The 144,179-nt window shown below is 43.6% G+C and overlaps 2 protein-coding genes across 2 annotated transcripts; both read right to left on the bottom strand.

Moving 5' to 3' along the window:
* Positions 1 to 5,967: 5,967 nt before the first annotated feature.
* Positions 5,968 to 62,271, bottom strand: RGD3 (ROOT GROWTH DEFECTIVE 3). Its single transcript, XM_087377535.1, has 30 exons — positions 62,152 to 62,271; positions 61,895 to 62,017; positions 61,429 to 61,781; positions 61,155 to 61,249; positions 60,332 to 60,552; positions 59,867 to 59,924; positions 55,331 to 55,409; positions 54,521 to 54,867; positions 54,326 to 54,434; positions 53,641 to 54,241; positions 53,295 to 53,427; positions 53,140 to 53,208; positions 52,788 to 52,999; positions 52,369 to 52,609; positions 52,061 to 52,234; positions 51,536 to 51,943; positions 50,981 to 51,427; positions 44,425 to 44,544; positions 43,847 to 44,329; positions 43,087 to 43,628; positions 42,390 to 42,891; positions 36,924 to 36,992; positions 26,122 to 26,226; positions 25,810 to 26,034; positions 25,408 to 25,671; positions 25,196 to 25,245; positions 24,430 to 24,539; positions 24,243 to 24,325; positions 6,704 to 6,910; positions 5,968 to 6,595 (listed from the first exon to the last, which is right to left on the bottom strand). Exons 3-30 carry the CDS (start codon positions 61,478 to 61,480, stop codon positions 6,422 to 6,424), a joined length of 6,180 nt encoding a protein of 2,059 aa, XP_087233661.1. The 5' UTR covers positions 61,481 to 61,781; positions 61,895 to 62,017; positions 62,152 to 62,271; the 3' UTR covers positions 5,968 to 6,421.
* A 22,956-nt stretch (positions 62,272 to 85,227) lies between these two features.
* LOC147900091 (suppressor-like protein) lies at positions 85,228 to 126,586 on the bottom strand. The gene is made up of 5 exons (XM_087377497.1): positions 125,333 to 126,586; positions 114,565 to 114,912; positions 113,370 to 113,521; positions 98,986 to 99,200; positions 85,228 to 85,562 (listed from the first exon to the last, which is right to left on the bottom strand). The coding sequence occupies exons 1-5, from the start codon at positions 126,547 to 126,549 to the stop codon at positions 85,401 to 85,403; spliced, it is 2,094 nt and encodes a 697-aa protein (XP_087233623.1). The 5' UTR covers positions 126,550 to 126,586; the 3' UTR covers positions 85,228 to 85,400.
* Positions 126,587 to 144,179: the final 17,593 nt, after the last annotated feature.

Below are 144,179 nucleotides of genomic sequence, written 5' to 3' on the forward strand. Positions count from 1 at the left end.
AAAGGGGACTAGTACGATGTTTCAAGAAAATTCCATGTGTTTTTTAGGAGCGGGTGGACATTAAATGAGGAAAATGTGGTCGAGGAGAGGTGGGTGTGTGCATGTGTGTATATGTGTGTGTGTGTGTGTGTGTGTGTGGAGTATATTGATACAGGAGGAGGATGCTAATGAGTTAGAGAGAGAGAGAGAAAGAGAGAGAGAGAGAGAGAGAGAGAGAGAGAGAGAGAGAGGGAGGAGGGAGGAACGGAGGGAGGTCACCCAAGACAAATTTAGAATGGGCATGGGCATGGCATAAAATGATTAGAGGGACACTTTGGAAAAAAGGTATAACGAGGCAATGCTAAAAAGTGTGTGTGTGTAGCGTTCATAAGAAACCTGTAGACCATATACAATGAACTTGCAACATCTTTATTTTCACCTATCAAAAAAAATTTCTCAATCTTGTAAAATCTGTGAATTATCACGCAGCTTCGTTTTCTCAAGAAAAACCTTCGAAACTTTGAAACCCTAACTTTTGTGATTTGTTGAGAAAAATGTTTTCTATGAATGCGAATAATGGTGTGTGGATGTGTGAGTAGGGGGGGAGGAAAAAATGCAAGATTTCAAACTAGTTAGTACCCCATTGTAGGTGGATCACAAGCTTGGGAAAATTATGGAAGAGAAAAAATCAAATGAAGCTCATTCTATAGATAGGTAGTGGGTGCATTCATCTATCCATGCTTCATTAGACTTGATATCACATATGTTGTTGTATTTTTATGTCAATAAAAGTTTCTCATTGGAGAACAATAAGGAGAGTCTTCCAATACCTCCAAGGCACGTCACACTAGGATTGTTCTATGCCAAGGAGGGCAATCCCAATTTCTTTGGATTTAGTGACTCAAATCAAGCAAGACTCATAACAATGGAGGATCTACTAGTGGTTTTGTTTCTTGCTTGGTTTTAATATTGTTGCTTAGGCTAACAAGAAATAGACAACAATGGCTATCTCTGTAAGTGAAGCAAAACACAAAGCTATTTTCATATCCACATTGGAATGCAAATGACGTCTGTTGCTTATGCATTTTTTGCATGACGATGCCACTCCTATCCCTTTCTCTAATAGCCAAAGTGTCATAGCCATTACACAAAATCCTATTTTTAATGCAAAGACTATTAGAACATTGAAGAGAGAGAGAGAGAGAGAGAGAGAGAGAGAGAGAGAGAGAGAGATGACTAACTATACACTAATGACAATGTGTATATTTATCCTTTAGGCTTAGGGTTAGGTGTTTTCCTTTAGGCTTAGGGTTAGGTTTTCTCCTTTTCCTCCTTTTAGGATCCTCTCCCCACCATTCTCAACACACTCTTTTATATTACACTAGATAAGTAGACAATGATATACAAAAGATATTTTTTTATTTTTGGAAATAAAAAGTTGCTTATGGGTTGTTGTTTTTTTTTAAAGGGAGGGGGGGGGAATTGATGGCAATAAAAGTGATAGAGAAGAAACTCTAAGAAATTAAAATATGTCCGTAAACACAATCACATTGTAGTGAAAGTATGTTCGTAAAGCACAACAAAGCCTATACACATAAAGTACAATAAGAAATTAGAATATGTGCCTAAGCACAATGACCTTCTAGTGGAATTATGTACATAAAGTACAACATAGTCTATACATAAAGTACATCTAAGTCTACAAACAAAGCATAACTTAGCCATTATTTCCCCCTTGTAAGTTGCGGCTAGCATATTCCAAGCTATTGCCAAAAGTATGCCAAGGGAATTGACTTTGTGAAGATATTGGAAACTTCTTCTCATGTCAAATAGAGAACAAGGTTGATTTGTTCATTGAGAGACTATTCTCTGATGAAGTGATAGTACATTTCAATATGTTTTGTTCTAACATGAAAGACTAGCTTCATTGTCAGTTACATCAAGGGAGATTTAATGGCCTCAAATTAGTATTCCTAATATTTGGGAATTAGCAAGGGATTTGACGTGGACCAATGGGAATGCTCCTTTCTATGGGCCAATGCAATGTTGAGATGGCACATAAGCATTCATGAGGAAAGCTCCCATTGGTTGCTCCTCTTACATAAGGGGCCTCCAAACCCCATGCTTGACCCTAGTCGAACAACTCCTCTCCCCATTTTTTGTGTTTGAACTTGTACACCACCTACAGACTCTGCTACCCCTCTCCCTACAGACTCTGCTTTCTTGCTTTGTTTCTTTCTCACTCATTCTAATCCCCCTTCAATTGTTAGAGTTGCATTCCTACTATTTTAGATACTCTCTCCTCTTGTATTGTAGCCCCATTGATTTTGTTTTCTCTCCCCCTAGCTCGCCTACTCCATTAGCCTCTCTTTCTCTCTCGCTCCTTGTTGTGATCTCCCTCCTTCCAATGTTGGTCCTCTTGGGCTACCCTTACCTACATCCAACCCTTATTTGTTTATTTTTTATGTGCAAGCATGATGAGTAACATCTCCATACCACCACGTACATGTTGTCGCCAGTTGTGTAATCCATAACACCAAAGGTACCAATTTGGGTGAATGGATCCCATGCGCCTACAATTTGAATGACTAGAACGTCATAACAGTATCTACTAAGGGCCCCTATAAGCTACCAAGGGAAAGAGAGGGGATGTCTTACAGTCAGAGGGTTGCATCTTGAAAGTGTGGCTTGCAAGGGCAACACGTCTACACACCTGGCAGAAGAAATGTGCCTACCTCCATCAATCAACCAAGCTATGATACCATCACATTGTAAGCTCTTTTGCTCTATATATATTATTTACAATGTGATTATGATGAGTCCATTGTTAGAATGCTTATTCATGGTAGATGTGTTTCCTTTGAATGTGGAGGAGTGAAAACCAATGCAGTCATTCATAGGGAAGCTCCCTTTTATTCATAAAGATGGGGATAAGCAATTGCATGCTGAAGAAAAGTCTTTTTCTTTATGAAAGAGGAATGTGTATTGGTATTACGCAACCTAGATTATTCCAAGGGGGAGGACACTATGGTTGTCTTCAAAGCATTCCACCACTATAACTTCAAGACATGGATGACACATGAACAATGCTATTCAAAGGATGTGGGCATGGCCATGAAGGTCATCCAGCTCCAAATGGTCAAGCTTGTCTTTGTTCACGCCGAGACGGGGGGATCAAGCAGGGTGAACACAAGGGTAGTGAGTTTCAATGTCATGTATGTGAGGACACATTTCATGATAGACATTGTATTTGACTTTTTAGTACAAGAGGTAGAATATAATAGGTGGCCATTAGCTTGGAATCTTGACTAGGATGATGATGATAATATTAATCTTGATAGGGGTGATGTAAAAAATGCGACTACCACATTAGAATAGACTCTAAGCTTTGAGAGCACCATTGGGTCATGGAGGATGGTGTGTCAAAGTCTTTCAACTTCACCTTGAATGGCCAAAGTTGCAGAAGTTGACTAAAAAGTTCATGCGTGATGTTTATTTCATTCCCCTACAAACATTAAAGATAGGCATTAAATTAAGGCTAAAGGCTTTTATATTTGCTCAAGGATCATCTCTATATCTAGTTCAATGCGGGATATAAAAACGTTCCAAAAAAATTGGGTGAATTTAACTATGGTGTCTTAATCATGCAGTTTATATATGTGTACTCTCTCCAATCACACTAGTAAAAATGGTATCCCACTTAGGATCTACAATCAAGAGCTTTCCTTTGGTTGCAAGAGAGAATGCCATGCTCCCATTTTAAGCTTTCTTTTCCCATCCTTTGAGAATGTGTGTATTACAAGCATGTGCAGTTTGCATTTGTACTAGCATCACGGCCATACAAGCACTTGAGTGCCTTCAAATCACTTGCAATGTGATGTTCAACTCGAAATGTTCCAAACCCATCCACTATTTGTGCTTTCCCTTCCTCTTGTCTTTGAAAAGTTGATGGGATGTCAGTTCCATACATGATTCACTTGAATATCTCCTTCCACTCTTTTGGAGTCTCAAGGTAGCAAGTCACCATATATCCTCTTTAGTTTGGATCGAGAAATATTGCACAAAGTCCTCATCGCCTTGAATAAAGTGTAAGACCTTATTCCTAGTGCAAATGCTTACCTTCTCTAGCTTTTCAAACCCCTGGATCAATTTAGCTTCGTTCATTTTGATAACAAAAATTAGATTACAATTGCACTCTATTACATGAATAAGAGACTTGTTAAGATATATTACATGAATTTAAGAGAAGCACAACACAAAGATGGGACTTTTTTTTACCATCTTCTGCCATTCCATAGAATTTGAGCATGGCACTTTGCATTTTTTGAGCATCCAAGTAAATAGTATTGACACCATTCATCTCAAATGATTGTATACCAAGTCATTTTTGAATATGTCAATTCATTGTGTTAGTTACAAAATGGTATCATCCAAGCGTTTCTTTGACACCATCATTTGTTTCTTGCCATGCAAACTTTACGAACCAAGGTGTTAGTACTAGAGACTTTGGGCACTTTTCTGCAATAGTCAGCTTGAGAATTCTGAATACTATGTGTAAGATTCATGGCTTAGGGCAATAGAATCACAATCTCCAAGCTTCTCCTTTGCATCCACAATGCCCTTGAATTCCTTCATCACTTCTTGGGGAACTCGCATAGGAGGGCCTTTGTGTCTTGGGTTCTTTAGCATTGCAAGGACCCAACATGGCTTTAATAAAGTTCTCAAAGGGTATGAAGTGTCAAATATCAAAGGGTATAAGGTTCTCAAAGGGTATGGAGAGTCAATATCATCGATGTTCATTATTCCCATCATATCCTCCACGAAGTTCCTAGAGAAGAGCAAAATCATTTTTTTATAGGAAATCATAAGTAATATCTTTGATGTTGCATAGGAAGATTTTTTGCCAAATTATTATCTTGGATTCTCCTCTTTTGAGCACCATGATAGATGGACATGTCTTTTCCTATTCGTGGACCCGTTAAGTGTTTCTTTGAGCTTTTGCACTCGTGTCATCTTCTATGGTTCTTCTTCAAGGATGCTTGAATTTGGAAATATAGATATTTCCAAAGACATTATATGATTGTCGTAGTGGGACTTTGAAAATACTTGACTACTGTGCGCTAAGACCGTCTAAACAGGGGTCTTGTGGCCTCAACTGAAGGAGCAGTTAATTTGCTCAGTCTGCAACCTTGTCAATTGTGTGACTCAAGACGTGAGCTTGTAAATGAGCTCTAATGAGACTTTGTAGCAAAGAGCTCAAGGGTTACTAGAGATGCAGCTATAGAGGCAGGATGGAAGAGGGGGGCGACCATAATGGAAATTGCAAGCTGGCAAGACAGAGGAGGCGGTGTCACGTCAATGAAGAAGTGACAACACTGCGCTTAGATGCAATAGATCTTTTTGGGTGTTGCGAGATTTAAATATGCATTTGCTAACCTCTAAAAATGCTAAGCATGGAAAAACACACAGGTTATTTTGCAGCTGCAGGTATTGCTTCAAATCCCATGGCTTCACATGTTGAAGAGCAGGCGGGTTATCCTTGCTTTGTCTTTCCCCTTCGTAAAAGGTACATGGGAGGTTTTTCAACGCAAGGTGTTTAATTCCAGGATTAACTTGAAGGCCCATAACACCATTACCTATACTTAATGTCTACATATGTAATGAGCTGCTTCAGCCCTGGGACAAAATGGGATTTTCGGGGGATTTGTCAGCTTCTAGCAGTTTTGTACAAATGTAAATGGGTGTTTGGGGGCAAACCAGTTCAATCGGTAGTTAGCCTTGGGTTGGCTTGTAAACACTCTACCTGAAGGACATCCCCCGGCCTCCCCTCACGATATATGAATGACTTCTTTTTCACATAGGTCTTTGGCTTTTGGAATCTGCAATGCTTGTGCAGCATCATACATGCGCCTCCCTCTTGCTACGGCAGCTGTAACTCGAGTATAAATCTTGATTTTCACACAATTTTTCCAAAAAGTGCATCAAATTTGTAATCATACAAATGCAGGGTTACTGACTCTGCTAATCTTCCAAACATCAATGCTATGCTATGGTTATCAAAAGTTCCCCTTTTGATAATAAGAAGGAACACTTTGTCACTGTTAAAAAGGCTAAAAAAATTGCAGGAGTGCACGCCCTGTTTGCACCTCCACGGTGACAAGGAAAAAGCTTGATTAAATCTCTATACTGAAGAATAAAAGCAAGGGTAGAACAAAGGCTTGCTTTGATTTTGGCAAGCACTTTTACCCTCTCTATACAAAAGTGGGGATGATCATTTTGCCCCTGAGCAAACTAACCTGAGGACGACCGTGTTCTTATTATTACAATGGAACACAGTGTGCCCAATAATGAATCAGACTCACCTATTGATTCCCGCAAACCCAAAATTTACGTCCGACTCTTCAAATGTACAATGGAAGACATGATACAGTGAGATGGGAATTCATCCACTCAGGCGGGCCACAAACTGGTCAAGGTTGTACTCCTCATTGTATTGTGACTGATCCCAGAGTTCTTCCAGGCCATTCAGCATTGCTTTCAAACCCTTGCCGGTACCTACAGGAGCCATGGTAGCAGTCGCATCCTGCTCATCTTCATGCCTTGCTTTCTCAACAATCTGCACAAAATATGTTCACAAAACATTCAATTATTGTGTCTCCTGATTGATTTCCACAAACATTTAGCACATGTCTGCAGCAGCTGGAGACACCAGCACATTACCTACCTTTGCACCCCCCATATTGAAAAGGTCAAGTAGCTGTGTGGTATCCATTGTATTAAGACTAGCATTTTCTGCATTTATAACCGCATTTGCCACTGAAAGTTTGAATCGTTGTAAACTCATGACTTTCTCCTCTAGTGTCCCTCGCATGATGAGCCTGTGGACGTTGACAACCCGTTTCTGTCCCAACCTATGGGCTCTGTCCATGGCCTGTACAGCATCAAATTAAAAGGAGCATCATTTCCAAAACCTGCAAAGGAAGATATACAGATTGTACAGGTGGCGACTGAAATTCATCATTTCACTTCGTAGTATTCAAAAATTATCCAAGGGGACACACCGCACAGGGCTTGTAACCAGATATGTTTCCCTGCAACTCCTACACACAGTTTTGCAGGCTCCCTGAAAGGGTAGACATATTTATATAGAGAACACGTTTTTAAAGTCAAGATCTACTCTAGCATATATCTAGATGAATCCACAAACATGTCAAGATCTACTCTCGTACTCTTAATCGTCTATGAGATGTCCTAAAAATAAGCTTTAAATGCATCCTCCAATATAATATCTCAAGTTTACAAATGCATCCCTCAGAAAACACTATGAAGAACTACATCAAGGCCTTTATCTACAACAATTTTTACTCTATGTAAGAAGAAAAGCTTGTTGGCGACTCAATTTTTATGAGACTTCATGGGAGGCAAGAGCCTTATTCATTACTTACTTTACTCTGTTCGGCTACCACTTACTAAAGGCCTTTCTTGCCTCGCCTTGCATGCATCCCACTTACGGCATCAGAACTTCGATGGGATTAGGACAGGATTCCATTTGTCATCATTACTCCCATCCTAGATGACCTCAATACCTTAGGAACTAGAATGGGATCCCCTTTTCTAGGGATTGGAAAGCATGGAATGATGGCATATGTCCTTGTCCCCACCTCTTAAACACATGAAATGATGCCATGTGTCCTCTCCGCCTAATCGATCAAAGTTCTATAGTACATGGTGGGATGGAAATATGATAGAAATACATTTGAAGATCACATTTTCCCATTCCCATCCTATTTCCTCGCTTACAACGGCTCCTTTCTTGCCTCAACTTGCTCGCATCCCTTTCCAAAAATAACTATCAATAGTTGCATTGAAGAAGTAAATAGATAAGACGGCTTTTCCCCAATGTCTGAAATCAATTCAGTAAGATTTCATGGGAGCTAAAGAAAAGCGTTACTCCCTTTGAAAGCCCTTGTCCCATGCTTTGCTCTAGGACAGGTTCTTTGCCGTGCCTCACACACTTGCTTGTCATTGCCTCATCACGCCTATGTTCTTGCCAACTCTTTCCTCATTCACGGAAACGTACTATTTATAAAATGATATTTTGGAAAGGAGAAAAACATTTTTGCTCCAGCCCTTCCATCCGGTTCCTCAGCATTTCCTGCTCCTGACTCTCCCTAGCCAGAGGCCTCCCCATTTGCAAGCAACCTTTGTCAGGATGGGCCTCTCTTAACAGGGCCAAGCATACATCCCGTAGCACACCCCCCCCCCGCCTAGGGGGGCAGGGCCTATGAGACTCAATGGCAGAGACCCTAACTTGCATTGTTTGGACCTTGTAATGGTACCTTATGGTCGGACCCAAGAAACTTCTCGGAGTCGGACACAAGAGAAGATATTGCTCTTTACACAGAGACCCATCAAAGTCTAGAGTGCTCTTTGCCCTTAGTTTGTGGGTACACATGGGAGCCTGTATACCGTGATGAGACTAGAGAGACAAGTGGAGTTTGTGGATCAAAAGGAGTGGTGGTTTTATATAGATCATCTCTCATCGGGATGATCTTGGTTGAGAGGCGTGACACACATCCCAAGTTTTATTACATTCGGATTTGACACATCTCTCAATAGGATCTTTTTGTCGCAATGTGCTACTTCCCTCACAACCTCACATTTTGCCAAGGATCTCCACGAGGAAGTTGAGATCTTGCCATACACATCCCTAATCCAGACATCATGAAATTTTCAAGCTACAGAGAAGTCCTTGTCCGGACTTCGATGTGAGGACTCCTGCTAATCAAGTACCACTTGTTGACTTTTGGGATGATTCTATTTTACTACTTGATATTGGTCTGGATGAGACAAGAATGTCCCAAGTAGCAAACATGCGAGCCCCAATCTAGGCACTTTTTCTTGGACATGGGCTAGATACATGACCTCGTTATTTATAACGGTATGGACCGATAGCCTTCCTCAAGTGGATTCGCCTATTTCTGACACATGGAGGCTCTAATGTAGTTGAACCTCATGGAATCACCTACCCTCACCTCACACAGCACTGATTTCCCTGCCACCACCCAGAGCCGATCATACTTATCTTTTCTTTAGCCTATCCATCCCCCATCACACATCACACAAATCGTTTACACACACCACATACCACGACATATTCTTCGACCATAGGTTATCCTCCTTACCCTACATGCACATCTTAAGGACATCCAACGTCTCATTCAAGCTGCTTTGATCACCCGCTCCTTCACGCTACCGCTTTCCTACACCACACGCTCCACCCATCCACCACCTATCGACTCAGTTTGCCTGCAATAGCTAGGACGATGATGAGTGTGAGGTATTACACCACCAAGCACCATATTTTAAGCACGATGGAGAGTATATGCAGTATCACGGTGTAGTCCATCAAAAGAAGCACGCCTTCATCCACCAAACGAGGAGGAGCTATTAGACATCTTGTTTGGTAGCAACTTCAAAGACTTCTAGCAAACATTTCTTGAGTGACGAACTCCTCCTCTCTCACCCACACCACCCTCTAGCACTCTATGCATGCAAACTCAACAACATTCCTCACCACCCATCCCCCAACATCTTGCAGCTACCAGTCCCACCTCTTCTGCATTGTTTACCACTGGTGACTTCAGACATGCAGCACTGCAGTTATATAATGGCTGAGCCAAAGATCACGAGGGACTATATACTGAATAGATTGCATAAAGTCTGAGTATGCTAGCTACAATCTTGGCAAAGCTTTTTAATGAAGCGGTCAGCACCGGTTCCCCGACACCTGGACCCTTAATACCATCGTCCAGATCCACGAAGCAAGGGGAGAACACTATCATGACTAGGCACGTCATGTCTAGGATTTATGCCTCGGTGCTCGACATGCAAGCTGACAAGTTCGTAGAGAGTGAGGTACTCAGAGCTGCTGGACAGGCAATCTTTCGTACTAATCAAATGACCTTGGATCACATTCTCAGGCAAGGGCACGGAACAAAGGGTTTACTGTTGCTTTGTGTATTTCGTACACGCTTTCAACATAGTACCAAAAGCCCACTTTATCGAATGCCTACAAGTTCTAGGATACGGTCAAGAGATTATTTGGGCAATCTTAACACTTTATGGCACGGTATCATGCAAGTTCAAAATGACTACTGGATGGACTGAGAAGGTCAAGAGTATGATTGGCTCAACAAGTTTTCCCTTTGCCACCAACTTATTTGGCATCTACATAGATGAGCTTAAGAAATTCATCAAGACACTAGGTAGTGCGGGCTCACCTTTAGCTAGATACTTCAAGCCTTTTTTGAGAGAGATGAGGTCAATCTTGGTAAAACCAAGGTTATGATCTTCAACATGTCCTGTATGCATGAGAGTAGCTTACTTTCAACAAGTTGCTAGTAGAGATTGTTGTGTCCTATATATATATATATATATGGGAGTGCTCTTCTTCAGCTAGATCTTCACAATGAGACCAGCTATGCAAGCCGGATGGAACAGGGGCTATGTCGCACTTGCCATGCTCGAGCGCCATTGCTTCCACTCTCATTTCTAGGGTAGTCTCTTTTCTCTGTCCCAACCGTTATGTATGGCAGTACTTGCTAGGTCCCCATTGCCCAACTTATCAAAGATGGATTGGGTTCAAAAAGAGAGGCTCTAGGTTTTACTAGTCACACGGATGATCCACAAAAACCTTCAGTCCCACACCAAATCCTCCTGGCCAAGTTCTGCCCCTCTAGTTTGACAGTCTCTTTCAGATGATCGCATACCTCCATCGAGTCAAACTTTTGGTTCTACAACCTAAAGCCAACGCATGTTACCATGAATGGTCAAGCTATTTATGAGTGCCAATAGTCTGTGAGTCTTGGACTTTACATGGACAAATTGCCACCTTTTCAATATAGTCTCGAGAATGAATCTATTCCATGACATTAGCAGCCGAGGGATTTCTGAGATGGTAAGCTTTGAACATGCAGATGATTTGCGTCCATGACATTAGCACCCGAGCGATTTCTGAGATGGTGGTAAGCTTTGGACTTGCACATAGTCTACGAATCTTGGACTTCACATGGACAAATTGTCACCTTTTCAATATAGTCTCGAGGAAGAATCTGTTCCGTGCACTTATCATGAGGTAAACCAGGTCACTCGGGAAAATCTCATACAACTCCACGAGTATAGGACCTGGTTAGCACCTAGCGAGCTCTCGATGAAGCTCAGCTTTCACAGAGAGTAATATCTATAGATCTCAAAGGAGAGTTTCATTGACCCGCCTGGCTACATCGGATCAATCTCCCCATGCTTTGAGGATCTCAATTGGAAAGTTTCATGTTTCTCCTCACAGATTATGCATTGGGATTGGGCAGGCTAAGGACATTCCCCAAGAGGACCACATTTGCACTCTATGCGCCATGCAGAAGGTTGAGTCAGAAGAGCACTTTGCTTTCAAATGTCTTTTGTACTATGCGACCAAGGTTTTATCCCTCAACAACGCTAGCCTTCACCAAATCCATGTCCGCAAGACTCTCCTAGCCATTCTTAGCCCGCTAGTGGACCTAATTTCTCAAACACCATATAGAGGACCCACCACATAGGTGCCCTACCCCTTAGGTTTTCTCACTATATTAGTTTATAGACGGGCCTTTCGAGGACTGCAATTACTTTCTTTATGTCCCTCCCTAGGCTTCCTATTTGAAAGAAACCCTTGCACTCCTGGTCCGTGCCCCTCCACAGCCCTGCCCTTACCTCCCCTGCCCCTGCCATCTTAGATCCCCTCCCTGCCTAGCTAGAGGAGTGCTTAGCACACAGTTGGAAACAGCTTAGTGTCATATTCCACGTGTTTTTGTTTTGTTTTAATTGTTGTTGCTTTTTTATATTATCTTTAGCAACCCCCCCCCCCTTCTCTCTCTCTCTCTCTCTCTCTCTCTCTCTCTCTCTCTCTCTCTCTCTCTCTCTCACACACACACACACACATGCTATCTAGAATATCCAGTAAAAGGGGACACAGATACAAGTCTCCATCAGTGACAATGCAGCAAAGATCAAGATTCTAAAACAAACACACAAGCTGAAGGGCACGAAGATATGGATACCAGAAGAACTCACTCTGACTCAGCTCAAGCAACGATCCATTAAACTTAATAAAGTGAAAGAAGGAATGAAGGAAAATGGGCGGTCTACCGTGAAGTACAAGCATTGATTAAAGATTTAAAATCTAAGCCCAAAGACTCTTATTCTTAGACTGATGTAATGAAGGTCACACTATGCTAGTGTTGGAAAGGTCACCTCCCCATCTGTAAGCCCCCAAATGAGGAGAGCGTGGGGGAGGGAGACCTAGGGCAGAAGATGCCCAGAGAAGAAAGAGAGAGGGGGCTGCCACATGGGCAGCACCTCACAAGAGAAGAAGGCTGCAAAGGACGGAACCTGTGGAAGGAGCAGAAGGCGGGGACAGCAAGCCCTAGATCTGACCTGGCAGGGTGCGATGACATCAGCAGTGTACAGCGCAGGACACGTGACTGGGAAGAGGGCCTGGCAGAGGCACAGATATGGCAGGATGTGCAGGCCCAGATATGCAGCCGGAAATGTGGCTGTCAGTGGGCAGGAGGCAGGCCTTTTATAGGCTGGATACCTGCCTTGAATGGAGGGCCAAAGGACCCTGAAAGTTTGGGCCAAAAGCCCTGGGATGTGTGCCCTTTTAGGGCTGGACCAGCCACAGACTGGTCGGCCAGTCTGTAACAGGCTGGTCGGTTTTTTTTGCCAGCCCCCTTGGGGCCTATAAAAGGAGAAGCCCTAGGCCTCATTTCACATCCAACAGTTCAGCAGAACCAGCGGCAGACAGGAGCAGCCAGAAGGCATGTTCTTGGGCCTCATCTTGGAGGTGAAGGAGAGTAGAAGGTGTGCTGCAGACTGAGCTGTCAAGGGCTGAACCTTGGCTGTCTCTCAGGGCAGCAAGGTGTTGAGATCTGGACGGAAAGTCTACAGAAGCTCGAGGTGGAGCACGCGGACTCGAGTCTAGAGATAGCCAGCAGATAGGAGAAGGACCTTGTGGTAAGATCAGAGGACCACATCATTGGTGGGACTCTGGATCTGTCTCTTTTGTATTGTGTCCATAGTTGTGGACGGAAATATATATTTTGGTGGTTTCTCTAGCTGGTTGGTTCATTGTCTATTTTTGAGTCTGCACACCTATTGTATGCACATAAGTAAAGAAGTTTGTGATTCCACACCCACACCACACCGTGTGAGCTCCTGGGCATTACTATAAGTCTTCCGCTGCGTGTACCCTCTGTTGGGTATTTTCTAACATGGTATCAGAGCCCAAGTAGGAGGCTCACAGGTGTGGGAGCCTGAAGGCAGGGACCTTGCTGAAGGACGACCCTGATTCGGAAGCTCTAGGGAATCGACTTCCATGACTGGAGGATTGTGCCCTTGCGAGAAGGAGGGTGACTCAGGTTCAGTCAGGTGCGTTAAGAGTTCTGGTTTACTGAAATTGAGTTTGGTTGACTTTGCTGTGTGGTATAAACAGCAGAGATGTCGACCTCTACAGCCTCTTCAGCCCCTGCTTTCCCTTCCTCCTCGTCCAGTTTTCTCTCTTTCACTATCCCTAACTTTGGAGAGTCTGAGAACCTGGACAGGACTAATTACCCGATCTCGAAAGTGAAGATCCGGAGTCATTTAGTGGCTCGGAAGTTGTGGAAGCTGACCACGGGAGAGGAGTTGAAGCCGGAGGACATGGTGGACAGTAAAGGAGAGGTACTCATGGCAGTAGACAGAGAGGAGCTTGAAGCTTGGGAAGAAAGAGATGCCCATGCCCTGGCAATAATCATAGGGACTACGGCAGACTCCGTTCTTCCGCATATCCAACTGGCCGAGACGTCAATAGAGGCGTGGGCCACCCTGAAGGATCTATACGAGACAGACAATACCTCCCGGATTGTGCTTCTTCAGCATCAACTCTACAATCTTGATATGGAAGAAGGAGATACGGTACATGGCCATTTGACGAAGGTCAAGGTGGTGAGGGATCAGCTGGCAGCAATTGGTCAGAAGACAGACTCATGCCATCTGGCCTTGATAGTACTGAGGAGACTGCCTCGGAGTTTCAAGAGCTTTGTTACGGCTGTGACAGCAGGACAGAGGACCAAACCTCTGACGTTTGAGGAGTTGTGTCCATTATTGCTACAGGAGGAAGCTCGGGAGAAGCTCTACAACGAGGATAAAGATGACAAGGTGATGTTGGTGAAGGATTCTGCTCGTAAAGGAAAACGGTGGCCAGTCCAATAAAGACGACTCTGACGACGAGGGGACTTCGAAGAGAAAGCACAAGAAGAAGTGTTTCTATTGTGATACGCCCGAACATTTTGCAAAGGACTGCAGAAAGAAAAAGGCGGATCTGAAAAACAACAAGGAGTCTGACTCAGATTCAGAGGGAAAGGCCAAAGCAAATGTGGTAATCGAAGAGTTATTCCTGGTGACATTACCGAGTGTTACCGAGGTCAGATATGTTGATCCAGAAATCACAGTAAGGATGTCTGACATAGAGATGTGGGTCAACGAGGAGTCAGATGCTTTTGTGAAGGTGAAGGATAGCATGGAGCGCTTGGTACCTTCCAGGTGTGTGGCTATTGACACTGACACGAGGGTGGATTCCATGGAAGGCCCTGGGGTCTCATGGTCAGATGGATGCTGGAGTTCAAAAGGGGACAGTACAGGATTACACAAGCGCTTGGTGGGTGCCTCAATGAGAGTTTGCTTTCAGAGTGAACATTCAGGCAGTACAACAGTCTGGTATGTATTTGATATTCTGCATTTGAGCCTTTATAGCATGCTGTGGAGAGACTCTGCTCTTCATTTGTCTCAAGTAATAAGAGATTGGAAGGAATTGGCCTTCTTCGAAGGCAGAAGGGGAAGTATTGGTGCTTCTTCAAATCTTGGACGCAGATTGCTAGAAGGTGATGGACAAAGAGTACTGAAGCCAGAAGAGTACCTGCTTGAGAACTCAGCCAGAGTTCATGGTCCAGGTTATCTAAAAATATTCATTGGTTGCAGACCTTGCCAAAGGAAGGACGGGTTGAAACAGACCCTCAGAGCATGGTGCCTGGAAAACTCCAAGTTGTTCACTCATTATGAGGGGGACGACTGGAAGATCATGATGGCTGGATTGCTCGAGTTCAGAGGCGGGAACGTGACTAAAGGAGGTGGTACCAGGAGGTGCTACCAAAGATGGACCTGTGTACTAGGATGGTGTGCGGAAGCGGAACCGGACTTGGGTGGAGTAGGAGTCACTGGATGAAAAGCTAGGAAAAGATCTCGACACCAAAAGGTTCCAGAGGACTACGACCAGAAAGTTACTGGAGCATTTTCATCAACGTGTTGGCATTGGGCCGAGATGTGTCGGTGAGAGGGGGTGTTGGAAAGGTCACCTCCCCTCTGTAAGCCCCCAAATGAGGAGAGCGTGGGGGAGGGAGACCTAGGGCAGAAGATGCCCAGAGAAGAAAGAGAGAGGGGGCTGCCACATGGGCAGCACCTCACAAGAGAAGAAGGCTGCAGAGGACGGAACCTGTGGAAGGAGCAGAAGGCGGGGACAGCAAGCCCTAGATCTGACCTGGCAGGGCGCGATGACATCAGCAGTGTACGGTGCAAGACACGTGGCTGGGAAGAGGGCCTGGCAGAGGCACAGATATGGCAGGATGTGCAGGCCCAGATATGCAGCCGGAAATGTGGCTGTCAGTGGGCAAGAGGCAGGCCTTTTATAGGCTGGATACCTGCCTTGAATGGAGGGCCAAAGGACCCTGAAAGTTTGGGCCAAAAACCCTTGGGGGTGTGCCCTTTTAGGGCTGGACCAGCCACAGACTGGTCGGCCAGTCTGTAACAGGCTGGTCGGTTTTTTTTGCCAGCCCCCTTGGGGCCTATAAAAGGAGAAGCCCTGGGCCTCATTTCACATCCAACAGTTCAGCAGAACCAGCAGCAGACAGGAGCAGCCAGAAGGCATTTTCTTGGGCCTCATCTTGGAGGTGAAGGAGAGTAGAAGGTGTGCTGCAGACTGAGCTCTCAAGGGCTGAACCTTGTGAAACCGGCCTCTAATCACTCAGAGGGCAGTGGAACTAAACCTTTAATCACTTCAGCACTTATTTACAGCTCACAAAGCATATATCACAACCATTAACCATTGCATGATCACCATTTGGCATTTACCCATTTGTTCACAAACAAAACCACTGAAAAAGGGATGGAGGCTAGAATGCCCCTGCTCAACAGACATGGACAAGTGCACCCGATTGGCCCCAAACACCGTGGCGCCCCTTTCGGTATTTCTTTATATTTCACAGTGAAATGATTACAAGTTGCATCTGGGAGACCTTCCCTGCAACTGAGCACGCAGCCCCAATTCACTAAGCCTTCGCAAGGCTTTCAAGCATATAACACCATCACATAAGTGCACTTAACCCGTAGGCTCAACCCAAAGGCATTCTCTTTTCCGAGTGCAATTCCATTGGCTGTCCAGATGCAATCACACTGCACCCCAGCTGCACTCTCCTTGAGTGGTTTCCAGATGGCATTACAAAGCTTTTCAAAGCTCCGAAATAAAATCAGCAAAGTACCCAACGGAAGAATGACTCATGTAGCACTGGCTGGGCACCTGTGAGCCAAGAAAGAGGCGGCACAAGAGGCCAACCAATAGCTTATGACAAAAAGAAATTGCAGTAGCAAAATCACAACTCACCAAGCCCTGAAGACTCGAACCAAGTCCTCAATCGCCAAGAGGACATAGTAGCCAATGCCCAATTGCATTCTCAGCCAAAGAGGAGTGCAAAGGCATGAAGAAAGAGCATTTACAAGAGCCGACCAGCAAGAATTCCACTGAAAAATGCGAAAAGAAACACTTCTGTCGCGAAGAAGTGGGAGTTCTTGGGCTCAAAAGAAGCGTGCTTCAGAGAGGAATGCATTGAGAAGGTTTTGGAGAAGTTTCATCGCCGGAAAGTCCTCCAAAACTGAGAAAAACCAGTCAACCAGCACGTCGGACCACTCGAAATTCAACAGAAAGCTGTAGCTTTGCAAGAGGAGAGGCCCAGGAGGCGGTAGAAGCAAAAAGGTCCAGAAAAAGCCACTTTTGCAAATTCGTCCAGCAAAAGAAGTGCTCAGCTCTGCCCGTTCTACCAAACGCACGGAGGGAAAAGCATATCACTACGAAGGGGAGGCAGAGGGGAAGCCATCGGGCCAAACGGAAGTCGAGGAATCCAAACGGGTGAGGAGTTATGAAGAAAAACGGAATTCAGCTGAAGGAGGCTGAAAAACCAGTCCAAAATCTCAACAAAGGGAGAAGATGAGAGAGAAAACCACACATGTGAAGTTTAGAAGGCCCAGGAAGGTCCAGGAATGGCAAAGGAGCATGTAGAAGGCACTAGAGCCACCTGGAACTCTAGGGGGGCCACTGAAGGTACATGGCCCTCTAGGGGGCCCATTAAAAATGCCACGTCATCATTTCCCAACAACCACTCTTTTAATTCCTTGGAATGCCTTTGGGCCTAGGGATTAATTACGCTTATGTGCTAGGCACCATGCCGCGTTTAATTACACATTATTAAGCCCACGCTTGGACTTTTAAAACCAAAGTTGTCACGGTCTTGTAGTACATTAAAGTACCTAGAATTTCACGCCCCCGTGACATACCCCTCTCTTGAAACAGCAAACCACAGTTTGCTGCCCCAAAACACAGGAGCGAGCATGAAATATAGCATAAAAGAGTATACAAGAAAGCCGCAGCTATAGTATACAGAGACAGTGAAAATATGGCTAGGAGAGGCATGCATCCATCCATATATACTGCTCAAAATCTATGTGATCCTCGGCGATCAATAGTGAAGATGCATCAATATCATGAAGTCTCACAGCAGAAATACTGTCAGCTCAGTATCTCAGATGAAACATACAGTGTCATCAAGCGACCTCATGAAATCACGGTGAGCCCGTCTGTACTGAGGGAGTGGAGGTGCTACCCCCCTCTCGAACATCAGGTAATGCTCCAGACGCTCGCTCTGCTGAACTACCTGTAGGAGCCCGGACCGCAGTCGGCTCTAATTGGAAAGCATCAAGGTAAAGCTGCAATATCCCAGGTGAATCTGCCAGTTCACCTTCCTCCATCCATTTCGCATCAAGTGATGGGTAATTTTGAAATTTTACCAAGTAGCGACGGATAACTTTACCCTTGAGCTTTCTATCTCTGTGTGCCAGAATCTGCTCTGGGACCAGAAGTTCATCCTGTTCTTCCACTTCAGGCTGCACCTCATCAGGTACATCCTCGGGAATATCTCCATGATATTGCTTTAATAAGCTCACATGAAAGGCATTATGTATCTTCCAATGCGGAGGCAACTTCAGCCTGTAAGCTACCTCGTTTATCTTTTCAGAAACCTGGAAAGGACCATAGTAACGCATGTTCAGCTTTGTGTACAACCTTTCCTTGCCTTTCTTATTTTTCAGCCTTGCCTTCTGAAAACGCAGCAAAACCCAATCACCTTCTGTGAATACCAATTCCCTGCGGTGCTTATCTGCTGCTCTTTTCTGCTTGTCTTGACTTCTTTGCAAGGCATATTTGATCTTCTTGTAAGCCTCTTCAAGGCTTTCCACAAAACGATCAGCTTCGAAGATTTTCTCTTTTGTATGCAAAATGGGAGGTATCTTCCTGGCACCTTCCACTATTTCAAAAGGTGCTTTACCTGTGGATGTGTGCACCGTATTATTGTAAGCATATTCCAGCAAAGGCAAATAATGCTCCCATTTGCTTTTGTGGTCTGAGACATAGCATTTAAACATATCCAAGATGGTAGAGTTTTCCTGCTCCGATTGTCCATCAGACTGAGGGTGAAAAGATGACGAAAAATTCAGCGTAGTGCCCATATTTTCAAACAGTCCTCTCCAAAAGAGGCTGGTCATCCTCGGATCTCTATCACTGATTATGGATTCAGGCATCCCATGATACTTGAAGACATGCTGCAAAAACAATTTGGCCATTTGATCTGCTGTAATTTTCTTTCTTACTGGCACAAAGTGGGCTTGTTTGCTAAACCTGCAAATTATTGTCCACAATCCATCATGTCCAGTAGGAGTACGTGGAAGATCAAACACAAAATCCATAGCTATGCTTTGCCATGGTCTATCAGGAATTGGCAAAGGGTGTAACAACCCAGGTGCCTTCTGCCTGTCAAACTTTACTTTCTGACAAACCATGCATGTTCTCACATAATCTTCCACATCTTTCCTCAAAGATGGCCAATAAAAGTATTGCTCCACTGCTGTAATTGTTGCTGTAATTCCCCTATGTCCTGCATATGGAGGAGCATGACTTTCCATTATGACTTTCTGTCGCATCTGATCAGTGACACAGAGTCGTCCATGCATCAAAATGAAACCCTCTTTCAACATATAGTGATCATGCCTTTGACCATCAGAAAGCTGATCATAAATAGTTGAAAAATCAGCATCATTAACATACTGATCTTTCATCACATCTAACACATTGTTGTAAGCAATGCTCACTGCTGAAACACTGGGTTTCTTGGAGACTGCTTCAGGCTGTGGTTTCCTGGAAAGTGCATCAGCCACGACATTTTTGTTACCCGGCACATGTACAATTTGAAAATGAAACATTGAGAGGAAGTTAGCCCATCTCATGTGCTTTTCAGATAATTTTCTCTGCGTGAGAAAATATCTAAGTGACTGATGATCTGTTTGCACATAAAAATCAGCTCCAAGAAGGTAATGTTTCCATGTGGTCAAAGCATGTATCACTGCTAACATTTCCTTCTCATATATCTGCAAGTACAATTCAGCATCTTTGAGAACTCTACTCTCATATGCAACCACTCTGCCATCCTGCATCAAAGTGCCTCCTATGCTGTTTCCACATGCATCACAAGTTACAGCAAAGGGTTTTGCAAGATCTGGCAAGATAATAACGGGTTCAGAACACAATTTTTGCTTCAGCTCTTCAAAAGCTGCATTTTCCTTTGGTCCCCACCGAAACGGTACAGCTTTCTTTTGTAAAGCATGCAAGGGAGAAGCAATTTCTGCAAAGTACTTTATAAACCTCCGATAGTATGAACACAACCCAAGAAAGCTTCTGACTTCATGCAGATTTTTCAAAATTGGCCAACTCCTTATGGCCTCAACTTTTGCAGGATCCATCTTGACTCCATCCTTTGACACTATATGACCGAGAAAATGAATCTCATGCATAAAGAATTCACTTTTCTTGGTGTTTATTAATAGCTTGTGTCTTTTCAACTCTTGAAACACAATAGTGAGGTGTTTCCTGTGCTCCTGCTCATTTTTAGAGAACACAATGATGTCATCAAAGAAAGTGCCCACAAACTTTCTGTGTGCTCTAAAAATTCTGTCCATCATTCTATTGAAAGTGGCAGGTGCATTAGTCAAACCAAAAGGCATCACAAGGAACTCATATAAGCCAAATGAAGTGCGGAAGGCAGTCTTGTAGACATCTTCAGGCCGTATCCTTATCTGATGGTATCCACTTTTAAGGTCAATACGACTGAACATTGAAGAACCTTCCAACCGATCCAATATATCATCAATGCGTGGAATTGGAAAACGGTTCTTAATTGTGACTTTATTCAAAGCCCTATAATCAATACACATTCTCCAACTGCCATCCTTCTTTTGCACAAGCAACACAGGGGAACAGTAAGGAGAATTACTTGGCTGTATTAATTCCTTTTCCAAGAGTTCCTTCACTTGTGACATTATCTCTTCCTGTTGTGCCTTACTGACACGATAGGGAGGTATATTAGGCGGTGAGCTTCCTGGAATTATATCAATTTGATGATCCTCGGGCCTCTTGGGAGGTAATTCTTGAGGAAGTGCATCTGAGAAACAATCTTGAAAATCTGAAATAAAAGCAGCCCTTTCTCTATCTAAAGCAGAAAGAGTAGAGCCTTCTTGAAGTGGTTGGCTGTCCTCTTTGACAAAAATCAAGTACGCTGAAATATGACGCTTTATTACATTGGAAATACAAGAAGCTGAAACTATAGGGATGGACTCCCCTTTCAACTTTACATCAAGTACATGATTTTTGCCTCTATGAGTTAAAGAAATCTTCTTGTTTCTCATCTGCACATCAGCCCCCACCCTGTACATCCAAGGCATCCCAAGCAAAGCATCACACTCTGGCAAAGGCATAATGTAGAAGTCCTCTGCATCCTGATATCCCTGGATATGCATCCTCAACTTGCCAATGATAGGAGTGACAGGTGTGTTGAGTTCAGGGTTGGCCATATCACACATGTCGGATGGCCCCATTTCCTCAGGCTCGATGCCAAGCCTTCCTGCCATATCAGGAGTTATGAAATTTGCCTTTGCCCCAGAATCAAAGAAAAACAAACAATTCTGATTTCTGATTTTTCCCCATGCTCTGCACATCTCAGTCTTTTTCATTTCCTCTTCATCATGTGCATGTGGCAAACTCCCAATCACATCTGGAAGAAGTCCTGCAGAAGGTTTAGGCTTTTTGCCCTTCCGATCAGCCTGTTTATCACCATTCTTATCATCATCTGGCTTTCACCCAGGCGACCCGGGTTCAAATCCCGGCAATGGAACCAATGAAACCGGCCTCTAATCACTCAGAGGGCAGTGGAACTAAACCTTTAATCACTTCAGCACTTATTTACAGCTCACAAAGCATATATCACAACCATTAACCATTGCATGATCACCATTTGGCATTTACCCATTTGTTCACAAACAAAACCACTGAAAAAGGGATGGAGGCTAGAATGCCCCTGCTCAACAGACATGGACAAGTGCACCCGATTGGCCCCAAACACCGTGGCGCCCCTTTCGGTATTTCTTTATATTTCACAGTGAAATGATTACAAGTTGCATCTGGGAGACCTTCCCTGCAACTGAGCACGCAGCCCCAATTCACTAAGCCTTCGCAAGGCTTTCAAGCATATAACACCATCACATAAGTGCACTTAACCCGTAGGCTCAACCCAAAGGCATTCTCTTTTCCGAGTGCAATTCCATTGGCTGTCCAGATGCAATCACACTGCACCCCAGCTGCACTCTCCTTGAGTGGTTTCCAGATGGCATTACAAAGCTTTTCAAAGCTCCGAAATAAAATCAGCAAAGTACCCAACGGAAGAATGACTCATGTAGCACTGGCTGGGCACCTGTGAGCCAAGAAAGAGGCGGCACAAGAGGCCAACCAATAGCTTATGACAAAAAGAAATTGCAGTAGCAAAATCACAACTCACCAAGCCCTGAAGACTCGAACCAAGTCCTCAATCGCCAAGAGGACATAGTAGCCAATGCCCAATTGCATTCTCAGCCAAAGAGGAGTGCAAAGGCATGAAGAAAGAGCATTTACAAGAGCCGACCAGCAAGAATTCCACTGAAAAATGCGAAAAGAAACACTTCTGTCGCGAAGAAGTGGGAGTTCTTGGGCTCAAAAGAAGCGTGCTTCAGAGAGGAATGCATTGAGAAGGTTTTGGAGAAGTTTCATCGCCGGAAAGTCCTCCAAAACTGAGAAAAACCAGTCAACCAGCACGTCGGACCACTCGAAATTCAACAGAAAGCTGTAGCTTTGCAAGAGGAGAGGCCCAGGAGGCGGTAGAAGCAAAAAGGTCCAGAAAAAGCCACTTTTGCAAATTCGTCCAGCAAAAGAAGTGCTCAGCTCTGCCCGTTCTACCAAACGCACGGAGGGAAAAGCATATCACTACGAAGGGGAGGCAGAGGGGAAGCCATCGGGCCAAACGGAAGTCGAGGAATCCAAACGGGTGAGGAGTTATGAAGAAAAACGGAATTCAGCTGAAGGAGGCTGAAAAACCAGTCCAAAATCTCAACAAAGGGAGAAGATGAGAGAGAAAACCACACATGTGAAGTTTAGAAGGCCCAGGAAGGTCCAGGAATGGCAAAGGAGCATGTAGAAGGCACTAGAGCCACCTGGAACTCTAGGGGGGCCACTGAAGGTACATGGCCCTCTAGGGGGCCCATTAAAAATGCCACGTCATCATTTCCCAACAACCACTCTTTTAATTCCTTGGAATGCCTTTGGGCCTAGGGATTAATTACGCTTATGTGCTAGGCACCATGCCGCGTTTAATTACACATTATTAAGCCCACGCTTGGACTTTTAAAACCAAAGTTGTCACGGTCTTGTAGTACATTAAAGTACCTAGAATTTCACGCCCCCGTGACACCTTGGCTGTCTCTCAGGGCAGCAAGGTGTTGAGATCTGGACGGAAAGTCTACAGAAGCTCGAGGTGGAGCACGCGGACTCGAGTCTAGAGATAGCCAGCAGATAGGAGAAGGACCTTGTGGTAAGATCAGAGGACCACATCATTGGTGGGACTCTAGATCTGTCTCTTTTGTATTGTGTCCATAGTTGTGGACGGAAATATATATTTTGGTGGTTTCTCTATCTGGTTGGTTCATTGTCTATTGATGAGTCCGCACACCTATTGTATGCACATAAGTAAAGAAGTTTGTGATTCCACACCCACACCACACCGTGTGAGCTCCTGGGCATTACTATAAGTCTTCCGCTGCGTGTACCCTCTGTTGGGTATTTTCTAACAGTACTAAAACATACATAGTAACTATGAGTTTTGCTTTACGCACTCTCTTGGAGACGCCTTGTACACACCCCCTCTCCTCGGAGATGTTATAGTTTTGTTTTCTTGACGTATATCCTCGCGCATAGGCCCGTGAGGCCTTCTGCAGACGTTAATAAATCTCTCTCTCTCTCTCTCTCTCTCTCTCTCTCTCTCAAACATAAGCAGCGCTTTATCCCCTGTTCCATATCAATTCTTTCAAGAGGCAGTATTCCAATTACTTTGCGCAATCACTCACATTGCATCTCTCCAAGGTCACTCCCTTTCGATGACTCTTGACCTATGACATTGCATCTCTCTCCAGGGTCATTTCCCTTCCCATATCAGTTCTTTCAAGAGGTAGCCTTAGCCAAACAAGTATTCCACTTCACTTTGGGCTTCACTCGAGGCGTATGACCTTGCATCTCTTTCCATGGTCATCTACTGCACATTTGAATCCACATAACTTGATAACTAATATCCTGCCCACTAAGGTGATGGACAGCTTTCCTACAAAGTTCACTTCACTATATTCAACCCCTAAAAATGAGATCCCCTGTTCACAATTGCTTTACCTCTGAAATGAAAAGGAGGAATTTTTTTAAAGGATGTAGATTTACAAAAAATGCTAATTTGTAATGGGCATGCTACCTGAAGATCTCGCATTGGGTTCCAATCATGCTCCATAAAAACAACGGTGTCTGCTGCTGTCAAATTCAGACCCAGGCCTCCAACTGCAGTCAATTTATGCTGAGATTAAATTAAATCTTCCATACAAAGTCAAAACCCTAGCAGCCTCATTGCAGACATGACCCCAAATCATCAGCCGCTCAATTACCGTGCGTAGTAAGAAGGAGCACGTCTATAGTTGGATCAGAGTTGAAAGCCTTGACTACGTCAAATCGCTTATCAGGTTCTATCGATCCATCTAGACGCAAATATGTTACACTGCAGAACAGGCCACATCAATTTCATCAACGTGGTCATTCATATACCAAAAATATAAATAAAATGTACGTGTTAAACAGAGAATCACAAAGTGGTCATATAAATGAAACGCTGCACAGGTCGACCATTACTTTCCTAATGGCAGAAGGCCATGTTATCCTCTTGGAAAAGGATGGGGAAGGAGAGAAGCACATATTGAGCCTTCTAAAAACTCTTAGGTCAAATACTGATGAATATTTTCCTCTCCTCCACCTCGACATGACCTACTTCTACACTCATCTAACAACATTTCCTCTTTGAGCCTTCTAGTGACTCTTGTTTTAGCCAAAACATCTTCATCAAATACTTTTGAACATTTTCGGAATGACAGGATGTACTCTGAGGATCAGCTTTCTTCACTCATATTCGCATCTTGAGAGATGCACAGGTTAACGATTTTCTTCTACTGATAGGAAAACCTACGTTACAGACTGTAAATAGCTAATTATTTCAGAAAAGGATGTGAAAGGGTGGGGGGGAAAGCAACACACATGCATAATCAATGTGATGGGACCTTGTGACCCCAAAAAGACTGTTTCCTCTTTTAAGAATTCTAATCAACTCGTCATTACGATTTTAACTTTTGCTAACCCAAAGAAAATAGAAGGGAAGCGTACCCTTTCATGTGATTCTGAAATAGATCCTTTTCGATTATGTCTAAAAAGCTCTGCACAATCAATAAAATGGCATGAATCCTGCTAAGGTCATGAAATATATTACATGCAGCAGATACCTGTTCTGAGCACAGAACTTCAAAATTATCAAATACACACATGATATTCTTTGCAAGCTCAGCCAGCCAATAAATGCCTTTTCTCTCAGTACTTACTTTCAACTGTGCAAAGATAAGTACTCGGTGTTGCCCGCCTTCAATGAAAGCAGGAGCTTCAGCAGTTCCAGATTGTAAACCTATGCCACATTCTTCTAGAATTTCCTTAAGAGCAAGGAGTTTAGGAGAATGATGTAACTCGTGCAGATTCAGTTTTGCATCTTTGCTGGTTGAAGAAAATTCAGACTGTGCAGAATGACTCAGCTGGATATCATCTAGAACCAGCAATGGATGGCTGCAAAGCTTCCTTAAATATTGTAATGCCTGAGAAAGACAGTTTGCATCCTTAGCAAAAAAATACATACGCAAACTGAGAACTCAGCTGCAAGCAATAATAAGACACCTTCAGTCAAAGTGCGGCACCAAGCCCAATAAAACATGAACAAAGAATAATATGTTTACCTGAAACACATGTGTAGATGTTCTAGAACTTGATTCCTCACCATCAATTGAAGTCCCATATCCTTGCACTAGGTTTGCTACCTCAGCCTTGGCCTGTGAATGTGAAAAATTTTCATATAGCCTCAATTGAAGAGGGCTTAGATCACAGTATCTGTCTTGGATTATCTTTGGAGGAAGATCACTTAATACTTCATCCTTGGTGCGCCGCAAGAGAAAAGGCATCACCTACAACATTGAAAAGTAGAGAAATGACATGGATGACATTATGTTTCCCTGAAGAAACCCCAACTCGTTTTGAATAATGGCGAGTACCTGTTTGTGTAAGGCTTCCATGGCCAGTGCACCTGCCTCGGCTTCTTTAGCAGAACATTTTGCATCCCTTGCAGACAAAATTGGCTTACCATATGTGGATTGGAACTGAAAAAGAGAATCCATTGTGGTCAGAGAATTCAGCAGGAGAAAAGCTCATAATCAACAGTAGCTCAGGTCATATCCAATCAGAACACAAAGGTATGTGGCGCTGTACTTCTAATAATCTCTCTTATTCCGCACATCTTGCATGGCTTTGCCTTACACTATAACAGCCTAGTTCCTCATGCCACCACATAAATAAGTAAATAGGTGGGATACCTACATGCAAAAGTGCACAGTGCACATACACACACCCATTCAGATCTGAATATTAAAATATGAGCGCAAATAGATGTGTATAGTCTATTCTTTTGGTTTATTCTCTTCATAAGTCACACGGGACCACGTCAGGTGTGAGTATGTGCCATTGCTTAAGCCTTCATGAATTAGGACAACAGTAACGATCTAGCAAACTTTAAGGTTAACTGCTGGATGGGTGACACCAGGAAAGTCACATTTGCCAATAGATATGAGACACACATCAGTAGTGCCACCTCTGACATGATCCCTAGAGAAGACTAGAAAAACAAGAGTGGTCTAGATATTTAGGACCTAGGGGACTGGCTGAACGTGCTCAAGAATCATGGAGGCTCATACATTTTCACTAACAAGGACTTACATTAGCACTGGAAAGGAAGATGCATTACTAGCTTGAGTAACAAACAAAATAGGATTGATAGAGCATACTAATTCTGTAAGTGGTAAAGTGAAACTCTCTTATGATCACATTGCAGCAAGAGAAGAGCAGCAACTGGTTCATATCCCAGTTTACTTATTGGCAAAGTCAAATCCATTGATGCAAGAGGACCAACATGTTTTGCTACAGCCTCACAGAGATCTATGGGACCGGTGCCTATGTTAGGGAGTCGGCTACATTTTGGTGGAGCACTAAGGCCATAATGGAAAGGTAGCTTGTAAAAAAATACTAGTAAGAGTTGAAGCAAATGGTAGGGAACATAAGAGGCGAGGATAGATAGAAGATTAGGGGTCAATAGGAGATGGCCTGCACTTGCAGTGCATACCTATAGACTGAGGGTGGCAGGATGGTCCCCCCCTCTGATTGCAATGTTACCTTTTGTCTAAGGCGTGGATGATTCTTATTTAATAACAACTTCATAACTTCATAACTTGAATATAAAGTCTGTAAGGAATAAAGCAATATGGGGCGGGGGTGCGGCGAAGGGGGGGAGTACTGAGGAAAAGATACAGTGAGTGAATATGCACCATTAACAAAACCGTGGACAACATTGTCCAGCTGGTAAGGGGCTGGCTCATAACCATAAGAGACCTCCTTGGGGCAGATTGCTACATCCCACACTACATGTCACTGCCTTATGAGGCCTCCACAGAAATGAGGAAAAAAATTTTTATTTTCAGTCATGGTTGTTAAGACACTCGTGTCTTATGACAAGACACTTAAGACACGTGTCTTACCTTAAGACACCTTTGGACATTCCTTTTTTTTTAAATGGGTGGGGTGTAACAACAAACATTGAGTTTGACTTAACATGCTAGCATTGATGGTGACTTTGGATCCAGCAATGGCAGTGACCTCGCAGATTCGGATTAGGATCAATCTTTGGAGATTTGACTCTTCAGAGTCTAAAGTTTCGTTTCAATTATATGTATCGAGATGCATATTTCATTCATGTCACATGCGACTGTAAGACTATTGCCATGATATTTATGTTTATTGATGTATGATGATTGGTATATAATCTATGTAGCCCTCTAGGCTCTTTATTTGGATTTTTGAATATCAAGATTCAATTGTTAGTTTAAACCTTTAAAGTGACTTGCAAGCTCTTGAGTCATGAGTCTTTAACTTTAACTTTTAAGTCTTGAGTGACGAGTATTGACTCTTAACTACATTGTACAAGTGCATTGTTTATTGTACTTCTAGAATCTAGCAGCCAGCTATGCTAGCAAGTTGTACACTTGTATACTTATACATATATTAATTAAATATTTATTATTATAACCACAATTACGTGTCTTATGTGTCTTATCTTTAAGATTAGACACTCGTGTCTGAAGCGTATCTGACGTGTCGTTCTTAACGTGACTTACAACCATGTTTGCAGTGTTGTGAGTGGAAAACGGCCCCTTTAAGATGTCTTCGTGACCAAAGACAAGTAGATGCAGCAAAGAAAATTCCAAATGATAAGCTGGACCACCATTTGTTGTCACAGGGATAGAAAACGACAAGGACTGGGCAATACAAATAGCCAAAATATAATCCCTTGGTCAGATTGATGCTCATTCACAATGAGATAAAAGGGAGATGCAGGGGTAAATTTTTCAACATACAAGGGCTACAGTATTGTAGATTAACTACTTTGTTAGAAGAGCTTTCATAAACTACCATTCTCTACTCTGGATCACAAGTGCGATGTAGTGGCACTTGTTGTTATTCAATGATGCAGATACTACTAATATACCATTTCACCCTTGCAATCACTGCAGTCCCCAAAAATTATCTCAATGCAATTCATGTGAATGTATCTCGTCTAAATGTGGGTAACTGTGTAAATTTCCACAATCATTTGCTTGTCAACTCCTTAGGCTTATTACCTCAGACAACTGTCTTCCTCAGTCCCCCATGTTTTAGAAAATTCAAAGCACGTGTTGAAACCATAATGCTCCTTTTTCCAGCTGTTTCAAAAGTCATAATATAGCATAAGCAACCTTAGACTCTTTCCAGTTTGTCCCTGCTGCATAGGTTATCTTTGCTAGATTAACCTATTGTTCTATTCCTATCAAAACAAACATCAAACAAGCTACACAACCCTCCTTGGGCTACAAAAGATGCCATCACCGCTCATGAAGTGATATACTTCCTAGCTAGCTCTGTGAGATGCTCACCATTAGCCCAGAATGAAATTTCTTGCCCCTAGCTAGAGACTTGCTCTGAACTTTCTTCCAATGCTAAGTAATGGCACATAAAGTGCTCAGAATTACCACATGGCACACTGAAATTGCCACTTCATCACGCACAACCACTCGACTGTCACATTAATAAGACCCTAAAATGCGACATCATGACGCTGCCAGCTATCACATAAGCATTCACATCACCTGCAATCACATGCCATGGCATCTTAATTGCCCATCAACAACACTACACATCACCAGTAGCCATGTGTCATATGCCTACTACCTCAACATTCTCCACATATCTATCACACCATTGAGTCCATACTACCACGTGTTACTCTCATACTAGCAGTAAACCTACTTTTTCACTTCCCTAAAACTTGAGGTGTTTGCCTACAACTTTGCCTTTGTATTGTAAAAGGACTAAAGGCTTAAGATGGTGGCATGGATTTGGGTCTTTAGATAACTAGACCTTCAAATAGCAAGGGTTGGGCCAAACCCAACCTAATCACACCTCACCTAGAATTACTTGACCTAAGTGTGGTGAACTAACGCAACTAGAGTTAGATGGTGTAACTCTGTTATACACCATCAATTATAATGTCAAAGATGAAATGATATCATTGATTGACATGAAAAACACAAGTAATGCATAAGAGGCATGTGAGAACAAAAACCTGCCAAGATCATCATGCTTGAGGAACAAACTAAATACAGCAGAGAAGAGTTCAACTAATACCAGCCCTGGTTTCATGTCCGCTTAAAGACATGGCAAACAACTGAAATCAAAAGGTCAAGAAATCAAAGGTGACCAATTGGAGCAAACTGCATCTAATGGCCTTGGTAAAGACTATGAGTAATTTTGTCATAACCATGGTAATACATATGCCTGCCATCAAAAGGTCAAAATTTTAAAGAGAAATATTAGTCCAAACTTGGCTAACACTGTGCATAATGTGTCAAGATAAATATATTAATGCAAAAACATATCAGATGAGACAATGAACCAAACTCAAAACAAAATGTCATGGATTAGTGGATTCCATAGAGACATAGGTTAAAAATCAATCAACAGAGGCAAAAATAACTATTGAAGCACAAGCAATCACATCATAAAGCCTTGGCTGCAGCTAAAACAACTATCAAGGATCACCATCACATTCTCGTGGACAATCATCGAGTCCTCAACGCAACAAGTCTCATGGAGATTGATGGCAATCTAGAGGAAATCCACCAAAAAGACCAGGCATTTTCAGGCTTCAGCAATTATTGCATTCTAGGGTCTGGGAATTAAAACATATGGAGAAGTAAAGAATGAGCCTGCGTGTCAAATAGCCATAAAGGTTGATACCTTAACAGGAGCTCCAACATTAGTTGGCAACACACTGGGCATTCTTATTCTTCGAAAGCATATGGACATACACAAGGAGGAGCACTTTTTCCCAAGAGGTGACATTGAGATTAGCTCCCTCACAATTAATTGGTAGGGGGTGTGCATGCCACTGGGCAAATCCTTTGCATTTGACGTTTGTAACCGAGGCAAGCTCATTGGAGGGCACACGGGCTGGTGGATGGACTTATAAGATAGAGACTGGATTGGAATTCTGAATGTTTATGCTCCACCTATAGGATAGAGACTGGATTGGAATTCTGAATGTTTATGCTCCACCTATAGGATAGAGGGGGTTCATAGGTTCCCACAGGTGGATTCTTGGATTGTTGAAGGCAACTTCAACAACATAAAGTTCGTGGAAGATGAGGTTGGAGATTCTTCCTTTTCAAAGACCCCCCAAATGAGAGGGCCTATATGAATAGTTTATTTTCCCATCAGAGACAAAGATCCATTGTGAGAGCCAAAGATGTTACAATTCCTTTGACGAACGTCGGCATGATGGTCTACAGGAGAATTTGGATCAATATTATATTGAGGATTGGCCATGCAAAGAGAAAGCTTCATTAAAATCTTGGCAAGTATGCCTATACCTACATCATTTCCCATAGACCTTTGCCCAGAGCAGCTACAGGTACCATAGCAAGGAGCGAAGACTCTAGATTTTCTTTATCAAGGGGAGGACGTTAGAGAAATTATCACACAAATATGGGGCCTAGAGGATGGGCACAAAGGATAGTATATGCCATTTAGAGGAGCAATGTAGCAATCCAAGAGCAAGTACTAAGCAAACGACAATCTTTTCGTGAGCAAAAGAGAGCCCTATCATGACATTTCCCCTCCATTGAGAGACTCAAAGAACAACACCCCAACTGGCTGGCAAACAGACATGAGTGTCCTAGAGACAATCTACAAGCAACCAAGGCCAAAACATGCACAATCTCCTACCACCCAAAAAGTGAGGTGGGGGCAAGAGGGGAAGAAGATGACCCAACAATTTTCTAATCCATAAATCTCACACTATTCGAGATACAACTGCGATGCAAAGGAGGGATCCTCAAGATTGTGAAGATTACTTTGCATAATTAAATGACCTCACCCCAGAGCCAGAGGTTGCATGGGAGGATATTTGAGCTCAAATTCCCAAGGTGGTCTCGAATAGCATGATGACGAGGCCCTGAAGGCCCTACCAGTGCAAAAATGCACGGGAGAGGACAGCCTCTTTCCCCAATTCTTTAGCCACTTTTTGGACCTAATAGGCATCTTCTTTCAACACACCTACCAAGAGACCTTTGATTCGAGACCAATATTTCCATCCCTCTTGTGGTTAAATATGCCTCATCCCCAAGCATGAGATAGAGCCAACATAGGTAATGACAAAAGACCACTCTCCTAGATACCCTACAAGATCTTAGCCAACGTGTTGAATTTATATTTAGGCCCTCTATCTGTCATCCTCAAAGTTTACAATATAACCTTGCTTTGCAACAGAGAAAACAAATTCTTCTTATACCTCGCATAAATAACACATTTGAAATGCACAAATCTGTATCATCCACGGTAGTAAGAGTTATTTCACGGTTCACCCACACCTTCAAGTAGACATGCAAAATTATTAGCACAAGTAGCCTTTTAACAAGCTAAAGCAACCCTCCAATACCTAAACAAATCCCTTTTGGACCTATTTTTCATTCACATTCAAGGGCATGAGCTCATGTGATGTAACTGCAAACCAACAAAGCCAACTCATCCTGCACAAAGTTTGCTGAGTCATCACCTTTATTTGCAACAGCAGTAGAGGAATCTACACACATACACACCCCCCTTTGTAAGAGTAGAATATATCCAATCAGGCAACTTCAGATTTGTTGTTCTAAAGCCAAACCTGATTTCTCCTTCTTTTCCTTAGCCACCAATGTCTTCCTGCATTCACTTACATAGTGACCTGGCTTTTTACAGTAGTGGCATTTTCCTTTCTTCTTGGGCTGCCCTTTTCACTTATTTCACTAGGTCCTAAAGCAGCCTTTGACTGAAAAGGACTTGAATTTCTACCTTCACCCTGGTCATGGGCAGCAAATTTCTGATCATTGCCATGCATGGAGAAAGATTTATTCTTCCTTGTTTGTTTCTCCTACAACAACAAGGTGAATGATAATAAATCATTCATAAGGCCTACCGCAGATCCAAATAGAGAGAGAGGGCGGAGATGATGAATTGAAAGGGATGAGAGAGAGAGAGAGAGAGAGAGAGAGAGAGAGAGAGGGGCCCTGAAAATGTGGAGGAGAAAATAGCAAGAAAAAATCGGGATTTTAAAAAAAATAAAAAATGGCCATTTTCACTTCTGACTCGCCTTCGCCTTCGCCTTCACTTAGGCCTCCCTGTGGTGGCAGGCCAACAAACTCACTACTCCTCAAAGTAGCTAAGCATTACCACTCAAAGACAAAGTAAGAGAAGTGTGAAATGTCATAGATTCCTCGCAAAGAGGACAATGTCATAGAAATTGGTTCCTCCCAAAGGACTCCATCAGTATTTAGGAGCTGCTCATGAAGACCATAGATCTTTGTAAGACGGTCAGCCATGCTGTCACCTTCATATGTCTCTAAATTCGCAAGCCCCTTCTTGAAAGAAGGAACTCTTGACTCATTCTTGGCCTTATACGTGTCTCAAGAATCTCCCACACATGCTACGAAGTCATACATGAATGGATCTGAGAAATAATGGATCTCTCTACTGACATAGAGATCACAACTAACGCATGAGCATCAATCAAATCCCACCTCCTCTAATCTTCTGTGAGAGCTGAAGATCCTAAATGGTTGTCCAATAGCTTGTTGTCAACTTCTGATAGCTGTGGTGGGTGCAATATGTACATAATGAAGCTCATCTCCAAAAATTATGTGCAACCAACAGGCTTTCTTTTCTTTTTACTTTTTCTCCTTTTTTTTTAAGAAAACAAGATAAGGATCCCACTATGGCCCTGCCTTTTGGAGTGTCATTGTAAGTCCAAGTGTAAGTAGCTCAATAAATATTTCGAATAACTTGTGAAAGGAAACGATAGGTGTAAATTGAAAGGAAAGGAAAAGAGAAAAAGCAAGTGAAGGTGAAGGAATATCGGGAAAGGTACATGAGTGAAAGAGAGGAGAGAAAAGAGGTGAAAAGTTGTATGTGTGTGTGTGTGTGTGTGGTGGATGGGCCATTAAATAAAAGTGGGGACGAGTGCCTATTTTGGCAAAAGTAATATAAATGTGGTGTCATACAAGAGACAAAGAGAGCCTCCATCTTTAGAGAGAGATACCTAACAAAAGACAAAAGCTTTAGGATGAAAGACAAAAAAACATTTAGGACCTCCACAAGCAAACAAAAACCTTAAACCCTAAACACATTAGAAGCCCTTAAACTTCTACTAACCATAATTTGCAAGGTCAAATTGACCAAATGAACTAACTTCAAGACTATGGCCCTGATTAGCAACTCACTAACCAAGTCATCCTCATCCCTTAGGACCCTTGCAAGGCCAAAAAGGAAAAAAGGTGGGGGGGCGGGGGGGGGGGTTGGGGGGGGGGGGGGCGGCCGGGGCAGGGAACAAGAGATGTTTGACCATAAAACTCCACAAGTCGTAGTTGGTTCCATCCAACTTGTCCTTGTGTGCCAACACCCCAAATGGATCTCCTGCTTGCTTACCCATTATTCTACAAACAAATGCTTACAATCTGCCCCAAAATCTGACTAACTGAGTCCGCATACTATCAAAATGTTGCACAATGGCTAAAGCCCAAAAAGAATATCTGCAAAAGAACCTACAAAACTCTAGAAATTTCTACTATTTCTTACAAATGCCAGTTTGTATGTCTGCCAAAAGCAAATTTGGCAAAAGCATCAAATTTTACAGACAGATATACCTGAAATTGGCAAAAGCCCTGCACAGTGCACAGTCAATCTAAGTGATTTAAATTCTAGAAATGACCAAATCTGCATATTTATTTGAGATCTAGAAGAGATTCGTATGGTATATATTGTACGGCCAGCAATGCACAGTAATAGGTGGTAGCCTATACAGCGACAAAGATTGTACGGACACAAGTTCCGTGCAAACGTAATATGGGCTTAAAAGTCTCATACAACAGGACAGACAGATGTAGGGACAAGCAGCCCGAGGATTGTACCGAGATATCTCTACGAAGTAGGTCGTGCGGTTGTAAATGCAAGATCTTGTGCAGCATTGTACGAAGCAAACTACACACAAGTTGCGAGAACAAATGGAGCAACGACGAGATGACGAACAGAGCCAGGTGCATTGAACTGATGCAGGCAGCTATTTACATATATATTTTGTGCCAATCTCCAATCCATAGACAAATGGTTGCATCCCCAATGCCAAAAGAATGGTTGCATCAACAGCTTGAACGAATCTTGGATGAATGGTTGCAATCCCAGATGAAGGATTGAATCAGCAACCAAAAGCCACTCATGCTATCATGCGTCAAGCTAGCTCCCATCTTCACTCATCAAGCTTTTTTTCCTTTGAATGGAAGATGTTTTGCTGGACGAGGTTCTCCTGAGGCCGGACTAGAAGAGCAGTACTGTAATATCAAATGTTGGATTTGGCAGTGAGAGGAGAATACCAAAACATGGAGTTGTACTGAGGATGCAAGAGTAGTGCTACAAGAATAAACAAAATGAGGGATATATCCTCTACATAGGAGACAAATTGAATACTAACCCTACGGGGGGAAATCTCCTAACTAGAGGGAAAATCGGCCGAAGGATATGTTCACACCACACTAGTCATAATCTAACACTGACGACTGAGGGCCATTCCATGCACGCTAACTGCTTCAAGGCCATCGAATGATCGCAGCAACCTTAAATCTCTGCATGTAAGTTGCCACATAGTAACAAGGCATGGGACCCTATCACTAGTCTTATTTGGAGCTTTGCCACTCAACATCCCATAGATCCTCATCTCAAAATAAGAGCTAGGATACAGAACCCATTTACACTAAAGCCTTCGTACTAGGTTTCTATCGGCACCTCTCGTCGTGAAGGGTAGTCTCAGCCCTGACAAAGGCTAGCACTAAAGGAGAAGGCGAATCAAAAGTAGTCCACATTGTAATGGGCAAGGGGCCTAAAAAACTCTTTCATTAACTGTGCCTATCCTAATTATTAATTGCATAACCATGGAATGTTGACTGGAGAGAGAGAGAGAGAGAGAGAGAGAGAGAGAGAGAGAGGTAACAGTGGACGTTATGGTTATGCTAACTACTATTTTATTCTTAGGTTGGGGGCTGGCAATCACCACTAAGACCACTCTAACAACTGTTCGTCTTCCTCATTGAAGAGGGCATGTCTGAGTCCCCACGAAGGGCTACAAAACCGTCCATGGCTGAGGCTATGCTGTAGAGGCTATGGGAGAACTATCCCATGAGAGGAGGGATCCTATAGAGGCTAGAGGGTCTGCCGCTGAAGGGGATGGTGCGTCTGTTGTGGCACAGGGCCTGCCGCTGAAGGGATGCTGTATCTGTTGCTGCTGGAACTGCGTGGACTCCTAGAACTGCCACAGGGCGGCGTGGCACTGCTGCATCAACTAGGGATGCTGTAAATACTGTGTCTACTGCTGCTGCAACGGAGGTCCTTCTGGTTCTTTCTGAAGTAAGCTCGACTGAAGGGAGAATGCCCCTTTACAAAGGGATAGGACTGGAAAAGGGCCAACCCAATCTAGTATGCCACAGGCTGACCCGCCCTGTGCTGCAGACTGCCGACCTGCCCATCTGGCACCCCTCACTGCAGCTGCAGTGCTCTGGCAACTCCCGACCTGCCTGCTGCATTTCCCGCGCATCCAAGTGGCAGCCCTGTACAGGCTGCGTACTGTACTGCCAACCTGCACTGTGAAGACCTGGCCTGTGCTGCTGACATCAGCCACAATACAGGCTGACATTCTGTCCTTGCTGAGACCTGCTGCTGTGGACTGCTGGGCTGCAGAACTGCCACGTAGGCAGCCTTGCCATGGGCTGCAGATTCCCATAACACATCTCTTCGTTCAAGCTACAACTGCTAGTGAAGACTATAGTATAATCTGAAGATACAAGGAACTGCAGCATTATCTTCAACACAAGCAGTAAACCGAGGTCCCTCATAGAACAACTTGGTTAAAACACTGATCGCAAAATTTTAGATATTTCTAGAAATTCCCTTGTTCTCTGTTGTCCAAGCACCTTATGGATTCTAAGAAAACATTGCATCTCCTTTTATTTATTGTTTTCCTTTTTCTCCCCCCCCCCCCAAAAAAAAAAAGAAAACAAGAATCTCGAATCTGTGTATGTCAATGAAACCCTTTTCATACCTTCATTCATTTTCTTCTCCGTCATGAATCTAGGAGCATAACTACAAATTTTTCAAAAGCTACCTACATGTCCATGCTTTCAGCATTGCACAATACCTGCCGTTCTGAGCCAAGAAAACCAGGCATAAGGAAATCAAAAAGAGACCAGAGCTCGAGCACGTTGTTCTGCAAAAAAGTAGCCATTGCAAGTACGAGTCAACAAACAAAAGACAAAATAGAAGCCTTACTTTCTTTGAGAAAACATAAGCCTTCTGTAAAAGGATAGTGGTTCATATGAGACATTATTAAACCATTCATTCCCGATCTGGCATTCAATCAGCCTTTGAAAGCATTCCATTCCAAGTATATACATACATATATAACTATAGATAGATATATATCACTGGAATGAATGCTTTCCGCGCTGGCATTCCATTCCAAGAACACCTCTCTCTCTCTCTCTCTCTCTCTCTCTCTCTCTCTCTCTCCCCAAAGGACAAAAATGCAGTTCTACAAACCAATGGACAGCTACAGAATACAGAAGTACCTCGAGGAAGACACATCAATAATTCAAGACATCTAATCTGCAAAATCAGAACTAGTTCATAAGATCTCAAGGTGGAAATGGGCAGGTGGGCAAGAGCTAGGATCCTCAGAAAAGAAAAGACCTGCAAAATCTGCCCCACAGGGGAGTTAAAAAACGAGCAGCATGTACTAGAGCCTACGCACACATCAGAGAAGGTTATAAGGACTGTCAAAACAATTTTAAAATCTGCTGGCTCAGCCAGCCAAAAAGCTAGGGAGCTACTTGAAAGAGGTTTTGGAACACCCTAGCACAACAAGTCCTCACTCCATAGCAAGTTTGTAATATTTTCTTCCACTGGATGTAAGCAATCACTATTAGTTAATAAAGATCGCCAGTCCCATAGATTCTAAAGCATCTCACGCGGACTTTCATACAGTCGTATCATATCATATCATATTATCTCTCTCTCTCTCTCTCTCTCTCTCTCTCTCTCTCTCACACACACACACACACACACCAGCCTCACCAGCCTCGACCTCATCTTCATCCTATTGCAGATTGGACTTCAGCCTCACCACCGACGTCACCATCTTTGGGGATGATATCCCATGCTTCCCCACAGTACACCTCTTTCCTGTCACCTCCACCCCTCAGACAGCCACCATTCCCATCCAATACTAGCCACCATTCCCATCCACTGCTGGCCTGACCTTGCCAGCCCTCCACATGTCCCCTCACCACACCCTACCTCCCACCACTGTGTCCACATCTCCCCTCACTCAGTTCACTCAGCCACCCCCCATCGCTCAGCCCCCATTCATACCAGCCCAATCTTTATCTCTTCGGGCGCATGTGATTCTATCCAACACCTAGGAGTCTCTCGTATTGGAGGTTCATCGCCTATGTACATGTGCGATGGAGTTGGCTCATTTCGCACAGGAGGAGGCTCGTTTCACACAGAAGCAAGCCCACATCATACAGAGTCTAGGTCTGGATATACCACTCATGGCCGCCTTAGCAACGGCCCCGAGCAATGCATCAGTAGTAGAGGCCCACATAGCCTTATGTAGTCGGCTATTGCAAAGACATCCAAATGAGAGGACATTGCGAAACGGGAGCTTGCAAAGGCCACTGTTTTGGCCACCATCCTAGAACAGCAGCAGAGGCCGATAAGGTTCTAAACTTCAGAGTTCGATGGATCTCTCTCACAGCTACCACACCTATTGATGATTTGACCAGTTTCGTGGCCTCCACCCACGCGGTCCCAAAGCATAGGATTGAGAGGGCCTAGCACATAGGGAAGGATCCCAACCGAGGGCAACCTCCCCTCATTCGCTTCAAGGACTCCCAGGCTTCTCTTGCAGCATTGTCTCGCCGACGATCGGCCCTCCTAGACCACCCAAAGATATCTATGGATGAGGATCACACACCCTTGCAGGTGAAGGAGAGGCATACCTTGATACAACAGCGAAACATGGCCTGCAGTGAGCAAAGGTGGACAGTGGTCCCGTGATAGGCGACTCTTTATAGGCCCATGTCGGAGATCTAGTGGGGCCCTTGCATAGGAGGCGGAATCTGTGAGACTCAAAGCACCAAGACCCTGTCAGTGCTCTATCTTGCACAGTTTGGAAGAGCAATGGTCAAAGGCAGAGAATTTCTCAGAGTCTTACATAGGACAAGACCTAGCCTTTTATACAAAGACACATTAGAGCCCAAAGCACCCCTTACAGGTGGTTAGAGGATACACATGGGAGACACCATATAGTGAATGAGACAGAATGCATGAGAAAAAAAACTCCCCTTCGAGGGAGTCTAGGGACCTGAACCTAGGAGTGATCCCCTCTACCTCTTGTGCCTTGTGAGCATAGGGGCCAAGGACTACTCTACAAAGACCCTGGTGCGGTGCTAACAAATCAAAAGCAGTTGCAAAGGAACCAAGGGGATCTTTATATAGAAGTGGCGGTATTATAATAATAATGTCACTAGTAGCAAGCACTTTATCGACAGTAAAGCGACCTCTACCAATGGTACAGCTATTAATACCGCCGAAAATAGTAGTACTTACTACCGGGCAAATTGGGAGTGCGAACTTTGTCGATGGTACGGACGAGACTAGGGAGGCAGGTGGAGTACAAGGATCAGAAGCTAGCACTACTATACAAATCATCCCTCATTGGGGTGACCTCCGTTGAGAGACGAGACATGCACTCTAGATTTTTGTAGATTTGGATTCGGATCTGATGCATCTACCAATAGGATCTATTCATAGCAGTATGCTACTTTCCCCTTTAGACATCTCATGTTGCTAGAGACCTACGAGAGGAGGTCAAGGCTTCACCATACATAGCCCTATACCCAAACACTATGGATTTGTCGAGCCGCAGAAGTTCTCCTTGTTAGGGATTTCAACATGAGGACAAGTAAAAGTGAGGTATCAATACTGGATTTGCAATAATTTTATCTTACTACCAGATGTTGATCTAGATGAGGCAAGTATGTTTCGGGTTTTCGCAGACAGAGGAGCCCCAGTCCCATCATATGAACATCCATTCTTGGACATGGGCAGGATACATGATCTCATCGTCTATAATGACCTAGATCGATGGCCCTCGTCAAGTGGATTCATTTAATATCACATGGGAAAAGGGGGGGGGGCTCTAACGTAGTTGACCACCTCATGGGATCCCCTGCCTTTACTTCACACGTCACCGATTTCTTGTCTCGGCACCCCCTCCAGGAGCAAATCACACTTTTATCCTTTTTTAGTATATCCATCACTCTCTGTTCCCAACTCAAATTCGAGACCAAGCACAACCTTCCAAGTGAGCAAAAGACGATGTGTGAGTATCATTGTATTGTCTGCCGAATACCTAGATCCACCTCCCACATTCATTAAGAATATGGATCAGGCAACTCTGTGTCTCATCACATAGACTCCGCATTGCATAGTTCAGGGAATTAGAAGTGGGGAAACAGGGAACCAAAATAGAAACAGAAGCATTTTGGGGTTTCTAGGAGGGCTAAAACAGGGAAACACCACGCCATCAAGGGAGGGGATCTAGAAAAAAGGCTTTTGAGCTGAGCACACACATTTAGAATGCTACAACCTACAGCCTGCCAGATTTGGAGGGCTGAAGGGGAGTGGACGATGGAGGGAGGCTGAAGCAGCCTGCGAGACAAAAAGGACTCCCAGGGAGTGGATGTGGTTGAAGGAGGGCTAGAAAACCCTCAAAACTCCACGAGTGTGAGGCTGAAGGGGTGGAGGGAGTGAAAGATTGCCAAAAATGAAAATGTAGCGAGAGAGAGAGAGAGAGAGAGAGAGAGAGAGAGAGAAAGAAAGAAAGAAATTTTATTAAAGTCTTCGGGAGACTGTGAAGGTCTATGAGACTAAAGATAACTAGTACAATGAGCGTAACGGTGGCGGTCTCAAAACGGTCCGGCCAACCGTTTCTTCAAAAAAGTTATGAAGGACGGTGTGTCTAGTCCTGGTGCAAAAAATGTGTATCTATCTCCAGATGATACAAAAAATGGCAAAAAAAAATGGAGCAGAAGGGTGGAGATACAAATATATATATATGCCTGTGGTGATCGTTAGAGGCCAATCATAGAGGGCCCGTCAAATGGGAGGTCGAAAAAACCCTGAGAGAGAATCCCTGCCGGGAGCCTGTGTTACTTGAAACAGCCCGTTTCAAGGTTCTGAAACGCGTTTCAGCCTGGCTGATACGTTCAAGACTGGCTGAAACATTTCACCCAGCCATTTCAGGGGTGAAATGTTTCAGCCCCGAAACGGCGTTTCTGACTGGGGCTTTTCCAAAAACGCGTTTCAAGGTCTAGCTGGACCCTGGAACGCATTTCAGCATAACTATGCCACGTTGAGAGTGGAAGAGCTGAGCGCATATCTAGGGAGATCGGCATCTGGACCTTCTATGATCGGCAGAAGATTGAGTATGAGGAGAATTTCCCTCAGATGCCTTGTGTATTATGAGATCCAATGCCGTAATCACTGTCTCTTCACGACCTCTCCCCACATTACTTTCTACAGCTCAGAGATGCCTAGCTACCTTCGAAGATCCATGAGGTCGTCAAACACAAAGAGCACTTGTTCAAGATACATAGGCAGGATCATGGCACACAGCCAGACTCTACTCAAAGCATGATCACGGAGTTTTTCCAGCATATGGAACAGCAAATCATTGGAGGTCGACGAGACCGAGATCTGGAGCCAATGAAACAACAGACTAAACAGCAGATTGACGCACAGATCATTCTTGGAGATCTCCCCTAGAGCAGGGACACTAGTCAGACACAAAGCCACTGCTAGGAGACCACAACAAGCCACACATAGAGACCGTTGTCAATGCTCGATCATAGGTTTCATGTCATCACAACCTTACTCTTCATCGAGCTCCCCTTGGGCTTCCATCTTGGCCACGTGCTCAAATTTCTCTCATGTATTAGATATGATATGATATGATTATGTTGTATTCATCGTGGGTGAAGATGCCCAATTAGAGGTCCACCCTTTCAGCTCATTGAATCAGGCTTCTTTCACCCTTCAGTCTTTCGAAGATTTTAATACTCTCTCTCTCTCTCTCTATATATATATATATATATTATTTTTTAAATTTATTTATTTATTTATTTACTTATTTATTTATATTTATATTAATACATCTTTGGAAGCAGTCACCACATATAAATATATAGGACAGACCACTACAAATAGAATGCATGCATGGTAAGAAGGATTCTAGGAGGTTTGAAGGCTTTGCACAACTTCCAAATAAGTGCAAAAAGTATGCATGCATGCATGTGTGTGTATGTGTTATATTTTTACTTTTACTTATTTCTTTATTTATTTGTTTATAGGCACACAATACACGCGCGCGTATTTATTTATTTATTTGTAGAGTTATATACCTATTAAACACAAGCTTTGCAGCATGGCCAAATAAGACTAGCCATTAAATAACAAAGCATGAGCATGACCCTGCACGTGAAAAAACTAGAGGACCTCCTTTGGCGACCTACTTTTTCACACTCAAACCAAAGAATACCTGAATGGGAGTTCCACTGAGTATCAGGCGATGCTCTGCTGTTATTTGCTTAACCGCCAATGTGACTTTGGATTTGGAATTCTTGATAATATGGCCTTCATCCAAAATGCAGTAGTTCCAAAAAACCTTCCCCAAAATTTCCACGTCCTTGCGAAGAACATCATAAGATGTCACAATGAGATTGTATTGGTTGAACCGAGTCTGCAGCTGAAGACGGTCCTGAGGTGACCCCACATACTGCAATGGACAAAGAATTGGTGTTTGGAAAAATTTCTCTATCTCAAACACCCAATGACCCACCAAAGTGGAAGGGCATATAATAATGGAGGGCAAAGCCTTTTTTCCTGGGTGAGCTTCAGGGGCTGCCAGACATTCTGCAATGTCAGAAGCTACTATAGCTGATGCTTGTAATGTTTTCCCTAGGCCCATGTCATCACATAATATGCCATGCAGCTTAAAGCGCTTCAAAAATGCAAGCCAGTTAATACCCTCCTGTTGATACCTGCATACACATAAGCTCAGTGAACACATATGACAACTTATAGTATTTGTGTACGTGTGTGTGTGTGACTTCATACACAGCCCAATCTCAAGAATGAAAGCCTCATATCAGCTGCTTTTGACCATTATAAATGTAAATAAGTTATCAGCATAATTTTCTTTCACAGATTGAGTACCATGTTAGAGAATAGATTACCTCCGTAGAGGAGTCTTCAGCTCAACAAAAAGTTGGTAGTCATCCACCTGACTATTGTCGAGGAGTTGTTCCAAAAACCTTGTGTCTTCTGCATTCCTTGATGATAAGTAATCATCAAGCCCAGGAGGAAGAACAGCTCCCCTAGCCAAAGGAAGGAGAGGAACAAGGGCAGCAAAGCTGTGTGTGACACTTTGCCTAACAATAGGATCACTATCACTCATACATCCTAGTAAAGGGACGATTAACAACGGTGCATAGGGCACTAAATCTGCCCCGAGGCCTTCTACAAGAAACATTTGTAGGATGCCTGCACCTTGTCTGGCCTCAACGGCAGAGACATCACCAAGCATAGGAATACCCTTTTCCAAAACAGCTACCATCAATGGTTCTCTCCAAGCCTTGGCCATGGCTGTTATACACCTTGCTGCAGCTAACCTTACAGCAGCATGAGAATGCCGTACACACCCAAATATAGCTGGCAAAAGCATAATGAGCTTTGTCTGTAAACTCTTGTCTACAACAGGGGTGATTGAGCGGATGACCTGTCAAGACCACAAGAGAGCTAAAACATGCCATTAGAAAGTTCTAAATGATAGTTAATTCAGTCAAAAAAGAGTGGGTACAATTTAGGATTACATTGACTAAGCATGTAATCAAACGCCTCTAAAAAACATAGATTTTCAAGAAACAACTGTACAACTTGAGACTGGCAACATGAAATGTATTCAGCGATGTGAAGTATGGAAAAAACTGAGCTTGCCTGAAGGTTGTTTATCAATGCTTGGGGTTCACCTTTTTGCTCAAGGGTCCCCATACCTCTCCAGGATACATTTCCATCTGCTCCATCGGTCGGCGGCACATTCAGTGCTTCTGTTAAGCAGTCCCAGAGTTTCGAGAGCTTCTCAAACAGTAATCCACCAAACTTGTTACAAAGTGATTTGAGAGCAAGCTCAGCTCCCCGTCTGGTAATGGCACCCTCCATCCTCAACCTTTCTTCCCCGGTAGCTGTAGATTGTATCTTTTGCCTTGACCCACCAGCTTTGAAAGAACTACCTAGTTCAATGTCCTCTGGATTAACGACTGATGAATTAGCTCGTGTTGCCTGAGGAGTCTCAGTTGTATCAGCACAGGTAAGTGTGCAAAGGTTTTTAGTCAGCTTTTCATTTGGACTGGGCTTCCGCCCGATGCACTGAGAAATAGTTTCAGCCAATGCATCAGCTGCCAACTGTTGAAGTATTTCTTCCTGTACAAGATTCAATCAAGGTAGTATGTTATTTTGAAAAATCGTGCAAGTTTATGCTAAAGGAACTGAAACATACACATGGAATAGATGTGAACCTGTTCTCGCTTAACTGCCGCCATTAGCGGTTGGATAATAGGATTGAGTTTGACTGGCAGCTCTCCCATCCACACTACAGCTCCAGCCGTTGATGCCAAAACGCTTATATGCAAATTGCTCTAAACATGAAAACAAAAGACGCATCACTTTGAATCTTAGTTGGAAATAAATGGATTGGAAAAGCTCTCTACATAAACATGTCAAATGTGAGAGCAAATTAATGCAACACTTGAAGCTGAGCTTTGTGAAAGGACCAAGCAAGAATACAAATGATTGAAAACATAAATTAAAGCATAATTTATAAAGAATAAATAATATGTGAGAGTAAAGCAGGAAAAATCATAAGAATCCCTAGAAAGAAAACCAGAATGTTTAATCTCAGCCTTACTACTCAAGCACAAGAGATGCAGGCATCTCATCAGTAGTACCAAAGCCAACAATATTACACAAAACAATGTAATCCCAAAGAGAAAAGAAGATGCCAGAATAAAAAGGGGAAAAAAAAGTGAGAGAACCAAGCAAGCCAGCTCAAGGATGCAATTGAAAGAAGCCACATCCATAGAGCACTATCAACTTGAGACTCAATGGGACATAGGATGGTCTGCTATCAGTTGCAAGTCTACAAATAGCTGCCAACCGCAGAGTCTTCATGTCTTTGTGCTCACCATCAACCTTGCCACCTTAATACAGCACTCAGATTCCTTAAAGTAGGATCCTACCATGTTTGGAGGTTGTGCCGACTCACAGGTGGAACAGTTCTCCTTAAGAAGGAAAGGGGGGGCAGGAGAGAGAGAGAGAGAGAGAGAGAGAGAGAGAGAGAGAGGGTTATTAACATCTTCTAAAGGTGAAATGGCTTATGAAACAAAGTACCATGACTGCATGAGTTACAAGAACGGAGAACCTCAGTACTTCTCCCACTCAGTAAAAGGGGAGAAAACTGGGTAAAGGAACACCACTTTGCTGAGGTTGCTGCAATCTGGCCAAGACTGTTAGTGTCGTCAACTATGCAGTATAACTCAGGTAGGCTGACAAGTTTCATCACCGGCAGATACAATGGAGATAGACACATCCAGCTAGCCTGCCTCTACATGCATCTCTTTATGTGTGTCAAGGGACATAGGACGTACAACTATCAGACTGAGTGTGTGTGTGTGTGTGTGTGTGAGATCAGAAGACATATGTGGAAAAGATTGAAGCTAAAGGAGCAAAGCCTTCAGTTCATACAGGGAGCCAGGCCAATTCAGCTCAAAAAAGCAAGTTAGGTGAAAATAACCCATCTTCTCATGAGGGATGGTAGACTGCAAAGAAGACGGTGCCCCTCAAACAAAGATCTCTCCAATCTCGTAATTGGGATGCCTCTGCTCCTTCTCCAGGACAATCTTCTACCTCTCCAAGCAACCCCATCTCAAAGGCATGGGTTAATGCAGTCAAGAAGGGTCTTCCCCTTTGTGAAGAAGATGATATTATCAGGGAATTGGATGCTGAGGGTCAGCAAGACCCTGTGGCAATGGCAGAGGCTTGAGGCCTCCTGTTCTTTTTGAGGACCGATCATCTCTTGTATATATTTTCATGCGTGCTTCTCTTAAATGTTTTTCCTATAATATACAGGGCCTCTGCAACCAGAATAAATGGAGGCTTTTATGGCATTATATAAATACAACTCATCCGGATGTTGTGTGTCTGCAAGAGCATAATCAGCATTTTTTTGCTGGCCAGCATGGGTTTTTTTCTGGATATGATATATTTTACTCAGGATCTGAACAATTCTCTGGGCTGTGCATTTTAGCCAGACATGATCTGCAACCCTGGATAGCATATAATGATCTTGGTGGACGATGGATGATTATCCAATGTATGATTATAATGGAGAGATTTTTGAAATAGGATCTTTGTATGCCTCTCAAAATTCAGCTTCCAGAGCTCAAATGTGGAACTTCATTAAGCAATATCCTTGGTCTTCAAATGCACTACTTTGTGGTGATTTCAACAATTCTCCTCACTGGAAGGACAATACCACACATAAATCCCATATGCTGCCCTCTGAAATCCAGCAATGGGAACATATGACATCATCACTTCAATTTGCAGATTTATGGACAGCAACTCACCCATCAGTTATGGGATTTGCATATCATCATAATGCTTTTACAGAATATTGGGCCAGGCTTGATAGATATTATCTCATTCATGCTCAACAATATGATGAATATACATGTCAAATGTGGACTGATTATTCACAACAATTATCTGATCATACTCCACTATGGCTCATCCTTTCTTTTGGTATGCCTCTGGATGACTTGCAGCTCTCTTCAGTCAGAAATTTACAGGTCAATCAATTATATCTCTCTCATGAAAATTTCCAGCATATGATCAGATTGGCTTGCAAGCCATTGCTTTCCCATGCTCAGGAGGATCTGGACTTTGCTTGGACCTCTTTCATACATCGTATTCAAAATGTCATTAAGCAATATGGAAGATGGTACATGGCAGAAACCAGACAGCATATCCAGTGGGCAAAATCATACAAGCAGTATTTGGTACAGATTAGTCATCAAAGATCTCTATCTGATTCTGAGCAGCATTTATTGTCTTGTGCTTCCTCCATAATTGATGCCAATGATAAACGCAAGCTGTCCAAATGGCAGATCCGGGCCAGAGCTAAACCTATGCTAGATAAGGGCTGTTCCTCGAAATCTTTTTTTCGGAACTTACATGCACATAGACAAAGCCAATCTATCATGAGGGTCAGGAAACCAGATGGCCTTTGGACCCAGACTCTATCTCAGCTAGAAAAACAATGTTTGGATCATTTTCAGCTTCTCTTTTCTCAGCCATCTTCTTCTACACCTCAGGTTATTTCAGCTCGTAACAGATTTACTGAGTTTGTTTCTCCTATTGTCTCCTTGCAGAAAGCCTCAATGCTGGAAATGTCTTTTTCAGATGTTGAATTGGATGAAGCTCTTAGGCATTTGGGTAAACATAAATCCCCTGGCTGGGATGGTCTGACGGTTGAATTTATTGAAGCCTTTTGGCCTGAATTGAAGGGTCCAATTCTGCAATTTATAAATGTAGCCTCGCAGCATCAACATCATCCCTCAGCTTGGAAGCATGGTCTGGTTAAGCAACTGGAGGCCCATCACTTTGATGCCGGTTATATACAAACTGATTGCCAAAATGTTGGTACATCGGATAAAGGATATCCTTCATGAAGGACTTCATCCCAGGCAATATGGTTTTGTTCCAAGACGGCACATACATGACAATATCTCTAACACTATCATCGCAATGGAATATGCAAAATATTCAGATCAAGATGTGTTGGTCATGCAGGTGGATGTGGCGAAGGCATTTTATACAGTACAGTGGGATTATGTTTCTCAAATTATGTTAAAACTTGGTTTTGGGCCAAAGCTAGTTAATGTCATATATTGGCTTTACTCAGATTCCACTGCACAATGCTTTATAGGGAATCATTTGTCTGAGTCTTGGACTCTCGAACGCTTAGTTCGACAGGGATGCCCTCTCAGTGCTTTGCTTTATGCCATTGCTTCACATCCTTTGCTTCTTTATATGGATCACATGGTTGATACTGGACAGCTAGAGGAGCTTCAGATTTCTGGTTCACGACCCTTCATTGCCCAGGCCTATGCAGATGATTCATTCTTCATGCCAAAGAATAGTCCTTTGGAGATTCGCCTCTTGATGGATACCCTTTCAGAATTTGGGTTAGCAGCTGGTCTTAAAATTAATTTTCAGAAATCAAAACTCTTGCCTCTCAAGCATTGTGACTAGCATGCTATCTTGTGGCCAGGCCAGATTGTTTATCCGGAAAACATAGTAAGACATTTGGGCTATCCCATTGGCTGGAAAATCAGCAATAAGCAACAAATGTCATGGGTGGCAAACAAAGTTCAAAACAAATTAGAATATTGGAAGATCTCCACTTGGCCTCTGCATGTACGGCTTCGAATTGTCCAGTCTATTGTTCTAGCTTATGTCCAATTCTACCTTCCTCTATTACATTGGTCATCTCGAGATCTCACTTCCTTTATGTCTCAAGCCATGGAGATTTTTTGGAAAACTAAGCTTCATAAAAAAGCTTTACGGCTGCTCAAAATGGACTTGCTTTGCTCACCAAGAATGCATGGTGGTTTGAATATAATAAACATCAAATTTCATGTGTTGGCAAGAAAGATCACTATGCTCAAGACATTTTTTGAACAAGAGCAGCCTTGGTCTATCATGTTGGCAATTTTGTGTGGACAGATGAGCACTAATGCTTATGGACACTGGCTAGTTGATCCATCGGAAGTAGTGCTTGGCAAATTGCAAGGTAAAATCCCTGGTTGTCCATTCTCTGATTCCTTGATTCACGACTGGAAGCAAGTACTCTCTCACATCAAATGGTCTCCCCATCCTGCTTCTTTAGCACTCAGAATGGAAAGTATTCATTGCAGTGCTGTGTTTTCCTCTCCCCTTGCTGTTCAACAACCCATCAGAGCTTACAATCTTATGAAAATGGGTATCCAGTTCATTGATGACGTGGTAGATATGCAAGGAAATATTCTCACTTTTCCAGTAGCATGTCGACAATACAATCTGGGGATGCATCATAGACCTATTTGGAAAGCTATTGCTGATCTCTTACTCCCTCTGGTTCCGATTCCGACATTGAATGTCAGAGACAAGCTTCAAGATTGGCACCTTTGGTCTTCAAATACAAGCATATCCTCTAGGCCTTTGAATTTACTGACTTCTATACAGGCTTATCGATTGATATTACCTCCTCCCTGGATTGCCCATCATGCTAATTCTCTATGGCATTTGAACAAGTCATTAGCCTGGTGGAAAGGAAGATTGCAATTGATATGGAAGTTGCAAATGCCTTTGAAGCAACGACTCTTTCTATGGCGATGTATTGTTGGTATTCTTCCAGTAGGGGTGAAATTGGCTCAAAGAAGGATAGCTTCACCTCTTTGTCCAAGATGTCACCTTACATCTGAGAGTATTCCGCATTTACTGTGGTTTTGTTCATATTCCAAAGACCTTCTAGACAGAATCTCCTATTTCTTATCTCTCAGATTTCCAGCTCACAGGTTCTACAGGTTTTTCTGGATATATGGCAAACTATCAGCTTCTTTGTCACAGTATTCTCTTTTCTTCCACTGGATCAGATACTGGGCCTTATGGACCCTCTGGCTACAGCGCAATCAAGCATATCTGAATTCTCCCCTTCAGCATCCATATGAGTTCTTCCGAGCCTCATTGTGGCAGTCTTTATATGATGCCTTACATGAGGAAGATTTGGATGTTTCTTGTATTCAGCTTTTCTTTTACTGCTTTTGATGGATAGGGCTTTGGCTCTCTTTTGAGCTCTGCCCAGATGTAAATGAATGTTTCATAATATAAGTATCTTGGTTTCAACCAAAAAAAAAAAAAAAAAAAAAGTGTGTGTGAGAGAGCAAGTTATATGCAAGCCTCGCAATGTTGGCAACAGGAACAGGTTTTGCATACTATGGGACACAGATAGAGAAACACCATCCTCTATAGCAGTTGAGATTGATGGTATCAATCTAGGGGAGAAATATTTTTCAGCCTAAGGAGGGGAAAAAAAGTTATTAACAAGCCTGGTGAGAAGAATCCTAAACCTATTTCACTCCTAGTCTGCTCCTGTTAAAATAATAGTGTCTCCTGCTACCATACTTGCTAAAACTCTCTTTCTCTTTCCCCCTCTCATCCTCATGCTAATGAAAAAAACATGCCCACCTACGAGAATATCAGCTTTATTGTTGTTGGTCGTCTCTACAAAAGAAAGTTTCAATACCTACCAAGCAAGCAAAATTGACGGATAGTATTTTATATTGTCAATTGATGCATGTTCAAATGCCATAGATACAATCACATACAAGAGCTGAGGGTGTAGCTCACCAACAAACCACAACCACAACAAAACACCAGGGAAGTTTTGTACATATGCACCTTTTCGGGGACCTAACACCTGAGAGATCAACAGATGAACTGTCTACAAGCAGCAGCCATTTCAAAACAAGTATATAATCTCAATGAACTCACAAACACAAAGTCATCATCTGAAGACCTAACAGCCGAAGAATCAGCTATCAAATGGTTTAAGTAAGATTGATGCATTATGCACAGCCAGGCCGGAATTCACAAGAATGACTCATCAGCTAAATTCTTATCTTATGATTGTCTTTGACAAGGTTACAAATAGAGGAAAAGGGGTGCAATATCAGCTCAGGTTACCATACCTTTTCAAAAAGAAAAGACATCAATTAAATTTATTCCTAAAGTACAGTATTAGGCCTTTTGAGCATCTGCTGTTTAGACAATAGCACTACTACAAACAGGTTAATGCCAGCCTGAACCTCTTTTAAACAGCCCGCTGTAGGTACAGGACTGTTAACAATAAAAGATCATCCAAACCATAGATTGAGACCAAGACAATAGCAATAATTTAAATAGACACTGTCCGAACAACAAGAAGTTCAAGGCCGTAGACAGCAGCAATACATTATACAGGTTGATGTCTACCTGAACCAATTTTAAATAGCCAGCTGTAGCTAGCAGGCGTTGTCTGAACGACTCAAGAAGATCAGTACCAGAGCTCTGCTTGTCATCTGTGGCTCCATGGACAGAGGAGCCCTCTACAACAGTTTTCATTGCTATGTCTATTGCTGCCTCTGCACTGATTGCTTCCAAGGGGGGAGGCCCTGCTGCAAACATTTTTGAATTTAATCCAGCACCTTCAACATGCTTGATTAAAGCTGTTGCTTCACCCCGCATTTTTGCGTAAGTTCTACTTAGCTCAGTATAAGGTAAGTGAGATTTAGGAGTGGGAAAGGCAGGATCACCACAGGCTAGCAACTCTAAAAGCCACGAGCGGAGTGATTTAGTGGCTTCGACAGCCTTACTAAGGTCTGATTTTTCAGGACATTGTCTTAGCTCTCTAAACCATGACACCAATACCATCGATGCAACCTGGTGGCAAACAAATCAACCATCAACATGTGAAGAAATGCCATATGCTCAAAACAAGATAATTACTAAATTTCTGTCGTGATTGAATATGTGACGTTGACGAAATACCTGTCGCTGGACCCCTGAGGGGGAAGAAAGATGTTCTGTAACAGCTTCTACAATTGTACTGTACATTGAATCTGGAAGCGAAGCAGCCATAATTCCAAGGGCAGAAGCGGTAGATGCTCTCATATGCACCACTGATTTCTCAGTATCTGCTCCCACCACAACTTTTGGAACTGTTGCAGAAAAAGAAGAATCTACAGTCCTGTCTTTGTGTGATATACCATCTCCAGGTGAGCTCTCCCCTTTCGCTGCTCTGAGTTTGGCAACAGCTCGGAAATGGCTTTTTCTAGGTAGTGACGTCGGTGAAAACATCTTGGACGTTTCCAAAGGGGAGCCAGCTGCAGTGCTAGCTAGCTTCAACCACGAGGGAAAAAATTTTGCTGCAGCTAAAGCCAGATCATCATTGGGGCTCTGAAAGAGTAGAAGAAAGGTAATATCTCAGCTATCACCAAGGACTCCTTGCTACATATCCCCGTAGTAAAAATATAACAAATTTTACGTAAAGCGCAGGAAAGGAAGCAATTGTACCTGAAGTAGAAGTTTCCATACACGCTTGGAGCATTGAGCAATAACTTCATCTGTTTCTAACAACAGATTTTGATAGACTAAACGCAGCGCATCACCCAGTATCGGGACCACCCAAGAAAATTCAGCTATAATTTTTGATAAAGCCTCCTGCTTACCAGCTTTAAGGAGCCGCTCCTAAAAAAGGAAAGATTTAGAACAGCACTACGAAATGCAGGCTTACAACATATGACGATAGCATAATTAACTGAATGATCAGAGTCATCATCAAAAGTAAAGCCAAGAGCCAATGTGTTCAGTGCAGGGCACACCAGGGTGGAAATGGCTGCATGGCGAACTGACGAAATGCTATGCCTCATAAATGGCCACAATCGAGGTGCCCATGTTGACAACAAGAAAGGGTCATCCATCTGCTTTGCCTCATTTTCGGATTCATCATCTAGTTGAATTGTCTCGTTAAGGTCAAACATTGGTCTCTTTGCAGCATTATTTCCAGGATCCTTAGGGACCACTTCTTGTTGCGAATAAAGCTCTGCCAGCAAATGCATCACACTGCAAAGCCATGAACAGATAAGCCGATGTAAGAGGAATTAATGAAGCATTGGTGCTGCACTGAAAGACGCAAGATGCATGTTCTAATCCATCCCACCCAAAGGCAACCTCGTAAACATATTCATCACTCATAACAGCTCATACTGTTTTGAAATTTTGAGAGCAGGAGCTAAAATACCTGCTAGTTGAAGGGCTGAGGTCATCCAAGTCTAAAAGAATATCCCAGAGCATGAGGAGGATAGTATTGACCGCATTTCCTCCAGAAGACACTATAGCTGCTGCAGCTGGGGTCATGGCTTCTGCTGCAACAGCTCTGACATCATCATCTCTGTCTTCAAGACCAGCTATACAAGCAGGCAGAACTCGAGGAAGTAACTCAGGCAGCATTTCCTGAAGATAATTTTTTTAATATTGAGTGTTCTACAAAGTATATGTGCTCTTTGTGTAGCACCACCCATCAAATATGAACCTAAACACAATTCACTTCAACTGAATTCAGTTTCAATATTTTTATATGGAATAAAAGTCACCTGTCGAACAGCAACCAAATACTTGATCCCCAGCAAGCTTCCATGCCTGACCTCCCATTCCGGGCGACTCTGTGAAGAAGGCAGAGACAACATAAGCAAAACTGAAAAAGGTGGAATTTCAAAAGCTGATAGTACACCTTAAACTTCAAGTTCACCTGCATATGTAGAAGAATGCTGAGAGTTTCATGAACTAAAGAAGGGTGCATCTGCTTGAGCACTGCACCCAAAGCTTGTGCACAAGTTTCCCGGACTGGTGCTACTACTTGATCAGACACGTAATCGCCAAAACTACAAGGCCGTTGAAAATTGGAGCATAAGATTACCACTGCAACAACACCATGAGCATCTCTAATTCCTACTGCCAGAAGCTAGTAAACATGTTTTTAGAAGAAGATTCGGAGGCAAGGCCTCTCATCTATTCACAGCCATTTACAAAACCATCCATAGCATCATACAACAGTCACAATCTCCTTCATAGTCAATATTTGAGAGATTAAATACCGGTCCAAGGAGAAGATGCAGAGAAATCGGATAGCACAATCTTGCAGAAATTCTGTGTTTGATGCCCAGGCCTGCTGTGTAGCTCTGAGAACGTTGAGGGCTCTACTGTCTTCTGGAAGATTACAGAGCACATCCATGGCACTTTGAACCCCTTTCTCCATACACTTATCATTGCCTCTACTCCCTAAGCCCTCATCTATGAATGGACCCGCTTTTGCATCTTCATTCAAATCCAGTCCACAGATACCAGTGCCAAGACCCAGACCAGTCTTGACAGCAGTGGTGGATGGATCCCACCACCCATGCTCCAATTTTACAGTCTTTATGTCCGTGTTACAAAATCCCCTGGTCACATGAGACCCATGGCTAGAGCCCTCAACCAACTTCACTCTCTTGAGATCATAAGCATCTTCCACACCCAAGCCTATATTTAGATCTATTTCTCTATCCCTTTTTGGAGAAACAGCTTTTTCCTTTCCATCAGCATCATTGTCCAACTTTGCCTCTGAATCCAAGTCTCCAAGCACAACAGCGGCACATGCTGCTTGCACACTGAGAATTTCTCTCAGTGCCATAATGCTGCCATGCCGAGTCTCCCATACTGAAAAAAAAAGGTCAACCGTGTCACATCATCTTACACCTCATATCATTGAAATCAGTTTTCTGTCAAAGCATAGAAACTAACCAGAGTCAAACATATCATGCATGAGCAGCTCCACAAAATGACCAAATGGCCAATGGCCATCGCTCACCAACCCAACCCCATCCTCGTCAAGAACTGCTTCAAGCAAGATCTACAAAAGTCCAAAAATTGTTTGAAGTGAATTCTTGTTAAATTGCATCCCTTAATGGAATAAACAGAGCAGCTAGTTTCAAATACCTTGTCTCCCGCTTGTGACTGATCTACTACAACTGATTTCAAATTTTTCGCCCGTTTTGCACCTGGCTCATCTGTATCATCATCCTCACACCATCCCTTGGGTGCATCTTTGATTGAACCCTTGGCTTTTCGTTTTAATAGATTCCTTTCTCGTGCACTAAGAGTTCTAGAAATATTCCCCGGAACCATGTTTGCGACTAGCTGTTGCACTCCCTGCTTGGCTTCTGCAATCCGACTAAAGGAACCATGTATCCACTGCCCATTTTCACCAGTTGATGCTCTTTGCATAAGATCATCATCACGTATAATATCATTTACATCCATAAACTGCTCACAAACATCAAGACCTGTCCACCCAAGATAAACAAAAGGCCTTCTAGTAACTGAAAAAACAGTCAAATTACACTACTAACCAAATTCACGACCAGCCAAGTCCAAATTGAGGTGGACATGTCACAAATATCGATCAAAGATAGAGAAATTTGCCAAACATATGGCCAAATTGGCTCCCACAAGAGACCAAATTCATGGCCATTGTATTACACTATTGATTCCGCTAACCAAATTCACGACCAGCCAAGTCCAAATTGAGGTGGACATGTCACAAAGATCGATCCAAAATGAAAGAAATTTGCCAAACATTTGGCCAACTTGGCTTCCACAGCGACCAAACGACATTTTAAAAGTTAAGAGCCGCATTTTGACGACCACAAAAAATAGGCACACAATTTCTTTAGAAAGTACCCCCTGGAAGGCGGTATCATACAAGCTCAACTAACGTATAAAAATATCAAAGCAGAAATCACCCACCTAGTCTTCGACGAAGATTCTGCTTTTGGCGAGCTAAACGTTCAGCTGGGGTTTTGTCATCTACTCCAACATCATACTCCTGTGGACAGACAATTGCAAAATTAAAGTTCAATAAGCCTAACCAAAAGGGAAAAAGAAACCTTGAGTATCTTCAAAATGCAACTATCTTCAAAAGGCAAAGCGCATGTACAAGACCATAAAGACAGGTTGTCTACACATGCATGCATTTCTGTGCATGTACATGTGAGTGTGTGAGCTGGGGAAACACACATGTGCACACAAACACGACATATATTATGCACCAAATAAACCCATCATATAAGAGTAGGTTGCTTTGCTGAAGGAGGGATCTGAGCACAATAATATCTGCTTCCATGCAAACATAAGAGCCTACCATTGAAAACATGCGACAGCCTGTTGTCTTATTGAGGGATACGAAAGGATAATGTATGAGAAACGGTTTTGTTTACACTGCACCTAGGCATCAAAGGATTTAGCAACATCTCCTTTCAGAGTGTGATACTCTCATCTACACAAGTCAAATACTGAAATGTGTGCATGCATGCACGCACATACACACACACACATACAAGAAGAGAGAGAAACAGACCTACGTGTAAATATATAGACACACACACACATATATATATCGATGTATACGTGTGTGTGCATGTGTGTGAGGGTACATATAAATGTGTGCATTTGCACATGTATAAGTATGTATGTATGTATGTATGTGTATACACACAAAACATATATACATACAGACATACATGTATAGATAGTAAGTATAAAAACACAAACGCATACAGACATGTATATATTAGTATTTGTGTGGGATGTGTGTGTGTGTGTGTGTGTGTGTGTGTGTGTACATGGATCTTCCAAAGACTTCAACATAAACTGGAATATTGGAAAATCTCTACTTGGCCACTTCATGTCAGGCTCAGAATAGTACAGTCTATTGCAATGTCCTATGTTCAGTTTTTTTTGCCTTTGCTACACTGGTCCCCAAGAGATATTTCGGCCTTTATGTCTCAAGCTATGGAGCTGTTATGGAGGACAAAAACTGCAGTGAAAGCATTGAGACTGATGAAGATGGAAATGGTGTGCTCTCCTAGAATGCATGGTGGACTTAATGTTCTCAATATAAGATATCATGTACTAGCAAGGAAGGTGACTCTGCTCCATACTTTCTTCCGTCAACAACAGCCATGGACTTGCATGTTAGCATCCATGTGTCAACATGAGGACACCTGCTTATGGCCATTGGACTACTGATCCTTGGGAGGTTGTCATTGGGAGATTTGTGGGGAAGATACCCAACTGATACTTGATTGGAAACAGGTACTTTCTAAGGTCAAATGGGCTCCCGATAACTGTTCGGGGACAAATTCAATGAGGAAAGAAAGTATTCATTGGAGTCCCATCTTTGACATTCCACTTGCTTTACAAGAACTTGTTAGGGCATATAATCTCATGAAATTGGGAATTAGATACATCAATGATGTGGTAGATGATCAGGGCTATGTCTTATCTTTCCCTCAGGCCACCGCTTCCTATGCATTGGGAATGCATCACAGGTCGATATGGAAAAAAATTGCTGATTTGTTACTTCCTTTTCTACCTATTCCTCCTGTGGCTGGCACAGACAAGCTTATGGATTGGCAATTGCAACCCTCTGCTACATGCTCTCATCCTGTTCCTCTGCCTGCCTTGACTTCTATCCAAGCCTACAGGCTTCTTCAGCCTGCTCCATGGATTCATCAATATGCTAATGCGATGTGGCATATCAGGAAGCCCCTCTCATGGTGGCGGAAGAATCTCCGGATATTGTGGAAGTGTAAAATGCCTTTGAAACAAAGACTTTTTCTTTGGAGATGCATGACTGGCACATTGTCAGTGGGAATCACACTTGCCAAACGTCACATTGCACCATCCACATGTTTACGATGTCAGGCTCCTTCAGAGACTGTCCCTCATTTGCTATGGCACTGCCCGGGTTCTAGGAACCTCCTTGGGAGAATTTCAGATCATCTTCGACTTCGTTTCCCGAGTCACAGATTTGGGAAACATTTTTGGTTATTTGGCAGATTTATGAGGTCTTTGTCTCAATACTCACTATTTCTCTCATGGGTGAGATATTGGGCTCTTTGGACAATCTGGAGTGAGCATAATTTGGCATACTTGGGTCGGCAGATTCAAAAGTCATATGAATCGTTCCGAGCCTCATTGCGGCAATCTTTATATGATGCCTGCCATGAGGGTGATATACATGCTTCTTACATAGAGCTTTTCTTTTTATGTTTCTGATCTCTGGGATATTCTCCATTTTGGAGACTTCCCATCTTGTAAATTTATGAGAATATAAATATACTGCACTGGATTCTACTAATTTTAAAAAAAAAAGTGTGTGTGTACATGTATATACATATGTATATATACATATATAAAAATATATGTACACATGTTTGTATGTATCTATATATATAACATACACCCGCACACGCACACGCACACGCACACACCTGTATGTGTGTGCACATGTTTGTGTGTGTGTGTGTGTGTGTGTCTCTCTCTCTCTCTCTCTCTCTCTCACTCTCTGTGTCTCTCTCTCTCTCACACACACACATATGAAGCAAGAGAATGTGGACTACTTTTTTATTAGCCTTGTCCTTGAGTGCTCCCCTTTGTCACTACTGAGTCTACCGTCAACCTTCAGAGTGCTTACAAAAACTTCAGTACAAGGACCTTTGTAAAAGTTTATTCTCAAGTGTGTGTATGTGGATAAGTATGTATGAGAGCATATGTTTATACTATGGTTTACACCCATCGTTGGGAGCTAATGAAGTCTCATAGGAACTAGTCCTTGGTATGCGTGATAGAGTTTATGGTTTTCAACCTTGTGTGACGGGCTTCCAAAATAAATGCAGGAAGGCACATCTGAGGAATTGGAAAATGAGAGTTTCTGCAGACAATAATCCTTTAGGGATGTCCGGCTTGGGCACTCAGGCTCTCTAGGATTTAGTGGGAAAGAACAGAAACTTAACATAAATGTTTCCTAATAGGGGAGTTAGGGGTTAAGGCAAAGACATCCTACCCCATCCTACTGGCTGAAACAGGTATGCTACCTCTAGAAGGGGAAGCATTTTGTCAATCCATGGCTTACCTCAACAAAGTTGAGAAGATGGATGCCTGATAGGATACTACACAAGGCAATGAAAGCTACGCAAACCATGGGCTGGTACAGAGAGGGGATGAAATGAATGGAATCAAGCTGCTGATATACTAGAAGATGCATGTGAAATCTGGGAGCTAGTGACACCAAAAATGCTATAGAAATAATGGCAAAACCCAGGGGCCAAAAATGCAGCTTTATAAACAGGAAATTAATTCAATGGACAGATATGGAATACAGAAATACATCGGGGAAAACATATCAATATTTAAAAGGCATCTGATCTCCAAATCACAACTAGTTAAAATGATCTCAAGGTGGAGAAGGGCAGGTGGGCAAAGACCCAAGATCCCCAGAGAAGAAAGGATCTGCAAAATCTGCCCCACAGGGGAGGTGGAAGATGAGCAGCATGTATATATCTAGATAAATCCAGGAACATGACCAAACTCGTCCTTTAAAATATACAACGCATAGTGCAGTTTTGATCTCACAATAGTCACTCATAAGATTGAAAACCATAAACTCCATCACGCATAGCAGGGACTAGCTACTAGGACATCCCGACTGACGTCAGCAGCGCCCAACAGTGGGTGTAGACAATAGTATAAACATATGCTCTCACACATACAAATCCACACACCCACACATACTTAAACATCCATTTATACAAAGGTGGAAGATCATCAGCATGTACTCCTAAGATGCAGAGCTTACACACACATCAAAGAAAGATATGAGGGACGCATAGATAACTTGAGAAATCTGCTGGAGCAGCCAGCCAAAAAGCTAGGGAGCTACTTGAAAGAGTTTCTCAAACATCGCAACAAGATGCTGGGGCTAGCACACAAGCTAGCCCAACAAGTACTCATTACATAACAAGTTTGTAATATTTTTTCTCACTGGATGTAGGGATCACTATTAGTCGCTACTCCCATAGATCCTGCCTCACCGAGACTTTAATACAACCATATCATACCCCCCACCCCCCCCCCCTCTCTCTCTCTCTCTCTCTCTCTCTCTCTCTCTCTACATATACAATACATGTGTGCTCTGTGTGTGCACGCACACGTGTGCGTGTGTGTCCCACTTAATCTCTGCCCCTAAAATGAATGTTCCCTCTCGCAAAAAAAAAAAAAATCACCAATGTAGCAGTAATGAGAGTTCCTTGGAGCCAGAAAAGCGAGCGTCTTCATTATAACAATTAATGAGTATTGTGATACCCTGTCGTTACTTTTATCTTTATAAGGAACAGGGGTCTTTCATATATTTCTATGTAGTTGGCTACTTCGTCCTTAACAAATTTGAAAGCATTGAATAATCCGAATAAATGCATTGAAAAGACAGACTGAAACACGAACCTGGCCTCCAGATGAAAGTAATGGAGCCCCGTAGTCCATGACTTTTTGAATGTCAAAGCTGCCATATAAATTGTCATCAATACACAACCTTTCATGTCATCAGTACAGAACCTTGCTTGTCAATCATCTTCCCATTAGAAGAAGGCAACTAAAAATTTAAATGCAATACGTATATATTGTGTACACGTCAGTGTGTGCACATACCTACATAGTTAATGTGACACACCAATGCATGTGTCCACGAGCGACAGTCTGTGCTACATACATAAGAACATGAACACATCTACGGGATGGGAATCTGCACGTAAGTGTGCTCTCTCTCTCTCTCTCTCTCTCTCTCTCTCTGTTTATGAGCTCGTATCTGCCTTCATCTGACATCTATAAAAGCAATTTAAAGCAGAAAAAGCTGGTATAAAAGACCGTTTAATGCTTTTAAAACACTCTAAGATAAAGAAAAAGTATTACCTACGGAAAGATAAAGCTTTAGTTGAGATTCCCTGGGTGATCCAATTAGCTATAAAGAATTCAATTAAATCAATTTGATGACCCAAGCCCATCAGCTGTGTCTTTGCACTAGCTAAGACATCCTTCAAAGATGGGTGGTTCACATTCTCTGCAATTGCTCCAACCGCTAAAGCTGCAGCTACTCGTGTGTCCCAGTTTTTACTGTGGAGGAATGGGCACACCTACAGCACATATCAAAATAGATTATTTTTATTTGACTAAAACCCTGGAATCGACAAAAGGTGACTTCTTTAAACACCTTGCATTCCATCGTTCAGCTGGTATGGTACTGCAAAGAACAGATATGTTGACACAAGTAATACGCCAATGCCTGAATTCAACTGTTCATCCCTTTATAATACGCTACTTCACAAGAGATGGCTTAGAAATTAAAAAAGGTAGGTCATATCTACAAATTTATGAATTCAGCATAAGTCTCAACTGGAACCTCACAAAAGTTCCCAGCTTTGATAAGGACTACAAATCTCACTAAATAACAGATTCACTCTGTCACAGTTTCACAGTATGATTTGGGGTATAGAACGTACATAGAGGGAACCCATTCTTTATTAATTGTTCATGAAGCAGTTGCCAAAACTTTATCTATGCACCATTGTACTCAATCTTAAATTCAGTGGCAGCTGAACTCTTAAAATATGGCTATTGAGCCCCCAATGTTGAATACTCAATAGCGGTTTGGTAATTTACTGGACAGCGTGCTTCTTCTGTCCTATCCTGTGCTTTGAAGCAATTGTCATCCTGAATGAAAACGCCAATTGCTTACCTTCTTTAGTAATGCATGTAGCTCCTCAGGCCTTGACTTAGCTATTTCTCCAATTTGCCGAGCAGCCGTTCTCCTTGTGGTGACATTCGATCCAGCTGGATACTCGTTAAAGTGTCCCACGGGGGCTCACGAACAATACAGTAATAGACGTTTACCGTAAGATTTCTAGTGAATTTTAGGAACAGATTATAGATTTGTCCATACTCCTTGAGACAGAGAACTTGAGCAAAAACTTTATGAAAAAGATAATATATGCTCTGCGCAGCATGGATACTGTCAAGGAGCGTAAGCAGGCGATTGAGTCGAGATGACTGCTGTTGCGCCATTTCTTCCTTACGATTTCAGACGTTTGCTCCGAGCCAGCCCCATGTAAACGCCATTCGTGCCTCCTCTGAAGGCTTATAATCATAAGCCGTTCGCGGCTAACTCGTCGACAACCTTACCGCGCAGCAACCGTACATCTCCCGAGCGGCGAATTTGCATATTGAGCGGCCAAGCTCTATTTCGCGGTGCAATCGCACAATGCCGGTACAAGTTCCCTCTCGTCCAGGCAGCCACTCCGGCCGAGAAAAGTTTCATAACCTCACCCGTCACGGAAACTTCTGCACGAGGCCCGTCTCCGAATACCTGGAACGGCTCCGAACCCCAGAATTCCGCAGGATGCCCCGATTCTTACATCAAAAATGCTTTCCTGACCTTGCAGGCAATACCAAATTGCAATCAAAGCGAGGGTTTGCTACCTCGAATGCACGGCAACGGTCGAAAACGCAGAGACGCGATTCGCAGGAGCACTATAGCACTCGCAAATTCTGAGCCGCGAGGCCACTTCCTGCTGCTGCTGCAGGCCAAACTCAGCCGTGTTCCTGTTGGAAAAACCAGAGAATCAAAGCAGAAACGGATCTCCGGGGGATCAAAAGACGAGAGTCGAAGCAAGGAGAGACAGGAAAGGAGCCGAAAACATGTGGAAAGCATCGAAGGGAGGGGCGGGGGAGAGTACGGGGGTCGAAAAACCACAGAATCGAGGAAGAAAAGGGTCGGGAGGGATCAAATCGAAGAGCGGGAAGGGAGGAGGAGGGGAAGGGGATGCGGGAAGGGGATGAAGGAAGGAAAATCGAAGCAAAAACAGGATCCATCGCCATGGATTGTGGCAGGAGTTTTATCTTTGCGGAGAGCAGGGGAAGGGGCGGACGCACAGGCTCGCAAACGCCGTCAATTCCTAAACGTTGACGGCGTCACTCCCCTTCACGCCGTTAACCTTAATCCATTCCCTTAATTGCTCTTTGCCTACTCCTAATCCCTCTTATCCTTTTTTTGGATCCATCCACGCTTTTGAACTCTACAACATTCCTACCTCTCTTTGTCCATTCTCTGTTTGCTTCTCTCTCGCCTGCCCCAGGTGGAGGCCTAAGTAAACCCGACGATGGGACTCCTGAAATCTCATTTTCTGGTGGGATTGGCAACACTTGATGGAAATCTAGAGATCTCCTCTCTCTCCACATTTTTAGCCCCCTCCTCTCCTCTCTTCTCTCTCTCTCTCTCTCTCTCTCTCTAAAGGATTGGGTTCAATTACGTTGAACCAAAGCATAGCGAGCATCTTCTTCAACTACATCATCCTCGCCTTTTGTACTTTCCTCCCACTAGAATCCCCACCCAGTACTTGTGCTGCTGCAACATGTGGTAGCGTTCCTTCTCCGATTCTAGTTCCTGAAGCAACTGATTATATCTGCGTTCTAAGCGACTTTTGTCGATATATCAAATGGGAGCCTATTTGAGAGAAGTTGTACCACCAGCAAATGAAAGCAAGTTGCAGGAGAAGTAACCTGATAGAATAACGATGTCTTGAGTTATAAGGCCGACAGCTTCGAATTTGGAAATGACCATGGCAAGAGAGGTAAATGGGGCAAGAAGAGCACTGTCTACAGCACTTTGGCTGGTGCTATCTCTGTGTGTCCTAGAAGAATAGTCCAGGACGGGAGTGTTGGCCTGCAAAACGAGGCCCCACTCAAATTTTAGATGTTTTCTCTTTGTAGGAAAAGGAAGATTGTACCTAAATGGAAAAAGCCAGCAGTTTACACCAGTGCTACGGCATCTCTTGCTATGACTGCAAGAATGTCTGAACAAGAGACGGTGGCATTATACGCACTCTCGAGACTACTGACGTGATATTTTCAACTACATTAAAAACCTTGCAAGGAATCGTTGTTTGGTACTCATCACAAAGAAAATGGTGTTGGCCACTTTGTGGGCCTAAAACTTTCTCATTCAAATAGATAGAATCGAGCTTACCAAAGCCCTATGTTGATTCGAAGTTGCCAAGCCACTCGGTGGCCACTTCATGCTTTGGCAGAGAAAGAACAACCTCTTGTAAGTAGTGGAAGCCTTTTACTCAAAGTTTCCTTTTGATGATCGCCGTGCTTACTACTTAGGTATCGTCCATTGAACCTCCACGACAAACAAAAACCAGAACATTGTTAAAAAATGCAAACATTTATTAATGAGACTGAGGATAAGCCTTGTATGGCACTAGTTGCAAGAGAATTCTCATAAGCTTGTAACACTTCATGCAAATGAGTCTGAGTTGCCATGGCCAGAGCTGACAAGCTCATATCACCCTAGCCAACTCTCAATCGTCATAGCCACACCTGGCAAGCTCCCCATCGCCATAGCCAGATTATGCTGCCTTCTTTGCAACAACTGATACGCCTACAAATTACAAAAGAGGTGCAACCCTACTCTTCAGAAAGTCACCTCAACGAACTTGTTTTCTACAGTTGTGGCACAATTGGTTGTGATTGAAGGACGAACAGACGACGCTGATACCTTCTCCATAGAGTCGACGTTTTGCAATGTGCTATAGAATTCATGGGTAAGCCTCGTGGAGCGAAAACTTGCCATCATATCAGATTTGCAAATGTCCAATAAAGTGTTTCTATGTTGCTACCAGGCCACTAAAATGGTGCATGAGTCCTCTTCTCCTCCATCGCCTCCACTTGACCGCCCAGGGAAACCATTATAGGGAGAATTTGGCAGGCACAAGACTCGGCAAATATGGCACCCAAATTTAGCAGATGCAAACATCTTGCTACCCAAAGAAAGGAAGTTGCCTATATCGGTGCAAGAAGCAAGCTTCTCGCATAAAGTTTCCAAATTAGTCATACCAACGACCAATAAAATGAGGAAGGAGGAAAGAATCTCTCCCAGAGCAAAGAGGTATATGCTGCCACCAAGACGTGGACCAATAGGTACAAGAAAAAAATGTAGAATAAATTTAAATCAAAATTCCCATTTCTCGCTTTCAAGAGACAAATGATTACTAAGACCTTCCCCTAGAGTAGCAGGCCAATAAAATCTTCGGCAAGCCTCATGAATGAAATTCAACTTGTTTTCTTTTTTTAAGGTCACCCACCCACACTCTATTGAGGGGCACCTTGCAAGCAACAAGATATAACTTAGGCCACCGCCCTAGCAGGCAGGCGTCCTACCACTCAGCTGCCACCCCGCCGGGCGGTGGCTTCCAATATCAAAACTTTATCAAATAACAATTCATGAATTCATATATAAATGCTTTTTTCTTTTCACAATCTCACACACCCTTGGCCAATGACAAGAGCCAGGTAGTAGGGAGCCATCCGTCAAGATTCAAACGAGGGCAACCATTCAAGTGGACAAACGCCTAGTCCTCAATCAATGTATAAATTATTGCACACACACGCTCACTTTCATGTCCAATCCCTCTTCACTTTTCCTTCCTTTTTCCTCTCTATATTCCGATGTTGAGACCCCATTGTGATATGTTATAGAGTTCCAAAAAAAATGCTGGAGAAATTTCAAGGTAGAAGCTTGAGCTATTGTTGATATATTCCCACTCTATAACTATGAGTATCTAAATTCATCTTTCCTCTGTCCATTGCCTAAGACATACTCCACATATAGGAATTCGTCTTTATATAACACCAGTTGAGTGTCGGCAAACAACAAAGACCTTTTTGCTTATAATGTATCATGTGCTTTCCTCTCTCTCAAACCAACCTTCTAGATTGAAGGAATGGAACACTAAAGCTACAACAAAGTGAAAAATTAGGCAAGGAGGACAGAGAAGAAGCTTGTAGTGAGGGAGATAGTGCAATAAGTTGGTAAGTTTTAAAGGATGCCACCAAAAATCAAATGAGGGGAGGGAGAATCTCACATATTTTGGCTCTAGTTCTCCCAGGAGATGATAAGGATATTTTATCATTTTGATGAATTTCTCTCCCATGAATTCTAGCGCTAATCCCATGAGACGACTTCATCTACCTCATAGACAATATACACTAGGGCCCTCCTTTTCATGAAAGGACAAGTATATGGTCTAATGTTGATTATGTGGAAGACTTTGTTGGTCTTAATTAGAACAAATGTATTAGACTAATATGATAAATATAGAAACATAAATTGAACTTATGCATGTAAAACTACAAATCCTCACCGTTATCAACAGCTATTGACCTTATTCTTGTTTAAACTTTAAAGGATTAGGGTGAAGGAGAGAGTGAATTGCCATGAATTTCTGTCCCATGAATATCTTGAACTAATCCCATGAGAAGAATGCATCTACCTCATAGAGTGGTTACACTAGGGCCCTCCTTTTCATGAAAGGACAAGTATATGGCCTAATAGTTAATTTGTGGAAGATTTTGTTCGTCTCACACTAGGGCCCTGCTCTGACTTTTGGAGTGTGGGTCAAGTAGCTATTGTGGTATGAGGAGGTGTTAGACATTGTGCCTGGAGAGGATTCAGTGCAAGTTCCACTGCCTAATGTTGTTGTTGGGAGGGGGGGGAGATGGTGGAGAGAAGCGAGCTCCATCGCACATTGAGAAGGATGGTGTTATGTTTATCGGTGGATTTTCTAAATTATCAAATGAGGAGGCTTTCTATGCTACATGAGATATTATCCATATGTTGTGCCCCTACAAAAGGTTAAACCTTAGCTTGGGGAGTTGATGCTTGGTAGGGTGTATCTATTCTCTATAGGAAGGGTCCCTTCTTTGGAAGAGCTTGAGATGTTGTTGGAATGCAAATCTCAGCTACACAAAAATAGCTACAAGGCAAAGTTTTTGGGGAAGGGGTGCTTTCTGCTACATGATGTTTCAAAAATGGTTGGCAATGCTTTGATGGGTTCTAGTTTTGTGTTTACAAGTGGGGCAGTTTTGGTAATCCCATGGAATCTCCCTTCTCCATGGATGAAGTCCTATTTCATGAGAATCCTACGTGGTTGGTGTTCCTGAACCTATTGCTATGATGTTATATTTATACTTTGCATGAGCATTGGGGAAGCTGCTCTTGGTTCCACCATCAATGAGGACCCCATTTAGCATGATAAGAGCATGGATTCTCTAGGATCGGGCACGAGGTCCTTGATCACTTTGATGTTAAGTTGGCCGATGGCTTGGTGTGTCCCAATAGGTACTTTTTACTTGTAAGGCATGCTTCTAATTACCCTAGCAAAGTGTGAAAGGAGCTCTTGAAGGCTAATAAGAGTTGCATGTTGTGGAGAGGGCTGCGTAGGGAGGTCATGGCAGATGCTCACGCTCAAGATGTTGAAGCGGGTGGAGACAAGGCGGTGGCCTTCCTAAAGAAGGACAGGACAAGTCAACTAAATGCACAAGAAGGGTAAAACAATATTGTTGGGATTTGATCCTTTGAAGGGTGAGGTTATGTTTGAGGGTAGATGAATGTTGTGGTTGGAGTTGTGGGTTAGCTTTGATAAAAACCATCCTTGCACGGTGATGGTGCTAATTGTCCTTATATATATCCTAGCTTCCATTACTGAGTAGAGAATATGTGCTACCTTATTGTTTTATTGCATAGGATTAGGCATAACTTTTTTATTCTTAATAATAAAGCATTGACTGCAGGTTGATGCCCAAACTAAATGGAAGACATGAAATATTTTAAGCTATAGTCTTTCTATGATAATGCTACCTAATTTGTTGCTTCTATATGGTATTATTGATAGCTTTTTTTTTGTATATGGTCACTAACTAATAACTCCTTGGTTGCTAAACGAAATGGTTACCAGAATAACTCCGTAAATGTGTGCAAGATATAATTTATGACAGGCCCTACAACTTTCATTCCTGAAATTTTGAAGCATGCATAATTGTCATGGTTGTTTAGAATGAGTATGTGGTGATTAAGTAGAAAAATTCGAATTCGTGATTCGAAAAAATCGAGAAAATCGCTTGAATGATTCGAATGGAAGAAAAAATCGATTAAAAAAACGGTGACACGTCACGTTTTTTATATAAATGACCACGTCATCACCACATATTCGTACGAATAACTTTTATTTGTACGAATAAAGTATTCGTACGAATAAAGTATTTGTATGAAGAAACTTGTATTAGGATGAATACGTTCCTTCGATTTTGCATATAATCTCATTGTTTGCCAATTTTTCTTATCTCACGCTTGGTTCCTCAGCCGAGCATAAGAGATCTAAAAAGGAAAAGAGGGAGAACAGTTCTCAAGGTTGTGAAAGCAATCTAGAAGTCCCGAAATAAGAAAGATTTTTTTTAGGGAGCTTTAGGATCTCATTCTGAGTTCCTGAGATCTCTTGTTTGGATTTTGGTTTTGGTCTTTTCTTTTGTTTGTTGGTTCTAGGTTCTCTTTATTGAGTACCTTCGATCTCTTGTGATAAAAATATTTTAGATATTTATGTTTGTGAAATTTTTTTGTGGGAGTTCTAGGTTCTCTTTATTGAACTCCTTTGATCTCTTGTGATAAAAATAATTTAGATATTTATGGGTTTGAAATTCGTTTGTGGGAGTTCTAGAATCTCCTTGTTGAGTTCCTTAGATCTCTTGTGAGATAAATTTTTTTGTGAGAGGGTGGTGTGGATGAAGGGTTGCCTAATGTCTATCATAGGAAGAAAGCTTTGTATGGTGAAAGAAGTCGGTAGGGAAAGAATGGAATGTTCCAGAAGGGTTGAACATTGTAAGGACTATGCCTAAATGCATCAAGGGTGTAGGCATGCAATACTAGAAGAGGGAAAGAGAATAGGATTTGTTTCATGCATGTGTGTATAAGGTCCTATCCCAATAGGAGTGTTGGGGGTGGGGGTGTGGATAATAGTTTGCAAGGGTCATCAGTGGTGATGTTGTCTTGGAATCTGAGTTGATATGATAAGGGGAAATATAGAGCTTTTTTAAAGGTGATCAAATAAGCTAATGTGAAGGTGGTCTTGTTTACGGGAGATTAATGTGGGGAGAATGACTTTTCTTGATAGATGGTGCAAATTTTAGAATTTATTGTGTTTGTGAATTGTCCTAACAAGGGTAAAGGCAATATGACAATTTTGGTGAAGTAGTGGTTACATGTACAAGAGTTGTGTGGAGCTTAAGATGGGCATTTTCTGGTAGAACAGGTTTCTTGTGTGAGTTTGGTGTTTAATGTGGTAAACACTATCCTCTAGCAAAGGCAAAGGTTGCGGGCAAGCAAGAGGCAAAGCATCTTGTGCCTCTATCTTGAATGTAACTCCTGGCCCTAAATCCTATAGGTTGGAGAGGTTGGATTGATAGAGAAGGAATAAGCCCCCCCCCCCCCCCCCCCCCCCTCTCAACCATGCAACAATCCCCCAAGTGAGAAGTTTCACTCCATTCTCTGTGTGTTGGCCATAAGTGAAGTCTCGCTACATCACCCTCCATCAGCCACATAGCCATCCCCTAAGTGAAGTGTCATTGCATCCTGGCCACAAATGGCACCAAACCAGATCCTCTATGTTGCTAGACAGCCCCAAAGACAATGCAAAATCATCTTCAAAATTATGTCTGTGCTACAGTGCTGCTCCAAACATGGGCAAGAAAATCCATGCAGCACCATTGGATATCTTCTGTGGGTTTCGACTAGTCCAAAGACATGACCAAAAGTGACAATAACCTCCTAGGGAACCTCTCATTCAACCCAATGTCACTGTCTTGGGGGGTCTAGGGTATGCCTCAAGCTGAAGACATTAACTTATGCGAGTCCTATATGAGAAAAAGGGGACCCCCTTCACCTTGTCCAAGTGTCCTATGAGTATGGACCAAAACCACTCCACTGAATCTCACAAAGAGGCCAACTCTCCCATCACCAAAGGCACCTCTTGGCCCCCCCTTGTCTGTCAATGATCCAATCCTTGCCCAAGCAGCCCATGAGCTTGACTTGCTACCATTCGAGCAAGTCTAAAACCTCATCGGCCTCAAGGTCCCCCACTATCTCGAGTTGAAGAAGGCCTCCACGACCTAATTTGTAAAGTCTACATCCATAGGAGCCAAGGGACTAGTGCAAGAACTAAATCATGAGAGGCATCCCAGTCCTTGAAAGCTATCTGTACCAATGATGGGGGGCTAAGGCACTGCACAGTCCCACCCACCATGCCTCAAGGATCATCATGTCGATCTTGTAGAGGCTAATGATGCCTTTTTTTTAAATGCCAGATAGTGTTGTGATACATGCATTTTTTAAATTAAAAGTATGGTTATCAATGTCATTAATATAGTTGTATATTTTAGGTCACACGACAACTTTGCTCTAGCGATGTTGAACACTTTTATTTTTGGTTATATACCTAGAGGCATACATTATATGTGTTGCTTTCCCCCATTACATCCCACCCTTTGCTTTGAGAATTCACCTTCTACCCTTCATTTTCCTCTTACCCTCTTTCCTCTTGCCTTTAGCATACCTTACATTTTTCCTCTCGACCTTTGACTTTGACTTTTTCCTCTTGCCTCTTGCCCTTTCTTTTCCTTGGATCTCTCGCCCTCTTGCCCTTCCTGACCTTTTCCTCTCTTACCCTCTTAGCTTTTTCATTTTACACTCTTAGTATCCTCTTTGTGTTAATTTTCCTCTAGATCCCTTTGCCTTTGAGGAATACCCTGATTTGGATTTATTCTTAATCTTGGGACCTTTATCAATCCATAAAAATATGCCTCTAGATGATGTTGAGGAAACCTTGATCCTCTAGATTCTTTTTCTAGACATAAGCTCATGAGCGAAATTGGTTCACTATATTCTTCTCATACCAATTCTCCATTGAGAGACCTATAGAGATCTTGATGACAATTAGGGAATTGAATGCCCATAGAGCCACTTGTCTTTCGAAACAGCAAGGAGTTTGTGGAGGAGCCTCCTACCTGAGAGAAGGTAGTTGTGGGACATCACCCAGACTCTATAATACGTGGTAGTGGTCCCTCATCACAGGTGTACCCTAAAAGGATAGCATCAAGAGTACGACGTGAACTTAAATTGCACCAAATCCACCTCTCCCACATCCACATTATGTGATTGATATCACAATTGGAGGCCTTGTTACTAATAATGTCTCCACACAAAAAACATAAACGGGTGCAATAATTGATGGATGTTTGCATGTTTAACATCCACATTGATGGACACAAGTACACTTTCTTTTTAGTGTTTCATTTGGATTTGATATATAACATGATGATTATCACTTTACTAATTTAATTTAGATCTTTTGTAGGAAGCAACGTGAAGAAAGTAAGAAATCTACTATTGCCCAAGTAGAGAGGGAGTTTGGAGTAACTTGGAGCCATACTACCCTACTCTTGGAGATGCAAGATCTTTAGGAGCATACGCATGATAATGATAGGTACAATTTAGTTACACTTGAATTCAATTTTTTGCATTTAATATAACTTTTAAGGAAGGCACGCATGCATGTGAGAGAGAGAGAGAGAGAGAGAGAGAGAGAGAGAGAGAGAAGCTAAAGACTTAGTGATATTTAAGACTTGTGGGAGATACTTCTAGTTCCTTAGGTTACCATCCATGAAGTGCATTTTTGATAGGCTAGCATGCCATAAAGGACTTGCTAGGTTATTGATATACGTGATAATGAGACATCTGACTTGATCTTGGTAGACTTCTAAGCATATAGCAAGAATACTTGTCTTTCTTGGGGGTTATCTATTAATCTAAGTCCTCTAGGTGGTATCTTTAAATATATTCAATTCACATATTTTACATTCCCACATAATAGTAAAGAATAATTGATTCATTAAATTTTATATTATGAAAAAGGTTATTCTTAATCACCATTGAGGGTGGTTCCAAGCTAAGGGTGTCCACCTATGGTTGCTGACTGAAGTCTTTAAGGGAAAAATAGTGATTTTTACATACTAAATGGGTAATGTCACCTAGTTTCCTAAGGATTCTCTCTTTGAGGTCTTCTAACCCAACATCACACATATTCTATGCACACAATGTACTCTCCCTGATCGCTTCTTCACTCTCCCTAATTAATTAATTAATCTCTCACTACCCTCCCCCCCTTGAGTCACAATTAACCTATTGTCTAACTGTGTAATTATTCCTCCTCTACCCTCGTCGCTTCCTTAGCTCAACTCTCTCGCCGCTCCCTCCACCTTCATTCTCTCCCCTCCTCCACTCCCTCTCCCTCTCTGCCTCCTCCCTTGCCTCTCTTACTCCTCTCTCTTGGCCCCCCTTACCTCTCACTTCTCCCTTGCCTTCTACCTCCTCTCCCTCATCCCCATTGCCTCTCACTCCTCTACGCCTATGCTTGCTCTCCTCTCCCTCACCCCCAATGTTCCCTCCCACTCCCCTCCCTCACTCCTCTCTTCTAGTCTCCCTCTCCCTCCCCCTCTGTCCCCCTCTCTACCTTTCTCCCTCCCCCACTCCCCCTCATATACTCGCTGAGGGTGATGGATTGAACTTTCTAGATTTCGCACATCAATTCGTCATATTTCCCCCCTCGTGCCTTATGTTAATCTTGTACTCCCTCGTGCCCGACATGAAATAATTAATTAATTTGGGCTCAAGTTCAATCTGGGGGTCCCTATTGAGGTCTTCTAACACAACATCACACATATTCTTATGCACACAATTATATGGTTTGATTTATAGTTGGAGATAAATAAGTCCTTTGTCCCATAGGGAATAGGGTTGGTGCCCACTGTTAACAAGCAAACACTATGATATTAAACCCAGTATATCTCATTTATTTGAATTTGTTAATAGAGAGATATCCCCTTTCCTGCACATCATGCAGATATCATTCCCAAAACCATCTGATCGGTTCCAACAGTTGTGTCATTTCATTGCGTATCCCTTCGTATCTTACATCGCTTACCCATATATGAGTAGATACTATACTGGGTCAACATCCCAATAGCGAGCCACTAACCTGTGTTGATGATAATCTTCCAGATGTCCCATTATTTTTCTTAGATTTAATACAAGAATGAACAAAAAAGGTTGGTCAATTCTTGGCAAATGGATTCCCACAAGATAAAACCCTTAACAATGATAGAGCACGAAAGCTGATCTAGGATGTAGCCCCATACAATTGATTGTTGGATAGTTTTATTGCTATGCGGAGTATGTCTAGAACATTAATGCAAAGTTGCTGCATCAGTTGACGTCAGATGCATTGGAATGGTACTTGATCATAGTCCCAAGGATCATGTTAATCAATTGAAAGCACCTCAAGGATCTCATGGGCACACTATAAGGAGAGGCATAGCAAGAGCGGAACACACATATTGCACACTGGCAATGCGTTGTTGTTTCAGAGACATGCCAAAGCTTGGATGTCAGTTGTCAAGAATCAGATGTAGGGGCGAGTAGTGGTTCTAGTGTAGATCTGGGTGCAGATTCTTAGTTTCAAAGCACATCTCATCAAGGTAGCTCAAGCACCTAGTGTGCAATTTGTTGTGGGAAACATTGTAGGCTACCTATGACACTAGAGCCAAGGACTCTTGGCAAACGTTCATCTTGTGAGAAACAACTAGAGCCAAGGTCGCTTGGTGGATGGTGATCTTGGCCTAGGTGGAGAGAGATAGGAGATAAGGGAGGGGAGAGATGGAAGAGTCCTAGTAAGTGAAAGAAGGAGAGGGATGAGAGAAGAGGTAACAGAAGGAAAGGGAGGGAGGAAGAAGAGAGAACCTTACAACAATGGAAGGGAACATAAGGGAGGAAGAGTGGCATAAGTGAAGGGAGGGAATGGACGAGAGGAAATGTAAGTGAATGGAGGGAAGGGAAGGCAAGGAAGAGTTGTCCTAACTCAAGGAGGGGGGGAAGAGAGGAAAGGTAACAGAAGGGTGGGGAGGAAGGAGAGGACTTAGGAAACAAAGAATGTCATGCAAATGTTTGTAAGAATTGTATCTAGGCAATAAAGAATGCCATGAGAATGTCTTGAGAACGTAGTTAGTAAGAGAGGAAAGCTAAGGTCATTGTAAGTAGAAGGAATAAAAGAATTCATAAGGAGAATGTCTAATATCATAGGAGAAGATTTTGGAAAAATGATTTTCTACTTCTTTTCAAATTTAAATTTCAAAAGGTTGAATTTCATGCACTTTTCAAAATTTCACTTTAATTTTTTGAATCTAAAATTGAAATTTCAAATTCAAATTGTGGCGTAGACACAAAGATGGTTGAGGACATGCTCAAAGTCCTTGGAGGAGTTTGCACGCTAGTTTCTTAGAGAGTGTTGCATGAACTAATGGCTCATTTTGCTGATTTGCTACCAATTCAAATGTCCAATGTGACTCCTCCATTAGAACCCACTAGCTATAGCTCTAATAATTAGTGCTAGTAATGGTGAGTTTAAGAGGCTTGGTGCCACATGGCACTCTATTAAGCCATTGTGGACTGTCCACTATGACCAAAGTCAGTGTGGCACTTTTATATGGTTTGACTTGACTCCTATTAATCATTCAAAGCTATAGCAGCATCGATCGGTGAGTAGAGTCATGGTTTATTCTCAATCCTTCATCTTTGCCAATAGCTTGTTAACTTAGAACAAGTTGATACCTTGAAGGCCAGAGGAGGTTGATGGTCAAACTCATCTATGATCGCTTGTTTTTGCCTATGAATGGTGGGGTACAGATGCATATGATGATCTCCTCAGCAGTTTTGGAGGAAGAGTTCAGTAAGAGCATTAAGAGAGTATAAACTCCGCAATTATACCAATCTAGCTTTTCAAGAGTGTTTCAAATGGGTACTTTAGGCCATACTTCTCCAAGGAAAGACATATACAATTTCTACTTGCACACGGTGGTCATGTTGTATTACAACCTTGGATGGGGTAGAAATTGATAGGTATACAAGCGATAACAATCCTAAATGCTACTATGGGCCACTTATGCTACGAACAAGCTATTCACCAAAGCTTAAACTACTACAAAGATAGGACCAAGAAGTGCTAAGCTTCGAAAAAAACCATCTATGACCATTTATAGAGGTATGTGACACTATTGTAATCTTCATCATTTTACTAGGGCTATACAAGTCAAGTCATATTAGGTCCTTATTTCCACATCACTCACTTATTGAGCACTCACATGCATTGAGTCAATAGAGTCTAGGGTCTATGAAACTCACATGCATTGAGATGGTAGAGTCAAGTTTTGTGAAACTCATTCTAGTCTTTTAGGTTTAGATGTGATTTATAAAGTCTATTATCAAGTTTCCACTCCCTCTACTAACCACCTAGTCAGCCCAACCAACAAAGCCTAGGTGAAATTCTTAGGGGTCAAGTCATAAAGTCCCATCTGTTGGTCTCACACACTAAAGCTTAACAGGTTCCTCAGCATTTCACACCACTTATAGGTACATTAGAGGACCTCATCACATCAACACACTAAGATAGCAGCTAACTCATCTTGATTTTGAGAATGCACATTTGCACAAGTCTAATCTTCCATCGATCAAGTACACAAGCTAAATCTTCTAACTAGCAGCAATGAACATAGCACTTTTGTGTCTACAAAAGATCACATCAAGGCCCAAAACAAGCTAGGGTGCCGACTTGGGTCTAAGTCAGCTTGATAATTGACTTAGATCCAAAAATTACATTTTATGACATTAGAGCCCATTTGCACATTGATGGAAGTTCCATAGCACATCTTGGCCCAAAATCCTCCTAGAAGACCTTGTTTTAAACATGACGCTGACTTAAGCTGAAGTTAACTGGTGGTGAATTAGACACCTGATGCTAGGGATTTTGTGGGGGTTAAAGGTCACTGTGCCTTAACCCCAGTTATGTACAATACTCAAACACATATATAAATGAATGAAAAAGAAGATTAGGGTGGTTCTGCACCCACCAAACTTGTGTGGCTCTCTGTCTCTCTCTCTCCTTCTTCCGTTCTTGCTTCCGTTGAGAGCACTCTCAACTGGTATCAGAGCCCGGGTGATCTAGCTGAGCGTGACCTTGGAGGAACCTTTGGAAAAGTCACTTTGGCTTTGCGAAGTGGTTTTGAGAGCCTGTTAAGAGCTTTCAAAGAAAAAGTCATTTTTTGAGCTTTTTCCTGTTCCGTTCGATGACAGAGACTCCGTATTGACTTGTAGAGGCAACTATTGCTTGCTTTTGGTATCCACATTACTTCAGGAGCCTGGAAAACCTTCATTCCTGAATCTGGGATCATTTCATTGGATTTCTGAGTCACTGTGTCAGTTCCTGCGTTTTTTGCCCGGGTGTTGGAACTCAAGTTTGGAGCAACCATTTGCAGATCTGTCAGTTCCGGTGGACTCAGGAGGTCCTAAAACTTCTATGTTGCTCATCATTCGCACTCCGGTGGAGTTTACAGATAGCTCTATTTCCAAAAACGTTTTTCAGTCCGTGTGTTGGACCTAGTGATTGAGGCCACGGTTTCCAAAACCGTCTGTCCCATTGCGTTCCGGATGCCCAAAAACCCCTACCTATCAGTTCTTGCGTGATTCAGTGGAGGATTTTCAGAGTTATAGATCTCTGTGTATTCGATTTCGTCTCTCTGTTATGCATTTTCATACTAAGGTTTTGAAACCTTAGATTTATGCCACATGGCAGTGGATAAGTGTTGACTCCCATTTCTCACTCATCGGTTGGGATTTTGGAGTTCTGGCAGAAGAGAGATATTTGCAGATTTTCTTGCTGATTCCGATTATGCAATGGCGCCCATGTTTTGAGGCATCTCAGGTCCTATTTTCAGTAGCGCTCATTACCGTGGGACTATGATTTCTTGAGTATACCTTATGCAGATCACTCTGGTTGCAGTTTGAGCAGTGTGCGCTCATTCGTGGTATGCATTGGGTTGCAGTGGATGATTTATAGGCCATTTGGATGCATTGCGGTCCTTGTTGGATGCGCTGATAGGCCCAAATTGCCTTGTGGGATGCTATTTTTATGGACGCTTTGCACATGGATGCTATTTTATGCTGAGGGATAGCTTTGACACATTGCAGGTGACGCACTGATAGTGCTATGCTCTCTTGGATGAGACATTATTGATGCATATGCCAGTGGACAGTGTTTATGCTTGAGTCATTTGGCACTTATTGGCATTTTCTTTTGGGCCAGATTTGCTCATATGGATGCATAGTATATGCACATGAGTCAGATGCTTTGAGCTTTTGGTAATATTTCACTCTATTGTGGCATACACATTTGGGTGCACTTGGTATTTGGTGTGATTCTCTCTTGCAGGCACTAGCATTTGGGATTTTGCTTTATTTGCATCATGGCATCCTCTTCCATGCCTGAAAAGGAGTTTTTCAGCATTAAAAAGTTTGATGGGACAAACTTTTCTTTGTGGAAAGAACAGATAAGGATGTGCTTATTCAAAAGAAGCAGATTAAACCCTTGGTAGGTATTGAAGCTAAGCCTGCGGATATGTCTGAGGATGATTGGAATGAGTTGGATGCATTAGCAAAGTCTACTATTAGACTTCATCTTGCAGAGTCAGTTTATTTCACAGTAGTAAATGAGCAGACTACGGAAGATTTGTGGAAGAAACTGTGTGCCACTTATGAGAAGGAAACTGCCTCTAATAAAGTTTACCTCATGAAGAGGTTGTTTGAGCTGCAGATGAAGGAAGGGGTCTCCATTGCTTCTCATTTGAATGAATTCAATATTATTTTCAGCCAGCTTCAGGCTCAGAAAATGAATTTTGATGCGGAGACTAAGGCAATATTTCTCTTATGTTCATTGCCATCCTCATGGGATACCTTCCGTACAGCTGTCAGTAACTCTGCACCTGGTGGAGTACTGAAATTTGATGATGTTGTGGGTAGCTTGTTGGCCGAGGAGATTAGACGGAAGTCTATGGATGGCAACAAGCAGGATGCAGCCTTAAATGTGCAAAGGGGCAGATCACAGTTTAGGGGGAAGTCCCAAGAAAGAGGGAAGTCTCGTAGCAAATCCAGGGCACGGAACATTGAGTGTTACCATTGTGGCAAGAAGGGCCATATGAAAAAGGATTGCTACAAGCTAAAAAGAGAGCAAAAGGATAAGAAAAAGAATGCAAATTGGGGTGCAAATCAAAAGGAAGAGAGTCCAAGGGAGGACAAAGGAAAAGTGAAGATCGAGGAGATCAATGCAGTCACACGTGATAGTGACAATGATGTTCTCTTCATGTCTAGTTTATCTGCAGAGTTGCTTACCACTTCAGATGATGCATATTCCCAGGATTGGATTTTGGATTCTGGTGCTTCATTCCATGTTACTCCCCATAGGGAATGGTTCTCCACTTATGATAGTGGAAAGACAGGTTGTGTGCATCTTGGAAATGACTATGCATGTGACATAGTGGGAGCAGGTGACATAAAGTTTTCTTTTGCAAATGGGTCTGCATTTGTTTTGAAACATGTGAGACATGTGCCTAAGCTAACCAAGAGTCTTATTTCAGTGGGTCAGCTAGATGATGCTGGTTTTCACACCACTTTTGGCTTTTAAAGTTGGAAAATTCAAAAGGGCTCTATGCTTTTGGCCAGGGGTGCCAAGTGTGGGACTTTGTATCCCTTACATGTATCAGGGGTATTTGATCATGTTGTTGCAATAACCGAGTAGCCAAGCACTTCTTTGTGGCATTGCAGGTTGGGGCACATGAGCCAGAATGGAATGAAACTCTTATGCTGTTTGGGTTATGTACCGCATTTGAGTTTCTCTGATTTTGAATTTTGTGAGCACTATCTCTATGGGAAGCAGACTAAATCAGCCCATAAAAGAAGGGAAAAGAAAGAGTTTGAAATGCTTGATTTGGTACATTCAGACGTATGTGGTCCCATGCCTACACGGTCATTAGGCGGGGCTGAATACTATGTGACATTCATTGATGATGCAACTAGGAAAGTGTGGGCTTATGCTATAGCTCGGAAGAGTGATGTGTTCCAGGTATTTCAGAAATGGCTGGCCTTGGTTGAGAATCAGTCAGCTAGAACGCTTAAATGCCTACGGACTGACAATGGTGGAGAGTATCTCTCTCATGACTTTCAGCATTTCTGTGATACACGTGGGATTAAGAGGGAGCTCACATCCCCTCGTACTCCAGAGCAAAATCCAGTTGCAGAAAAGATGAATCGTACCATTCAAGAAAGGTTGCAATGCATGCTTTCCAATGCAAGTCTTTCTGGTGGTTTTTGGGCCGAGGCAATGAAGACTGCAGTGCATGTGATCAATAGATCACCTAGTAAGAGTTTGGATGGTGGTATTCCTGAAGAGGCATGGAGTGGCAAGAAGCCCTCTTACTCTCATTTGCGTATATTTGGGTGTGAGGCATATGCACATGTGCCAAAAGAGCTTCGAAAGAAGCTAGATCCTAAGTCTAGGAAATGCATCTTTCTAGGTTATGGTGAAAGTGGAGAGATGGGCTATCGTCTCTGGGATCCAGAAGCAAAGAAGATCATACGCAGCCATGATGTGGTCTTCAATGAGAAGAAGATGCATAAGGCACCCATGAGGGATGTGGAAATGAGGAGAATCACTTTCCAGGATGTGAATCCACCTGCATATGTTGATAGGCAGCAAGCTGTCCATGCACCAAATGTGCAAGAAATGGTACAACCAAGTACTCCCACAGGTATACAATCAAGGGTAGATGATGGATCATCTATTGGTGGAAATGATGAGCCAAATGTGGCTGATATGCAAGTGGGACAGCAAGCTGAAATGCCCTTGAGAAGATCATCTAGAGTGTCTAGACCACCTGATAGGTTTGTTCCAGGGGTAGACTATGTGATGCTTACTGATTGCGGGGAGCCTTCTTGCTACAGAGAGGCTATGATGCGTGAGGATCAACGCAAGTGGGAGTATGCTATGCAATCAGAGATGAGTTCACTTATGAAGAATAAGACTTGGGACTTGGTTTCTTTGCCACATGGAAAGAAAGCATTGCCATGTAAATGGGTCTACAAAATGAAGGTCACAGGTGATGATGTGCCTAGATACAAGGCCCGTTTGGTTGCTAAAGGGTTCAAGCAAGAGAAGGGTGTGGACTTTGATGAGATATTCTCTTCGGTTGTGAAGATGACCACACTTAGATGCATGCTTGGACTAGTGGCAGTAGAGGATATGGAGCTTATGCAAATGGATGTCAAGACAGCTTTCTTGCATGGGGATTTGCATGAGGACATCTACATGGTGCAGCCGGAAGGCTTTGAAGAAAAGGGCAAAGAGCATTTAGTTTGCAAGCTGAAAAAGAGTCTCTATGGTCTTAAGCAAGCACCTAGAGAATGGTATCAGAAGTTTGATGCTTTCATTCGGTCCCAGGGTTTTAGAAGGAGTGAAATTGATCACTGCCTCTACACTGAAAGGGCTAAGGATAGTAGCCTGATAATCCTGGCACTATATGTGGATGATATGCTATTGGCTAGCAAGAATAAAACGACTCTACAAGATGAAGTCTAATAGTACCCTTTGCTAATGCATCCAACTCACTCCAATCATCCTCAGACATATCTGCAGGCTTAGCTTCAATCCTTGCAAGGGTTTAATCTATTTCTTTTGAATAACACTTATCTATTGTTTCCATAAAGAAAAGTTTGCCCCATCAAACTTTTTAATGGTGAAAAACTCCTTTTTAGACATGGAAGAAGATGCCATGATGCAAATGAAACAAAATCCCAAATGCTAGAACCTGCAAGAGAGAAATCACACCAAATACTAGGTGCATCCAAATATGTCTGCGTTAATGAAGGAAATTGTCACCAAAACTCAAGGCTCAAAGCATGAAAATGAATGTGACTCATGTGCATATACTATGCATGCATACGAGCAAATCTAGCCCAAAAGAAAATGCCAACTGCAATGGCAAAACAATCGCAATCCCAAGGCCAATAAGTGTCAAAATGCCTCAAGCATAAATGTTGTCCATGTGCATATGCATCAACAAAATCTCATCCAAGAGATCATAGCACAACCTGTGCATCCACTGCAACATGTCAAAGCTATCCCTCAATATAAAATAGCATCTGTGTGCTAAACGTCCATCAATAGAGTCTCCCACAAGGCAATTTGGCCTATCAACACATCCAACAAGGATCACAATGCATCCAAATGGCCTATAAAGCATGCGTTTTCAATCCACTGCAAACCACGAATGAGCGCACAGACTGTAACAAACAAAGTGATCTGCATAAGGTATATCCGAAAGATCACGGCCCCACGGTAATGATCACTAGTGAAAATAGAACCTGGGATGCCTCAAAATATGGGTGTCATTGCATAATCGAACGCAACAAGGAAATCTACAAAAATCTCTCTCTGCCACAACTCCAAAATCCCAACACGAATGTGAAACTGAGAGTCAACCCTTGCAATTTACCAACAATTAAGACCTTAGGTAACTTAGACTTTAGCCAAAATGCCACGTGGCACTTGTCTAGAGCTTTGGAGAAAATCTAGAGCATAGAGACGAAATGGTGACACATAGTTGTGTATCTCCGCTAATACTCCACCGAATCACGCAAGACTTTGTAGGTAGCAGTTTTGGCCCGTCTCTGAGTCACCAAAACTGACAGAATTAAAAATGGTCTCTACGAGCTGGTCCAGTAGATGAGCGTTGAAACGTAGAAGAGGACCAAATAAGATGAAACGCTTGATTCAGCAACTCATTACTGCTCCTGCTCCTTCTCCCAGGCTGGTTGGAAGCTGAATGGAGACCTAGAAGTGCTTTGGTAGTGGAACTTGAACTCGAGCTCACGGGTCATGAAAAACAACGTCAGTAGCAGCCAAATTTACAAAAATGGGCTCCTTTACTCAAGTCTTTCATAGAGCTCACAAAATTAGCAAGAGGGTCCCAAGCCAGGGAATGCTAGCACCCCCACAAGATGTTTCCAGGAGAAATCTGTTTACTCAAGCTGAGAAAACGTCAAAGGCTCCAAAACCACCCAAAATTTCATTTTTTTCCTTCAAAAACCACTCAAAGCTTGAAAAACCCACTCCAGAGACTTCCAAAACCATCAATAGGCTCTCAGAAGGTTCACATACCACCTGGGCAGCTCAAACAACCACCCATGGGCTTTTGCAAAGCTGCAAATGCCACCCACATAGCTGTATAGATGTAGAATGACCTCTCGAGCTCAGCTACACCACCCACAAGTGTCAGATAGACCACCTGGGTTCTGATACCAATTGAGAGTGCTCTCAACGGAAGCAGAATGGAAGAGGGTGAAAGAGAGGGAGAGCCAGAAGAGAACCACACGTGTTTTGGTGGGTGCAGAACACACCCTAATCTTCTATGTCATCCATATATATATGTGTTTGAGTATTGTACATAATCGAGGTTAAGGTACAATGCCCTTTAACCCCCACAACAAAGCATCAAGCCACCAAGTCTACGTATCAACATCTTCCAATGTTCAGTTCATCCCACGACTAGGTTCACAGTGCAGCTTGCTTTTCTAAGTGCAGCCTACATGCTTCTTTTTCAATTCAATTAGTTCTGCTACTCCAATCCACAATAGTTAAATCAATCCAGGTTGGGCTAAACCCTTGGCCCAACTTGGAGAGTTAGTTCTAGCAGAGGGCACTCAGATATAAGCAGGTCATTTTGGAGCTCCCCAAGATGAAGTCCTTTGCCTTCTTGAAACCAATAAGCAAGCCCTCGCACTCAGCTATTTCAGCCCTATCGACACCCACCCCCTATGCAAAGACACATAGATAGATGATCATCTCAGAGCACAGAATTGAATCTACTGCTTGCAGAAGCAAGAAATCAAAGAGCTCAAACTTCATCTTGCGGCCCTTGGGACAAAAGTGCAGGATATGGAGAGTAATAGAAAGAAGGAAATTATTGCAGAGGTCTCCACAGGCACAGGCACTCATCTCCACGGTTAAGGATATGATCACCAATGGTTGTTGATGCTTTCAATGTAGTCAATAGAGCGCATCTCTATGTGGAAGTAAAATAGCAAGAAACTAGCATGAAATAAGACGATCCTACACATTGGAGGACTGAAAGATGGTTGCCTTCATGGTGATGATGAGAAATACATAGATGACATAATCATATGTCTTAAGGAGGAAGTACCGCAAGCTGATTGGGCGAAAAATGATATATGCAATATTAGTCGGAATGGTACACAAGCATAGCTTTACTTCGGAGGGAGGGTAGCAAGAGTTAAGATCCTCAGACAAACACATACGTTGAAGCATACAAAGATTTGGATATCTAAGGAGCTCACATTGATCTAGCTCACTAGCTCAAACAAAGAAACAATGAAATCACCAAAGTAAAAGAAGCTGTCTTAAACTAGCATTACCAAGGCCACTTATGATAATATTAAAATATAGCTATGATGCCCTATAATAACTCAAGAGGAGTTCAGCCTTGTACACTCCCCCGATTCTCAGATGTAGTAAGTCACTATCCAGATGTAGTAAGTCACTTTTTGGTGTTTGTACATTGTCTCATAGACCCACAAGGTTTTTCGCTAATTTTTATAGATCTCTCTCTCTCTCTCTCTCTCTCTCTCACTCTCTCTCTCTCTGATGATTTAATTAGGAACTTGAATGTTCCTTGTCAATGAGCTTGAGTGGAAGCCATTCATTTGGAGGTTGCATGCTGATTGCTCATGCAAACATTATGCAATCTTTCTCATGTCTAGAAGCGATCTTGGCTCTTTTGGAGCTGCATTAGATGATTGGATAGGTCTAGTTGGCCATGAGGCCTCTTGTTTGTGGCTTTGCGTTGTGTCTTGGATGTTGCTAGAATATATCTAGAGAAGCATGCTTATGGCTTGGCTAACAACCGTGATTTAGGATTGTATAAGAGTGTTAGTAGGGTTCCTTTAGAGCAATTAAGGGCAAGCATGTAGGTGTTGGTATTATAACATGTAGTGCTCTACAAGGCCAATCAACTAGTCTATGCTTCTTTTCGTATTTATTTATGCATTAGATGCTTGTTGCTAAGATTTTTCTATTGGTATCAAAGCTAACTGAGTTCAAGATGACAATACATACATGCATACAAGAAGCAAAGGTTAAAGGATCTAGCTGTTCAAATCATGCAATGCTTAACAAAATGAAAGTTAGGTATTTGATAACAATGTAGCTCTCACTACCACTCAACTAGTTGATGAAATGAAAACATTAGTCTTCAAGCAATGTAACACTGGTCTTCATATTGACGGCACTTCAACTTGATTTAGACGTACTACCCTCTACTCCTTGAGCCTCTGTGCAATAGAACACTAATAGCGCAATAATGCACTTATTGGCATGTAGGGTGGACATTTTATAATGATTTGATATTAAGGCCTCATGAATGTGTGTTCTCTATTCTAAGCATGCAAGTATTCATGATTCTACTTTTGCAATCTAGCCCTAGGTGATTGCAAATTTCCAACATTTTGTGTCATGATTGGCGCTATGCATGCAAAAGCCCTATGTGGATGGCATTATTTTTATAACTTGGCCCTATGTGGGTAGTTAATTTTTATGTTCTCCCTTTAAGAGGAGAACATGAAACTAGTATTCATGGATCTCAAAGGATCCTTCTCAACAAGCTTGAGCCATACATGAAGCTATCCATCCGAGTTCTTGTTAGTCATGCAATCATTTAGGCTGCCAGTTAGTCATGCAATCATTTAGGCTGCCATGTTCTCTTGAATTTCCAAAAGCCATCCTACTCATTCCAAAGCCACACATGATGCTCGGAGGGCCGAGATTACAATTGTGATGATAGCCTCTCACTTGTCTATATTGGTAATGTTTTGCCTCTATGATATATATGCAGAGAGCCTCAATTGCTTTAGAGTAAATTGAGTTTCAATATTGAGATATCTTGGAGTGTCCATAATCAATCCATGATTCTGCTTATGCACGTTAAATGCCTATTGCTTACTAAGCTCTCTCTCTCTCTCTCCCCGCCCCCCCCCCCCCCCCCCAACTCCTACTCCGTTATTTTCCTTTCATAACCATAATGCATTTCAGCAATTTCATTAGTGTAGGTACCTTCATTCCTCTTTCCTTGCTCAATCAAACTCGACTTCACCTTCATTCGCTTTGCTAAAGCATTTCTGTTTTGCTAGCATTGCACTCCTTGTGCATCAAAGTCCCATACCAAGATCACCTACAAGAGTGTAGCTTAAGGAATAATAAATGCTAGATTGCACTCTTTCCACTTGTCAAGAAGTTCTATACTTTCAATCACCTAGATGTGACTTCGGCAAACAAGAAGCACGATAAAACAATCTGACGAGAGAGATTTTCTGCTCGTACTTTCTATTCAATTGTCACACTAGCATGCACATAGGAAGATATTACCAACATATAAACTCAAAAGTGTTCTTGTCGATATAAATAACTTAGATTTAAGAGATGTTTGCACATCAACAAAACAAATTAGACTTGCATTAGCATCTAATCCAACCCTAAAAAGAAAAGAGTCACAAGGACCTAGAAATAAAAGATAATGATTGTAGCACTATCATGTATGAATACCATCAAGTGCATAATAAAAAATTTGTTCATATCTTCTTACATGTGTCTTGTTCATAGAGGAGTCCACCAGGAAACGAATGCACAATCCAAAGAGTTTATGTTCAACAATCACATACACCCATTCTCTTCGGGTAGGAAGTCATTGTTCACCTTTGGCATACGACTTTGCTCATGAAAATGGTGCTGAAATCATGTGGCCTAATTGATGTTCTGTCTAGTAGGGAGAAACACATGCAAGGGGATAATCGTGAAGATAAGCTCTTACAAAAACTAAAGAACATGAAACACTCTTCAGGCCATGTGAGCAATTAATGTGATGCAGATGTGAGATAATAGACAGCATTCAGAAGGATAAGGAGACAGAAACCCAAGACAACACATAATTATTAATTTAAGCTTAAAAACAATAGACACATTAAATATGAGCAATTTCCCGGCTCCTCTGCACCATTAGCAATAGTAAAGCCTATTGCAACCCAAAAGTGAAATCTACATCATTATCATGCTTGTAGATTTTTCTATTTATAGCACCAAAAGAAAAAGCATTAATCTTTATCCTTGTCATCAGGAAGATGTAGTCCCATAGCTCCTAGAAGATTTGAGGCAGGCCCTGGTAGGCCCTGTTGCGATGAATATGACTGCAGAAAATTCTGCAGCAGGTTCACATCGATATTTACAGGAGGAAGCTCTTCCTCATCAGCAGTTCCCTGCAGGGATAAGTAGCTGTCAGTGGTAAATACACATCTTATATCTAATACTGACAGACACATGCAGATGAACACGCACACATCCGCACATTAAAATTTAAAACCAACAAAGGCTGATATCCTAAAATTTCACCAAGATTTATCGTCATGAAAAGTCATTTAGTAACCTAGAAAACACAACCTCCCTGAAGAAAACAGATCAGAATGGATACATCTATCTCCATTCTATTGTTTGAAGAGGGCATATCCTAGCCTACACGAGTTACTCCATCACACATCAACAATTTTAGTGAGCAAGAGAAGCACCTGCGTTCTCCCCTTTGGTATTTCACATGATCTACCAGGTACTTTACAAAGATTTGAGCTTCTGAAAGTGTTAGTGAACGCCTCTCTCTCTCTCTCTCTCTCTCAGTAAAGATCATGTTGTCCTTATGTTTAATTCACGAGCTCTACTCAAGATTTTACGACAGTCTTACAAGCTGAAAGGTACTAAACTAAGGATAGCTGAGGAACTCACAGGGACTCAGCTGAAAAATAAAGCAACGGAATTAGCCAAAGTTAAGGCTGCCAGGAAGGATGGTAAATGGGCAGTGTACTGTGGAGGAATGGTGGTGGCAGCGGGACGGCCAATCATGTGCATGGGGACGGGAGTCATTGATCAAGGCAGGCTTTCAAGTAGGAGCTCGAGCCATGAGGAGCGCTGACTCAGGTGTTATCAATATGTATTTTGTTTGGACGTTATGACCTAGCAGATCTAGAGAGGGTCTCCTAGTGTACTGCTGCAGCTATTGTCTAATGAGCTGCTGGAGATCCGGATGGGTCAAGAGATTGCCAGCCAAGGAATCCAAACACAGTTGATTGATCCTTGTGAGCTGTTATATGCACGTTGTCATTGGAGCACTGAAGTTCATCGATCTGGTGACCGTGTACCAGTTTGGACTTGAGAGGGGGGTTTCAGAGGGGGCTATCTAGCTTTGAGATACAGATGCCCATGTAGGGAAGAAGACCTTGCACCGAGGGCAATGTCACTTGGATGTTCAGTACCTTCTGTTGGAGCAATGTACCAGTACCCAAGTTCGATTGATGTACCAGATGACCCATTGTACCAGTACCAGACCAAAGGAGTGTACCTAGCACTTGTGGCTTGAGAGCAACAGTTCCAAGTTTCCGATGATCGTGCTAAGGCGGTTCGGGCCAAGAGGTGGCTTCTTCGACAATACCTGTGGCAGTCTTTAGTGATGGAGCATCACACAATGGATTCCTCCAATTGTTCTGACGGCACACCCAGCTCCTTGGCGTTTCTGTTCCAGGAGTTGAGTGGGGATGTATATGCCCTATGAAGTGATTAGGTAGCACACGTACATCACTACAGAGGAAGAAGAATAGTTAATATCTGGTGAACCATCTTGGCCGAAGTTGTAACGGGATTACACTTACTTAACCGAGATTAAGTATCTTGGACCGAAAACATAATTAAATAAATGAAATAATCTTCAAATAAAACTTCGACTTTGCAGTATTTACAACTTGGTGACATCCCCTCGGCTTCTATTTAGTTGACCTCAATTGAAAAGCTTTCTTGTAAATATCCAAAAGCTGTGGATGATTAGACATGTCTTTATCCATCCACTTGACATCCAATACCGTATAGTTTTTGAACTTTACAAGATACTTGTAAAATTCCTTGCCATAGAGGCCTTTGCATATAGTATGATACACAATTTGTTCTGTTCATCACTTCTAGTGGATCCTCTGTTATAAGGCTCTATAGGCTCCGGTCCATGAAATTTCTTTAGAAGACTCACATGAAAGGCATTGTGAATCCTCCAATGCTTTGGCAGTGCCAACTTGTATGCAACCTCATTAATCTCTTCTGTAACCCTGAAAGGGCCATAGTATCTGGGAGATAACTTTGCATACATCTTTAGCTTTCCCTGTAGCTTGTAGAGCCTAGCTTTCTCAAACTTCAAAAGCACCCAATCTCCTTCCTTGAGATCTAATTGTCTCCTATGCTTATCTGCAGCCTTCTTATGCTTTTCTTGAGACCTTTCCATTGCTGTCCGGACTTGGCTAAAAGCTGTTTGGAGATCTCTGACAAACTGATCAACTGCAAATATTTCACCTTTGGTCCTCAGGATAGGTGGTAGAATCACCTTCCCATAGATGATCTCAAAGGAGGCTTTTCCTATGGAGCTGTGAACTATATTGTTATAAGCAAACTCCACCAATGGTAGGTACTTTTCCAGTTTGAACTTTGGTCAACCATGTAGCATTTCAATAAATCCAATACTGTAGTATTTGCTACCTCACTTTGACCATCTATCTGGAGATGGAAAGAAGAAGAAAATTTCAGATTCTCCCCACGACAAAATTACCAGCAAGCGGGAAGTTTGGTGAAGGAAATCTAAGCGAGTTGAGCACTTGCCTATGCCATCAGGACTAGCGTAGGTCCCTGTGTTTTATATAACCCAAGTGCCAAGCTTTACGCCAATTCAAGTACTTACGTGATCGCCACAGCCAAAAGGAAGACTCCTTCGATTGATTCATCGCCATAGTCAAGATGGCAGACCACACACGATTTCTAATGTTTGATGGAGGTTCTCGTAGATGTCGTGGATTGCCAGGTGATGCGTCACGGGATAGTGGGAGCACCCGACCGGATTGCCCAAAGAATCATGACGAGCGTGAGCGCCAATATTTGGGCCCCGTGATGCTTATGGAGCACTGCCTACTAGGCGTTGACAGAAAGATTGACACAGAGGCTGGTGTAGCAACATAAAAGTTTGGCGCTTGATTCCATTCGATCATGCGGAAGCTCAAGCCGACATGATTTTGTTCGGAGGTCTCGCCGTGAGCAGAAGGCTCCGTCCATTGTATGGACTTCTTGATGCCGTGCGTCGAGCCACTTCACATTACACTGATTTGCTATTGCTGGCCAAGCGTTGTGAAGGTGCAAAGAAGCAAGTCATGCCATCGTTTCATTTTTGGAGTCACAGATTGAGGCTATGCAGAGGCATCTAGCCAGGTGTTGACATGGCACATATCCGTGGTTGTGACACATGGCAGACAAGTAGAGCTCTCTGACGTGGCATGCAGGCATGACATGGGTGCTGACGTGGCAGACCAAGGGTTAATTTAACCTAACCCTGGTTAGAGGTTCAGTTAGTTTGGCTCAACCAGACCAGTCTGGTTAGAGTAACCGGACTGTAGCCAGCTCAGTTACTCTGGTTAGAGGCTCAGTCACAGACTAACCAGACCAGAGTCACCCGGTCTGGTTAGTGTAACCAGACAGTTACCCGTCCAGTTACAAAAAAAAGGGGCAGAAAAACACAGAAAAATCAGAAATTTGTCAAAAAGGAAATGCATGCCTTTGAACAGACAAAAAGGGGGAAACAGATGCATTTTTAGTGCTTTTTGCAGCAGCCAGAAAAGGGGTTTATGCTTTGAGATTATCGGCGCAAGTCGTGAATGCAATACACCTCTTGTTGAGGTATTTTCTCCTTGAAAGCAAAGGCTGAGTTGTGTGAGAGTCTGCAAGTCTCAGATAAGTTGCAGTGACGGCTTCACAGCAGGATGCCATACCCTCCCATGAGGAGAGTGCCAGGAATGATCAAGCTATGCAAGAGCAAAGACAGGCAAGTTACAAACATTTATTGGCACAGCTCATGGAAGCCAGAAGGGATCCATTGTTTCGCAGGCTCGTATATCCTCATGCAGAGGAACAGCAGCAGAGAATTTATTTTGGGGCAACCTAGAGGGTGATAGCCAAAAAGAGATCCTTGGATGCAGTTCCTATTCTTTCTGTAGATGATGTTTCCAGGAAGAGCAAAAGAAGAAGAAGAAGTCAGGCAAAAGAGCAAAGACCAAGGAGTTCAAGGAAGGTGGGAAATCTGTCAAGTTTGCAACTTTTAATGGCCAGTATGGCCAGACAAAAAAAGCCATGCAGTTCATTAGACAGTGTGATGCAGCTTTTGGCATGGAAGCTGCACATGGTGAGGTTACACCTGAGAGCAACGTCGCACAGACTACAGCTGGCACTGCTCCAAGAAAGTGGGAGGGCTTCAAGAAAGCCTTCTACGAACAGTTTATGCCCAAGCAGTTCAAAGACCATGTTCTTATCGCCTGGGACAGCTTGCATATGGATGCAACAGATATAGTAGAGACCTACAATCAAAAAATTTGGGCTGCATTTTTGCAAATCACTCCCTTCAAGAAGGTCTCGAAGAAGACCCAAGTAAGAAAACATAGGTCTGGTCTTACGCCAAAGATTCAAGCTGTGGATAGTACCGAGCAACGTTAGGGCGTACATGATATCATGGACGCAGCCACTATGGGCGAGTTTAATGAATATGCAGGAGCCCACCATAGTGCCTTCTCTTTATGCCGGGACAGCAGACAAGAAAAAGACATCCACACCTCAGTTAGAGAAAAAGGAGTTTCCCAAGGCTCCGAAGAGGGAATCTCAGCCTCCGAAGCCGAGGGGAAACCAAGTACCAAAAGCCTTCAAAGGCAAACCCCAGTTCTCCCCTGAGCAGATAGCCATATTTCGCAAAGAGGGAAAATGTTTTAGGTGTGGGAAGGAAGGGCATGTGACTGCCCAGTGCCCCGAGAAACCTTCAGGTTCAAGGGAGTAGAGAAAGCCACCAAGACAGCAAAAGCCGATGGCAAGAGGAATTCAGGACATTTTGGACCGAGTGACAAACCCTGAGGAAAGGGGGTTGCTGCTATCTTGGGGCAAGATCAGAGACCAGCATGCACTTACATTGTTTGATCCCGGCGCTACAGATAACTTCATATCAAAGGATTTAGCCCTGAGGCTGGGAATAAAGACAGCGGAGTTGGGCAGGGCTCTAGATGCTGACCAGATGTTCTATGGGAACCCTGTGCCAGTTACTCCCCTGATAGGGAATCTCTGTCTTCATGTACAAAATTATGTTGACTAGGAAGACTTCTTCATCTCCCCACTGAACCATCATGACGTGGTTCTGGATATGCCTTGGTTCCATCGCAAGGCAGTGAAATTAACTCTTCTTGAGAAAGTGCTTGAATTTCTACATAGAGGTAAAACATGAGTGGTTGCCAGGAATACAGGGGAGACTATGTATCAAATATTTCGGTTGGAAAAGCAATAAAGTCTGTAGTTTCAGCGTACATGGTTTTAATAAAAGAAAGAGATGTTGAAATGCATGCTGAAATGAGCGAAGAAGATAAGGATAAATTTCAGTTTCTTGTAAACTTTAAAGATTTTTTTTCTGACGCTTTGCCAGGGGAGTTACCCCTTGAAAGACCTGAAGATCATGGTATAGAACTGATTCCTGGTAGTGAGCCACCTAATAGGCCCCCATACAGAGTTAGCACAACTCAGCGAGAAGAAATTATGGCCCAGGTGTAAGACTTGTTGTCCAAGGGGTTGATTCAGCCCAGTTCCTCTCCATTTTGTTCCCTTGTACTGCTGGTACAGAAGAAAGATGCTTCATTTCATATGTGCGTTGACTATCGTGCATTGAACAAAATGACCATCAAGAACATGTTCCCAATTCCACACATTGATGATGTGCTGGACCCGTTAAGTGGGGCTTCACTTTTCAGCAGGATAGACTTAAAGAGTGGTTATCACCAAGTGAGGATACAGCCACACGATGTGCACAAGATAGTGTTTTGCACTACTTTTGGGCTATATGAGTATCTGGTGATGCCTTTTGGATTGACAAATGCCCTAGCTACTTTCAATAGAATGATGGACCGTATCTTGCAACCCTATAGACAGTTCACAGGAACCTTCTTCAATGACATTATCGTCTTCTCTAAGTCCGAAGAAAATGACCATCAAGAACATGTTCCCAATTCCGCACATTGATGATGTGCTGGACCCGTTAAGTGGGGCTTCAGTTTTCAGCAAGATAGACTTAAAGAGTGGTTATCACCAAGTGAGGATACAGCCACAGGATGTGCACAAGATAGTGTTTTGCACTACTTTTGGGCTATACGAGTATCTGGTGATGCCTTTTGGATTGACAAATGCCCTAGCTACTTTCAATAGAATGAAGGACCGTATCTTGCAACCCTATAGACAGTTCACAGGAACCTTCTTCAATGACATTATCGTCTTCTCTAAGTCCGAAGAAGAGCACAAGGAACATCTTGCTTAAGTTTTCCAAGAGCTGAGAAATCACCAGCTCTATGCAAATAGCAAGAAGAGTGAATTCTTCTTGAAAGAGATCCATTATTTGGCGCATATAATATCCAAAGATGAGATACAGATGGATCCGGCAAAGATCCAAGCCATATTAGGGTTTTGAGGATATAGCCGCACCAATTCACGACCTTACCAAGAAAAGTGCAGCTTTCAAATGGGATATTCCACAGCAGAAAGCATTCACCACACTCAAAGAGAAGCTGACCACAGAGCCAATTTTGATAGTTCCAGATTTGTATTATCCATTTGATGTGGATTGTGATGCCTATGGGGAGTGTGTTGGGGCTGCATTGCATCAGAATGGTCATGTAGTGGCCTATGAGAGCAGAAGACTCCGGGATGTAGAGAGATATTTGGGGATCTAGGAGAAAGAGTTGCTAGCTGTAATTCATGCCATCCATATGGAAGCATTATCTTTTGGGTGCAGACTTTAAAATTAAGACAGATATTTCTTGACTCATATAAAGCTCTCCGAGAAGCATATGAAATGGGCAAACATGCTGTCAATGTATCATTTTCAGATTGTCCATACTCCGGGAGCTCAAAATATAGTGGCAAATGCCTTGTCTCGAAGACCCCAGGTGAACAATGTGACTATTGCTTATCATAGGGATCTGGAAGAAATAAGGGAGCAATATGCTAATGATGCAGATATTGGTGAGATTTTACAGCAAATGCAAGAGGGGCAGTCTACCAGTCACTATTCCCTGAAAGATGGGTATCTAATGAAAGATGACTGTCTATGCGCCACCCAAGAGATGAGGAAAAAGATTTTGGAGAAATGCCATGCACCTCCATATGCTGGGCATAGAGGAATTACAGCAACAACTCAAGCCCTAGAGAGGTATTTCTTTTGGCCAGTGATGCGGAAAGATATACATCAATTTGTTACAGAATGCCTAACCTATCAGAAGGTCAAATATGATAGACGGAAGGCACCTACTTATGCCTCTTCACATGCCTCACGCACCATGGGAAAGTATCACAATGGACTTTATTTTTGATTTGCCAGGATCAATGTCACAGAATGATGGGATTTGGACTATCATTGATAGATTCAACAAGCAAGCTCATTTCATTCCGGTACGCAAAACTATAAAGGCAGATCATATAGCTAAGCTTTCATCGCACAGATCTTTAAGCGCCATGGTATGCCTAAGTCCATTGTCACTGGCCGAGATCCCAGAATGACCAGTCTATTCTAGAGAGCTTTATTTGATAATAAGACTCCAGCTTGGATCATCACTTCCTCAAAAGGAAATAAAACCAACCGCTCTGATACCAATGCAACTCAAAACTGTTACAAATGTCACTGTCCCACCTGTGAGCCCCCGATTGGAGTAGACAAGGGGGCAGGAGGCTATAGGGGGAAAAAGGCTGAGGTTACCTAGCTGTGTGAAGGACTGCGCCAGCATCATACGGGGGCACACAGAGCAGTACCAGGACCAGCCAGCAGCAACAAAAGAGCCCAACATATGGGGCTTTCTATAGGCCAAGAGGCTTGCCTAGCAACCGACCACGGCGGACTCTGTTCTTCCGCACATCCAGATGGCCGAGACGTCTGTAGAGACATGGGCTATTCTGAAGGATCTGTATAAAAAAGACAACACATCTCGTATTCTGATTCTTCAACATCAATTGTACAATCTGGACATGAATGAGGCGGACAATGTTCATGACCGTCTGACAAAACTCAAGGTGGTAAGGGACTAGCTTGTGGCAGTTGGTTTGAAGGTAGACTCAAGTCATCTAGCATTGCTGACATTACACAAGCTACCTCGCAGCTTCAAGAGTTTCGTGACTACGGTCACTGCAGGACAGAGGACCAAGCCTCTCACCTTCGAGGAGCTTGGCCCTTTACTATTGCAAGAAGAGGCTCGAGAAAAGCTATTTACTCAAGTGGACAAAAAGGCTCTCATGGCAAGGGACAAGCCCAGCAAGGGTAGGTTCAAAGACTCCAAGAACAACAACAGAGAAAGAGAGGCACATGAAGTGCTTCTACTGTGAGAAGCTTGGTCATTCTGCTAAAGAGTGCTGCAAGAAAAAGGCGGATCTCAAGCGAAGGAGTCCAAGTTCCTGGAGGAGCTAAAGACCAAATCGGCTAACATCATGACCAGCGCTCTCTTCACCATCACTGAGTACTGCTCTGCTTATGCAGTCAGTGAAGGAAAGGAAGGTTGGTACGTGGACAGTGGAGCTTCAAAGCACATGTCCCACAAGGAGTGGTTCAAAACCATGGAAGGTACGAATCCCAATTCCAAGGTCACTGTGGGGGATAAATGGATATGCCCTGTGAAGGGTGTTGCTGTCAGTCAAATGGACAAGCACAATATGTCGGTCTTATTCAACAACGGCAAAAGTCACTGTCACACCTAAGGCTAACGGAAAGGTGGTCGAGGAGCATGGGCTATATCGGCTCAACGCTCTGTTGGTGCACGGGGGACCATGGAAGATCCAAATTGCGGCATGAGCGGTTCAGTCACGTCAACTATGGCACTCTCGTCAAGATGCAAAAGACAAAGATGGTGGATGGACTTCCACCGATAGCAGGCAATGATCGTGTTTGCACGGCTTGCTTGGAGGGCAAGAAACACAGGGACAAGTTCCCACAGGAGGCCTCATCACAGGCCAAGAAGCCGCTTGAGTTGGTTCACGCCGACATCTGCAGCCCAATGTCAACAAATTCATTCACAAGTTCACAGTATTCTCTTTTATTGGTGGATGATTTTAGTCGCATGACGTGGGTATTCTGCCTAGCCAAGAAGTCTTAGGCTTATGAGAAATTCAAAGATTGGAAGACCCAAGTAGAGAAGGAAAGTGGGGAGGTAATCAAAGCCTTCCGCACCAACAGAGGGGGAGAGTTAACTTCTACCGAGTTCAATGGATTGTGCAAGCAGCACGGGATCAAGAGACAGCTCACTACAGCTCGCACATCTCAGCAGAACGGAGTTGCTGAGAGGAAGCACAGGACCGTAACATAGACAAATTTGACCATGCTGTGAGGGAAGAATCTCTCAAAAGCTTACTGGGGTGAAGCCGTGAACACTGCCGTTCACATCCTCAACAAAACCAAGGCCAAGGCTGTTGATGACAAGACTCCATATGAAGCTTACTATGGTAAGAAGCCCACGATATCTCATTTACGGGTTTTCGGTTCTAATGCATTTGTTCATGTGCATAAAGATGAGTAGACGAAGCTTGATTCCCATAGCCAAAAATGTATCTTTGTGGGATACAGTGAAGAATCCAAGGCCTATCGCCTTTTTAACCCGGAAAAGAAGAAGATCCTTCTCAGCAGGGATGTGATCTTTGAGAAGTCAAAGCCACATCCTGCATAAGAGGTTCCTGAACTTCCTACATAACCCCCACCCAAGGTCACCATCCAAGAGATGGAGCCGACTAAAGACCTCGAGGAAGAGGAGGAGGAGCATGCTATTCCAGAGCCAGCTCCCAAGGCAACTCCATCAAAGGCCCCTCCATTAGAGAAGAAGCTACCTCAATGGTATTTGAAGACTTTAGCAGACTCACGGGTCACGAACATTCCCGAGAGTAGCTCCGGAGTGCGGCGGTCTCAACGCAACATGAAGACTCCCTCCGTTAACTACGCTATGGTGGCTCAGCTTGAGGAGCCCCGTTCCTTCTAGGAAGCAAAGGATATTCCATAATGACACGAAGCCATGCAGGCAGAGATGGATGCCATTATGAAAAATGACACCTGGGATTTAGTGCCCAAACCAACCAAGCGGAAGGTCATTGGGACTAAATGAGTGGACAAGCTTAAATTCAAGTCAGATGGGAGCTTGGACAAGTACAAAGCAAGATTGGTGGTGAAAGGCTATGCACAGTCAGAAAGACTTGACTTCGACGAGACCTTCACCCCCACAGATAGAATGGTGACTATTCGGATAGTTATTGCCTTGGCTGCTCATCACAGTTTTTTCAGATGGACGTCAAGTTTGCATTTTTGAATGGTACCCTGGAGGAGGAGGTATATGTGGCACAGCCACCAAGATTTCAGATTCCAGGATCCCCATCAAAAGTCTGCAAACTAAAGAAGGCCTTATACAGGCTGAAACAGGGCCCCAGAGCTTGGTACCAGCGAATAGATGTTTTCTTTAAGAAGATCGGGCTTTAGAGGAGTCCATCAGAGGCAAATCTTTATCTCGACACAGAGGGGGATTTGCGGCTGGTATTGATTCTATATGTAGATGACCTCATCATTACAGGGGATCATACGAAGAAGATTGCTCAAGTCAAGAGACTTCTCATGAAGGAGTTCGAAATGACTGACTTAGGCATACTTCACTACTTTCTTGGGATTGAGGTGAAGCAGAGAAAGAGCTGTATCTTTATTTCACAGGAGAAATATTGCAGGAAACTACTCAAACGCTTCAAATGGAAAATTACAAAGCAACAGTGACTTCCATGGAAAATGGTATGAAGCTGAGTATGCGTGATCCATCTCAGCCGGTTGATTCATCACTATATCGACGCTTGGTGGGGAGTTTGCTTTACCTCACCATTACCCGACCAAATATTTCCTACGCAGTTGGATTGCTCTGTCAGTTCTCCGCCACACCCAAGAAGGCCTATTGGGACGCAGGTATGAAGGTGCTAAGGTACTTGAAGGGCACCTACACCTAAGGCATCACTTATACGAAAGGCATTGAGTTTTCTGCAACAGTGATTGGGCAGGTGATATTGATACCCGGAGATCGACCTCTGGATATTGTTTCTTACTCTCATCAGAAGCTATGTCATGGCTGAGTAAGAAACAACCTATTGTCACCCTTTCATCTATAGAGACGGAGTACAGGGCTGCTTGTACAACGGCATGTGAAGCATTGTGGCTCACGCGGATCTTGGAGGACATGAAAGTGGCCCAAGAAGATGCGACGGTGGTTATGTCCGACAACCAGAGTTGCATAGTGATCGCCAACAACCCCGTGTTTCGCGCACGGATGAAGCACATCGAGGTCCACTACCACTTTGTTCAAGAACTCATCGACGAAGAAGTCATAGAGTTGATGTACAGCCCGACCAACGACGACATCTCAAATGTCTTCACAAAGGCACTTCCCAGGGAGCAGATGGAACACCTCATTCAACGCATGGGGATCGGCCCACAGTTGTGTCATTGAGAGGGGGTGTTAGAAATGTCACTGCCCTACCTGTGAACCCCTGATTGGAAGGGACAAGGGAGCAGAAGACTGTAGGGGGGAAAGGCCTGAGGTTACCTGGCTGTGTGGAGGACTGCGCCAGCAGCCTACATGGAAGATTACGCCAGCATCATACGGGGGACGCATGGAGTAGTACCAGGACCAGCCAGCAGCAGCAAAAGAGCCCAACATATGGGGCTTTATATAGGCCAGGAGGCTGGCCTAGCAACTGACCTAGGGGCGACCATTTTGGCCCCTTTAGGGGTCGGTGCAGTAGGCTGCAGCCCACTCGCCTAATCGGCCAGTTTCATGGCTCCAGGCCCTCCTATAAAAGGGGCTCCATTCCTCGATTCTCCATCACCAGCACCAACCTGCCTTGCACCGGGCAAGTGCATAGGGAGAGGAGAATATTCAGTTCTTGTTGACAGCAGCCTTCCTATCCTTTGTGCTCATCTTTGAGCTTTTGTCTGCCCACTATTGTGGAGGAATATATCTGAGTTTTGTGCTCTCTCTCTCCGACTCTTTGACTGTTGTATGAGCTACATCGGGAGTGTCAGGTGTGAGTGATTCTATCTTCTATTTCCAACAAAAACAGCCCATCTCTCCAACCGAAAATTTTGATTAAATCAGCATCTGTTATTTCTGCCTTCTTGCTGAGAAGATCGCATTCTCTCTCTCTCTCCTCTCTCTCTCACAAGCACACTAGGGCCCAGGACAAATGTCGGCGGGCTGGACCCCCGAAGGTCTTTATTCATATATGAAAACTGAGTACAGATTACAGAATCAGCTCATGTGCTGCTTGCTTAACAAACATATGTGAAGATGATCATTACAAGAGAGCTCTCAGCTCATTTCTTTTGGCAACATGCCAAGTGTCCAAATTCCTATTACGTGCCTCAAAGGGCAAATTCTTGGATCTTCGAAGCACTTGGTCACGCGAACAAATCCTGGACGCTTGCTAGGCTCCTTATGGCTTGGGCGTTCAACACCTCTTAGTACCTGCAACAATTAATTAAAGTGCACATAGCCATGGCACCCATTAATCCTTGGGGCTTTTGCATGCAAATCAATTCTAGACTAATCCTAGTCTCTGTGGGCATCCCCACCAAGCAAACATTTGAACGCAGCATATAACAAACTCTTTGGTGGACTGAGGTCAACCCCCTTGGTCGTAATTAAGGGGCTTGACCATCAGTCGAAGCGCCTCAATTATGCCCAAGTCTCTCCAACTGAGGTTGGCACATCTTGGTTAACTGAAGTTAACTCTCTTCGCGTAAGACGAGTCTCGTTGACCGAAGTCAACACTCTCTGACTGAAGTCAGCGCTTTGGTTCTTTGGTTAACCATGGTTAACCATCTTGGCCGAAGCCAAGTCTTCCTAACCGAGGTTAGGCTTAATCGAGGTTAATTATCTTTGACCAAATAAATATAACTTTTTGAACATAATTAAATAAATGAATTAATCTGTAATTATGATCAAATAAATGGTCAATTAAAACTGTGACTTTGGAGTATTTCAACTTGGTGACAGCTAGTGGTGGTTGTTGAGCGCTTGTGTTCAGCTCTAGAGCAGCTTGTTGTGCATAGGTTTTCCCCAGGTGTAGAGGGGCTTTTGCCAGAGATCACTCGAAGTTCTCTGCTATTCCTCTCTCTCTCTCAGTGTGGTGTGTGTGAGGTGTGCTCTCTCTCCCCATTTCTGTTCATTTCTATTGCACTTCTCACAACTCTTTGGTCTAACCTGAGGGGATTCACAGAGACCTACACCTACAGAGACGTGATTTTCTACACCCAGACACATGAGAGACAAGATACACTTACGAGTCAGCCCATAGAAGAGAAATGAGGAGACACAACGGGTAAGGGCTCTAGAGGGGTGGCAATTCTCTTTAGATAAAAATAGAGACTGCTTATATTGGTGATACGGAGAGAGGAGCATGCACAACATATGTGGATTTGACCTTTGTTTTTCTCAAGCAAAACTTTCATACAATCAGATTTGTAATCAAATAGATCTAGCACAATATAGGCAATTACGTCAGTCCGGGTACTTAACAATATGTTGTCCATACCTGAACAAAGCTCTTTGCTAGGCTGGAAGAGTGCAACTCCCTACTCAACACATCTGAATATTCCTTCATAAAGGCATTCTTGCCTCTCTTGTATTTATGTGCATCACTTTCTTCCATGAGATTGTGTTTGTATGAGGTACTTGGAAAATCTGCAGCCATCACATCCTCCTTTTGCTCGTCGTCAAGGATGTCAATTTCATCATCATCATCATCATCTGCACAAACATCAATAGGTAGAATTCAGCAAAATGATTGGGAAACTTTTTTTTCAAAAACGTCGCCTCATATTAATAGGGATGAATTGCAAGACAAAACAAATTTGCAAGACTAAAATAATAATTTCTCAAAATTATGGAAGAAAAATCTTCAGATTCATGCATAGGCTTCCCAAATTAGTAGAATTGTTGAATGCAAAAAATAGGTAGGTGAAGAACATAGAACGACACACCTACCATACAATCTTAAACCAAGCTTGATAGTACACGGTCAAATAAGCTGCCATTGAAACATTTTTAGCCACAAAAATAAGTGCTATGCATGAACTGATCTACTATCACAACTCTTTCCAAATACTTGGGAAAAGCAAAGGGGCTGCCATACCAATTTTGGATGGGAGCAATTATGTGTGCCAATCATGTGCTGAACCACTGTCCCTTTAAGACATTGAAAGTGTTTCCACCTTGTCATGCTTGCTATGACAGAATACCCAAGGTAAATTATCTGCACATGTTTGGTTGCTTTGCTTATGGAAAGCTTATATATAGATGAATCTAGGAACATGCCCAAACTCATCCTCTAAAAACACAATATAGTCTCGTGATAGTCACTCATAAGGCTGAAAACCATAAACTCCATTACACATAGCAAGGACTAGCTACTATGACATCCCCACTAACTTCATCAGCACCCAAACATATGCTCTCACACATACAAATCCACACACCCACACATACTTGAGCATCCATTTATACAAAGTCTTCGTACTAAGTTTTTGTTGGCACTCCGGAGGTGAAGGGAAGATTCAGCCATGACGAAGGCTAGCACTGAAGGAGAAGGCTAATAAAAAAGTAGTCCAAAATCTCTTCATTCAAAGTACAACTGCTTGTGAAGAATAAATGATTTCATTTTAGTCTCTCTCAGACGAGCATCTAAATCTAGAATTGAGAGAAGCTTGAAGATGAAACTATCAAATGCATTCTTGTGGGCTATAGCAAAGAAAGCAAGGGCTACTGCCTCTACAATCTGGTCACGGAGCGGGATTTTTTGTTAGTAGAGACACTATTTTTGTAGACAATACAGATCAGCCCCTTGCTGAACTCGCTAAACAGTAAATAATGGCTCTTTTTAATGCTGATGTGTTTGATGCCATAGTAGCTTTGGATGCAAAAGCTGATAACCTGCTGAAAATCTGATTTTGGGGCAAGAACAAACAAGTTGCAGATGTCTCAAATCAGCCTATGGCGAATCCTGTTACTCAGCATGATGCTGATGATGTTGCTGCACAGGAAGGTTTAGCCTTGCAGGAAACAAGAACAGTCCAATGTTTACTGCGTACTACTCTCCGGGAGAGCAAGCTTTCTATTCGTCTTTGAAGGTGGACATGGAACGCACCAGAAACACTAATGAGGGTAACTTTCCAGATTCGACTTGGGTTATCGATCTCTTTAATGTATATGAACCTGATTCTTTTGAGGATGCATGAGATAGTGTGCATTGGTGGCCATGCAGACTGAAAGAGATTCTATTAAGAAGAAGAAGAACACGCTTTCTATTCCTCTTTGAAGCTGGACATGGAGCGCACCAGAAACACTAATGAGGGAGAGCAAGCTTTCTATTCCTCTTTGAAGGTGGACATGGAGCGCACCAGAAACACTGATGAGGGTAACTTTCCAGATTCGGCTTGGGTTATCGATCTCTTTGATGTATATGAACCTGATTCTTTTGAGGATGCATGAGATAGTGTGCATTGGATGTAGGCCATGCAGACTGAAAGAGATTCTATTAAGAAGAAGAAGAACACGCTTGGGATTTGGTGAATAAAGCCTATTGGTAAAATGGCAATTGGCAACAAGTAGGCAAACCAGTTAAAATGCAAATCTTATGGCAGGTGCAAAGCATGGTTGGTTGACAAAGGCAATGCCCAGAAACAAGGCATAGATTATGAAGAAACTCTTGCCTCCAATTCTTTGCACAGTTGGTTGCCAAAAGGCTATGCCCAGAAACAAGGGATAGATTGTGAAGAAACTATTGGCCCCACTTTGAGAATGACTACCATTAGGTGTCATTGCAATGGCTGCACATTTTGGTTAGCAAATGCAGCACTTGGACATAAAAGCAATCTTTCTGACTGGGGACCTCCTGGAAGGTGTTGTGAAGCTACCCAAAGGCTTTTTATATGGCTTAAAGCAGGATCCTCGAGCCTGGTATGCTAACATAGATGTGCATTTGACCAGCAAGGGTCTTTGCAATAGTCCAACTGAAAGTCTCTCTAAGTCAAGAAGGAAGGGGGGGATTTGTTGATCATCATTTTGTATAGAGTGGTGTAGTTTCACGACTACAAGCCCATTTATACTCCCATGGAGCCCAAGGCTGAAGTTGTCCATGCATGATGGCAATGAACCGTTTTGATGCACTACATACTTATCCAATACTCGGCCCGATACTCAGTTTGTAGTGTCACAATTGAGCAGCTTTATGCGCAGCCCAAGGACACTACATTGGCAGGCTGTCAAGCATGTTTTCCAGTACTTGCAAGGTGCACAGCCATTTGGATTGTTGTTTCCCAAGGGAGAGCGACTTGCAGTTGCATATATACATAAACTGTCAAGCATGTTTTCTGGTAATTTTTTATTTTTTTTCCAAAGAAAGGAACCTTCTATTATTGCTTGAAAGATTTCATACAAGACAACAGCCCCGAAGGTGCTAAGTATGAAAAAACTGGAAAAGGCTGAAAGAAAAACCGGCATGTTCCAGAGAAGCCCAGCTCACTGCCTAGGGGGTCTTGGGAACTGGGGCTAACAGCCAAGTGGGGGGACTATACAGCCAGCGAATCCCTCGCGTAGTGAAGATGTTAGAAAACACCTGCAGGCCAAGCCTTGCAGAAACGAGCATGCCTCTCATAGTCGCCCTGGAGCCTGGAGTCCCACGCTCCCAAGTGGACCGTAGAGTGTAAATGATATCCTGCCAAATGGCAACCACATCACAAGACTGCAGCGAGCCACCCAAATGTTCCAAGCCGTGATGCTGGCTACCACCTCCCAAACACTGTCTTCCCTAGGGGAAGGAGGAGCTAGGGCGTCAGGGGGGGATGCCTCGTAGAGTGCAATCCTATGAATGCTCTGACCTTCCCTAGGGGAAGGAGGAGCTAGGGCGTCAGGGGGGGATGCCTCGTAGAGTGCAATCCTCTGAATGCTCTGACCCTGTATCCGGTGGAACGCGTGTCCTCCCTCTGTCAACCAAGCCACCGTCCCCCAGGTGTAGTCTCTGTGAAGACTCTGCATGTGTGTCATGATCCTGAGGGCTCTCATCCATATCCTCGCTGCGCTACAACAGGTCCATAGGCAGTGTGGGATAGTCTCCAGGACACCATATGAGCAGTAATGGCACTGCCCCTCCACTCGCATCTGCTCCAACCACGGGCCGATGGGCAAGCCTCCGTGGGCTGCCAGCCAGAAGAAGTAAAAAATCTTCCTCGGCCGCAAGCTGGACTACAACCGCGTCCAAAACCTGGAGCGAACATCCCAGGGCACTCTTTGGGTCTCCCAGTGTCTCTCCCTCGAGGGAGTTCATCTGAAGTCTCCTGCCAATCCGTGTGGTGTAGGAAAATAAAGGCACCTCATCTATCGTCTCAGCTAGGCTGCCCCTAGAGGGCCAGAACTACTCCCCCGAGTCCCACTGGACCTCCCTCAGGGGTCTACCCTCTGATAGCCAGAGGCACCATCTAGAGGCGCCTGCTCTAAGATACTGGGAGGATCGATGTGCCACTCCTTCCCCAAGCGTCCTACCACTCTGATCATCTGGCATTGTATCCCATCAAGACTCCCATCCATCTCAGGGTCACTCCCAGTGAGGGGCTACAGTAGGCCTCCAGGTCCTACACGGAAGAAGCCGGGGTGCGTGCTACTGCGCTGCATCAAAATCCTCAAGGGAACACCAGTACGGGAAAACTGCCCCAGCCATCACTGTCTCTCCAAATGTGAAGTCCTTCCCACCAGGACTCAGGAATGGCTAAGTCGATCTCGCCCATCCGCTGCCTACCCCTATCAGATGCGCTAGGGCGTCAAGCCTCGCCTCTACCTCCATAGGTAGTCTGCTCCAACAACCAAAAGACCCTGCTGGACCACTGTCCCACTATGGCCAACCAATGTGAGTCCGTTGCCCAAGCATACGTCCCTCCTAATCTCTGACCTCTGCGTGTCACATAAGGGGCTGACACTCGAACTCCTCTTTGCATCTGGGCGGAGCAGGGATGAGAACCCTTGCTAGTCTCTGCCAAACCCTTTGAAGACTCCTCATCAAGGGGGAGCCCTTCCTCGTAAGGGGCGCCTCTGAGAAGATCCATCTATGTGAAGGCTGCCACTGTCCCCCAGTGCGTGGGGTGTTCCTCAGAAGCCCTCTTGAAAACGTGCTACCATGAAGAAGATTGTATACCTCTCCATCCGCAATCCGTCTGGCTGCGCCTCCACATGCAGCAGCCCCCCCTGTTTGGCTGCGCTTCCCTGCTGGCTGTGCTTCAGCCGCCCCCGTTTGGCTGCTCCTCCCTCTGCTCCGCCCTCTGCCCGCTCATGTTCCTCCGCCTCTGCAGCTGCTCCGACCCTGCTGATCCGGCTTTGCTGCCCGCTGCAGCTCCTCCCTCCGCTGCTGCAGCTCCTCCGCCCGTGGCAACTCCCTCTCCGCCCTGACCCGCTAGCCTCTCCACCCTGCCCCTCCGCCTCTCGCTAGGCCGCTAGCCTCTCCGCTCCCTACCGCTAGCCTCTCTGCCCTCTCGCTATGCCCCTCTGCCCTGCCTGCTAGCCTCTCCACTCCCTCCCACTAGCCTCTCCCGCTAGCCTCTCCCGTAGCCTCTCCACTCGCCCTCTCGCTAGCCTCTCCGCCCTGCCCGTTGGTCAGGTCTCTCCGCTCCCCACCACTAGCCTCTCCCATAGCCTCTCCACTCTGCCCTGCCTCTCCGCCATGCCCCTCGCCTCTCCGCCCTGCCCCCGCTCACCTCCGCCATGCCCCTCCGGCCCTCGCGCTGCCCCTCCCAAGCTGCTCCTGTTTTTGCCCCCTCCGCTTGCAGCTCCGCCCTCCTGCAACCCCTCCTTTGCCCACTAACTACCCCCCCCCATAATGAATGGCAAAGGGGGATGAGGAGGACAGGGGACTAGGCAGGAGACCCTTCGGTCCAAATTCACATACGCAAGGAGATGGGGAAGGGGAACGATGACAAAGGGAAAACACAAAAGCAACTCAGCTTGGAGGACTTCAACAAACGTAGCAACCGGAGCGGTTTGACAGTGGACAACACCGCGGCCTAGAAGAAAGGGGACCACCAGAAGCCCATGCCGTTCACCACATCCTCGACCTCTATGGTTACCACCACTATTTCACCACCATCATCTGCCTCATCATCTACGCCACCTCTCTCCTCCCCCTCTCCTACATCATCATCACAGGTCTCCTCTCCAGTAGCCCCACCACTAGCCCAACCGGCCACGGCTCCACCGTACTTTTCTCTCATATCCCCTCTACCTCTTAGTTAGCCACCCTTCATCCGGCCTCGCTACTCCTACATACCACTTCCTCGCCCAGATCACGCTGTCCCCACCCCCCGTACAACCTCAGCAGCCCACCTTCATTCCAAATCCTCTCAAGATCCAGTTCCCACTTGGACCAGGATATCTTAGGCCCCCACCAGATGCTTATACACCGAGGAGCAGGCCCGCATTATACACGAGCAGGGCACCCTTATCCAGGGGCTTAGACACGATATCTCACAGCTTCGAGAGGAGCTCGGGACCTTGAGAGCAGCGCCTGGAGGGACCCCAGTCATAGAGATGGAGGCACAGATAGCCACGATACAGTCGGCTATAGCAGAGACGACTAGGTGGGTGCACGTGGCGAAACGGGAGCCCACAAAGGCAACCGTTTCAGCCGCCATACAGGAGCAGCAGCAAAGGGCTTCGAAGGCCCTCAACATATGGATACGAGGGATCACGCGAGACAGCACCAACACTAGTACGATGCCCATGAAGGAGGCGATCACCTTTGTGACCACCACCATGGGGGTCCCTGACCATGGCATAGAGGGAGCATGGCGTGTTGGGAGAGACCCTAACCGAGAGCAACCCCTAGTCATTCGCTTCAAAGATTCACATGCTCAACTAGCAACACTCTGACGTCGAGCCGCTCTACGAAAGCATCCCACCTTGTCCATGGATGAGGATTTGACACCACTACAGATTGAGGAGTGACGAGTTCTTCTCTAGCAGCGGGATGTTGCCCGCAAGGAGGGGAAATGGGCCGTGGTCCGAGATGGTAGGTTGTTGACCGACACCCGTCAGGCTCCCACCCGTACCCCCTAGGGGGACGGGGCCTATGAGATCAAGTTTCCGAGACCCTAGCTTGCACCATTTGGAACTGTAATGGTTCCTTATGGTCAGACCCAGGGAACTTCTCAGAATCTTACATAGGACGAGACATAGTCTTTCACACAGAGACACACCAGAGCCCAGAGCGTCCACTACCGATAGTCAGTGGCTACACATGGGAGTCAGCCTTCAGGGATGAGACGAGGGATATAGGAGGAGTTCAAGGATTAGGCGGGGTCGCAGTATTGTACAGGTCTTCCCTCACTGGAGCCATCTCCATTGAGAGGAAGGATGCACACTCCCGATTCATGTGGATCCGAATCCGATGCACAGCCACTCGTGACCTTTTCATAGCAATATGCTACTTTCCGCCACACACATCCCACTTCGCCAGAGTGGCACAAGAGGAGGGTGAGACATCGCCATATGCACCCTGACATCAAGATATCCAAGACCTTTCAGCCCACAGGGAAGTTCTCCTTGTTGGGGACTTCAACGCCAGGACAAGCACGCGCTAGGCACCACTCCTGGACTTTTGAGATGACTCTATCATGCTACCAGACATGAACCTAGACGGAGCAGGTATGACCAGGATCTCATTGGACCGACACGGGCCTGTTACACCATACGGACACGCGCGATTTGGGCAGGATGTATGATCTCATCATCTACAACGGGCTTGACCTGTGGCCCTCCTCAGGTGGTTTTACTTGCTTCCCACACGGGGGGGGGGGCACTAGTGTAGTAGATTACATCATGGGATCCCCTACCTTCACCTCATGTATCACCGACTTCACCGTAGCACCAGTCTCTCCAGGAGCTGATCACACATACCTATTCTTCACTATCGCGACCCCAAGGCGCGACCTGCGAGGGAGAGTTTGACCGAACTCCAATAGAGAAGCTTGCGTCGAACACTCTCAAGGACCGGGGCAATTTGCTGCTCTGCTGTAATGTCAATACCCACCTGGCATTCGAGGTATCTCGCTATCTGACCCCGCGGTATCCATCTGAAACCAAAGTCACTTCCCCACTCACGGATCTCCTATGTCTCCTCAAAGCCCGTGAAGAAGCCTATGGATTTCGTCCAGTTGATCCGTGCACCTGAGGCCTCACAATAGATAGCAAGGCACCTCTGACTCTCTCTAGACTCGATGTGGTGCCCTCAACATACAAGGCCGTGTCATCTGCAAACTCTGAGTCAAGGAGCTCCTCCTTCTACCTAATTGGGAGCCTCAACCCTGTGAGACCCGCCACCTGTGATCTTAAATAGTAGCCCAGAGCCTCCGCTACAAACAGGAAGAGGAAGGGAGCTAGTGGGCAGCCCTGGCGAACCAAGCGAGAGAGAGGAAAGGCCTCGCCTGTGTGTCCTCCGATGATCATCTGACTAGAGCTCCCTGCGCATAGCGCTGAAACTCCTTTGACCCATTTGTCTGAGAAACCCCATCTCCTCATAGTGCCCTCCAGGAATGACCACTCCACCCTGTCGTAGGCCTTCTCAAAGTCCAAGAGAAGGATGGCCAGTGCTGTGACTCCTCCCTAGACCAATCCACTGCCTCCCAGAACGTGAAGATGTTGTCCAGGATGCTGCGCTCTTGGACAAACCCAGTCTGTGTGTCATGGATCTAGGTAAGATGAGGCCGTAACCACAAACTCCAGACCTTGGCGAGAATCTTGTATGCAATATCAAGCAGAGTGATCGGCCTCCACTATCGAATATTTGACCTATCTCCCCCTTTCGGGATGAAACAGATCCACCCCCTGCACAAGGACTGAGGGAGAAGGCCTGTGTCGAAAATCTCTTGGCAAGCTAAACGGAAGGGGTTAGAGATAATCTCCCAGAAGTTCCGAAAGAAGGCCGGAGTCAAGCCATCCTCCCCCAGGCACTTCTGGGTCGGGAGAGCCTTGAGGGCTTCCCAGAGCTCCTCATCTGTGAAAGGCTCCTCAAGTCTGCTGCATAAGTCCCACGAGACTACTATCAAAACATGATCCCAAACTAGCTCTCGGGCCACAACACCAACTAGGATCATCCTCTCTATCTGAAAGAGCTGGCTATACAATTCGGTGGCCATGTCAAGAATCTCCTGCGAGTCAATGTGCATGATGCCCTGCGAGTCCCGAAGACGCTGTAGTTGTGTGCCGGTTGATCGGGACCCAGTGATCTGAAAGAACTGCTTTGTCATCTTGTCCCCCTGCTGTATCCATCGGGCCGGGGAGGAATGGTAGGAGAACTCAACCCGCCGCAGCTCTGTGTCTTGAAGCTCGAGACGAGCGCTCTCCAATCTGTCACTAAGCCACTGAGAAACTGAGTCCTGCTCCCTGAGCCTCTCGATGGAGGCGAGGTCTCTCCTCAAAGCCCGCTCTCGCTTCTGAAGGATCCTCCTCTACCTAAGGGCGTGAGCCTGCAGCTCCACACTGCTCCTCTGAATCGCATCGGCCACCCACGCAGCCCAACCCTCACTCGGTGCCATCTCTGAGTGCTCCCAGATCTCAGCCATGACCTACTGAATCTCCTCGTCCTGCAAGAGGTCCTCTGGAATGCGGACCCCCTTCTGGGGGAGACCTCGACAGGGCTGATCCAAGTGAAGTACCACTTGAGAGTGGTCGGACATCGTGGTACTTGCCAGAATCTCGGTAGAACCGCCTTTGTGTAATGCCCAGTCCCCAACATAGAAGCGGTCTAATCTCTCGAGCAATCCATCGTGTCTCCTCTGTCCAAAGGAGAAGAGAAGGCTACCAGGAGTCCTGCTGAACTCTGGCTCTCTCCACGGGTCTCTGCCACTGATCATGAAAATGAACAGCTCCTACGTGCTATGCTCTACCATCTCTGAGAATGAGGCGCCACCCTGCTTGTCTTCCTTAAACTCCAAGTTGTTGTAGTCCCCTCCAACAATCCAAGAATCAACATCCGGAAGACACTCTAACAGCCTCCTCCAAAAGGCCGGGCGATGCTGTCTACACGCTAGGGCATACACGTTCAGAATTCCAATCCTGGACTCTCTCGTCCAAACTCCCATCCAAACTGCCCGTCCTAGAATGAGCTCGCCTTGATTGTAGACCTCTGAAGCCAAAGTCTGTGAGACTGAGATGCAAACCCCTCCGCTCCGTACTACTGCGAGAGACCACTCCTCTGGACCTCTCCCTGGGAGAAGGTGATGGCGTCGTCTGATTTCTGCTGCTGAAAACATGTGCTCATGAATCATAAGGATGTCCACTACCCGCCCTACGACTGCCCTCTGCAACTCCTACCAGAGCATCAAGTACTGCGGCTGACTACGAACACGGTCATGGAGCCCGTGTACGTTCCAGCTCGCTATGGTCCAACTCATGAGGATGGGGGAGTCGGGAACAAGGCTCTCCTGTGAGTGGGTGCCTGTCCTAGAAAGATTGCCTTGTGTGATTTGTAGGATCGCTTAGGAGAGAGAGAGTGTAGGTAGCAAAAGAGTCGATGATAAACGCCTTAGCCGTCACGTCAAAGTTGGATAATAAAAAACAAAGGAGTACAAGGTACAAGTACCTAGACCTAGGACTAAGTGTCCTTGGTGTCACATAGGACTAAGTGTCCTATGTGGCCTAAAAGACCTAAAAGACACTAACACTATAAGTGTCTTTATTTATGCCTACAAGGCTCATACCATGGCCTATAGGGCATCACTAGAATCACCAGAGGATGGCCTACAAACCCCCCTCCATGGGATGGGCTGAAGTACTCTGGAAACGTCTCAAAATACCTGGTATTTTCTGGTCATGGTGGCACATGTTCATCCAAAAGGATATAGCCACCTATGAATGTACAAGGGATGTCAGATCATGTAACAAAGGGAACCAAGTGTAAAGCCTGTCGAAAGACTTCGAACTTGGGACGAGGAAGTGTCTTTGTAAACATATATGCTATGTTGTCCTCTGTGGGAAGATAGGACAACTCTATGTCTCCTGCTGACAACCGCTCCCGAACATAATGATAGTGAACTTCAATATGCTTGGTACACACATGAAACACTGAGTTACACGCAATGGCCAAAGCACTCTGGCTGTCGTGTAGACAATAGCCTCAGATCAGCCCCAGAAACAATATTCCACAAATGCTTTGCAACTAGAATATGTTTCATGAGATAAGACCACATCGGATAGTTGGTGCCATCCAACTTATCATCTTCACGAAGAACTCCAAATAAATCTTGATTGTTCCCAGCCATAGCAAATGTGATACCCTGAAAAAGACCTGAAAACCCAAAAGCCTCAAGGCTATCACTGCAAAAAGCTGGCTGTCCAAAAATGACAGCAAATATCTGCAAATTTCTCACCCAAATCAAAGGGCAAATGCAGATCTGACCCAAATGTAACTGTAGCAAGCAATGTTCACTGCAAAAACAGCAAATCTGGCAAAAGCCCCAAATTTATTGAGGGCAAATAGGCCAGAAAGAGGGCAAATACAGAAAAGCCCCAAATTTTGCTGAAATTTTGCAAATGTGACCCAATGTATGCGAATCTGACTCAATGTCTTGCAGAAAAGACTCAATGTCTGAAAATCTGACTCAATGTCCTGCAAATGTGACTCAATGTTCTCCAATCTCTCCCAATGTATTGCAAACAACAAGAGATTGCAGACCAAATTCCAAAGCCCCAATGTTCTTGCAAGAAATTGCAACCAAAGAAGGTGAAATGAACTGAAAGCCCCAAAAATTACCAATGTCCTGAATGTGACTTTGTACGTGCAAAACATGTACGGAGATCTCGAGAGAAGTACTAGCTGTACGGACAGCTCAAGTACCAGATCAAGTACACCATACGATGTACGGTGTGCGACTGTACGGTTGTACAACCGTACGTTGTACCGAGATCTGAAGTACTACAGTTGTACAGAGGCTCCCATGTGCAGGTATGGAAGATGTACGTAGTGCAATACGATCAGTACGGACAGTACGACGATGTAGGTACCGATCTGTACGGTGGCTCTAGTACGGAACACATCGCAATGAAGTACAGTACGGCACAGTATTGAGTGCACGTCCAGATTTGTACGACGACGCAAGTACATACTCAGTTACAACAAATGTACGGGCAGCTGCAAGAAACGTACAATATCCGTACGTGACTGTACGGACAATACAGACAAGAGGCACAAGAAGCAAAGCTGGGCTGATACCATTGTAGGATCACTTAGGAGAGAGAGAGTGCAGGTAGCAAAAGAGTCGATGATAAACGCCTTTGCCGTCACGTCAAAGTTAGATAATAAAAAACAAAGGAGTACAAGGTACAAGTACCTAGACCTAGGACTAAGTGTCCTAGGTGTCACATAGGACTAAGTGTCCTATGTGGCCTAAAAGACACTAACACTATAAGTGTCTTTATTTATGCCTACAAGGCTCATACCATGGCCTATAGGGCATCACTAGAACCACCAGAGGATGGCCTCCATGATTTTGCCGGGGGTTTGGAGGGCGAGTAGTCAGTGTTTGTGCGGAGTCGTACTAGGGTGGATACCGGCTCAATACAGATCTTCCGTGCCTTCCGTGCCCACTTCATCATGAAGGAGGCTTCTACCCCGAGCAATTCGACGCACGTCTGGAGGGGCCATAAGTGTGCATGCTCCACCTTTGCCTCCATCGGCAATCTGATAACTCCTGTCACCAAACCATACACTGGCTCCTCGTGCGTGAAGCTCAGCTGAAAGTTCACCTCTGCGCCATGGGCGTACCAAAGATCTAGTCCCTGTGGTCCCATCCACTCGTCCATCATGAGCATAATCTGATTACCCAAAATAGCATCAAACACCTCCGGGGACCACTTCTCCAATCCTATGGAGGCAAACGAAAATCTCCAAATAGGGTGTGTCTGAGATCCCACTGCACTGATCGAATCCCCCTTTCGGGGCTGAAGGACCATGAGCGTGACCTCCAATGGAGGGTATGAGTCCGGAATCTCTGGATAGTTCCAGAGTTCTAACCTCCAGAAGTCCCGCCGCAAGGGACGCCCAGGCTGAAAGTTGGGAGTTGCTGGCCGGGAAGACGAGCCTCGTCCCTTAGGATCCCTTTCTGAGCGGGCCTGATGCTGCGATGAGGAAGTAGAAGGAGGCATCGTCGTTCCCTTGCCTGATGGCAGGGGTGTCGAAGCGGAAGAGGCTGCTACTGAAGCGGAGAGGGGGATGGCAGGAGAGTGAGAGATAGGGACGCGGCGGACAGAGGATGGGGGGCGGGTAATGAGGGTAACCATAGAAGGGGGGAGTGAGGGGGGGGGGGGGGGGGGGGGGAGGGGGCAGGGGGAACCCTGGGGAGGAAGAGGGAAGTGAAGAGGAGAAGGGGGAGGGGGGGGGGGGGGGAGAGGGGGAGGAGGAGGGAAAAGGGCAACCACAGGCCCCCCCTGCAAATCAGGCTCACCGGGGCTCTGGATCGGCTCCTTCACGGCCCTCATTGGGCTAGCGGCTGCGGCTTCCGCCATTGCCGCATCTGAAGCTCCTGGGGCTCTCTGCTGCTGCAAGGGTGGGTGTGGAGGCTGAACTTCCAAAGCTGGAGGATCGACTGGATGGACGGTGGCCTCTACTGCTGGGGAAGGTGACTCCTGCTGTTCCTCTTTCGAGGCCTCTCGGTCAACCCTGTCCCTCTCCCTACGGTTGGCCCTCTGTCTGCGACGTCTGCGCGCCTGCTTGCTTGGTTTCTTTTTCTTTTTAATCTGTGTCCAGTTCCCTTCTGAGGGGATAACCCATGGGGTCTGGGACTCCTACTGCTCCTGCCTGAGAGGGCGCTGAACTCGGGCCTGCTGACTTTGCCTACTCTGTGGAGGAGGGGGGGAGGCACACGAGGGTGGCCACGAGGGCAATCTCTGGCGAGGTGACCTATTTGTCTGCAACGAAGACACTGGCTTGGTAGCCCGGAGATCTCCACCCTCTGGCGAAGTGTGCCCCCTTCCAAGGTCTCAAGAAAGATCAGCTCTGGGAGGGACTCCGGGCTCTCCACCACCAGTCTGATCCTAGAGACTCCATCATCTACTAGGACGGAGGCAGCCGTCTCTGGCGGGGACTCGAGCACTGTGCCAAATGCCCGGCCCATGGAAGGGAGGATGACCCGATACTCCTTGGGGAGCCCTAGGAAGCGGAGTGTAACCGAAAACCGTGGAACATGGTGTGTCGTATCCATGACCTCCACTGTGAACCCATGATACCAAGGAAAGAGGTAGACAAGGTGCGGGCCAAGGAGAATGGAGCTCTGCTCCACAAGTGTCGAGGCGGTGTCAGGGGAGCTTAACTGGGTGAGGAAAACACCTTGTCCATAAATGGTGACCTCCTGGATGTAGTCACCCTCTAATGTCAAGCTCGCCTGGATCCACTCTTGCACCTGTCTCCGTGTAGGCGTGAGGCTCACAATTCTGTCCACAAGCGCCTTGTCCTGGAGGGACTGGACTGCTTGATGTACCTGTTGCTTGTCAGCTGGGGAAAGAAGAACCTTAACGGCTGTGGGAGTCGAGGGTGCTCCCATAGAGCCCCTCTGGCCATACCAAAGGTCACCACCAAGATTTTCTTTCACCGTAACAAACACGAGTGCTCCCGCTGCAGGGAGGCAAATGAAAAAGGGACGAAGCGAAGAGGCGGAGGAGAGAGAAGGAGAGGGCAGGGGGAGGAAGGAGGGAGCAAGGGGAGGAGGAGGAGGAAGGAATGAAGAAATGGAAGGAGGCGGGAGAGGCGGGAGAAGAGGAGAAGGTGGGAGGAGGCAAAATGGCAGAGGGGGCGCGCTGGTGGGAGGGCAGAGGGGGCGCGCTGTAATCACAAACAGCATTACTCAAATTGAAATTACAGCGCTTTAAAGATATCAAAGAGCATACCAAAATCCAAGTCTGAAGAAGACGTATCCATGAACTCTTCTCCTTTCTTTGACTGGAGTGACTCCACATTTGAGCCAAAAGCTGATTTGAGCTCCTTCATAAAATCTTCCATCCTTATAGAAATATGCTCGTCATCATCCTTAGTTTCATCACTACACAAAGCAGCACAATAAGATCATGTGCCACTTTAATTAAAACAGTCAAAATACTTCTTCATCGTTCAACCCTAAACTAAGTACGCATCACCAAGCAACAGTTATGTACTCTACCCATAACAGCACACTGACTATATGCTTGAACGTTTTGAACCAAAATATCCACATGAAGATAATGTGTCAGTGCTCATTGAGACATAGAAAAATGGTGTGTAAAATCTCACATTCACCTCTAAACATCAAAGCTCATATGCAAAAAAGTATTCCCTACTATGTAGTAATTTGATCACTTAACTATTACACAAGAGGTGTAATCCAAGGAAAATAATGAAAAAAGTACACATTGTCTCAGATATGAAGTCTATGGTGCATTGGCCTTAGGTATGTTTAGAATGATTGAAGAATAGCCCGTTTTTCTTTAAGTTTCAAAAGAGAGTTTGATTGAGTATGCTTGTGCTTTCTAAGTTAGGAATGTAAGTGTAAAGGGTCCATTTATATTTTTATGTTTTAAATGAGAGAGAGAGAGAGAGAGAGAGAGAGAGAGAGAGAGATTTTATTCCTGTTTTTTGGAAGATTATGTTTCTTAACTTGCTTGTTTATTTTTGCTTAGTCACCTTCTTCCTTTCTTCTTTATTTCTTGTTTCCTTTCTCTTTTGTTTATTTGGCGTATTTTAGTAAGCAACTGGGTTTGCCCAAGAGACTCCGCGGGTCTTTAGAAACCCAGTATAGCTGCTTATGCTTAGGCACTGATGACGACATAAGTGTTGCTTTGCTTGCTAAGTATGTCTTCCTTTTGTTTTTGTTTACCTCTTTTTTCTTCTCTTTCATTTTCTCTTTTATTTTATGTGTAGAAATTACGTATATTCCCTACTATGAACAGAAGGCAGATTCTGCAGAGAGGTAATCTAACCACAAAAGCAAAAGAATAAACTGCATCATTCCATAGTTCAACGCCAAGCACCATGAAGGACAAGAAAGGCTTGAAGAAAGAAGAAATAGGGAAGAACGCACACAAAGAAACTATTCATATATGTACATACTCATCACCAGGAAGCTCTGCTCCTTCAAAGCTTGATATGTTGTTGATGAAGGAGTGCACACTTTTTGCCACATCATCAGTATTGAAGTCCTCTGCTGTTTCATTAGTCTGTGAGGAGCCTACATCATAGTTTACATGAAGGTCATGTTTTTTGCACCTTGCTCTTTCAGACTCATACATATCCATTTCCTTCTGCCTTTCAAGCATAGCATTCTTTAGATCATCTTCTCCTTGGTAGAGCCACAAATCATCATCACTTTTCAATTCTTGTGAGCTTGCAAACTCTTGCATTGAATGTGGTAGCGCCAGAATTTCTTTTATACGCTGAATCGGAGCATTTATAGCTGTGCTGCAACAAGACATTGCCAGTAACTCATTGTGAGTCTTCAGCTTATGAGGCCTTAATGAGATCAAGCACAATAAAACGTAAATGCTTCTGTCTTTACCTTTTGCATGTGCCGTGCTTTGCATTCTTTTATCTATTTCATATATTTCTGTGCTTTATTTTCTCCTCAACATGGAATACATATTTCAAAACTAGCTGGCACTTGCTAGCAAAACATTAGTAATACATTGGAATTAAAATCAAGGCCATTACGGGAGTACCCTATGGTAGTAGGTTCCTCTATCCCAAAAATAAAGGGGAAAAACGTGTTAGGAACAGAGAGCATTTTGAACATCTTAACTATGGCAAACAATTTCTTCCTATGGCTAAGAATGAAAGTGGACATAAGCCCATACTGATGGGGGGGTGAGAATACATGTCCCAAGAGTTTGTTAATTTTGTAGCATCTCGTGGTAATAATTCATCAATGTACAGTGCCATACAGATCACAACAAAATGGTATATACCAGCCAAGTACTCAAAAGATTATTATCAGTAGAGATTTTACCTTTGCTGAAAATTCAGTTATGTCATTGTTGGACTGTCAAAAACAGCCAACAATCGTTGCTTCTAATGTTTTTGATACATTGCTTCCCTTGTTCAAGTCTGCTTCACACTTTGATAAGTCTTTGGAGACTCAAACTCAGCCACTAGTGACACGACCCCGCAAGATCTGACCCTATCACTGACCTAGAATCTCGTCCTCAATACAACCAGAATCATAGCACAGGTGCCTCGATCCTCCCGACCACCCCCGAGCACATGGGCTACAACTCGACTCATCCATAGGACCGTATCTAACCCAGGCGTCCCATACCACCTGAGCCCGTCCAGAGGACCTTCGATACACCACCTATGATCCGCCATGTAGATGGCTAGAGTCCCGGCCTGGGTCCAAGCCCCATCCATCAGTTGAGGAGCGCTCAACCGATCTACACAATAGCACTAGCCCTCCCTCTATATAGAAGGAAACCCGCTATAGATAGCACAATGCTATGAATAGCTCCCTCCATATAAAGCGAGCACTATATATGAATCAATCTCTATATATAGCAATCTCGGCTAAAAATAGCCATCCAGCCCTTTGCTATCCTGTAACCCACGTTAACCTGCTATCCAACCCTAGGTACACCATGCACATGACAACTAGCATGTGACTTGCAGCCACAAAAAGATCCTGAAATTCAGCCTGAATTCCCCCAGGGTACCATAAGAACAAGCAATGACCAAACAGAGGGCTGTTATAAGCAACAAAAATGAGCCCCTAGATGGCTGTTAGAAGCATTAAAGGACATCAAACAAGGAGCCTTTGTCTGCCTGCACAAGAGCAGCTTCTCGTCACATGCAAGGACACTTAGTGGAGGTTGCTTTGATTCCTACAGCTGACATCACAATGGCACTTGGGAATCGTGTTACTTGGCTGAAGGCAAGTGTGCTATAGGCATTAAGTGGGTATGTGAATCCAAAAGGAAATCTGATGGCAGTGTTTACCGCTACAAAGACCATCTTGTTGCAAAAGGTTATGCTCAGCAGCAAGGCAGAGACATTTGCACCTTCTTCACACATTACTACTATCAGTGTGTCATTGCTATTACAGGCCATCACCATTGGCACGTGCATCAACTAGATATCAAAATGGCTTTCCTTTATGGCGACTTGCATGAGGAGGTGTACGTCACTCAGCCTCCTGGTTTTGAGATCAAAGGATATGTATGCCACTCGCACAAAAGCAAGCACCCTGGGCTTGGTATGCCAAGATACATGGTCATCTTCTAAGACTCGGTTTTCAAAACAGTCCTACAAAGAACACTCTTTATGTCCACAAGCGTGATGCAAACTTGCTGATTTTTATACTATATTAACCCTATGCTTTTGACTGGACCTTCTACTCCAACATATTATAAATTTTAAGGATGATTGATGCTGCATCAGCACTTAAAATGACAGACTTAGGCCAGCTTCACTGCTACCTTGAAATTCAGTTTGCTTATGTTGAGGGGGTATTATGACGAGTCAATCAACATACATTGGATAGCTCTATCGAGATTTCAATTTGAGGAACTTTAGCACCTGGTTCCGTTTCTCCTTGGAAGATGTTGCTGAGCCTTTTGATGTCACTCTCTATGAGCAGGCTGTTGGATGCTTGATATATTTGTGTCACACAAGGCCTGATCTTCAGCATGATGTTTCCCAGTCACGTAGATTTATAAGTAGTCCCAGTACATAGCATTTGGCAAGCGATGAAACACGTCTTCAGGTGTACTTAAAAGGCACTCAAACCTTGGGCCTTCTTTATGGTCCAAATTCTTCACTTACTCTGCATGCATTTATAGACAGTGAATGGGCAGGATGTTATGACACTGGATTGTCAAATAGTGGCAGCTATTTTAGGCTTGGAGCTTCATGTATTTCTTGGTTCAGCAAAAGGCAGCCCACAGATGCTACTTCTAGCTATGAAGCTCAATACAGGGCAGCTTTATAGCTATTGTGGAAGATAAAGAGCTCCAGGAACCACTTGCAGATCTTGATGTTGGTCTGACATTTCCAACACTATCTACGCTGACAATCAAAGAGCTTTGGCCATTGCACTCAACTTTATGTTTCATGCACGCACTAAGCACATTAGTTTCAGTATCATTACATCAGAGAACCACCATTAGCAGGAGATATTCACTTGTCTTATGTTCCATTTGTTAGGTGATATTGTAATCCTTGTACTTCCATATGTTGCTATATCCTTTTTGATGAACATGTGCAACTGTGGCATACATTCCATGTATCTCAATGATGTTTCCAGAGTACTTCAACCATACCATGGAGGGGGTTTGTTATGTTAAACTTGATCATTCCTGTCTGTATATTAGTGAATAAAGGCTTCTATGTGGGTGTGCCCGCCCAGAATATTCATCCTCTCTCAGGGTTTAGCCAGGGGACATTGCCACAGTTAAAGGCTAGGTGAAGGACTATTCATAATCCTAGGTTAAGGGCTCGTTTGGTGGCTTACCAGGGTCAGATTTGGCCAGCCAGTGCAGACACGGTTAGGGCCAGATTTGGCCCAACCAGTTCGGGTGACCCGACCAATTTGGTTGGGTTAAACCGACCAGAACCGACCTAGTCAGGACAGGTTACAACGACCAGCCTGCCAAGGCCAATCGGGTCAGTCGACTGACCTAGCAGATCCACCGGCACAGACAGCTTCCCTTTTAAATAGGCACTTGGCCCTCTTGTATTTCACTGATTCCGTGGAGAGGTTCTCAGATCAAATGCTGAGTTTTTCCTGAGGTCTCTTGCGTAGTTCCATCTCTTTGCAATCACAATTCACTGCTGTCTCAGTTCACATATCTGCTCTCTTCGCATGTTCTGCTGCAGGTGACAAGGTATCGGAGCACAAGGTCGTGTAAAGCTTTGGATCAAAAGAGCGTATGGGGCAAAAGAAGGTGCTCCTGCTTTCTGAAGGCATAGACGGTCCGTGCAAAAGAAGAACCATTGATGAAGGTGTTGGAAAGCGTGGACAGTTTAGGAAGAAGGCAACTTGCTGAAGCAAGTGTGTTGCAGGTGTGGACAGCAAGGAAGACGAAGATTCTTTGAAGCAGGTGTTGCTGTAGCAGCCTCTTCTTTCTTTCTTCGTTCCCACCCACCCTCTCTTCTCCTTTCCCACCCCACCCTACCTTCTCTTCTTTCCACCCACCCTCGCTTTCATAGAGCAAGCTTCCGACCCTGAGATGGCAAGTCTATTGGAGATGGCTAGGAAGTCAGTGAAGGTCCTGGTTCTTCCCATATTTCGTGTAGACCGTCAGTTGGATGGCAACAACTACGGAGTATGGAAGGTCATGATGGAATCAGTCTTGCAGTCATACGACTTGGCTTGTTGGAATTGTAAGGCCAGGCCCAAATGCAGAGCACCTTGGCATTCTTGAGCGAGGTGAGGCGACGACCTTGGCACAGTTGTGGGATCAGCTCAATGCTCATTTTTTGTTGTTCATTCATTTTTATGAATTGTACTCCTCAAGTAATCGACCATGCCAAGCACATGACGCTGGCAAAAGAGATTCGGGATCATCTGGTGTCCATCTACAACAGGGCCTCCCTGATGAAGCATGTGTCCTTGGAAGTCCAGATGCGCGTGTTGAACCCGGCAAAGTCAACAGGCATGCGGAAGCATCAATAAGTTCTAGGCAGTTCAGCAAGAAGACTTTCAAGCAGGGAAGGAGATCTCTTCAGAGGACATGGCCAGCATGCTGTTGTCCTGTCTCTCTTCACAGTATTCAGCATTTTATTCTTCCCTCATCACAGTAGGAGGCTGAACACTCTCACGTCGGAGGAGATTGTGCCCATGGCTCTTGATTAGAAGGAGCATTTTCAGAACCCTCCACAAGGCGTAGGGTCGGAAGCTTTGGCCGCCACGCAAGTGCAAGGACGGAACAAGAACAAAGGAAAGGGTAAATGGAACTCTTCTCCATCCACATCCTCAGAGAAGTAGTCCAAAGCTGAGAGAGAGATGCCTTCAAGGCAAAGCGCACGTGTAACAATTGTGGCCAAAAGGGTCATTATTGGAGGGAGTGCACTCAGAAGCTTCATGACAAAGCTGCAACTACTCTCACAGTTGGTGACTCACGGGAATTTTGATAGTGGAGCTTCCAGGCACATGACACCATCTCGTGAGGTGTTCAAAGACCTTTGGTAGAAGTCAAGCAACACCTTCAATCCAAGACAGTTCCACTATTCCAGTTCTAAGAGAGGGAAAGCTAGAGATCATTCCGGATGGCAAGGAGGGGAAGTGTTTGTGTGTTCCTTCACTCAGCTTCCGTTTGTTAGTTCATTAAGTTTGTAAAAATGGGAAGCGTGTAGAGTTTGAAGAAAATTTTGTGGCAAAACGGGACAAAGTCATATGCCAGACCAGGTGGACAACAGAATCTACAAGCTCTCTCCTCTCTCGTCTATCATAGGTACCCCTCTTGGTGACTTATGGCACTTTCCATATGGTCACCTGAATGTGGATACGCTGCAGCGAGCCTTTCTTGAATACATGGTGGATGGCTTGCCCAATGTGGGCAGCAAGCAAGGACGACGTAGTTTCTGCATCCGAGGGAAGCAACACAGGGAACGTCATTCCAAAGCAGGCTACTAGGTGGGCTTCACAACCTCTAGACATGGTTCACAGGGATCTTTGTAGACCTATGCAAACCACCACTCTAGGTGGAGCTCACTACTTTATGCTGCTGGTTGATAATTTCAGCAGGTTTACTTGGGTGTCTTTCTGGCGTATAACGACCTAGCCTTTACACAATTCCGAGAATGGTGTGCCTGGTGGAAGGAATCCAGATTGTCCATGAAGGCTCTACGAGCTGACAAAGGAGGAGAATTCTGCTCCATGCTTTCTAATGATTTTGTGTAAAAAGGGTGTTTGGAGGGAGCTTTCAAATACAGGGACTCCTTTCGAGAACGAAGTGGTAAAACGGAAGAGCCGGGCCATAGGGGAGCTGGAAAGGATGATGCTGGAGCATCGTAATCTTCCCCGCTCTCTTGGGGGGAGGAACTCACAAACGGTGGCACATACGTTCAACCGGTCTCCAACGATTGCAGTTCCAGAGGTAACTCCTTTTCAGGCATACTTTGGTAAGAAGCCAGATGTGTCCCAATTTTAAATGGTGACCTGCATCAGGAGGTGTATGTGGAGTAGCCTCTAGGCTTTCAGGGTCCTAATTCACAGGGTATGGTGTACAAGTTAAGGGGAAGATCCTCGGGCTTGGAACCAAAAAATCGATGCTTTCTTCCTACGGAAGAGGTTTAGGAGATCCTTGGCTGATCCGTGGCTGATCGAAAGTTGTATTTCTCAAGGGAGAAAGCTTGGTTACCGTAATCATTTTGTATGTCGATGATCTCACCTTGATGGGCAGCCATGTGGAGCATATTGCTACGAGGGGGTCTTCTCCATTTTTTCTTGGGCTTCAAGATATGGCAGACAAGAGGGGGTGTTTTGGGTCCCAACAGCGTATAATCATGAGCATTTGGCATGGAAAGCTGTAAGTCTCCCAACACCAAGCTGTCCCAGCATGATCCCTGTGACTCGTGAGCGGGAGGATGCATCATTGTACAAGAAGCTCATCGGCTCATTGATCTGGCTGCTCAACACCCGATTGGACGTCATCTTTCCAGTGCAACTGTCAAGCTCCTTCATGCAAACTCCTCTCAAGACACAATGGGATGCAGGATTACGGATCTTACGGTATCTACAGGGTGCAAAGGATCCTGGACTGTTTTATGATGCAAGAAACCAAGAATCTAGCTTCGAGGATGGAGCGACTCCGATCAGAGAAGAGATACCAGACACGAGGCAGTCGACAACCGGTCATTGTTTTACCCTTGGTTCCGCAGGCCTACCATGGCCTTGTCATCAACTGAGGCCAAGTATTGGGCTATGTGCGCAGCTGCTGCCAGGTGGTATGGCTTCAGAGGCTACTTGGAGAAATAGCGTTCCAGTAGAAAGATCCTACCGGCATCCAAAATGACAATCAAAGTCATATAGCAATTGCTAGGAATCCGGTGTTTCATTCCCGGACCAAGCACATCGAGGTCAAGTACCATTTTGTCCATAAAAAGATCTTGGATGGAGATATGTTGTTGGCCTTTTGCCTCTACCACAACTGCTTGGTGAACTAGGTTTGATTCAACATCCAAGAGCTGAGAGAGGGTGTTGACATTGGTCATCTCCAATCTCTATATTAGAAAGTGAGGGCTTCTATGTGGGTGTTCCCACTCAGTGAGATGTGTAGATTATTGATCCTTTCTCACTGTATCTGCAGGCTAGTTGGGGGTTAAGCCAGGGCACATTGCCATGGTTAAAGGCTGGGTGAAGGACTGTTCGTAAGCCTGGGATTAAGGGCTGGTTTGGTGGATTACCAGGGTCAGATTTGGCCAGCCAGTGCAGACAGGATTGGGGCCCGATTTGGCCAACCAACCAGGTTGGGTGACCCGACCAGTCTGGTTGACCCAGTCAGGTTGTCAAAGTGCAGCGAAATATGCGAAAAGAGAAGAGAGAGCAGATATGCGACTGAGACAGCAGTAAACTGCAATTGCAAGGAGTGGACTGCGCAAGAGACCTCAGGAAAAACTCTGCGTTTGAGGAAACCTCCACGGAATCAGTGAAATACAAGATGGCCAAGTGCCCTCTTTATAGGAGGGGCTACCCCAACTGGTCGGCCTGCTAGGTCAGTTGACTGACCCGACTGGCCCTGGTGGGCTGGTCAGTCTAACCCATGTTAGATCTAGACCCTGGTATATCCTTGTAGGGCTAGGACACTTAGTTCTAGTTAGCTTTCAGTTCATACATACCTTGTAGGACTAGGACAGTTAGTTCTAGTTAGCCATTTGGGGCAGTTAGGCCAGTTAATCATCGTACAACTATTAGGACTTCTAGTCCTACCCTAGTCTTACACCAGGGCTAGCTATTATGTTGACTTGTACTTTCACTTTGTACAATCCGCAATAGATATACTGTTCATGTCCATCCCTGTTTTGCTGCTCTCGTGCATCCCAACAATTTTCCATATACTTTTGCCTAGTATAATGCAGTCTAATTCAGTTTTTGGTGACAACTTGTCAAAAAATGGCTATAAATTCTCATTTTAGTCAAATCTTTGGCATTATTTGGAGCCATATATTCGCCCCAAACTCCTCGGGGGCGACAAAATTTTGCCAAATTTGTGAAATTTCACCAAAAACACTCCATCTCTCTATCTCAACCTGTAGGAAGGGTCAGCTCTTCATCTATAGTTGTGTTCTCAACCTTTTGGGTAATGGATGTATCTCAGCCAAACGGTTAATAAACAGTTAATGCTGTCTACGGAGCAGGGGGCAGTTGCAACCCAATCCCGCATTCACTGTGAAACACTCACATATGCAAGCACATGAGTTTATGTGCCTTTCAGTTCAGTACACACTTCCCCATCTACAATTAGATAATGGGTTAGAGTGAGAGTATGCTAGCTCCCTTGCCTGTTACACTAATCGCAGATCGTTAGCCAATTGGGGCTAGTAGCCCATCTATCAATGACCCTTCACGAGTCTTTGTGCTATTGGAAGTAGCGAAAGATGATGGATGCCAAGTTAGCTAGAGATGGGATCTGGTGATATAAGCTGGGCCTGTTGGAGACCTTCAGTCAGGTGTCAGCCATCCAATTCCCTGTTCTCGAATCACAGGTACAGCCGGTCTATATACTTGCCCCCTGTTCCACTTTCAGCAGAAAGGGATGTCACAGGCATTTATCTGCCTAACCCTAGGGCAGCCACCGGGTTTGCCAAACTCCAAGAGCAGCATCAGGGATCTGCAGCAGCCTTTTATAGATTTAGATCCAGTATGTAAAGTCACAAACCAAGTTGGGTCTGTGGATAGACTGATTCTGTCTCTGGAACTGGCAGTTATAGACCAGTCTGTGAAATGGCAGTTACAGGAGCCTTCAGAATGAAAGTGCAATCAGCAGCAAGCAGCACTACCTCAGCAGCCAAGGCAGCCCCTCAGCCTTCAGCTCCAGCAGCCTCAGTCTCTTCTTCCCACATCAACTTCTTCCTAAGCAGCCCATGCAGCTTCCATAGCTCCTTTCTACAGTGTCCTTTCATGGCCACAGTCCCAACAGCCCCAGCCATGATTAGCCCAGCATAGCATCATCCCTATAGATCTAGCCCCTTCAATGGGACCAAGATGTATCATGTAATAGCTCAGCCCCTTCATTGATGGAAACCAAGAACTGTATAACAGCGGATATCTGGTGATTGCCAAGCCCAATAGAAGCAGATTCTGTCCACCATCAACACATGCTGGACGACGGAGACCTGTTGCTGGAAATTGTCGGTGGGAGTCTAAGATAATGTAACAAGATCAAGCTGTACACAATGTACAAGGGAGAGTAGAGAGGATAAGGCTACCACGACATATGCATATCAGTGCAGTGCATGTGTGGTAATTGATAAAGCAAAGGACATCCAAGTTCCAACCTTGATGATTGGGGAGGCCCAAATCTTTTGAGCAGTAGAGTTGATACCAAACACTCAATACTTCACAAACTTTGAGACCAAACTTGGCAGAACGATTCTACTTTGATTGACTGCAGAACTAAACAAACTAGGAAAATAAAGCACTGTATTATGTCAGTAGATCATTCGTCCTACAACATATTCCAACAGGGCTATTCTTTCAGTTTCTGGTCTCCAAGAGCTCTCCAATCCGAAGGGAAGATGACTGCACCACGCTCATTCTTGACACTTGTAGCGAAAATTTCAGAGAATTCAACCTAGCCAAGAATTGCGTGCAATGAAAGACCAGTTCCCTGATCTATGTACGTATCTATTTAGAGACTGAATGGAGCGCTCAGAAAAGGCTTGAGGTGGCTGCAGCTAGTGCATCCTTGTTCACTTGAATAGGGACTGTCTGAAGCTGTAAAGCTGGCCATAAAATGTAGCATAGAACTGTGCAAAACTGTAATGGGCAAGAAATCTACCTCCCTCTCTCACTAGCAGTGTGCGTACTAACTACTGGGGTGTGGAAGCCTGGATGCTAACTGAGGACGGAGAGACAAAGAGAGACCGAGCATTCAAAGAGGAGATCTCTGGATCCAAGATTGGGGTTAAAAATTTCAAAATATGAAGCCATACAATGTACAAAACCTAAAGGACAAGAATACTTCTTGTTGCATTTACCAATTTTGAATTAGTTTTCTCAAAATGGCTATCCATAGAATGATATCTATTTTGATATATTTGCATGGCCCTGAATTTGATTAACCTATGTTACAACTATTGACCCACTGATGGAACAGTGCACACTGTTCATAACAAGATATATCCATCTATGAACCGCGGCTAATGAATTTTCACCTCGACAATCAAATATGTGTTCTAAACCTGAAGACTGCATGCTGGTCTTTATCTATCGATAGGCCTAATGCCCAACAATGGAGATTCTCCACATTTAAGCATTGACTTTATACCCAAATAATTAAATACCTTCAGAAGCTCAACATTCCCACTAACTTGTATTCAAGTGTACAATCTATGATTGTATACTAATATGTCAGCCCCGTTTACAAATATATTTTAGGCTTACCGGCCCACGTCACACATGTATATAAAACAATTTGTACACGTGGCAGTCCATAGAGCTCCATGAATAAATGCCTAATAGCTCGTAGGAAAATTACCTAATAGCTCGTAGGAAAATTATCCAACGCATATGGATATGTCATATATATCCTCTCTGAGCTGCTTCTAACTATCGGATAAATTAACTGGTAATCCTCTGTCAGAAGAAAATAAATTAAACTATTCAGCTTAGATTGTTTTCGGATTATAATACAATCTAAAAATGCAAATAGGAAGCCTAGAAGAATACCTCACTCTCGAGAACAGACTTGTCTGTCGATAACGTGCCCTAGCAAGATCCATCAATTCACGATATTCCTTTGATCCCTCCAGAAGGCCCCTAAAGTAGCCAGTCCGCTGTAAGCTGGCCAGGAATGCTTGCCATCCTACATCCTTGTGTGATAATATCTCCCCCTGCATTCTACCTTGGGACTGTCCATCAGAAACCTGTGACCCAGAACCATTTCGCTCCCAGTACATCATCTCAAAGCCACAAGACAACTTCATGCCCAGCTCTGCTTCTTTGTAACGAGGGTCGGAAAAAGGAGGCATTGGATAGCAGCGAGGAGCTTGGAAGGTTTGTTGTGTAAGTTGCGCATACATGGCTCTAGACATACGTACGATCACATCCACCATTTCCGCATGCTGACCATTTGGCAAAAACTGTTGCATTCGTGAAGCAGCTTTCATAGAATCCAAATCACGATCATAGAAGGCCTCAACTGCTAACGAAACTAACTGAGGCTCGTGTTCCAGTATTTGAGCTACAGGAAGTGGAACTCTGCACACTGCATCGTGCATATTGTTCTTGCAATTTTCACCAAAGCTTCGCAATCGACGTTGGATAGCTTCCTGAACTGAATCAGCTGCTCTAGTCTGCACGGCTCCGCTGCTTAATACTTTAATAGCCTCTTCAACAGATGGCGTCACAGGCAGGTGGTAGAGCTCAGCTGGGGAGGTCGGCAAGGGTAGAATGTGAAGGCAATCCTGTCGTATAAAAACACGATTCCAGCTATTCTCGGGCTTCAACCATCGCGGAATCGAATAAGCTGCCTCAATAAGCAAAAACTCTCCGTCGGTGTCCCAAACTCGGATGGAGAGGGCAGGCAAATGCCGCGAGATGGCAAACAAAAGATAAACCACGAACCATTCGTCCTCGACGTTGTCGCCATATTTGACCTTTCCGTGAAGATGAAGCGGCAGGGAAGGGGGAGGAGGAGGAAGCTGGTCGTCGGGGGTGGAAGGGGGAAGGCTACAAGGGCAGGGGCTATGGGAGGAGGAGGGATGGAGGTGGAAAGGCTGGTGCTGCCAAATGTAGCCATGGACGAGAGGAAGGGCGATGTCAAGGCAATCAGATGAGAGGCGGAGGAGGTCTGAGTCGCCATAGCCATCGCCAAGAAGCTCAGGGGGAGGGTAGACGGAGAAGAAGACTGTATCGTCTGGGAATGGGGGACGCTTGCCCGCCATAGCCAAAACCCTAATTTCCTGAGACAAGCTTTCTTTTATGAAGGGACGTTCCAAGTTCGAGTAGAGAAGAAGAAGGAGCTCAGACAAGTCAGCTGCCCACTTGGCCCACCCACAGCTTGCCACGTGTCTCTTTTCCTAACCCCTTTCCTCGCCCGTCGCTGGATGGCCATCAGGTCTGCTGTCCATCTGGTGATCAAATGGCTGGTCTCTCTCGCAAGGAGCTAGTCTTACTTTTTCAAAACTGATCTGTCTGCAATGTGTGGGATAGCAGGGCGGCAGCCGTCTTATCCAACCGCGCAAGTTTTTTTGCCTAAGTTGTCTGCAATGTGTAAAGTGCATGATCTTCATTGGTCCAGCAGCCCTTCACACATTTGGAAGGATGGCCACAAACCCTGCCTAAGAGGTCAAACGGCATATTTGCTGTTTTCAGCCCATGCGAGAGGTGTTCCCATGCACAACCCCTAGAAAATTGATGCCACCTGCACCTCACTAGAAATAGAGAACTTGTGTTTCTACCCTGGCATTTGGATGCCCGATGCTAGAAATGGTCTCTGCACTTTGGAATCTACCAGAAATGGCAAAATTTCAGGACTGCACAGTAGGGAACGCTACCTACATCGTGGCATTCAAGCAGGGGAACATTTGCCAGCCTGCCCAAGCATATTTGCCATGCCAGCCATGCATGCGAATGACCTGTACCTCAAGAGCTTTTGAAATTACTCCACTAAGCGCCCAAGCTTGAGCACTGCTCCACCAATGAGCACATGAGGAGGAGGATGGTGGCCCGTGCGTGGAGTTTGTTTACAAATTGCCCAAGTAAGTTTGTTTTGCTGGCTAACATGGCATTGACCGTGCGTCCATCAAAATACTGCCAAAATTGGGCATCGACTTATCCACCAATAATATTAATTTAGAAGTTTCTTATTTAACATTTTTTTGTTGGCAAGCAACAAGAGACCTCGGGTGGTCTATAAAGCCCTCAAGATTGGGCAGTGCTTAGGCAAGCTTTTGTCATCGGCAATAGCTTAGGTGGTAGGACCTTCGCATACCTGAGCTAGCTGCCTGTATTCGAATCCTTCAGGATGTCTCGCTGTTGCTTGGCAGCTGCCCCTTGCAGATGGCCATGGGTGGGTGAGTGCAGGAAAAAAACAAAAAAACATCGGTAATTTACCGATTTTAAGCAACTTTGCAAGGGGACGCTAAATTTCAGGAGTCTCTCTAGTGGGTCTCCACCATTTATCTCTATTCAACCTCCCAAAAAACTCTACGAGCGATGAGACATGCAAAGCAAGTTGAAGAAGGTGGATGTGTCTAATAAAAGCATTACAAAAGCATGATCTGGACACAGAAGTACAGAGAGAGAGAGAGAGGAAAGCAAGGTGCCTAGAATCGTGGAGAAGCTTGAAGACATGGGAATGCATTCTAAGGCCTTATGACATTGTGGGTTTAGTGGAAATTTAATGCAAAGGTGGCATTTTGGTCCTCCACCTTTTCGCCCCACAAAATGAGTGAGCTCTTGAGGTCAATAGTTTTGAGGGAAAAAAGACTTTGTGAAGCATTTGAGGGTTGAAAATCGTACAAATTCCACTTTTTCACCAATATGATATTTAACAAATTTTCATAAAAACCAATTCCCCACCATGTCATTAGGGTTTTAGCTCATCGATGGGACTTGGGGCCTTATGTCATGAAGGGATAAAGAGAGGAGATAAATATTTCCTTTATGCTCTCCAAAATGCATTAGGGCAAATAAAGGGCCAAGGGAAATAGTATTCCATTCTCTAGACCCCTTGGGGCTATTTCCCCTATCAATCAATCGCATGCCTTAATGAAAGTGTCATCACATGCCTCAATTAAAGTATCATCACATCCATCTAATCCATAGGCCTTCCTTGAATCTTCTTGCCTTGCAGATCGCTATCAAAATCGTTGTTCTAAGAATTGGTCTTGGATCGCAAGTCTTTGTCAATTCTTAGAGGTTTAACTATAGGTGTCTCCTTCCTCCTCCCCATGCCATTGATGGAAATGAGAGGCCTAGAGTTGGGGCCTATATTTCACCCGCTCGCCAATCTTTGATATGTCGATTCTCTAAAGCCCTCTCTCATTCATGTGACATGTCTTCATATTCCCGTCTCATTTTCCCTTTGACATGATGTCATGCATTAGGGGGGAAACTTGTTAATTACTCTTTTCTTATGGAAATAAATCATCCACATTTCCCTTGAAGCTTAAGAGGAAGATTGAACATCTAAGTGACATGACAAGTTGTAGTTCATCAATTTGTTCATGCTCCTTGTTTCATGTATGTTGAAATAATTATGGTGCATGAGAGCTCATAGTTCATCAATTTGTTGTTGCTCCTAGTTCAACAATTTGTTGCTGCTCGTTGTAGTCATGCAGCATGCCCTAGAGTTCCCTTGGCCATCTGGTAGCAACTTATGCTCCTTCAATTTATCAATTTGTTGTTGCTTCTTATAGTTAGTGTATGGTGAAACAAAGAGAGTCTCTTTCTATCCTTTACCGTGACTCTTTTGTCTTTTCACTATGCAAAAGGGGTTGTTATCTTGTCTTCCACACACACACACACACATTCTCTTCCCACTATGATTTGTAGCTCTACAAGTCCTATCAAAACTTGAGGCAAGGCTGGGATCAATGGGTGGAGGATTATATGGAGACCTTGTACAAGCTGTCTGTGAACATGCCAAAAGTTGAAAATATATAGGCCATAAGTTCATTAATGGGCCGAAGCTACCATCCAAAGAGAGCTGTTTCATTTGAGATAACTTCTAAAGAGGGCATAACATGTCACCTTGAGAGTAGAGTAGAGGTTATAGTAGCAGGAAGCAGTGTGGAAGAAAAGAAAAGCAGGACACAAAACAATCCTTTCAAAGTGTCCAAAACTTCCAAAGGTTTAGGGGATGATAAGCATCCCATGAAAAGTATGAAAGAGGACAAGGAGTGGTATGATCCCTTCAAACAAGCCAAAACTATCAAAGGTTTAGGTATGAAAGAGGACAAAGAAGTGGTAGGAAAGCTATGAAAGAGGCCTTATAGTCTACAAGTGTAGAGTATAAGGCCAATAAGTCCTTTGAATGCCCAAACTAATAAAAGGAAGAGGTAATGGCAAAGCAAAGAGAACCTGTAAGGGTGGCTGAAAATTAAGCCCAAGAGAAGCCTAAGTTGAAATTATAGAAGAGAAGAAGAATGCCTCAATGGCAATTAACACCATGGGACATACTCATTGTAAAGGTGCACGAAGGAAGATGATCTTCCAAATATGATGCAAGAGCAATAGGAGAATCTGCCACAAAATTGTGGACAATGGGAGCACTTATAACTCGGTGAGCTAGAAGAGGGCGCGTGAGCTGAATTTGAAATTTTTTTCTCATCCAAACCTATAATACTTGATTTGATATAGGATGGGCATGAGCTCTATGTATCACATCAATGCATTGTTCCCATAGATCTAGGAGTATATCAAAATGTGTATTTTGTTGTTGAAAAGACCTTGGTAGTTTGATAGGAATGATGTGCATCATTCAAAGACAAACCCTTGAAGGAGTGTACAATTCAGAATGCTAAGGCTACTAGACAACATAGGCATTGCATGTAGCAAAGAAATCCAAAATGGTTGTCAAGGAGAACAACCAATGCTATTTGTTGATATTGAGGAAGGAAAAAGTGCCAAAACTGATGCATTAAGCAGGAGAAGGACATTGTTGGTCACCATGAAGAAGGTGTCTAGTTTTCAACACACATGAAGGAGTTGTATGCCCTTGATGAGGATTCTGGAGAAGCCTACAAGGCATGTGTGAACCCAAGCATGGTAGATGTAGAACCATATCAAGAGTACTTGGTTGGAGATGGATCCTTGTTTAAGAGGAAGTAATTATGCATTTTGACAGGGTCCATGATCATTACTCAAGAGAAATGATAGGGCACTTTGGAAGAGATCAGACCTTGCAGCTTGTTCAAAGAGGTATTTTTTGCATAGAATGATTGCCCAAATCAAGAAGTTTGTGGAGAGAATGCCAAGAAGGACAAGGGAAAAGGCTCAATCTCAAACTATATTAGACCTTCCCGGTGAAGTTGTGAGAAGATGTAAGCATATATTTCATCTTGGGATTGCTAAGGACCATGAGGGACAATGACATCATGGTTATCGTGGATAAGTTTAATAAGATGACCCATATTGTTGCTTGTAAGGAGACCACTAATGCTCCAAAGGCTATTAAAATATTTTAAAAGAAGTAATGAGATGCCATGGGTTGCCAATGAGTATCGGCTTAAATAGGGATATTCATTTTTTGATTTATTTCTAGAAAACTCTATGGAAGAAAATTGGCACCGAGTTGTTATTCCACACAAGCAACCGTCCATTGACATATGGTTAAAAGGAGGTAGTGAACAAAATTCTAGGCAATATGTTGTAGTGTATTGCTATCTGGCACAAGCAAAGCTTGCTAATAATAGTAGCTAAAATAGGTCTATAGAGTTATCACCATTTTACATAGTTATGGGACAAACCCTAGGTAGCCTATAAAGGTAGTCACTATGGGATGAAGTTGAAAAGTAGACTCTAGCCACATAACAAAGAATAAAAGGCATGCAAGATATCATCAAGGAGGTACAATAGAAGCTTGAGGATTGAATCCACAAGTATAAGAACCATATCTTCTCTATCTCCATCTCTATATATATAAAGGAGAGAGGAGGTAAACTACCATCTCTTCTCTACAAGTATAAGAAGCATCTCTTCTCTATCTCCATCTCTATATATATAAAGGAGAGAGGAGGCTAAAGCTACCACGTGTCGCATTGAGAGGAGGTAAACATTGCCATGTATCATGTAAATACTACCATGTGTCATGAAAAATGGAGAAACTTAGGGTGTTTATAGACTAGAGCCACCCATCCCCAACCATGGTGCATTGAATGCATCTGGAATGTGGGATGGATGTGGTAGACAATCTTGCCCGTCCATGATCTGGGTGTGCTAGTTTGTAAGCACCCTTAGAGAAAGCTGGACGACTGTGTTGAGGCTACCATGTGTCATGCCAATGGAAAATCTACTATTGAATAAGTCTCCAGGTGGCACCCTCTCCTTGCAAGTTGTGGCATTTCCTCCCTATAACAAAGCATCCACACGGCTCTTTTCTAGATAGTGCGACCTTCATCAACTACTGTGCTTGCTTTGCTTGAGTGTGATGCTCACACTTGGTTGTGCCTCTCTCTCAAGTCCTTGTTCTTTCCCATCCAAATCTCTCTCTCTCTCTCTCTCTCTCTTTCTCTCTCACACACACACACATACACACACACACACACACTTGCTATCCCTTTCCCACTTTACATTCAATTTACTTTTTAGCCCTTCTCCCTATTTATTTCCATGTTTAACTCCCCCTCCCCCTCCCCCTGCCCCCCCTCCTTTCCCTTCCTTCCCCACACCCCCTCTCTATTTTTTCCTAGTTTTCTAATGGAAAATAATAATTGAGGAATAAAGGAACAAATAATACCTTCATTTGTCAACATAAAAGAATTCATCTTCTCTATCACATCTTCTATCTCTCTTTTGTCATCCTTTGTCGGTTGATGCACTACTTTGGGCATATTTTCTTTTCGTAGTCCTCAAGCAACCATATACTTGAGCTTATGCTTTTTACTTTCTAAGATGTGAAATCTCATGAAGATAGAGATGCAATTGTAAGCTGCATGCTTTCCTTCTATCAAACCTTTACATAAAGTTCATTACCCTCATGACAACAAATTTGCACATGGGAAGCCCCATTGGAGGCCTCAAAATGCAACTCAAACTTATCATCCCTTAACACTACCATTTTCTTTAGCTTTAAAATAACTCTATCAGATTCACATTGCCAAAGTTCAAGAATACTTGGGCTTAGTAATCGGTATTGTGTATTCATCCTCAACAAACTCAAAGGGTTCCAATAGAAGATCATCACCTTCAATTTGTTCACGAACATGAGAGAATGTGGGATGGCCTGTGTCTCTTATCATCCTAACAACACCTAATTCCTCCTTATTATCATAGTCAATCACTTGAATCTTGAAAAAAGATGCCATGATAGGAGACTAATCTACTTCAAAATAAAATGAGAACCTTAACTATAACCTCCCCTCCACCTGTGTGTGCATGACCTACAAAATTTAGATTTCCAATTTGTGCATGACATGTGAGTTTAATTTAATCATTATAATAAAAATTTATGTGCATGAGGGTCAACGTTTGCTTGGGTGTAGCCAATCGCGAAACTATTCTTGAGGCCCTTTTGGGGCTGCGACATGATGCGCTCCTAGGTGAATATTTGAATTTTGCGCGGACCCGCCCTCTCGTTGAAAATTTTCCCAACGTCATGATGGCACACTGAAGTAATAATGAGATGCAATCTATGTATTCAGAACACCACATAGATCAACACACGGCATCTCTGCAATGCTTTGTGTAGCATTGTCGGTGGCCTGAGCCACCTGACCACTTATCATTGTGCAGCCTTTTGCCGCAGCTTTTCCACCTGTCACTAGGCACCGCACCCATGCAGATAGTTAAAATTGAAGGTTGGCTTGGAGAGACCACCACACTGGTTCTTGGTGTAATAATGAGATGGCCTGACCACCTATCATTGTGCAGCATTTTGCCGCACCTTTGCCCATGCAAATCATAGGTTGGCTTAGAGAGACCATCATGCTAGTTTTTGGCATAATAATAAGACGTAATCTTTCATTTTGAGCATCACCTCAACACCGTCTCTAGCCTAACGACCTATCATCGCACATAATTCAAGGTTGTCTTGGAGATACCACCGCATTGGTTCTTAGAGTTATAGCTTCGTTACCTATTTTTACATATTATAGGAGGAGGTCTATGACGACCAGCGCAGTGGCAAATAAAAGGAGATCTATGACCTCGGGGGGATCACTCAATAATATATGTGACTATCATGTGAGTTTAGCATAAGGGCATATTTAATTTCATTTTTTCTCACATTTTCACAGACAGAAGGGTGATGTTAAAAGGATTTTGGAAAAAAAATTATAGATTGAACAGGAAAAGGGTACATGTTATTAATGAAAAATTTACAGATAAGGGATTTTATAAATAGGCCTTGAACGTAAGCGATATATAGGGTTTATACTTAGTGATCCCTCGAGTCTATGATAGCCACCGCACTAGTTCTTGGAGTTATATATTTGTGTACCAAGGAAAATGTATTCCGTTATGCAACCAAGCAAAATGCAATTGATGATATGGCTCTTGAGGGGTCCCCTTTAGGGGCAAGGGCCATATCTACATGCCATTTCTATCTAGTGGCATCTTGGATATTGCATAATGCATGTTGATATGGCTTTTGCTCCTAGAGGGGACCCCTCAAGGGCCATATCATCAATTGCATTTTCTAAAAATTTAATTGTATTTTTCTAGACATTGTATCTCCATGCAACCACAACGGTGGATTGTTGGAGTTATTTTAGCGCTATTTTGGTCATAAACCAAATAAATTGTAGTTCTGCTTACTAGTATTTTAGTCCTTATTGCAATAAATATAAATGAGGGTAAAAATACAATTTATCAAGTGAAAATTGGGAAAAAGAGATTACAATTTACATCTATGTCCAATAACAAGTTATATAAAAATTAACAACTTATACCAATAAAAATTTGAATAGAGGATCTTACATTTATAAAAACTCGGCAATTATTGAGAGCCTTAAAGGCCAAAAGATTATAGCTAGCGACCATAATCATTCAAATATAAAAGTTAACAATAGTGCATACTGAGAGCCTCAAATTGAACAAAAAGAGATTACATAAATTCAATAAAAGCTCAACAATTATTAAGAGCCTTAAAGATCAAAATATTACATCCAGTGAGCCAAAAGATCATTGAGAGCCTTAAAGGCCAAAATATTACATCCTGCCATTGCTGAGAGCCTCGTCTGAGCAAGAGGGAATTTGTACAACTCAATATTTCCACCAGTCTATCTTGTTGCATTAAAAACATTTAGGGAGCCAAAGGAGGATATGATGGAGTGACGGAAGACCATGCACATTGCCAGCACTCAGATTACAGCCCCCTCAACAAGTCGAGAGTACTCTACTCTGAAAAATACTGAGGCCTTTTTTGACATCTAGGAGGAACCCATACAGCACAACCATAAAGAGGCCCTCTATGAGCATGTCATCTAAGGTGGTGACATGCAGAAGTGGGGGGGATCGACTGTGGGAATGAAGGGTCTCCACTAGTGCCAAAATTTCTACTTCAGGTGAGTGCAACGCAATCACCTTATATGAGAAGGGAGATAACATTGGGATCATAGATCATCGAGGGGGGGTGGTAGTACACATGGTGAAGATGAGTGGGTGAGCAATAGATGAGCAAGGGAGCAGATGAGTGATGAAAGTTTTAGGAGGGAGTGTGGAGCAATGTAGAGCAAGGGCGGAAAAGAGCTAGAGGAGGGGTGTGGAGGAAAGTAGCAGAGCATGTGGAGCAAAGTAACAGAGTAGGGGAGGATGCAAGCAACGTAGTAAAATGCCAAATGCCATGGATCTTATATATTATAAAGTTCTAGCCATCGTGGTGGTTGGAGCCTGGGGTTCCATCCATATTAATTTTAGGCCACCACAGTGGAATCTTAGGTGCCACCCGAGTCATTGTTTGCTTGGGTGTAGCCATTTTTGGTGAGGTTCAAGGACTTTTCTGTTTATGCGTATATTGCATGACCCATAACTTATGCATTGCTCAATGGAATTCGGCAAACTTTGTCTTCAAGTTGTAGTACACATTCTAAACTCGAACATGAGAGCAAGAAATTATGGAATAAGGATTTAGAACGAGATCGTTAAATCATTATAAGTGCTATGTTGCATGTGAAGCATGCATCCTGAAGACTATAGGATATAGCAATTTATTCAAAAACATCAAAATTTTGTTCTATACATACATGCAACCAAGTAATCGTTCTAAAGTACACCACGTGAGCTTCTCCTCAACCCAAGGACACACATAAATGAGATCATTATGCATGGGTTAATGAGCCTCCAATGTTGTGCTAAAGTGATGCATACCCATAGTTTTTTTTTGATTTGTTGAAAACCAAAACGGATTGAAAATTTGGAATGCAAACTATAACATTGATAGTTGTTGGTATTGGTATCTAGATTCACCCTAAAATAGAAGAAGTTGGAAAAGTGCAATTTGTGCATGTGCAAAGATATTTTAATAAATCCAACACTATTTACAATTTTGAATTGTTTCTTTTTCCATGCACTTGCTTGCTATATGGCTCATAAGAATGCCAAAGGTCATTGCATTTAATAATACACAACGTTAAACCTGATAGCGTGTCCTTTGGCATATTTGTGTTTTGAAGCATTTTAGGCCACATTGCACTTGTTTGGGATATCCAATTCTGCTGATGTATCTCATCGGAGGGGGAAAAAACGACGTCTAAAATTTTGCTATTCGTGCGAATTTCAAATTTTCACACCTCCCATCCATCAAATTGTGGAAGATTTAAGTACCTGCAACCTGTCCCCACCCTGCAAATGCCCTGAAACCCACATGCACCTCAACGTGACCTTGTGTAGACTTTGGTTTGCCATTGTCTTCTTTCAGGTAAGTTGTCTTCTATTCTTTGCTTGCCTCACCAACTAGCTTCTCTGAGTGTATTTTGGACTGATTGTGGCCATGGTGTCAATGGAAACATGCAGCTCTCCATGGCTTGCAAGAGAAGTAGACAGAGGCTACAAGATAGGAAAGCCAAAAAGCCAAGTCAAGCCATAAGGAACAGAGTGCGGGTCGAGGAAAGTGCTGGCACGGTATCGAATCAGCAACGAAAGACACTTTTGCAACATCTATGAAGGGAGAAACAATGAGAACAAAGAAGACTCCTTGCAGAGCAGTAGCAGAGCAAGAAGCAGTTGCAAAAGAACACGAGCTGTGGTCACGATTGGTGGGAGCATTTGCGGCAGCAGCATCAGGCCATTCAGGTGATTACTAGTCTTGAGTATTTGGAGGCTTTAGTCTACACCCTGAGTTTGGAGAGTAACAACCCTACCAACACCTTGGGAGATGCATGCCTAAGAGGCGATGCTCTCTAACCTGAGAAATGGCCTACAGAAAGTGAAAGGGGTGCACAACTTAGATTAACTAGGTGCAAAGAGGGTAACATTAGCTATATTGGTATCCCCTGAAATAGAGGAGAAACAGCTTGGGTGCACAACGTTGAAGATGTTGTCAATCAGAAGGACCAACGTTGCTCCAACGGTTGAATGTAGAGTAGAAGCAATGCACGATCATTCTGATCCAAGAAGTCTGTGGGCTTCAACAGAATGTAAGAGAAGGAGAGACAACATAAGTGCGAAAGTCATTGCTATAGTAACGATGTTTTGGCACGAAAATACGAGAGTTTTTTCAAATAGAAAGGACATCTGTAAGAAGTCGACGGGATGAAAGGTGTTTGAGGAGCACATCATACACATGCTAGATACAATGCAAGTCAGTGGTGCCTAAACCAGCCCGGTGGTTGTTTGTGATTGAGCTTTGGGATAGTTTTCTTGTTTCTTTTCTTAAACTAGGCTTGGACTAAATGTGATTGTTGTCCTAAACTAGTCCGATGGTATGAACATCATGCAACCATAGGCTAGTTCAGCTCAATCATTAGTGATGTGATTGTCCTGAACCAGTGTGGTTGAGCAGACATTAGTTGTTGTCCAGCCCGGTGGCATGGTCGAGCAGAAATTAACAATAATATATTTAAGAATATATTGTTATTTTACTAAACCAGCTCGGTGGTTGGAACATCATGCAACTGTGGTTGCTTCAGCTCAATCATTAATTATATGATTGTCTTGAACCAATGTGGTTGAATAGACATTAGTTATTGACCAGCCCGGTGGTTGAAATTATTGTGTTTCTTAGTACTTAAATTCGTTAAATTTAATTTCCTGCTATTTGGGTCATATACCACTGTTAAATTGTGGAATTCAGAAATGAAAATAAATATATTGTTATTTTCTAATGGTGAAATTCAGAAATGAAAATCAATATAGTTGTTATTGTCTAATATGTGAAGTTGAGACCGCCAAGCTAAACCATCCTAGTGGTTGAAACTGTGACAGTGCCCTAAACCATCCTGATGGTTAAAATTGTGACTATCCTAAACATGTCCTAAACCAGCCTAGTGATTGAAATTGTGATTGTCCTAAACCAGCCCGGTGGTTGAAAATTGTTTTGCTTCATTATATACTTTAATTAGACTGTGTTTTGTATTCTTTTAGTAGTAGCAAAAAGGAGGCTCATTGTTCTATTGTTCCCGCATGTTGGGTTAGCAGACGGAGTTGTATCTCAAGTTTGTGGATCAGAATCTGGACATATTTATTGGGCAGAGGAGCTTTGAGCATTGTAAGCCCTGGTACGTCAGGAAATTCAAAGACGGGAATGCTTGTTGTTGCAAAACACATATAGACTTTGACCTGCCCTGGCAAGCTATGAATTTCTTGAGATCTAGTCATGTTGGAGCATTGCTCCATGGGGATCGATGCCCCTGCCTCCCCAATGAATGTACAGTCTATAGGCCACCTAGATCCTCATCATGTGTTGCAAGGGAGGGCAAGTTTTATAGCCTGAGGTCTTTGTGGGAGCCAGTGGTTTGTCCAAAGGGAGACCGTGAGTGGCACATGATTGAATGCATTTGCGGCACATGCAAGCATTGTAGTTCGAAGCTGAAGAAGAAGACATTCAATGTATGTCCAAATGAAATGAGGGAAGGAAACCACGCTGCTCTAAAATGGAGGAGATTTGAAAATGTCGATGTTGAAGGATCCGATAAAAAGAGATGGCTAGTGTCATATAAAAGCACCTAGCCAAGGGAGCTTGTAGGTCACATGGTTCAATCCATTCCAAAATATGTGCTTCACAATTTCATGGCCAGCTGCTGGCAAGATAAGTAGTTCAGGATGTGCCTTGCCAATTTTCCCTACGACACCATTGTATCTGTCATAGATTTTGCAGATTATTATTCTTTTCAAGAACAAGATGAGATACAAAGTGCTCATTGGTACAACAAGCAGATAATAATTCTTGTGCATATCACATACAGTCATTTACTTGATTCTTCCACGCCTGATGCCACTCTACTTGCTGACTCATAGGAGTCCAGGTCAGTGCAACACACTTACCATTTCTACATTTCAGATGATAGGGAACATGACACCTTATTTGTGCGGCATGCTTTTCTACTCCATTGGGAATGGCTGAAAAAAAAAATCCCCATGCAAAAAATATAAAACAACATTGGGTGTGGTCAGATGGTGTTGCCTCTCAATTTAAATCAGCATGTGGATTCTACTTTGTCTCAAAGTTCAAATCCCTAACCGGTCTAGACATGATGTGGAATTTCTTTGGGTCTAGACATGGCAAGGGTGAACATGATGGATGCGGTACTGTTATTAAGCAAGCTCTGTTTAAACACCAATTAGCATGCCCTCAAGAAAAACTCAATGATGCCGATGATGCTGTAACATGGCTTAATAGTTGGGGAAGGGTAGTCAGGGTGGAAAGGGGGTTTAGTTAGAAGTGTGTGTTAAAATAAAAAATAGGAGAAAATGTTTTAAAGATAGGAAAATTAGGGAGAGAAGAGGGAGTTTGGAAAAAGTATTTTTATGGAGGGCACAGTTATAATAAATGAAGGAAAAAAGAAAATAAGAAAGCAAGGAAATAGAACAACCGAAGGAAAGTAAAAGATAATCGAATAAAATTAAGGAAAATTTATAAAAGTAAAAATACATTAAGGGGAGAGGTTTAAGAGGGGCGTGGAAATCAAAGGTCATGAATTAGAGAGGTAAATGTGAAAAAAGGTGAGTACACTAGGGTCGAGGGGCGTAAATAAGAATTTAGGGGGGAATGCAATTTTAAAGGGGTTAGGTTAGCAGGATAGGAATTACCTAGGGAAAGGTTTAGAGTGAGAGTTGGTTAGGGAGAGAAAGGGGTTAGAAAAATTAGAAAAGAATATCTAGAAAAAATAAAGTTCAGATGGTTAGGAAATTAGAAAAAAATATATAGGAAAAAATTAAGGGACAATTAAGGAAAATTAGGGGAGGGGGAAGGAGAAAATAGGAAAAAATAAATAGGGGGTGGGGGAAGGAAGGCAAAGGAAGAGGGGGGGGATTAAACATGGAAATAAATAGGGGGAAAGGGCTAAAAAGTAAATTGAATGTAAAGTGGGAAAGGGATAGTAAGTGTGTGTGTGTGTACCCAACTTAACCCCAGTAGAATACAACACACTAGGTGAGACAATAGGTCATCACCTACTGTGACGACCTCATGTCTACCCAAAAAGGAGTAGAAGTGTTTAATAAGGAGTGGAAAGGCTATATTAGAGTATGGAGGGTTTGAAATTTGACAAGGGAAGGTAATTGTTTAAGAAGAGGTCTCTGGTAGGTAGAAAGTATGAGTAATACCGGGGTGGGAGAGAGAGGTGGATTAACCTAGGAATTATTTGGGATAGAAGTTTTTAATGGGGCTACTATGGGAAAATTTTGGGCTAGAAGAGCAAGATAAAAAAGGTAAGTGGGGAAGAGAGAATTGCTCAGCAAACAAAGAAGTGAGTCAAGAGGCAAGAAGGCCTTAATGACTTAAATGTACCATGTGCAACCATCCAAAGTTGCAGGGGAAACTTTATGTGGGTGTTTTAGACTCGACATGACACCTTTCCATAGTGAAATGAATACAATGTAGCTCAAAAGAGAGAGCAATTGTCATTAATGAAAAATATTGAATGCTAATGTTTTGACAAAAGTTAAAAAATTGTAGAATGCACAATTGTTCAAAAGGTTGCACTTTGATAAGTCCTGGCAAGCATCACTTTTATTAAAGAGGGGAGTCTGCAACAAGCAAAATAGTGAGAACTAGTTTTAACTTCGGTTGGGAAGACAGGTGTCATCAACACCCCTCCCTTTTTATTGGAGTCATAATAAAAATTGATGCTTTTGCCTACACACTTATCAAGCTTAAGTAGAGAAGATAATGACCTTTTGTAAAGAAGTTTTGGTTAAAAAAGGAGCAATGCTTAGCAGTATCAGCCAAAGGTTTATGAAGAAAAAATAATGCACATTTATATTAAAAAAGTTAGTGCAAATTGAAAAAAGTGTGTGTGTGAGAGAGAGAAAGGGTTTAATTAAAGGGAATTTGATAAGATGGGGCTAGCTTGAGGGGGTGAGGAAAAGAAAGAAGTGTAAGCAAGAGGGAAGAATTGGGAGCAAAAAAAAGGAGTTGTTGTAAGAGAGAGGGGGAGAGAGACAGAGAGAGGGTTTTAAAGCAGGGGGTCTTATAAGGGAGTATAGAAAAACCTAAAGAGATTAATGAAACATTAAGGTGCCATGGAAAGAAAAGAGGTAGAGAGGCACAAGGTGAGGAGTCTTTAGTTATAAAGAGAGAGGTTAATGTAAAAAAAGAGGGGGAATTTGATGTATAAAGAAAGAAGGGGGGGGGAATAGATGTATTTATATAGAAGGGGAGATTATAAAAATAGAAGGGCAAAAAATTAGTAAAAAGAAACGAAGGGGGGGGGCAGGGCAATGAAAAATAATGTGAAAAAAGTAACAAAAGTTGTGGAAAAAAAATTAAAGTGGAAAAAGTAACAAAACCTGTGAGTTAAGGAGGGAAGTACGAGGCGCATCCATCCACGAACCAAATAATCGTAGCATGCACAGGGGGGTCGACGCCACAGTAACTACTGACCAGTGCTAAGTAGCAACTACTAGCAAGGCTTATTAGAGCCTACAAGGAGGAAGTGCGCACACGTGTGAGGCAGGAAGGACAGTTTGAGTAGTAGATGAGAGCGGCGAAGTTGAGGAGTCTACGGAGCTATGAGTTGGGCAGCCATTAGGCTAGGCTAGGCAGAGTTTATGAGTGGGCAGTTAGCCTCTATTATATATAGTTAGGTGAAAGGGGAGAGTCGAGGAAGAGATAGGGAAGTGTAGTCGTGGTGGAAGGGGGGTTTAGTTAGAAGTGTGTAGTAAAATAAAAAATAAGAGAAAATGGTTTAAATATAGGAAAATTATGCAGAGAAGAGGGGGTTTGGAAAAAGTATTTTTATGGAGGGCACGGTTAGAATAAATGAAGGAAAAAATAAAATAAGAAAGCAACGAAATAGAACAACCGAAGGAAAGTAAAAGATAATTGAATAAAATTAAGGAAAATTTATAAAAGTAAAAATAAATTAAGGGGAGAGGTTTAAGAGGGGCGTGGAAATCAAAGGTCATGAATTAGAGAGGTAAATGTGAAAAAAGGTGAGTACATTAGGGTCGAGGGGGGTAAATAAAAATTAAGGGGGGAATTTAATTTTAAAGGGGTTAGGTTGGTGGGATAGGAATTAGCTAGGGAAAGGTTTAGAGTGAGTGTTGGTTAGGGAGAGAAGGGGGTAAGAAAAATTAGAAAAGAATATATAGGAAAAATAAAGCTAAGATCATTACGAAATTAGAAAAAAAAATATAGGAAAAAATTAAGGGAAAATTAAGGAAAATTAGGGGGGGGAAGGAGAAAACTAGGAAAAAATAGAGAGGGGGTGGGGAGAAGCAAGGGAAACGAAGGGGGGAGGGATTAAACATGGAAATAAATAGGGGGAAAGGGCTAAAAAGTAAATTGAATGTAAAGTGGGAAAGGGATAGTAAGTGTGTGTGTGTGTACCCAACTTAACCCTAGTAGGATACAACACAGTAGGTGAGACAGTTGGTCATCACCTAGTGTGATGACCTACTATCTACTCGAAAAGGAGTAGAAGTGTTTATTAAAGGAGCGGAAAGGACGTATTAGAGTATGGAGGGTTTGAAATTCGACAAGCGAAGGTAATTGTTTAAGAAGAGGTCTATGGTAGGCAGAAAGTTTAAGTAATACCGAGTGGGAGAGGGAGGACCTAGGAATTATTTGAGAGAGAAGTTTTTATTGGGGCCACTATGGGAATTGCTTGGGCTAGAAGAGCAAGATAAAAAATGTAAGTGGGGAAGAGAGAATTGCTCAGCGAGCAAAGAAGTGAGTCAAGAGGCAAGAAGGCCTTAATGACTTAAATGCAATATGTGCAACCATCCAAAGTTGTAGGGGAAACATTATATGGGTGTTTTAGACTCGACATAACCCCTTAAAAAATTGTAGAATGCACAGTTGTTCAAAAGGTTGCGCTTTCATAAGTCCTAGCAAGCATCACTTTTATTGAAGAGGGGAGTCTGCATACCTGCCACTATTTAACAAGCAAAATAGTGAGAACTAGTTGTAACTTTGGTTGGGAAGACAGGTGTCATCAACACCCCTCCCTTGTTATTGGAGTCATAATAAAAATCGATGCTTTTGCCTACACACTTATCAAAGCTTAAGTAGAGAAGATAATGACCTTTTGTAAATAAGTTTTGGTTAAAAAAGGAGCAATTCTTAGCACTATCAGCCAAAGGTATGAAGAAAATATAATGCACATTTATATTAAAAAAGTTAGTGCAAATTGAAAAAAGTGTGTGTGAGAGAGAGAGAGAGAGAGAGAGAGAGAGAGAGAGAGAGAGAGAGAGAGAGAGAGAGAGAGAGAGAGAGAGAGAGAGAGAGAGAGGGTTTAATTAAAGGGAATTTGATAAGATGGGGGTGGCTTGAGGGGGTGAGGAAAAGAAAGAAGTGTAAGCAAGAGGGAAGAATGGGGAGCAAAAAAGGGAGGGGTTGTTGTAAGAGAGAGGGAGAGGGAGAGAGAGAGAGAGAGAGAGAGAGAGAGAGAGAGAGAGGGTTTTAAAGCAGGGGTCTTATGAGGGCGTATAGAAAAACCTAAAGAGATTAATGAAACATTAAGGTGCCCTGGAAAGAAAAGAGGTAGAGAGGCACAAGGTGAGGAGTCTTTAGTTATAAAGAGAGAGATTAAATTAAAAAAAGAGGGGGAATTTAATGTACAAAGAAAGAAAAGGGGGGGGAATAGATGTATTTATATAGAAGGGGAGATTATTAAATTAGAAGGGGAAAAAATTAGTAAAAAGAAACGAAGGGGAGGGGGGGGTAATGAAAAATAACGTGAAAAGAGTAACAAAAGCTGTGTTAAAAAAAACTAAAGTGGAAAAAGTGAAAACTTATGAGTCAAGGGGGGAAGTACAAGGCACAGCCCTCCACGAACCAAATAATCCTAGCATGCACGGGGGGCCGATGCCACAGTAACTACTGACCATTGCTAAGTAGCAACTACTAGCAAGGCTTATTAGACCCTAAAAGGAGGAACTGTGCACACGGGTGAGGCAGGAAGGACAGTCTGAGCAGTAGATGAGAGCAGCGCAGTCGAGGAGTCTACGGAGCTATGAGAGAGGCTATAGGCAATGCACAAGGCAACGTGCCAGTGCATAGAGGTTTGTGAGTAGAGGCAGAGCATAGTAAAGAAAGCGGGTTGGCTAGGTTGGGTAGGTAGGCAGAGTTTATGAGTGGGTAGTTAGCCTCTATTATATAGTTAAGTGAAAGGGGAGAGTCAGGGAAGAGAAGAGGGGGTTTGGAAAAAGTATTTTTATGGAGGGCACGGTTAGAATAAATGAAGGAAAAAATAAAATAAGAAAGCAATGAAATAGAACAACCGAAGGAAAGTAAAAAATAATCGAA

Source organism: Dipteris shenzhenensis, chromosome 7, assembly GCF_047967505.1.
Source record: "Dipteris shenzhenensis isolate YYH24624 ecotype China chromosome 7, Dip_SZ_1.0, whole genome shotgun sequence".
Lineage (NCBI taxonomy): Eukaryota > Viridiplantae > Streptophyta > Polypodiopsida > Gleicheniales > Dipteridaceae > Dipteris > Dipteris shenzhenensis.

Coding starts and splice junctions, on each gene's coding strand:
- RGD3 (XM_087377535.1), bottom strand. CDS start 61,480: ATGGCGCAACAGCAGTCATCTCGACTCAATCGCCTGCTTACGCTCCTT. Junction 44,545..50,980: donor GCTATTTAAAATTGGTTCAG/GTAGACATCAAC, acceptor TTTCATGTTTAG/AGCAATTTGCATATAAGCGT. Junction 6,911..24,242: donor ACCCAATGCGAGATCTTCAG/GTAGCATGCCCA, acceptor GATGCTGTACAG/GCCATGGACAGAGCCCATAG.
- LOC147900091 (XM_087377497.1), bottom strand. CDS start 126,549: ATGGCGGGCAAGCGTCCCCCATTCCCAGACGATACAGTCTTCTTCTCC. Junction 114,913..125,332: donor AGTCTGTTCTCGAGAGTGAG/GTATTCTTCTAG, acceptor GTCTTGTTGCAG/CACAGCTATAAATGCTCCGA. Junction 99,201..113,369: donor TTCTTCAGACTTGGATTTTG/GTATGCTCTTTG, acceptor ATGTTTGTGCAG/ATGATGATGATGATGATGAA.